The following is a 144,179-nucleotide window of genomic DNA, read 5'->3' as shown; positions in this document are numbered from 1 at the left end:
ATTAATACATGAATGAATGAATGAATGAATGAATTAAGAAACTTGATTTATACATTAGAGTAAAAAACTAGAGCAAAACTTATGCAGACACAAGCAGAGGCCCTGGAAATAGAGCAGTTATTTATGTTAGTTTGTTGTTTTGGTCTATTCAGCAGTGTGGTTTTAGCAGGAGGAAGTGTGAAAGTGAAGTGTGGGACTGATAACAGGCTTTAACTGAACAGTGTTTTAACTAAATATGGACAACATATATAACTCATGTATAACTCAACATATGATTGGTCACTTTTAACATGAACCTCATTCCCTCATGAAGTCATAACTTAGCTGATGTTAACGATAATTAAGTTCAGTTACTAAATGATAAAAGTTCAGTGTTAAGTGTTCAGTGTTAAGTGTTAGACATTAAGTCATTGGTCATTTCATCTTCTTTTATATATTAAAGTACAGTGGTGTGAAAAACTATTTGCCCCCTTCCTGATTTCTTATTCTTTTGCATGTTTGTCACACTTAAATGTTTCTGCTCATCAAAAACCGTTAACTATTAGTCAAAGATAACATAATTGAACACAAAATGCAGTTTTTAAATGAAGGTTTACGTTATTACGGGAGAAAAAAAAAACTCCAAATCTACATGGCCCTGTGTGAAAAATTGCCCCCCTTGTTAAAAAATAACTTGACTGTGGTTTATCACACCTGAGTTCAATTTCTGTAGTCACCCCCAGGCCTGATTACTGCCACACCTGTTTCAATCAAGAAATCACTTAAATAGGAGCTACCTGACACAGAGAAGTAGACAAAAAGCACCTCAAAAGCTAGACATCATGCCAAGATCCAAAGAAATTCAGGAACAAATGAGAACAAAAGTAATTGAGATCTATCTGTCTGGTAAAGGTTATAAAGCCATTTCTAAAGCTTTGGGACTCCAGCGAACCACAGTGAGAGCCATTATCCACAAATGGCAAAAACATGGAATAGTGGTGAACCTTCCCAGGAGTGGCCGGCCGACCAAAATTACCCCAAGAGCGCAGAGACAACTCATCCGAGAGGCCACAAAAGACCCCAGGACAACATCTAAAGAACTGCAGGCCTCACTTGCCTCAATTAAGGTCAGGGTTCACGACTCCACCATAAGAAAGAGACTGGGCAAAAACGGCCTGCATGGCAGATTTCCAAGGCGCAAACCACTTTTAAGCAAAAAGAACATTAAGGCTCGTCTTAATTTTGCTAAAAAACATCTCAATGATTGCCAAGACTTTTGGGAAAATACCTTGTGGACCGACGAGACAAAAGTTGAACTTTTTGGAAGGTGCGTGTCCCGTTACATCTGGCGTAAAAGTAACACAGCATTTCAGAAAAAGAACATCATACCAACAGTAAAATATGGTGGTGGTAGTGTGATGGTCTGGGGTTGTTTTGCTGCTTCAGGACCTGGAAGGCTTGCTGTGATAGATGGAACCGTGAATTCTACTGTCTACCAAAAAATCCTGAAGGAGAATGTCCGGCTATCTGTTCGTCAACTCAAGCTGAAGCGATCTTGGGTGCTGCAGCAGAACAATGACCCAAAACACACCAGCAAATCCACCTATGAATGGCTGAAGAAAAACAAAATGAAGACTTTGAAATGGCCTAGTCAAAGCCCTGACCTGAATCCTATTGAGATGTTGTGGCATGACCTTAAAAGGGCGGTTCATGCTAGAAAACCCTCAAATAAAGCTGAATTACAACAATTCTGCAAAGATGAGTGGGCCAAAATTCCTCCAGAGTGCTGTAAAAGACTCGTTGCAAGTTATCGCAAACGTTTATAGTTTTTCTAATTGCACCATTTTAGATCTTGCACTTCTAATTTCATGTACATCGTATAATGACAATAAAATCTATTCATGAAAGTTTTAAAAAAAAATCTGTTTTCATGAGCCAACCCCTCATGAGCTATTGAAAATGTCTGAATGTGTGATGTTTATTTTCTAACACTTCTTTTTCTGAAGCACTGTCAGTTTTTCACTTCACTTCACCCTTTAAACTATATTTAGGATGAGTTCAAATGCAGTTTAACTGGCTTCATGATACAAACAACGTTTATGAACCTGCTACAAAAGTGACCTTGTTTTTTTCCTTACCAGCTCAAACTGATGGAGAGAGAACCGTGAGTGCAGTCATAAAGGAGTGAGCAGAGTCACTGTATAAAGAGAGGGTGCAATGATGTTTTATTATTTTATTTTTTTAGAGTATTGGATGGATTGTATGATAGGGTTTTTTTTTTTTTGCTGTGATGTTTTGCTTTGAACGCAATCTTTGTAAGGTTCAATAGAAAATAAGAAAAATACTTCTAAAAATAGGTTTTCATTGTCAACAGCAGCCTCATAGTGTAAGGGTTAACCCCTAGAGGGCGCCAAAGCGCCCAAAGTTTGGTTTTCGTTGTGTTGATTTTGTTGTAGTTTTGTTTAGTTTGGACTTCATGTCCCAGACTGCACCTCGGTCAGGTGACATAAGGATTTACCTGAACCGAGGTAAGCTAATTAAGTTTATTATAAATAGCCTGACTGGAGCGCAGTCAGGCGTCTAGCTTTAGTTACAATTATATGATTTATGTCGGTGTTGATTTATGTGTTTGTGAAATAAAAACCTTTATCGAAACGCCAGCTCGCCTCCTGCAAATATGCCACGACCACACACACACCGATTAAGAAACCGTGACACATAGTGTATATTTTATATATTAATTGACTTTAACTGAAGCTGTGCGAGGAGATTTGTGGATTTAGTAATGTTCAGAGATGTTACTTGTAGAAAGCAGGACAGTAAAACGCCTTCCTTACGTTTCCTTACACCTTTATGTAAATGTAACACAGCAGCGTGTATCATTTAATAGTAGAGGCAGTTCAGTGGGATGTGTCATTGTTTTTTAACAAGCTGAGATATATTATCTGTGAATTATATGAGACAAATATAAGCTTCTTCTTATTATTATTGATATTCTGGCTCTTCATGCTTAGAGAAGGCACACAAGTGAGAGTGTAAACAATGTTGATTACAAATCTGCTGAATCCCCAGTCAACCATCAAGTGTCACTGAAACGAGTCTTCATCAGACTGCTAAATTAGATTGGCCTGACTATAAATCAACATTAAAATATCCCAAGTTTCCCACTGCCACATGAGGTTTTGTTCCTGTTGTGTTCAGTGTATTTCCATCCTTAATTCCAATTGCATTGTGGAGAGACCTTTAGGATTGTTATACTATCGAAAATGACCTTGAGTAGTCATGTTGTAAATTAGATCCTGAGAGTCCTTTTCACAGTATTAAAGGAATCCATGGTATTTCTGGTCATCATCAGGAACACCACATTCCCCATCCTTATGTAAACCACATCAAGACACATCATGTTGCTATTAGTTTTCTGTCATTAAAAGGTTGTTAACGGGGATGTCTTGGTATTGTGCACTAAATTGTAGGACGGTCCAAATTGGGCTTGGCTTATTTGGAAGGTAGATTAAGATTTTGAATGTTATGAGTATTCCTGGGTAAATTTGAGTGCAAATTCTTCTCCTGAACAGCTATTATCAAATATACTTTGCATGTATTTAAAGACTATTCCTTTACCTGTGTGTTGTGATCTGTACATTGTGATGTAAGTAATTTAAGTAGATTTTCCTTGTTATGTGTTAAACAAGGTCTGGGAACTTTAAATATTAAGGGTGATACTCAGCTATTGACTTTATTCTTGCAGACCTCTCGATCCATGAGTCTAATAAAAGCCAGGTCTTTTCTCGAAGCTGCAATTCTGATGTCATTTCAGGTTCTTATATGACTAACCATTTTAAATCCTCTTAACCTCACTTGTGTTTAAATGTAATTGAATATTCATGAAAGGTTAAACAAGTTTTGAAGATTTGCACAAAATGGGTGGAGAAATCTTTTGAAGGTAAAAAAAATGGATAATGGGATGTAAAATAAAAAAACAGAAAAGTGAAAAAAATGTGGAGACGTAAAATAAATCACGACATGAAAGTAACAATAATAATACTGATAATAACAACAAGAACGATTATACTTGTTAATATTTTTATTGTTAATGTTATTGTCGTTGTTATTATGTTTTATTATCGTTATTATTATTGCAAGCAGTTTTTTAGGTGCATTACTGCCAACTGCTGGAAAGAAGTGATAAAGCTTGAGGGTCTCAATCGGTTTAAATTTTTTTCTTTCCTGTTGCTGTTGAGGTGAGTGGTGGTGGCATCATTTTATAGTAACCAGTTGTCCACTGGATGGTAGGTGACAACTGGCAGTGTGCAGCAGTCATGCTGATTTACTTCACTCCAAATGTTTTGTAAATTGTAAGGGATTCACAAAATAAGTGGATACTCTATACAATTTATTTATGCCAGTGTGATTATTAAAATGTTAAATAAAATAAATACATAGATACAAATAAAGGAGTATAATCTGGTTAGTTGGCAAATGTTCATTAAAATAAAAAAGTGACTTCCCTCCAACTCCTTTCTCTCCGTCTTTCTCTCACACACACACACGTTCTTGTAATTAGGGCATTATATGGACAGTAGTCCCACCCATCAGTTTTGGGGACACCGTGTCCCATTGATCCTCTGGGTGTGAAAAAAATCAGGCATGTACAATTAAATTCTTTAAACACAAATATCACTTTATATTACAGTTTTACAGTAAAAGAAAATGTGCTTGGTTTTTAAACAAGTTATGAGGACATAACAAGAATCAGTCATTAGTGGGGACCAAATTTGCATAAACAGAAAATTAACTGGTTTTCATAATGTTGTGGGGACATCGCTAGTGACCTAATTTGCATACATCATTAAATATCTAACTTGGATAAACACTTATAAGGCATATTACACAAGATCAAGGGGACATTGGTTTAACAAACATCAAACTGTGCATTTAACCTTTATAGTTTATGCAAAATTACAAACAAAGCATGTCAAACATTTTTTTTTAAACTGTGTAAAGCACATAAAGGAGAAACATGCAACACAAGAATGTGCAATTCCTTATAAGAATAAACATTGACTGTAAGAATGGATTTATCATTTCCAGGTTAGACACAGGTGCCTTTGAGGAGCAGTGAGCTCTATCTAGTGAGGTGTTGGTGTGGTGCCGTTATCCCCTGGCTTAGGCATTATGCAAGGCTCCAATGTTTGTTGGTCCCTGGTCAAGCTGTCTGCGCGTTACAAAGGTTTAAGGCGTTTGCCTAAGATCAGGCCATGCAAGTCAGTCTGTGACTCTGAGTGTGTGTGTGGGGGATGTGTGTGTTCTGACCCAGGTGGAATGAACACCTAATACAACAGCTTACCCTTGCTATTAAAATACATATGAAGCACTGTGTCAATCCAGGCATTCTGTCTTGGGAACTGTTAGTCCTAGAGCTTAGCTTTTTTTTTTCATCAAGGGGAATGTTTAATCTATATAGATATTAAGCTTTCTGTGTGTACTCCTAAAATTTTGGCTTTAGCAAAATACCTCAGAACAAACCAAAACAATCTAACCAATCAGCTCTATTCTTATTTTCTAAAAGTTAGGAAACCTCTCTATTATAACACAGGTTAAAGTGGTGTGTGCAAAAATTAAGGAGGTTTGGTGAGAGATAAAAAGCGTCGGCCTTTCATCTCAGGTTGAGTATTTTTTTTTTTCAAAATACTGTACTTCTCCCTCTACTTGGGACACCCATTCATTTTCAGTCGGCCACGTATAGGGGGCAATTTAGAAGGACCCATGAATCAACACACACTGATCACACACACCTTTATCTGGACTGATGTGTTCCAGCTGTGATGTCTCCTCACGCGTCTGTGAGACGGAGGATCATTCGTGGCATTTTACCTTCACAAGAAATTGTTCAGATATTAATTTTAATGTTCAGTTGAGGTTCCTTGAGAATATTTTGACAGATAGAAAACAGCTGAGCATGATTTTAAACACGGTGTATCTCAGTTTAAGTTTTCCACCAGGTAATAAAAGGCCAGTATGAGCTGCACTACTGAGCTGTGGTGCTCCTCTCCAGCCCTGAGCTCCATCTCACACACTTTAAACTCAACTCACAGCTCAAATCCTCCACTACACGCTGCTGCTGTTTATCACCTTACATTAACTGTATGACGAGGGATAACCCGTTAAATAGACAGGTGTTACATTAAACAGTAATTAAAGCCAACTACAGGAGACAATTTAATAGATTTAATCAGTTTTAAGAGTTTACTGAACTTTAACTCACCCTGTTACAAGCGAATCCTAAACTGTCTCAGCATGTCCGCTAGCATAAGTCACTCTAACATCGTGATAACTTTTATAAATAACACTAAAACACAAAAACAAACTTTAAAACATGTAAATACTGACACAAACACTTTCCTGAGCGCTCACAGCCGGAAGCGCGTTGGATAGGTGGGCGGGAACATCCGGGGCAGATGGGAAATATAGCTAACTTCTAATTCCCACATGATGTAGTTCATTTTCTAATCCCCCCCCCCCCCGCCCCACCCCCCCCCACACACACACACATAAAAAAAATGGTTCAAGACTAAAGGGGGCGACGTGGAGCAAATGGTCACACAAATACACCTATCCAGAGGGTCACTTACGTGCCAAAGCTAAAAACTGGTGGGGCACTTATTTATACCCTCCTCAACACGTTACAATAATTTACCATTGTGGGGACATTTTTTTGTCCCCATAACTGTTTCAGCACCCATAATGTTTGTGTGTAGCCATAGTGATGTCCCCACAATGCGATAATTACACACACACACACACACACACACACAGTCTGTGAGGCCAGAGGAAGTTTAGACAGTGAAACACATCACTTCTCTGCCAGTCAGTCAGTCTTTACAGGACCATGATAGAGTTCCGTCCACTCTCTGTGATGCTCTGTGAGTAAATGTTCTCTTTGACTTATTGACAAAATGCCCCAACCTTCTTGATGTTACTATTTGTGTAGGCAAGTGTGTCAGCATTAGAATAAAAAAATAAAAAAAAATTTTACTGCAAACTTTTTTTGTTTGTTTGTTATTTAAAGCACGTATTTAATGCAGATATATTTAGTAGCTTCTCATAAGCAATGTTGTCAGAAGACATGTTCTGTTGTCATGAAAATCTTGCACTGTGTTTCAGATCAAATTACTGGTTTAAACAACGATTTCTATGTCATTACTATATTACATAGGGTTGTTAAAATAATGCCATGGTGAATTTACACATTAATCACAGTTAAGGGCAGTCAAGCAAAATATTTGAGTGTTAGGAATGTTTTTTATACATTAGAGTCAGAAACTAGAGCAAAACTTATGCAGAAACAAGCAGAGGCCCTAAAATAGAGAAGTTATTTATGTTAGTTTGTTTTTTTGGCTATTTAGCAGTGTGGGTTTAGCAGGAGGAGGTGTGAAAGTGAAGTGTGGGACTGATAACAGGCTTTAACTAAACAGAGTTTTACTTAAATATAGACAACATATATACCTCATGTATAACTCAACATATGATTGGTCACTTTTAACATGAACCTCATTTCCTTCATGTCACATGTCTCCACCAGCAATGTGCTTGTGACTATAACACATGATTAGTAAGTTCAGTGTTAATTCACTGTTACTGAATGATGAAAGTTCAGAATTCATTCAATTGCGTATTAATTCTCAAGTTAGTTTATGCAAAGTCATGCCATATTCAAAAAAGAGCTGATATTACAGGATGATGAAGTACTTATATGTTGATCTGTTCAAACCGTTCACTGTGTGAATTTGCCACTGTTAAAAATGCTATTCAGTAGTGTACTCCGGGCCATTTCAGTGTTATTCTTTTCCAAGTACATGTGTACGAAATAAAATAGAGATGCAGTCCGGAGTTGGCCCATGGTTCATGGGCATTAGAGGCTGTTGGGCACAGTGTGTGCAGTAGAGACTGTTTGAGACAAGGTGTGCACAGTAGACTTGGAGTCGTGTGTCTTTCTGATTCTCACCTATGTATCTACGGTGCCATAACAAGGATTTTCTGTGGCCTGTTGAGACAAAAGTTTTTAAGGTGTGTGTCCTGTGTGTGTAAAATCAACACAACATCTCATAAAAAGGACATCATACCATCAGTAAAACATGGTGGTGGTAGTGTGATGGTCTGGGGCTGTTTGCCATAACTGATGAAACCATGAATTCCTGGTACTGTATGTTTTGACAGTTTAATAAATTAAATCATTATGTTGTGTTTCGGTCAAATCTGACTGATTTACAATTTTCTTTACTAACAACTGCAGTCTAATTTATTTTATGTGTTAAATGTAAACCTCATGAAATATTGATAAAATGTACTGCAGTTGTTAGTGAAGAAAATTGTAAATTATAAATAAGTGTTTTATGGAACTTATATACACTCATGGTGTTCCCAGTCAAAAATGACAGATCATTGGAAATAAATGGGTAACACTACAATTAGTGTAGAAAACAGAGTTTAAGGACTTAAAGGATCTTCTACCTCTTATTGACTACTATGGCAACCTGCACAGGAACCTATCGACAACATCATTTTTACCACACCTGTTGAAAAACAAACTTGAAACATTGTTTCAGTCATACAACTTTCTTGCAGCCTGGTATACAATTTTTTTTTCATGCCTTACTCACAGTTAAGTCTTTAACAGCACGATGGCCAAGAGATATACTGCATGTGTAGCTGTAGAATTATATTTGATGATGACAGTGATCAGGAGGAGAGAAGTCAGGTTGACAATGAGGAGGGTTAAAAGGAGGAAGAGTCAGAGGTTGAGGATAATACAAAGTATAATTCGAGGAGGGAGACGTTGACATTGATGAGGAAGAAGACCCGGCTTAAGTTGTGGTCTCCTTTCATCCAAAAATGGAACCAAACCCTAACACTAACCTGATATTCCATATCCTGAGTAGAAGATATTAAGTCCTATTTTCAACTTTTTTGTACAGACTGCGTTGTAACCATTGACATACAATAAAAACGACAAAGCTGTAGGGGTGAATTTTGTGAATTTTGTTATTTTGTGTCTACCTGGTTGGGCCTCTGCCTGTTCAGAACTCTACAGTTTAAAAAAAGTGACTTTGGTAATCAAAGCTACAAAAGTACTCTGTGATAAATAGTATAATAGGTTTCATCTTAGTATTTGTTATGGTCAGAATAATATCTATATAATGTTTTTTCCCCTAAAAAAAACCGAGTGGTATGAGCTCAGGTAAATGAGGTCTGCAGGACACACAGCAAATAGAAGTTCAAATTCTAAATTTATTTGTCACATACACAGTCACACACAGTAGTGAAATGCTTAAACAACCACCCGTGACCTTGAAAATAAAAGATTATTCTCACTCACTCTCACTCATCTTCTTTATCCTGTATTCAGGGTTGTGGGGACCTGGAGCCTATCTCAGGAGGCTTAGGGCACGAGGCAGGGTACACCCTGGACAGGGTGCCAATCCATCACAGGGCACACACACACACATACACTTACACACTACGGGCAATTTGGGAACGCCAATTTACCTAACCTGCATATCTTTGGACTGTGGGAGTACCCGCATGAAACCCAAAAAGCACGGGGAGAACATGCAAACTCCATGCACACAGAGACGGGAATCGACCCTGGCCGGAAATCAAACCCCGACGATGGTGGTGCAAGGCGACAGTGCTACTCACTACACCATGGTGCTACCCTTAAAAGATTATTAATAGGAAATAAATATAAATAAAAAGACATCTAATACAACCTTAGATGATAATATATTGTGGCGTGGGCGGTGCAGAGGCTGACGACCATCATGCATTGCGGGGGGCTTTGCAATGTGTTCATAATGTAGGGGAAGGGTGTTTGGGTTAGTGGCGTCAGCCCTGTTTGTGTGTGTGTGCGTGTGTGACGTGTTGAATGTGCTCTGGTTCATGCTTAGGCTGAATTAGATGTAGGTTCTCGTGTGAATGTGTTGCTCATGCTATACATGCTGTGTACAAAGTAAAGTACTCCCAGCCATAGCATTGGGCAGTAAATAAGCTCACTCGTCTCTCCAACGTCCTTTCCGGCGGTAAAACACTACAATATGTAGTATTTTGGATTTATAATTAAATAAAATTATACCAGTTTGAAATTAGTTTGACCTGGATCATTTAAGTGTGACAAATTTTTTTATTAACTCCTTGATTTTATTTTATTTTTTTTATGAAAATGTCCTACACCTAGTACTTTGTTTGAGATCACATCAGTGCATCATTGTGTCTATAATGTGCAGTGTTTAATTATATACTGAATCTTTTAGACGTATAAAGCACATCTTCTGTTTTTATTCCTATTCAGTGCTGATTTCACTTATACCACTGACACCTGCTCAAGGTGAGTGTATTGTACATTGTATGCTGTTTGTTTGTGCATATTTAATTTGAATTGGAGCAGAGAAGGTTGTGTTTTGTGCATTACCCTGCAGAGTTTCTGAGTTTGTTAATATTATCTCATATCTGTAAAGTGAATGAGCTACTTTAACTGAGTTGTGTAAGAGAAAAGAAGTCAGGACGCTCGTGCAGGTGTGACTTTATTTAATATTTACAGGATTAGAAACTAGAAACTGCCAAGCTTTAGTAGAGACACAAACACAATGATAAACTCTTAGAACTACGGTGGCCCAGAAGGGCAAATCATCTTTCCCGTATATGTGTGCGTTTTTTCCCTTGTAAGTGTGTTTTTTCCCTTATAAATGTCGTTTTTTCCCTTATAAATGTGTTTTTTTTCCTTGAAAATGTCCGCCTTTTCCCTTATAAATGTCGTTTTTTCCCTTATAAATGTGTTTTTTTTTCCTTGAAAATGTCCGCCTTTTCCCTTATAAATGTCTTTTTTTCCCTTATAAATGTGGGTTTTTTTTCCATTGAAAATGTCCGCTTTTTCCCGTGTAACTGTGCGCCTTTTCCCGTGTAAATGTCTGCTCTTTTCCGTTTGTGCGCAACTACTTCTTTCCCGTGTGAGAACTCTTTCTCCAGTATTTTGCAAGCTAAAAGCTAAAGCTAATGCACAAAGGACTATGGGAGTGGGGTCAAAACGCAACTGAACACGGAACCTTTCCGGATATCAGCTCCAGGACTCAACATCATGGAGTATACAGTGAATTATAGCGTGATAAAGTTATAATTTTCACTAAATTTTCAACTGCACACACTTACCAGGTAATGTTTAATATATATAATTAATCAGATTTTACTGTTTTAGGCACTAATGATAACTTTGTAGCAGTGTTAATACTATTGGAGTGTTTGGGGGAAATGCCGAGCCGAGTGTAAATGGCAGTGATTAAAAGGAATATTATCTCATTTAGACCATTAAACACTGATGTAAACCATCAGCTCCATGGCATCTCTGTAATATACATCCACATATGGATTTATAAGCAAGCTAATATCACTATGCTAACCGCTAGCGCTTAGCATGGGGAAACTAGCTTGTTTATTAATATATATTAGTTTAATAGTGTATTTGGACACATATACGTGATGTAAACAGTTAGCTCCATTGTTTCTGTAAAATGCCTGTCCAAATATGGATCTATAAGCAAGCTAATATCACTATGCTAACCGCTAACGCTTAGCATGGGGAAACTAGCTTGTTTATTAATATATATTAGTTTAATAGTGTATTTGGACACATATACGTGATGTAAACAATTAGCTCTATTGTTTTTGTAAAATGCCTGTCCAAATATGGATCTATAAGCAAGCTAATATAATTATGCTAAGCGCTAGCTTACTAAAAGAGCTAAAATAGCAGCAACTATTGCTAATTATCCCTGAGCTGCTCCTGTTATGTGCTAAATGTTACAGATGGTTAATGAATTGTTGTATGTAATTTATTAGAGCTCCTGAGTGCCATATAATGTACACTGCTGTATAATGTAGTGGTTTTATCATAGCTAGAGATCTTCTGAATAGTTAGTTATGTGCTTACACAATGTATGTAACAGTCAAGAAAAGAGGCTTTTGTTCAGGTTCTATCTATTCTATTATAAAGTAATTAAATACATGTTTATACTCCTTATAATATGTATGATTGTGTGTTTTTCTTCTCACAGTAAACTGTGTGTATATCATCAACTGCCTGTGTATCAGCTGATTTCTACACCAGCTTTACATCCTGAGCAGAAGGTGAGTGCTCAGAAGTATTTACCTCTCTTTTCAAGAACACCACTGAGCACATCTTAATCAGGGGACAGGGACACATTTCTCTTCATGGACATGTGTGTGTTAATGAATGGTGGAGATGGGGCCAAATTTTGCAGCAATCCTTAATAGCAAAACCAAATAATTGGTTTTAATACACAGCATTACTAAAAGCTTACATTCTATGAAATTTTGTGTGCGTGCCTGCCTGCGTGTGTCAAACTGATGTCATATGATGTCAAACATCATGAAGTGATATTAACTTGCTTATAAACCCATATGTGGATGTATATTACAGAGATGCCATGGAGCTGCATAGTAACACCATGAAGTCTTTTTACTAGACACTTATAATAACATGTCTTTATTTCTCTCCTGTTGTAGATTGTCGTGGAGAGGACGGACCCTTGGATGCTCTGCCTTTTTGCACCAACAATACATACATGTATTTTATTAATTTGTAAATAAAGTCTTTAATATAATTTATAGTTGAGTATTTATTTCTAGTTTGCTTATTATTTAGCAAAACAGTTAAAGTGCATGTAAAGCATTGCTGCAAATGACACTGAATGGAATCAGATGTTACTCCACTCTGTGTGAGGGTACAGGCTTATATACAGTATGTGATTTTAGCATCAATAATGTTTTTCTGCTAACTGAAGCATGCTGCCTTGGAGATATTAGTGACATCTCTGTTTCAGTTCGAACAACATATTCCATAATATTTATGAATACATTAATCCCATATGTTCAGCAGTTAAAACAGAGGTTCTTAAACATTTTACAGCGAAGGACTCCTTCAACTGTAAAACAAACACCTCTGCATACATTTACTTATAGTGCATTTCCAAAATTACATTTTTATGTTATTTAAAAAGTAAAACCTTTTGTTTTCATTTAAATGATTAATGATTAAATGATCCATGAAAATCAAAAATCTAGTATGTCAAAATATTAGAATATTTCACTTCGATCATGGGGAAGACTGCTGACCTAACAAGTTGTCCAGAAGATAATCATCTACACCTTTCAGAAGGAGTGTAGGCCCTCAAGGTCAAACTTTACCACCAACTATTTCACTGACCATGTTGTTGCTTGATTTGCCAGCCATCTCACCTGACCTTAGGTTTCATGGGAAAGATGAGCTGAAATCTGAGATAAATTTCAAGCTGAATGCTTCAAGTGTGATCTGCAAACATAACAAGGGTGTCATGTTTAACAGCTTAATGCAATGGGTTACATAAAAACACCACCTATTTAAAAATATGTAGGCTTATGAATAGTGGCAACGTATATCTACTGTATGTACTGTGAATGCATGTTCAAGAATAAGAGTATCATAAATTGTCCAATAATTAAAATACACATGTAAACAATGAGTCTGTCATTTGAAATGCCGTTTATCTAAAAAAATTAGAATATTGTGCAAAAGTGTTTAAGTTTTAAAATTATTGGGGGGGAAACACATTCACAAGGGAAACGTCATACACATAGAAAAAAAATCATAGAGCACAAGGAAAAAATTATACATTCACAAGGAAAGAATTATAAATTTACAAGGAAAAAATAATACACTAACAAGGGAAAAATAATACACTAACAAGGGACAAATAATGCGCTAACAAGGGAAAAATAATACATTCACAAGGGAAAAATTATATACCTACAAGGGAAAAATTCCCCCTTGATAATATATGCTTTTTCCCTTGTAAATGTGTTTTTTTCCCTTGTAAATGTGCTTTTTTTCCCTTATAAATGTCCTTTTTCCCTTGAAAATGTGTGCTTTTTCCCTTATAAATGTGCTTTTTTTCCCTTATAAATGTCCTTTTTCCCCTTGAAAATGTGTGCTTTTTCTCTTATAATTGTGCTTTTTTTTCTCTTATAAATGTGTGCTTTTTCCCTTATAATTGTGCTTTTTTTCTCTTATAAATGTATGCTTTTTCCCTTATAAATGTGCTTTTTTCCCCTTGTAAATGTCCTTTTTTCCCTTAAAAATGTGTGCTTTGTCCCTTATAAATGTGCTTTTTTTCCCTTATAAATGAGCTTTTTTCCCTTATAAATGTGTTTTTTTACCCTTGTAAATGTGTTTTTTTTTTACCCTTGTAAATGTCCTTTTTCCCCCTAAAAATCTATGCTTTTTTTCTTATAAATGTGTTTTTTACCCTTGTAAATGTGTGCTTTTTCTTTTGTAAGTGTGTGCTTTTTCCCTTGTAAATGTGTACTTTTTCCCGTGTACGTATATTATTTTTCTCTTGTAAATGTGTGCTTTTTCACGTGTACTTATATTACTTTTTCACCTTGAAAATGTGTACTTTTTCCCATGTAAGTATATTATTTTTCCCTGGTGAATATAGTATTTTTCCCTTTTAAGTATATAATTTTTTCCTCGTAAATGTATTATTTTTACCTATAAGTATATAATTTTTCCTTGTGAATGTATTATTTTTCCCTTGTAAATTTATAATTTTTTTCCTTGTGAATGTATAATTTTTTCCTTGTGCTCTATGATTTTTTTTTCTATGTGTATGACGTTTCTCTTGTGAATGTATTTCCCCCCCCAATAATTTTAAAACTTAAACACTTTTGCACAATATTCTAATTTTTTTAGATAAACGGCATTTCAAATGACAGACTCATTGTTTACATGTGTATTTTAATTATTGGACAATTTATGATACTCTTATTCTTGAACATGCATTCACAGTACATACAGTAGATATACGTTGCCACTATTCATAAGCCTACATATTTTTAAATAGTTGGTGTTTTTATGTAACCCATTGCATTAAGCTGTTAAACATGACACCCTGGTTATGTTTGCAGATCACACTTGAAGCATTCAGCTTGAAATTTATCTCAGATTTCAGCTCATCTTTCCCATGAAACCTAAGGTCAGGTGAGATGGCTGGCAAATCAAGCAACAACATGGTCAGTGAAATAGTTGGTGGTAAAGTTTGACCTTGAGGGCCTACACTCCTTCTGAAAGGTGTAGATGATCATCTTCTGGACAACTTGTTAGGTCAGCAGTCTTCCCCATGATCGAAGTGAAATATTCTAATATTTTGACATACTAGATTTTTGATTTTCATGGATCATTTAATCATTAATCATTTAAATAAAAACAAAAGGTTTTACTTTTTGAATAACATAAAAATGTAATTTTGGAAATGCACTATAAGTAAATGTATGCAGAGGTGTTTGTTTTACAGTTGAAGGAGTCCTTCGCTGTAAAATGTTTAAGAACCTCTGTTTTAACTGCTGAACATATGGGATTAATGTATTCATAAATATTACTGAATATGTTATTCGAACTGAAACAGAGATGTCACTAATATCTCAGCATGCTTTAGTTAGCAGAAAAACATTATTGATGCTAAAATCACATACTGTATATAAGCCTGTACCCTCACACAGAGTGGAGTAACATCTGATTCTATTCAGTGTCATTTGCAGCAATGCTTTACATGCACTTTAACTGTTTTGCTAAATAATAAGCAAACTAGAAATAAATACTCAACTATAAAATTATATTAAAGACTTTATTTACAAATTAATAAAATACATGTATGTATTGTTGGTGCAAAAAGGCAGAGCATCAAGGGTCCGTCCTCTCCACGACAATCTACAACAGGAGAGAAATAAAGACATGTTATTATAAGTGTCTAGTAAAAAGACTTCATGGTGTTACTATGCAGCTCCATGGCATCCCTGTAATATACATTTACATATGGGTTTATAAGCAAGTTAATATCACTTCATGATGTTTGACATCATATGACATCAGTTTGACACACGCAGGCAGGCACGCACACAAAATTTCATAGAATGCAAGCTTTTAGTAATGCTGTGTATTAAAACCAATTATTTGGTTTTGCTATTAAGGATTGCTGCAAAATTTGGCCCCATCTTCACCATTCATTAACACACACATGTTCATGAAGAGAAATGTGTCCCTGTCCCCTGATTAAGATGTGCTCAGTGGTGTTCTTGAAAAGAGAGGTAAATACTTCTGAGCACTCACCTTCTGCTCAGGATGTAAAGCTGGTGTAGAAATCAGCTGATACACAGGCAGTTGATGATTTACACACAGTTCACTGTGAGAAGAAAAACACACAATCATACATATTATAAGGAGTATAAACATATATTTAATGACTTTAATGACTAGAATAGATAGAACCTGAACAAAAGCCCCTTTTCTTGACTGTTACATACATTGTGTAAGCACATAGCTAACTATTCAGAAGATCTCTAGCTATGATAAAACCACTACATTATACAGCAGTGTACATTATATGGCACTCAGGAGCTCCAATAAACTACATACAACAATTCGTTAACCATCTGTAACATTTAGCACATAGCAGGAGCAGCTCAGGGATAATTAGCAATAGTTGCTGCTATCTTAGCTCTTTTAGTAAGCTAGCGCTTAGCATAATTATATTAGCTTGCTTATAGATCCATATTTGGACAGGCATTTTACAGAAACAATAGAGCTAACTGTTTACATCACGTATAAGTGTCCAAATACACTATTAAACTAATAAATATTAATAAACAAGCTAGTTTCCCCATGCTAAGCGCTAGCGGTTAGCATAGTGATATTAGCTTGCTTATAAATCCATATGTGGATGTATATTACAGAGATGCCATGGAGCTGATGGTTTACATCAGTGTTTAATGGTCTAAATGAGATAATATTCCTTTTAATCACTGCCATTTACACTCGGCTCGGCATTTTCCCCAAACACTCCAATAGTATTAACACTGTTACAAAGTTATCATTAGTGCCTAAAACAGTAACATCTGATTAATTTTATATATTAAACATTACCTGGTAAGTGTGTGCAGTTGAAAATTTAGTGAAAATTATAACTTTATCACGCTATAATTCACTGTATACTCCATGATGTTGAGTCCTGGAGCTGATATCCGGAAAGGTTCCGTGTTCAGTTGCGTTTTGACCTCACTCCCATAGTCCTTTGCGCATTAGCTTTAGCTTTTAGCTTGCAAAATACTGGAGAAAGAGTTCTCACACGGGAAAGAAGTAGTTGCGCACAAACGGAAAAGAGCAGACATTTACACGGAAAAAAAGGGCACAGTTACACGGGAAAAAGCGGACATTTTCAATGGAAAAAAACGACATTTATAAGGGAAAAAGCGCACATTTTCAATGAAAAAAAAACACATTTATAAGGGAAAAAACGACATTTATAAGGGAAAAAGCGGACATTTTCAATAAAAAAAAAAAAACATTTATATGGAAAAAAACGACATTTATAAGGGAAAAAGCGGACATTTTCAATGAAAAAAAAACACATTTATAAGGGAAAAAACAACATTTATAAGGGAAAAAGCGGACATTTTCAAGGAAAAAAAAAACACACTTACAAGGGAAAAAAGACACACATATACGGGAAAGATGATTTGCCCTTCTGGGCCACCGTATAGAACCATAAGCAATCTTTTTGGGAACACATGGGCTTGTACGGGTATTGTATTCAACCTAAGTGGAAGCCATATTAGGACAGGGCTTGTAATGATAGAGTCAAAATATTAAAGGTAAAAACAATGTAAGTGGTGCAAAGTACGGGGGAACACTGTGATAAATTATTATTATTATTATTATTATTATTATTATTATTAGTTTTATTATTAGTTTTATTATTTGTTTCATTAAATTTGCCTTTGTGCTCTTGGTGAATTCCCTCACACTGTCTGGCTCTTGACTATTTCCTTGGTAAAATATTTAAAAAATAGTTTGACATATTATAATATGTTATTATAAAAATTAAGAATTATAAATGTTCAGTGAAACTATACTACACAAAGAATTGATAATTTTACTTAAGTCTTATTGTAATTTTTTAGTTTTACACATTAATTCTGTATTTAAAGCAGTATATTAACTTTTACGTACATTATTCATAGTGTTATGTGACTAGGCTCACCTCTGTACACGTAGGAGCTACTTCATTTATTAACAGCAGGTTGTTTTATAGGAAGTGCTAAAGCTGTGGTGACTATAGAGCCTGATAAACACGTGTACAGAGGAGAGAATGTTACTCTCACATGTGACATACAGGGAGAAGGAGACACTAAGTGGACCTACAGCTGGTATAAGAATAACAAGACTTTCCACCGTGGGAGAAAAAACAAAGTCTCTACCAACAGCACAATAAAGTGGGTCACAGTTAGGTTTTTTAATGACTCTGACAGTGGTAACTACACCTGCAGAGGACAGAGACGTGACTCTCAGAGATCAGAGATCAGTGATGCTGTTACACTGACTGTATCAGGTGAGTCTGTAGCAACAAGATTATGATTTTATAGTTTTATACTTGCAAACTCATATTTAGGATTTCATTGCAAATCCAAGTAAACTATATATTAGACATATTTATAATTGTTTACATGGCTAGACCTCAGGTATGTTAGTAAGGTCTACTCTTAGCCCTCTTTGAAAGTTTGGACACAGCTGTATTATGTAGATTATACTACAAATCAACAGCAGCTAAGCTTATGTGTAGTATTGTTATACCCTTTGGTAATGTGTGAGGAACTAACACACCTTAATCTCATAACCATAACCATATGTAAAGTCATATTTAATGCAAAATTTAAATATTTTATAAAATGAGCTCATAGAGATAATGTGAACTAAGCACACAAAAAACTAATGTTAATTGTAATTTTCCATTTGAGGATTTCTTTCCTTCTTAACACCTACATTATTGTGTCTGTGGGGTCCACTGAGTCATACTAAAGTATAATAAAATAAGTTTTGGTTATAATATTATGACCTAATTGCAGTGGTGTTGTGAACATCATCGTGTAATTAGTTGAATATTAATTTTACATATTTGTATTTTTTTTCTGTATTTAGCATATTTAGTGTTTGATTTCTTATTCTGTATTTAGTGTGACATCAGAAATCAATAGCAAAATTATTATTGTATATAAATTAAATGTACAGATTTAAAGTATAGTTTTGTATTTCCTGTGTAACAGAGAGACCAAAGCCAGTACTGAGTGTATCTCCACAGAGCTGGCTGACTGAAGGAGACTCAGTGACTCTAAACTGTGAGATTACAAACTCCTCTACAAACTGGACATTCAGCTGGTACAGAGATGTTCCCTACAGAGATGGCCTACTTCAATTAAAAAATTATCATAGCTATGTGGAGCTCCTCTCAGACAGCAGCAGAGGATCTGGAGGCATCTACACTCTCAGTCCTGCTGCTCTTAATCACACAGGAGTTTATAGGTGCAGAGGAGAGAGAGAACAATTATTTACAAAGTTCAGCAAACCACAGCCGGTATGGATCACTGGTGAGGAAAAATATCAACAGTGATGTGTTGGAGTATCAAATATAGGTGTACACTTGTGAAAATAAATGCAGCATTGATTTAAAATATGATGGAGGAATACACTCACCAGCTATCTCATTAGGTGCAACAGTTAAATTGCTTGTTAACACAAATATCTAATCAGCCAATCACATGACAGTAACACATTTCGGCATGTAGACATGGTCAAGGTGATCTGCTAAAGAAAGGAGATTTGAGTGACTTTGAATATGGCCTGGTTGTTGGTGCCAAATGGGCTGGTCTGAGTATTTTTGAAATTGTTTGTCTACTGGTATTGTTATGGACAACCATCTCTAGGGTTTACAGAAAAGGTCTGAAAAAAAAAGAAAATTTTAAGTGAGGTCAGCTATCTGGGCGAGAATGTGCTGTTGATGCCAAAGGTCAGAGGAGAATGGCCAGGTATACTGAACACACAACATTGAATAATTGAATATTGTTGCTAACCAGGTGGCACGGTGGTGTAGTGGTTAGCACTGTCGCCTTGCACCTCCAGGGTCTGGGTTCGATTCCCGGCCAGGCTCGGTTCCCATCTCTGTGTGCATGGAGTTTGCATGTTCTCCCTGTGCTTGGTGGGTTTCCTCTGGGTACTCCGGTTTCCTCCCACATTCACAAAGACATGTAGGTAAGGTTAATTGGCGTTCCCTAATTGCCCGTAGTGTGTGAATGTGTCTAAATATTATGTGTGCCCTGCGAAGGATTGGCACCCAGCCCAGGGTGCATCCTGCCTCGTGTCCTAAGTCTCCTGGGATAGGCTCCAGGTCCTCGTGACCCTGAATACAGGATAAAGCGGTATAGAAGATGAGTGAGTGTTGCTGACCATGTCCATTCCTTTATGACAAATATATAATCATCTGAAACTGGCTCCTTGAACATCACAATGAGTTCACTGTAATGGCCTCCACACTCAAATGGCCTCCACAGTCACCAGATCTCAGTCCAATAGAAGTGGCTTTGTGATGTGGTGGAACATGGTTGTGTAGCCAACAAATCTGCAGTGACTGCATGATGCTATCATGTCAATATGGACCACAATGTCTGAGGAATGTTTCCACTACCTTATTGGATCTATGCAATTAAGAATTAAAACAGTTCTGCATGCAAAAGTGTGTCTAACCAAGTACTAGATGTACCTAATGAATTGTCCGGTGAGTGTACAACTGTGTCTAGATTTTTTAAAAAATGTTACTCTTTTTGAGTGAGGAATTTGTAAGGCAGTTGAATAGCCCTAAGCAATCCACAGCCACTAACTGATAAATAAAAATACAAACACTCATGAGTTGAAGTAGCAAAAGTTAATAAACAAATGTGCAAAGTAACACAAAACTAATTTGAAATATAATAAAGGAATACAGTTACAATATAACCTGTAAAAATATTCCCTCTAGTCCGTGACTGATGTTTAAGGAAGTTGAAAAGCCCTAAGCACTGGTAGAGGATTATTCTCATTCAAATATAAATTTAAATTGACCATAAAAACACAATCATAACAACACATCAATTATTATTATTATTATTATTATTATTATTATATATTTTATTTACAAGTGCATTATACGCATAATTATAATGTTGTGTGTTTAAGGTGAATCTCCTCCAGTCTCTCTGATCATCAATCCCAACAGAACTCAACACTTTACTGGTGACTCTCTCTCACTGAGCTGTGAGGACCAGAGACACTCTACTGGATGGACAGTGAGACGATACACACACAGTGAGGGAGTGTTAGATTGTTCATGGTGGGGATCAGTTACAGGATCTACATGTAAAATCAGCTCCCTCTACACTGGAGTTTACTGGTGTGAGTCTGAATCTGGAGAAAACAGTAATCCTGTCAACATCACAGTGCATGGTGAGTCTTTTTTTATTATATATACGTATGGTTTTATACATATGGTTTTCCATTACAATATATAAAGTAAAAAAAAAAAAAAGACTCACCACAGTGGACAGAACAGAAAATTTTGACTACTTCTTCATTTCACAGTGAAACACATTAGTGTGATTGTTTTGTATTGTTGAATTGGATACAAACTCTTTAGATAAATGAGTGTGAAACTATAGTTGTTTGGAGCTGCATTACAGCATTATTCAGTGTTTCACCTGCTCTACTGTAGATAAATCAGCTCATGAGATAAACTTAACTGTGACACAATATTACTATATAAATATTTATATATTTCACTCAGTACTACTCAGAACATTATAAGAAGTTATATGTTATTTAAAAGTAATAGTATGTCAAGTTTATCTCATGAGCTGATTCATCTACAGTAGTGCAGGTAAAACACTGAATAATGCTGTAATGCAGCTTTAAAAAACTTTAGTGCTACAGTTCTTATCTAAAGAGTTTGTATCCAATTCAACAATACAAAACAATCACACTAATGTGTTTCACTGTGAAATAAAGGAGAAGTCCAAGTTTTCTGTTCTGTCCATCCAGTGACTGAGGGCCATCCTCTGACTCTACACTGTTTATATCACTACACACATTCCTCCAAGGAATTTCTATAAAGATGAATCAGTTCTCCAGACAAAGACTGCAGGAAAAATAATAATCCATAAAGTCTCAAAGTCAGATGAAAGTTTCTACCACTGTCTCAGTCTCTAACATAACCTCTGTATCTTCACATAATATAACAAGACCTGTATACAATATGCAGTGTGTTTACATGCTTTAAAGTGTACTAGTGTAAATGCATTGGTTTGTTCTGCATTTTAGGCTAATACCTACAGTTTTATTATTATTATTATTATTATTATTATTATTATTCTCCTCTGTATCCTATCCATCACATGTAGAAGCTCCATTCTCAGTGCTCATGGTGATCAGTAGTGTAGTGACGGCCTCTCCATATCTGCTGGTGACCATCATTCTGCTGATCAAATGTTACAGAGCTCGAGGTAAGAACTTTTTCAGGACATCTTTGTACACATAAAGAGTGACATAATTAATGACACTAACTATATACTATATGACTAAAATAATAATTTGTCTTTTTGTTTATTACTATTTTTATTTTTCTCATTGCCTTGCTACCTTATCATTACATGGGCCAGTGCAATTATAATTTCACTACATGATGAGTGCAATATGTCATGGCTGGTGAAATAATGTGTCTCTAAAGCCATCACTGACACTAATCTACCTCTACATTCGTCAAATAAGCTACAAGTTAAGAAGTTTGGCTTTTGCAAGTCTCTCTAATTATCAATTACAGTAATTAATGTAAACCTGTCCAATGTTTATAGTTTTTCTAATTGCACCATTTTAGATCTTGCACTTCTAATTTCATGTACATCGTATAATGACAATAAAATCTATTCATGAAAGTTTTTTTTTTTATTCTGTTTTCATAAGCCAACCCCTCATGAGCTATTGAAAATGTCTGAATGTGTGATGTTTATTTTCTAACACTTCTTTTTCTGAAGCACTGTCAGGTTTTCACTTTACTTCACCCTTTAAACTATATTTAGGATGAGTTCAAATGCAGTTTATCTGGCTTCATGATACGAACAACGTTTATGAACCTGCTACAGAAGTGACCTTGTTTTTTTTCTTACCAGCTCAAACTGATGGAGAGAGAACCGTGAGTGCAGTCATAGAGGACTGAGCAGAGTCACTGTATAAAGAGAGAATGCAATGATGTTTTTTTATTTTATTTTTTTTAATTATTGGATGGATTGTATGATAAGGTTTTTTTTTTTTTTTTGCTGTGATGTTTTGCTTTCAACGCAATCTTTGTAAGGTACAATAGAAAATGAGAAAAATACTTATGTAAATAGGTTTTCATTGTCAACAGCAGCCTCATAGTGTATATTTTATATATTAATTGACCTTAACTGAAGCTGTACAAGGAGATTTGTGGATTTAGTAATGTTCAGAGATGTTACTTGTAAAAAGCAGGACAGTAAAACGCAATGTTTCCTTACACCTTTATGTAAATGTAACACAGCAGCGTGTATCATTTAATAGTAGAGGCAGTTCAGTGGGATGTGTCATTGTTTCTTAACAAGCTGAGATATATTATCTGTGAATTATATGAGACAAATATAAGCTTCTTATTATTATTATTGATATTCTGGCTCTTTATGCTTAAAGAAGGTACACAAGTGAGAGTGTAAACAATGTTGATTACAAATCTGCTGAATCCCCAGTCAACCATCAAGTGTCACTGAAACGAGTCTTCATCAGACTGCTAAATTAGATTGGCCTGACTATAAATCAACATTAAAATATCCTTAACTGAAATGCATATCAAATTAATAACTGTTGAAATCATTAACAAACCATTTGTTTCCCACTGCCACATGAGGTTTTGTTCCTGTTGTGTTCAGTGTATTTCCATCCTTAATTCCAATTGCATTGTGGAGAGACCTTTAGGATTGTTATACTATCGAAAATGACCTTGAGTAGTCATGTTGTAAATTAGATCCTGAGAGTTTTTACAGAGTCCTTTTTACAGTACCAAAGGAATCCATGGTACTTCTGGTCATCATCAGGAACACCACATTCCCCATCCTTATGTAAACCACATCAAGACACATATCATGTTGTTATTAGTTTTCTGTCATTAAAAGGTTGTTGACGGAGATGTCTTGGTATTGTGCACTAAATTGTAGGACGGTCCAGATTGGGCTTGGCTTATTTGGAAGGTAGATTAAGATTTTGAATGTTATGAGTATTCCTGGGTAAATTTGAGTGCAAATTCTTCTTTTGCACAGCTATTGTCAAATATATTTTGCATGTATTTAAATAACTGTTCCTTTACCTATGCATTGTGATCTGTACATTGTGATGTAAGTAATTTAAGTAGATTTTCCTTGTTATGTGTTAAACAAGGTCTGGGAACTTTAAATATTAAGGGTGATACTCAGCTATTGACTTTATTCTTGCAGACCTCTCGATCCATGAGTCTGATAAAAGCCAGGTCTTTTCTCGAAGCTGCAATTCTGCTGTCATTTCAGGTTCTTATATGACTATCCATGTTAAATCCTCTTAACCTCACTTGTGTTTAAATGTAATTGAATATTCATGAAAGGTTAAACAAGTTTTGAAGATTTGCACAAAATGGGTGGAGAAATTTTTTGAAGGTAAAAAAAATGGAAAATGGGATATAAAATAAAAAAACAGAAAAGTGAAAAAAATGTGGAGACGGAAAATAAATCACGACATGAAAGTAACAATAATAATACTGATAATAACAACAAGAACGATTATACTTGTTAATATTTTTATTGTTAATGTTATTGTCATTGTTATTATGTTTTATTATTGTTATTATTATTGCAAGCAGTTTTTTAGGTGCATTACTGCCAACTGCTGGAAAGAAGTGATAAAGCTTGAGGGTCTCAATCGGTTTAAATTTTTTTCTTTCCTGTTGCTGTTGACGTGAGTGGTGGTGGCATCATTTTATAGTAACCAGTTGTCCACTGGATGGTAGGTGACCAGTGTTCTCCAGCCTTGCTGATTTACTTCACTCCAAATGTTTTGTAAATTGTAAGGGATTCACAAAATGAGTGGATACTATATACAGTTTATTTATGCCAGTGTGATTATTAAAATGTTAAATAAAATAAATACATAGATACAAATGAAGGAGTATAATCTGGTTAGTTGGCAAATGTTCATTAAAATAAAAAAAGTGACTTCCCTCCAATTCCTTTCTCTCCGTCTTTCTCTCTCTCACACACACACACACACACACACACACACACACACACACTCTTGTAATTAGGGCATTATATGGACAGTAGTCCCACCCATCAGTTTTGGGGACACCCTGTTCCATTGATCCTCTGGGTGTAAAAAAAATCAGGCATGTACAATTAAATTCTTTAAACACAAATATCACTTTATATTACAGTTTCACAGTAAAAAAAAAAAAATGTGCTTGGTTTTTAAACAAGTTATGAGAACATAACAAGAATTAGTCATTAGTGGGGACTAAATTAACTAGAAAATAAACAGAAAAAAAACTAATAAACAGAAAATTAACTGTTTTTTATAATGTTGTGGGGACATCGCTAGTGACCTAATTTGCATACATCATTAAATATCTAACTTGGATAAACACTTATAAGGCATATAACACATAATCAAGGGAACATGGGTTTAACAAACATCAAACTGTGCATTTAACCTTTATAATTCATGCAAAATTACAAACGAAGCATGTCAAACTTTAAAAAAAAAACTGTGTAAAGCACATAAAGAAGAAACATGCAGCACAAGCATGTGCAATTCCTTATAAGAAGAAACATTGATTGTAAGAATGGATTTATCATTTCCAGGTTAGATACAGTTGCCTTTCGAGGAGCAGCGAGTTCTAGCTAGTGAGACGTTGGTGTGGTGCCGTTATCCCCTGGCTTAGGCATTATGCAAGGCTCCAATGTTTGTTGGTCCCTGGTCAAGCTGTCTGCGCGTTACAAAGGTTTAAGGCGTTTGCCTAAGATCAGGCCATGCAAGTCAGTCTGTGACTCTGAGTGTGTGTGTGGGGGATGTGTGTGTTCTGACCCAGGTGGAATGAACACCTAATACAACAGCTTACCCTTGCTATTAAAATACATATGAAGCACTGTGTCAATGCAGGCATTCTGTCTTGGGAACTGTTAGTCCTAAAACTTATCTTTTTTTCTCATCAAGGGGAATGTTTAATCTATATAGATATTAAGCTTTCTGTGTGTACTCCTAAAATGTTGATTGTAATATAATACTCCAGAACAAACCAAAACAATCTAACCAATCAGCTCTATTCTTATTTTCTAGAAGTAAGGAGACCTCTCTATTATAACACAGGTAAGAGTGGTGTGTGCAAAAATGAAGGAGGATTGGTGAGAGATGAAAAAAGGTTGAGTATTTTTTTTTAAATACTGTACTTCTCCCTCTACTCAGGACACCCATTCATTTTCAATCGGCCACGTATAGGGGGCAATTTAGAAGGACCCATGAATCAACACACACTGCTCACACACACCTTTATCTGGACTGATGTGTTCCAGCTGTGATGTCTCCTCACTCTGAGAAGTTACACACTGCACGGCGTCTGTGAGACGGAGGATCATTCGTGGCATTTTACCTTCACAAGAAATTGTTCAGATATTAATTTTAATGTTCAGTTGAGGTTCCTTGAAAATATTTTGACAGACAGAAAACAGCTGAGCATGATTTTAAACACGGTGTATCTCAGTTTAAGTTTTCCACCAGGTAATAAAAGGTCAGTATGAGCTGCACTACTGAGCTGTGGTTCTCCTCTCCAGCCCTGAGCTCCATCTCACACACTTTAAACTCAACTCACAGCTCAAATCCTCCACTACACGCTGCTGCTGTTTATCACCTTACATTAACTGTATGACGAGGGATAACCTGTTAAATAGACAGGTGTTACATTAAACAGTAATTAATGCCAACTACAGGAGACAATTTAATAGATTTAATGTTTTACTGAACTTTAACTCACCCTGTTACAAGCGTATACTAAACTGTCCCCTAGCATAAGTCACTCTAACATTGCGATTACTTTTATAAATAACACTAAAACACAAAAACAAACTTTAAAACATGTACTGATATAAACACTTTCCTGAGCGCTCACAGCCGGAAGTGCGTTGGATAGGTGGGCGGGAACATCCGGGGCAGATGGGAAATGTAGCTAATTTCTAATTCCCACACGATGTAGTTCATTTTCTAAACCCCCCATCCCCCCCATTAAAAAAAAATACTGGTTCAAGACTAAAGGGGGCGACGTGGAGCAAATAGTCACACAAATACACCTATCCAGAGGGTCACTTATGTGCCAAAGCTAAAAACTGGTGGGGCACTTATTTATACCCTCCTCAACACGTTACAATACTTCACCATTGTGGGGACATTTCTTTGTCCCCATAACGGTTTCAGCACCCATAATGTTTGTGTGTAGCCATAGTGATGTCCCCACAATGCGATAATTACACACACACACACACACACACAGTCTGTGAGACCACAGGAAGTTTAGACAGTGAAACACATCACTTCTCTGCCAGTCAGTCAGTCTTTACAGGACCATGATGGAGTTCCGTCCACTCTCTGTGATGCTCTGTGAGTAAATGTTCTCTTTGACTCTTTGACAAAATCCCTCAACCTTCTTGATGTTACTATTTGTGTAGGCAAGTGTGTCAGCATTAAAATAAAAAAGAATCTAATTTTACTGCAATTTTTTTTTTTTAAAGCACATATTTATTGCAAGTATATTTAATAGCTTCTCATAAACAATGTTGTCAAAAGACATGTTCTATTGTCATGGAAAATCTTGCACTGTGTTTCAGATCAAAGTACTGGTTTAAACAATTTCTATGTCATTACTACATTACATAGGGTTGTTATAATAATGCCATGGTGAATTCACACATTAATCACAGTTAAGGGCAGTCAAGCAAAATATTCGAGTGTTGGGAATGTTTTTTATACATTAGAGTCAAAAACTTGAGCAAAAGTTATGCAGAAACAAGCAGAGGCCCTAAAATAGAGAAGTTATTTATGTTAGTTTGTTTTTTTGGCTATTTAGCAGTGTGAGTTTAGCAGGAGGAGGTGTGAAATGATGTATGAGACTGATAACAGGCTTTAACTAAACAGAGTTTTACCTAAATATGGACAACATGTATAACTCATAAATAGCTCAACATATGATTGGACACTTTTAACATGAACCTCATTTCCTTCATGTCACATGTCTCCACCAGCAATGTGCTTGTGACTATAACACATGATTAGTAAGTTCAGTGTTAATTCACTGTTACTGAATGATGAAAGTTCAGAAATAATTCAATTGCGTATTAATTCTCAAGTTAGTTTATGCAATGTCATGCCATATTCAAAACCGAACTGATATTACTGGATGATGAAGTACTTATATGTTGATCTGTTCAAACCGTTCACTGTGTGGTCTTGCAACTGTTGAAAATGCTAAGCAGGAGTGTACTCCGGGCCATTTCAGTATTATTCATTTCCAAGTTCATGTGTACGAAATAAAATAGAGATGCAGGCCAGAGTTGGCCCATGGTTCATGTGCATTAGAGACTGTTGGGCACAGTGTGTACAGTAGAGACTGTTTGAGACAAGGTGTGCACAGTAGACTTGGAGTCGTGTGTCTTTCTGATTCTCACCTATGTATCTACGATGCCATGTTGGTATCAACAAATGTTGGTATTATAAAACCAAAAATTATTTAAATGATTATTTCATTTATTAAGCAAACAAGCTTTCCAAACTTACCTGGGCCTGTGGGAAAAAGTAACTGGAAAGGGTTACAAAGGCATTTAAAATTACTCCATGAGCTCAATGATGACTCATTCGGGAGCTTAAAAAGAGCCCAGAACAACATCTAAATTAAATTCAGTTACGACTTGTCTAAATTAAAGTCAGTGTTCATGATTCAACAATAAGAAAGAGAAAATGGGCAAAAATGGCAGCTGGGGGAAAGTTCTAAGGCAAAAGTCACTGCTGACCAAAACAAACCAAAGGCTCATCTCACATTTGCCAAAAACATCTTCATTACTTTTGGGCAAATATTCTATGGCAGATTAAGACAAAAGCTTTTAAGGTGTGTGTCCTGTGTGTGTAAAATCAACACAACATCTAATAAAAAGGACATCATAACATCAGTAAAACATGGTGGTGGTAGTGTGATGGTCTGGGGCTGTTTGCCATAACTGATGAAACCATGAATTCCTGGTACTGTATGTTTTGACAGTTTAATAAATGAAATCATTATGTTGTGTTTCGGTCAAATCTGACTGATTTACAATTTTCCTCACTAACAACTGCAGTACATTTTATCAATATTTCATGAGGTTTACATTTAACACATAGATTAGAAATATTTACATAAAAATATGTGTTTTATGGAACTTATATACACTCATGGTGGTCTCAGTAAAAATGACAGATCATTGGAAATAAATGGGTAACACTACAATTAGTGTAGAAAACAGAGTTTAAGGACTTAAAGGATCTTCTACCTCTTATTGACTACTATGGCAACCTGCACAGGAACCTATCGACAACATCATTTTTACCACACCTGTTGAAAAACAAACTTGCAACATTGTTTCAGTCATAGAACTTTCTTGCAGCCTGGTATACAATTTTTTTTTCATGCCTTACTCACAGTTAAGTCTTTAACAGCTCGATGGCCAAGTGATAGACTGCATGTGTAGCTGTAGAATTATATTTGATGATGACAGTGATCAGGAGGAGAGAAGTCAGGTTGACAATGAGGAGGGTTGAACGGAGGAAGAGTCAGAGGTTAAGGATAATACAAAGTATAATTCGAGGAGAGAGACATTGACATTGATGAGTAAGAAGACCCAGCTTAAGTTGTGGTCTCCTTTCATCCAAAAATGAAACCAAACTCTAACACTAACCTGATATTCCATATCCTGAGTAGAAGATATCACATCCTATTTTCAACTTTTTCGTACAGACTCCGTTGTAACCATTGACATACAATAAACATACTCGGTCTCTTGGTTTCCACCCGGATCTCAGCATGTCTGGCAGACATCTCATTTTGGATGGCTGCTCATCAGCTGAAGCTCAATCTCAGTAAAACCGAACTGTTGTTTATCCCTTGTGACTCATCTCCAGGTCAAGACCTTGTGATATCCATGGACAACAACCAAATCACACCTTCAGCCACCGCCCGCAATCTTGGGGTAACCGTGGACAATCATTTGTCATTTTCCCCACACATCGCTAACCTTACTCGCTCTTGTCGATTTCTTCTTTACAATATCAGAAGAATTCGCCCATTTCTTTCTTCACAGGCTACTCAGGTGCTTGTTCAGTCCCTTGTCATTTCAAGACTGGACTACTGCAACTCACTCCTGGCAGGCCTGCCTCTGTCCACAATTCGTCCTCTGCAACTGATCCAGAATGCAGCAGCACGTCTCGTTTATAACCTTCCCAAGTTGTCCCACACCACACCACTCCTCTGCTCCCTGCACTGGCTTCCTGTAGCTGCCCGCATTAAATTCAAAACACTGATGATTGTCTACAAAGCTAAAAATGGCCCAGCACCCACTTACCTCTCTGCTCTAATCACACCACGCACTGCACCACGTTTCCTCCGATCCTCCAGCACTGCTCGCCTCATCCCACCAGACTTTGACTATCTTTAAACAACGACTTAAGACGCATCTGTTTCTCCAGTACTTGAATTAACCCCCCCCCAAAAAAAAAAACATCTTCCCAGTTGTGTTGGACTAATGGCACTTAGTTATTAACCTAGTTAACCCAGTGTAAGTACGTATCCGATGATGTAAACTTTAAAGCACTTTTTGTAAGTCGCTCTGGATAAGAGCGTCTGCCAAATGACTAAATGTAAATGTAAATGTAAACATGACAAAGCTGTAGGAGAAAAGGGTTTATGGAAACACCTGGAAAGAGCTTGACTCGGTGAATATTGAAGCCTATGTGGATTTTTTTTATTTTGTGTCTACCTGGCCGGGCCTCTGCCTGTTCAGAACTCTGCGGAGAAGCAGGCTGTGGATCTGCTGACCAGGAACACAAGTTTTTTGTGCTACAGTTTAAAAAAAGTGACTTTAGTAAACAAAGCTACAAAGTTCTCTGTGATAAATAGTATAATAGGTTTTATCTTAGTATTTGTTATGGTCAGAATAATATCTAGATAATGTTTTTCCCCTAAAAAAAAATTAGTGGTATGAGCTCAGGTAAATGAGGTCTGCAGGACAAACAGCAAATACAAGTTCAAATTCTAAATTTATTTGTCACATACACAGTCATACACAGTACAATATGCAATAAAATGCTTAAACGACTGCCCGTGACCTTAAAAATAAAAGATTATTCTCACTCACTCCTCAATCAAACCTGGACCACAGTGCTAACCACTACACCATGGTGCCACACTTAAAAGAATATTAATAGGAAATAAATATCAATAAAAATAACTAAAATAAAAAAAATAAACAAAACATGTTCAAAACATATAATAGTTGTTCATAACATATAATAAGAGCTAAAATTGATAACAAGATCTAATACAACCTTAGGTGATAATATATGTAGTATTGCGGATTTATAATTAAATAAAATTATACCAGTTTGAAATTAGTTTGACTTGGATCATTTAAGTGTGAAAAAAGTTTTCATTAACTCCTTGATGTTATTTTATTTTTTTTATTAAAATGTCCTACACTTTGCCTTCTGACGAATCAGGAGTACTTTGTTTGAGATCACATCAGTGCATCATTGTGTCTATAATGTGTAGTGTTTAATGATGTACTGAATCTTTTAGATGTATAAAGCACATCTTCTGTTTTTATTCCTATTTAGTGCTGATTTCACTTATACCATTGACACCTGCTCAAGGTGAGTGTATTGTACATTGTATGTTGTTTGTTTGTGCATATTTAATTTGAATTGGAGCAGAGAAGGTTGTGTTTTGTGCATTACCCTGCAGAGTTTCTGAGTTTGTTAATATTATCTCATATCTGTAAAGAGAATAAGCTACTTTAACTCAGTTATGTAAGAGAAAAGAAGTCAGGACGCTCGTGCAGGTGTGACTTTATTTAATATAAACAGGATTAGAAACTAGAAACTGCCAAGCTTTAGTAGAGACACAAACACAATGATAATCTCATCAGAATCATAAGCAATCTTTTTGGGACCACTTGGGCTTGTACGGGTATTGTATTCAACCTAAGTGGAAGCTGTATTAGGACAGGGCTTGTAATGATAGAGTCAAAATATTAAAGGTTAAAACAATGTAAGTGGTGCAATGTACGGGGGAACACTGTGATAAATTATTATTATTATTATTATTATTATTATTATTACTATTATTATTAGTTTTATTAAATTTGCCTTTGTGCTCTTGGTGAATTCCCTCACACTGTCTGGCTCTTGACTATTTCCTTGGTAAAATATTTAAAAAATAGTTTGACATATTATAATATGTTATTATAAAAATTAAGAATTATAAATGTTCAGTGAAACTATACTACACAAAGAATTGATCATTTTAAAGTCGCATTGTGATTCTTTAGTTTTACACATTAATTCTGTATTTAAAGCAGTATTTTAACTATTACTTAAATTCTTCATAGTGTTATGTGACTCGGTTCACGTCTGTACACGTAGGAGCTACTTCATATTAACAGCAGGTTGTTTTATAGGACGTGCTAAAGCTGTGGTGACTATAGAGCCTGATAAACACGTGTACAGAGGAGAGAATGTTACTCTCACATGTGACATACAGGGAGGAGGAGACACTAAGTGGACCTACAGCTGGTATAAGAATAACAAGACTTTCCTCAGTGGGAGAAAAAACAAAGTCTTTACCAACAGCACAATAAAGTGGCCCACAATTAGGTTTATTAATGACTCTGACAGTGGTAACTACACCTGCAGAGGACAGAGACATGACTCTCAGAGCTCAGTGATCAGTGATGCTGTTACACTGACTGTATCAGGTGAGTCTGTAGCAACAAGATTATGATTTTATAGTTTTATACTTGCAAACTCATATTTAGGATTTCATTTCAATTCCAAGTAAACTATATATTAGACATATTTATGATTGTTTACATGGCTAGACCTCAGGTATGTTAGTAAGGTCTACTCCTAACCCTCTTTGAAAGTTTGGACACAGCTGTATTATGTAGATTATACTACAAATCAACAGCAGCTAAGCTTATGTGTAGTATAATTATACCCTTTGGTAATGTGTGAGGAACTAACACACCTCAATCTCATAACCATAACCATATGTAAAGTCATATTTAATGCTAAATTTAAATCTTTTATAAAATGAACTCATAGAGATAATGTGAATTAAGCACACAAAAAACTAATGTTAATTGTAATTTTCCATTTGAGGATTTTTTCCTTCTTAACACCTACATTATTGTGTCTGTGGGGTCCACTGAGTCATACTAAAGTATAATAAAATAAGTTTTGGTTATAATATTATGACTTTATTGCAGTGGTGTTGTGAACATCATCGTGTAATTAGTTCGATATTAATTTTACATATTTGTATTTTTTTCTGTATTTAGCATATTTAGTGTTTGATTACTTATTCTGTATTCAGTGTGACATCAGAAATCAATGGCAAAATTATTATTGTATATAAATTAAATGTACAGATTTAAAGTATCGTTTTTTTGTATTTCCTGTGTAACAGTGAGACCTGCAGTACTGAGTGTATCTCCACAGAGCTGGCTGACTGAAGGAGACTCAGTGACTCTCAGCTGTGAGGTTACAAACTCCTCTACAGACTGGACATTCAGCTGGTACAGAGAGGTTCCCTACAGAGATGGCCTACTTCAATTAAAAAATAATCATAGCTATGTGGAGTCCCTCTCAGACAGCAACAGAGGATCTGGAGGCAACTACACTCTCAGTCCTGCTGCTCTTAAACACACAGGAGTTTATAGGTGCAGAGGAGAGAGAGAACAATTCTTTACAAAGTTCAGCAACCCACAGGCAGTATGGATCATTGGTGAGGGGAAAAAAATATCAACAGTGATGTGTTGGAGTATCAAATATAGGTGTATAGGTGAAAATAAATGGAGCATTGATTTAAAATATGATGAAGGAATACACTCACCGATTACCTCATTAGATGCAACAGATAAATTGCTTGTTAACACAAATATCTCATCAGCCAATCACATGGCAGTAACACATTTCGGCATGTAGACACGGTCAAGGTGATCTGCTAAAGAAAGGAGATTTAAGTGACTTGTTGGTCCCAGATGGGCTGGTCTTAGTATTTCTGAAATTGTTTGTCTACTGGTATTGCCATATACAACCATCTCTAGGGTTTACAAAAAATGGTCTGAAAAAAAAAGAAAATTTTAAGTGAGGGCAGCTATCTGGGCGAGAATGTGCTGTTGATGCCAAAGGTCAGAGGAGAATGGCCAGGTATACTGAACACACAACATTGAATAATTGAATATTTTTGCTGACCAGGTGGCACGGTGGTGTAGTGGTTAGCACTGTCGCCTTGCACCTCCAGGGTCTGGGTTTCAAAACCCCGGCCAGGCTCGGTTCCCATCTCTGTATGCATGGAGTTTGCATGTTCTCCCTGTGCTTGGTGGGTTTCTTCTGGGTACTCTGGTTTCCTCCCACATTTTCAAAGACATGTAGGTAAGGTTAATTGGCGTTCCCAAATTGCCCGTAGTGTGTGAGTGAGTGTGTCTAAATATTATGTGTGCCCTGCGATGGATTGGCACCCTGTCCAGGGTGTACCCTGCCTCGTGTCCTAAGTCTCCTGGGTTAGGCTCCAGTTCCTCGTGACCCTGAATACAGGATAAAGCGGTATAGAAGATGAGTGAGTGTTGCTGACCATGTCCATTCCTTTATGACAAATATATAATCATCTGAAACTGGCTCCTTGAACATCAAAATGAGTTCACTGTAATGGCCTCCACACTCAAATGGCCTCCACATTCACCAGATCTCAGTCCAATAGAGTGGCTTTGTGATGTGGTGGAAAGGGACATTTGCATCATGGCTGTGTAGCCAACAAATCTGCAGTGACTGCATGATGCTATCATGTCAAAATGGACCAAAATGTCTGAGTAATGTTTCCACTACCTTATTGGATCTATGCAATTAAGAATTGAGACAGTTCACACAAAAGTGTGTCTAACCCAGTACTAGGTGTACCTAATAAATTGTCCTGTGAGTGTACAGCTGTGCCTAGATTTATTAAAAAATGTTACTCTTTTGAGTGAGGAATTTGTAACGCAGTTCATTAGCCCTAAGCAATCCACAGCCACTAACTGATAAATAAAAATACAAACACTGATGAGTTGCAATAGCAAATATTAGTAAATCAAATGTGCAAAGTAACACAAAACTAATTTGAAATATAATAAAGGAATACAGTTACAATATAACCTGTAAAAATATTCCTCCTAGTCCGTGACTGATGTTTAAGGAAGTTGAAAAGCCCTAAGCACTGGTAGAGGATTATTCTCATTCAAATATAAATTTAAGTTGACCATAAAAACACAATCATAACAACACATCAATTATTATTATTATTATTATTATCATTATTGTATATGTTTATAAGTGCATTATACACATAATTATAATGTTGTATATTTAAGGTGAATCTCCTCCAGTCTCTTTGATCATCAATCCCAACAGAACTCAACACTTTACTGGTGACTCTCTCTCACTGAGCTGTGAGGACCAGAGACACTCTACTGGATGGATAGTGAGACGATACACACGCAGTGAGGGAGTGTTAGATTGTTCATGGTGGGGATCAGTTACAGGATCTACATGTGAAATCAGCTCCATCAACACGTCCTACACTGGAGTTTACTGGTGTGTGTCTGAATCTGGAGAAAACAGTAATCCTGTCAACATCACATTGCCTGGTGAGTCTTTTTTTATTATATATACGTATGGTTTTATACATATGGTTTTCCATTACAATATATAAAGTAAAAAAAAAGACTCACCACCGTGGACAGAACAGAAAATTTGGACTACTTCTTCATTTCACAGTGAAACACATTAGTGTGATTGTTTTGTATTGTTAAATTGGATACAAATTCTTTAGATAAAGGACTGTGAAACTATAGTTGTTTGGAGCTGCATTACAGCATTATTCAGTGTTTTACCTACACTACTGTAGATAAATCAGCTCATGAGATAAACTTAATTGTGACACAATATTACTATATAAATATTTATATATTTCACTCAGTACTACTCAGAACATTATAAGAAGTTATATGTTATTTAATAGTAATAGTATGTCAAGTTTATCTCCTGAGCTGATTCATCTACAGTAGTGCAGGTAAAACACTGAATAATGCTGTAATGCAGCTTTAAAAAAAACTTTAGTGCTACAGTTCTTATCTAAAGAGTTTGTATGCAATTTAACAATACAAAACAATCACACTAATTTGTTTCACTGTGAAATAAAGGAGAAGTCCAAATTTTCTGTTCTGTCCATCCAGTGACTGAGGGCCATCCTCTGACTCTACACTGTTTATATCACAACACACATTCCTCCAAGGAATTTCTATAAAGATGAATCAGTTCTCCAGACAAAGACTGCAGAAAATATAATAATCCATAAGGTCTCAAAGTCAGATGAAGGTTTCTAACACTGTCTCAGTCTCTAACATAACCTCTGTATCTTCACATAATATAACAGGATACTTGGTAATCTGTATACAATATGCAGTGTGTTTACATGCTTTAAAGTCTACTAGTGTAAATGCATTTGTTTGTTCTGCGTTTTAGGCTAATACCTACAGTTTATTATTATTATTATTATTATTATTCTCCTCTGTATCATATCCATCACATGTAGAAGCTCCATTCTCAGTGCTCATGCTGATCAGTAGTGTAGTGACGACCTCTCAGTATCTGCTGGTCACCATCATTCTGCTGATCAAATGTTACAGAGCTCGGGGTGAGAACTCTTTCAGTACATCTCTGTGCACATAATGAGTGACATAATTAATGACACTAACTATATACTACATGACTAGAATAATAATTTGTCTTTCTGTTTATTACTATTTTTATTTTTCTCATTACCTTGTTACCGTATCATTACATGGGCCAGTGCAATTATAATTTCACTACATGATGAGTGCAATATGTCATGGCTGGTGAAATAATGTGTCTCTAAAGCCATCACTGACACTAATCTACCTCTACATTCGTCAAATAAGCTACACGTTTAGAAGTTTGGCTTGTGCAATAATGTCTGTCTCTCTAATTATCAATTAATTAATGTAAACCTGTCCAATGTTTATAGTTTTTCTAATTGCACCATTTTAGATCTTGCACTTCTAATTTCATGTACATCGTATAATGACAATAAAATCTATTCATGAAAGTTTTTTTTTTTTATTTGTTTTCATGAGCCAACCACTCTTGAGCTATTGAAAATGTCTGAATGTGTGATGTTTATTTTCTAACACTTCTTTTTCTGAAGCACTGTCAGTTTTTCACTTTACTTCACTCTTTAAACTGTATTTAGGATGAGTTCAAATGCAGTTTAACTGGCTTCATGATACAAACAACGTTTATGAACCTGCTACAAAAGTGACCTTGTTTTTTTCCTTACCAGCTCAAACTGATGGAGAGAGAACCGTGAATGCAGTCATAGAGGACTGAGCAGAGTCACTGTATAAAGAGAGAATGCAATGATGTTTTTTTATTTTATTTTTTTTAGATTATTGGATGTTGTATAATAAGGTTTTTTTTTTTGCTGTGATGTTTTGCTTTGAACGCAATCTTTGTAAGGTACAATCGAAAATGAGAAAAATACTTATGTAAATAGGTTTTCATTGTCAACAGCAGCCTCATAGTGTATATTTTATATATTAATTGACTTTAACTGAAGCTGTGCGAGGAGATTTGTGGATTTAGTAATGTTCAGAGATGTTACTTGTAGAAAGCAGGACAGTAAAACGCCATGTTTCCTTACACCTTTATGTAAATGTAACACAACAGTGTGTATCATTTAATAGTAGGGGCAGTTCAGTGGGATGTGTCATTGTTTCTTAACAAGCTGAGATATATAATCTGTGAATTATATGAGACAAATAAAACATTATTATTATTATTATTATTGATATTCTGGCTCTTCATGCTTAGAGAAGGTACACAAGTAAGAGTTTAAACAATGTTGATTACAAATTTGCTGTATCCCCAGTCAACCATCAAGTGTCACTGAAACGAGTCTTCATCAGACTGCTAAATTAGATTGTCCTGACTATAAATCAACATTAAAATATCCTTAACTGAAATGCATATGAAATTAACAACTGTTGAAATCATTAACAAACCATTTGTTTTCTACCGCCACATGAGGTAAATTTCTACATCAAGCCCAGACCCTATTGTGTTCAGTGTATTTCCATCCTTAATTCCAATTGCATTGTGGAGAAACCTTTAGGATTGTTATACTATCGAAAATGACGTTGAGTAGTCATGTTGAAAATTTTTCTGAGAGTTTTTAGAGTCCTTTTCACAGTGCCAAAGGAATCCATGGTACTTCTGGTCATCATAAGGAACACCACATTCCCCATCCTTATGTAAACCACATCAAGACACATATCATGTTGTTATTAGTTTTCTGTCATTAATAGGTTGTTGACGGAGATGTCTTGGTATTGTGCACTAAACAAAATTTTAGGACGGTCCAGATTGGGCTTGGCTTATTTGGAAGGTAGATGAAAATTCAAATTCAAATTCAAATTTTATTTGTCACGTACACAAACATACACAGTACGAAATGTAGTGAAATGCATTATACGGCTGCCATTGACCCTAGAAGAGAATTAAAGTTTACAAATAAGAAATAAATATGAATAAAAGAATTACGATAGAAATTAAATAAAAAATTAAATTAAACTAGGAAAAATAAAACTAAAAATAAAAATAGAAATGTGCTAGGAAAAAATAGAACTAAAAATAAAAATAGAAATATGATGTGCAAAAATAGAAATCTACTGTACAAATTGAAATATACTGTGCTGTGCTGTGCTGTGTGTGCAAATATGCATAGAAATTTTGAATGTTATGAGTTTTCATGGGTAAATTTGAGTGCAAATCCTTATTGTCAAATATATTTTGCATTCCTATTGCATATATATTTTGCATATCCTATGCATTCCCACATACATTCCTATGTGATGTGATCTGTACATTGTGATGTAAGTAATTTAAGTAGATTTTCCTTGTTATGTGATAAACAAGTTCTGGGAACTTTAAATATTAAGGGTGATACTCAGCTATTGACTTTATTCTTGCAGACCTCTCGATCCATGAGTCTAATAAAAGCCAGGTCTTTTCTCGAAGCTGCAATTCTGTTGTCATTTCAGGTTCTTATATGACTAACCGTGTTAAATCGTCTTAACCTCACTTGTGTTTAAATGCAATTGAATATTTATGAAAGTTTAAACAAGTTTTGAAGATTTGCACAAAAATGGGTGGAGAAATATTTTAAAGGAAAAAAATTGGAAGATGGGATGTAAAATAAAAAAACAGAAAAGTGAAAAAATGTGGAGACGGAAAATAAATTACGACATGAAAGGAACAATAATAATACTCATAATAACAACAAGAACAGTTATACTTGTTAATATTTTTATTGTTAATGTTATTGTCATTATGTTTTATTATTGTTATTATTATTGCAAGCAGTTTTTTAGGTGCATTACTGCCAACTGCTGGAAAGAAGTGATAAAGCTTGAGGGTCTCAATCGGTTTAAATTTTTTTCTTTCCTGTTGCTGTTGACGTGAGTGGTGGTGGCATCATTTTATAGTAACCAGTTATCCACTGGATGGTAGGTGACGAGTGTTCTCCAGCCTTGCTGATTTACTTCACTCCAAATGTTTTGTAAATTGTAAGGGATTCACAAAATGAGTGGATACTCTATACAGTTTATTTATGCCAGTGTGATTTTTAAAATGTTAAATAAAATAAATACATAGATACAAATGAAGGAGTATAATCTGGTTAGTTGGCAAATGTTCATTAAAATAAAAAAGTGACTTCCCTCCAACTCCTTTCTCTCCGTCTTTCTCTCTCACACACACACACTCTTGTAATTAGGGCATTATGTGGACAGGAGTCCCAGCCATCAGTTTTGGGGACACCGTGTTCCATTGATCCTCTGGGTGTGAAAAAAATTAGGCATGTACAATTAAATTCTTTAAACACAAATATCACTTTATATTACAGTTTCACAGTAAAAGAAAATGTGCTTGGTTTTTAAACAAGTTATGAGGACATAACAAGAATCAGTCATTAGTGGGGACCAAATTTGCATAAACAGAAAATTAACTGGTTTTCATAATGTTGTGGGGACATCGCTAGTGACCTAATTTGCATACATCATTAAATATCTATGTCACGAATACACTCTCTGCGACTCCCAACCTCACCCCATTCCAATGCATTCTGGGATTTCAACCACCACTCTTCCCCTGGTCTGGCGAGTCTTCTGAACTCCCGGCCGTCGACTCCTGGCTCCGCCAGAGTGAGGAGACTTGGGAACAGGCTAATGTACAACTCCAGAGAGCTGTTCACCGCACCAGAGAGCAGGCTGACCGCCATTGACGTCCTAACCCAGCCTACCATCCTGGTCAGTGGGTATGGCTGTCTACCCGAGATCTTCGCCTACGGCTCCCATGCAAGAAGCTCAGTCCCAGGTACGTGGGTCCATTCAAAATAATTAAGGAAATAACCCCGGTTTCATTTAGATTGGCTTTGCCTAGAAATTACCGCATTTCACCCACGTTTCATGTCTCTCTGCTCAAGCCCGCTGGTGGACCGAGAGGAGGGGAGGACCAGGAGGTGGTTGGTGATCAGAGTACCCCTCCACTCATCATTGACGGCGAGGAGGCCTACCGGGTCCACGAAATCCTGGATTCACGTCGCCAGGCCCGAGATCTAGAGTATCTGGTGGACTGGAAGGGGTATGGACCGGAGGAACGCTCATGGGTGAATGCAGAGGACATCCTTGACCCCAGTCTGGTAAATGACTTCCATCACTCCCATCCGAACCGGCCTGCCCTGAGACCTCGTGGGAGGCCTCGGCGTCGTTTGCCTCCTCGCGTCAGGAGCCGCTCGCAGGGGGGGGCTCTGTCACGAATCCACTCTCTGCGACTCCCTCCGATCACCACCAGAGGGAGCCATCGCTGGAGTACTAGTCTCTTTAGGAATCCATTACCCACAACCCTGTGCCTGGGGCTAATCACCAGCCCAGGTGTCAACAATTACCCACAGATTTTAAATTACATGCTTACTCTCACCACCTCGCGAAGTCTTGTTTTGCTGCTGCTGACATTTCTGAGCGTTTATCCCTGCTTTCATCTCTTGTTGCCAACTGGATTGTTTTTGTACTCTGTCTGCCTGCCACCTGCCTTTTGACCCACGCTTCTGTTTATTGGATTTGCTCTATTGGACCGCCGCCTGCCACGACCCTCTTGCCTGGAATTTGATTCTGATTCTGGTTTGTCTACACTGTTCTTATTGCCCCGGTTTGACCCTGATTTGTTTGTTTACGTGTTCACTTTCAATAAAGTTGCATATGGATCCCATTCACGCTGACTCTGCGTCACAATCTATCTTGGATAAACATTTATAAGGCATATTACACAGGATCAAGGGGACATTGGTTTAACAAACATCAAACTGTGCATTTAACCTTTATAATTTATGCAAAATTACAAACGAAGCATGTCAAACATTTAAAAAAAAACTGTGTAAAGCACATAAAGGAGAAACATGCAGCACAAGAATGTGCAATTCCTTATAAGACATTGGTTGGAAGAATGGATTTATCATTTCCAGGTGCCAAAATACCATTTCCAGCTCATCCCCTGGCTTAGGCATTTTGCTAGGCTGCAACGTTTGTTGGTCCCTGGTCAAGCTGTCTGCGCATTACAGAGGTTTAAGGCTTCTGCCTAAGATCAGGCCATGCAAGTCAGGCTGTGACTTTGAGTGTGTGTGGGGGATGGGTGTGTTCTGACCCAGGTGGAATGGACACCTAATACAACAGCTTATTAAAATACATATGAAGCACTGTGTCAATCCAGGCATTCTGTCTTGGGAACTGTTAGTCCTAGAGCTTAGCTTTTTTGTCATCAAGGGTAATGTTTAATCTCAATAGATATTAAGCTTTCTGTGTGTATTCCTAAAATTTTGGCTTTAGAAAAATACTCCAGAACAAACCAAAACAATCTAACCAATCAGCTCTATTCTTATTTTCTAGAAGTAAGGAGACCTCTCTATTATAACACAGGTTAGAGTGGTGTGTGCAAAAATGAAGGAGGATTGGTGAGAGATGAAAAAAGGTTGAGTATTTTTTTTTAAATACTGTACTTCTCCCTCTACTTAGGACACCCATTCATTTTCAATCGGCCACGTATAGGGGGAAATTTAGGAGGACCCATGAATCACACTGATCACACACACCTTTATCTGGACTGATGTGTTCCAGCTGTGATGTCTCCTCACTCTGAGAAGTTACACACTGCACAGCGTCTGTGAGACGGAGGATCATTCGTGGCATTTTACCTTCACAAGAAATTGTTCAGATATTAATTTTAATGTTCAGTTGAGGTACTTTGAGAATATTTTGACAGACAGAAAACAGCTGGGCATGATTTTAAACACGGTGTATCTCAGTTTAAGTTTCCCACCAGGTAATAAAAGGTCAGTATGAGCTGCACTACTAAGCTTTGGTGCTCCTCTCCAGCCCTGAGCTCCATCTCACACACTTTAATCTCAACTCACGGCTCAAATCCTCCACTAGAGACTCATTTCACAAACACGCTGCTGCTGTTTATCACCTTACATTAACTATATGACGAGGGATAACCTGTTAAATAGACAGGTGTTACATTAAACAGTAATTAATACCAACTACAGGAGACAATTTAATAGATTTAATGTTTTACTGAACTTTAACTCACCCTGTTACAAGCGAATCCTAAACTGTCTCAGCATGTCCCCTAGCATAAGTCACTCTAACATTGCGATTACTTTTATAAATAACACTAAAACACAAAAACAAACTTTAAAACATGTACTGATATAAACACTTTCCTGAGCGCTCACAGCCAGAAGTGCGTTGGATAGGTGGGCGGGAACATCCGGAGCAGATGGGAAATGTAGCTAATTTCTAATTCCCACACGATGTAGTTCATTTTCTAAACCCCCCATCCCCCCCATAAAAAAAATACTGGTTCAAGACTAAAGGGGGCGACGTGGAGCAAATGGTCACACAAATACACCTATCCAGAGGGTCACTTATGTGCCAAAGCTAAAAACTGGTGGGGCACTTATATATACCCTCCTCAACACGTTGCAATACTTCACCAGTGTGGGGACATTTCTTTGTCCCCATAACGGTTTCAGCACCCATACTGTTTGTGTGTAGACATAGTGATGTCCCCACAATGCGATAATTACACACACACACACACACACACAGACACAGTCTGTGAGACCACAGGAAGTTTAGACAGTGAAACACATCACTTCTTTGTCAGTCAGTCAGTCTTTACAGGACCATGATGGAGTTCCGTCCTCTCTCTGTGATGCTCTGTGAGTAAATGTTCTCTTTGACTCTTTGACAAAATCCCTCAACCTTCTTGATGTTACTATTTGTGTAGGCAAGTGTGTCAGCATTAGAATAAAAAAAAAATATATTAAATTTTACTGCAAACTTTTTTGTTTGTTTGTTTTTTAAAGTATGTATTTAATGCAGATATATTTAGTAGCTTCTCATAAACAATGTTGTCAAAAGACATGTTCTATTGTCATGGAAAATCTTGCACTGTGTTTCAGATCAAAGTACTGGTTTAAACAATGATTTGTCATTACTACATTACATAGGGTTGTTATAATAATGCCATGGTGAATTCACACATTAATCACAGTTAAGGGCAGTCAAGCAAAATATTCGAGTGTTAGGAATGTTTTTTATACATTAGAGTCAAAAACTTGAGCAAAAATTATGCAGAAACAAGCAGAGGCCCTAAAATAGAGAAGTTATTTATGTTAGTTTGTTTTTTTTGGCTATTTAGCAGTGTGGGTTTAGCAAGAGGAGGTGTGAAATGATGTATGAGACTGATAACAGGCTTTAACTAAACAGAGTTTTACCTAAATATGGACAACATGTATAACTCATGAATAGCTTAACATATGATTGGACACTTTTAACATGAACCTCATTTCCTTCATGTCACATGTCTCCACCAGCAATGTGCTTGTGACTGTAACACATGATTAGTACGTTTAGTGTTAATTCACTGTTACTGAATGATGAAAGTTCAGAATTCATTCAATTGTGTATTAATTCTCAAGTTAGTTTATGCAATGTCATGCCATATTCAAAACCGAACTGATATTACTGGATGATGAAGTACTTATATGTTGATCTGTTCAAACCGTTCACTGTGTGGTCTTGCCACTTATGAAAATGCTATGCAGTAGTGTACTCCGGGCCATTTCAGTGTTATTCTTTTCCAAGTACATGTGTACGAAATAAAATAGAGATGCAGGCCGGAGTTGGCCCATGGTTCATGTGCATTAGAGACTGTTGGGCACAGTGTGTACAGTAGAGAGTGTTTGAGACAAGGTGTGCACAGTAGACTTGGAGTCGTGTGTCTTTCTGATTCTCACCTATGTATCTACGATGCCATGTTGGTATCAACAAATGTTGGTATTATAAAACCAAAAATTATTTAAATGATTATTTCATTTATTAAGCAAACATGCTGTCCAAACTTACCTGGGCCTGTGGGAAAAAGTAATTGGAAAGGGTTACAAAGGCATTTAAAATTACTCCATGAGCTCAATGATGACTCATTCGGGAGCTTAAAAAGAGCCCAGAACAACATCTAAATTAAATTCAGTTACGACTTGTCTAAATTAAAGTCAGTGTTCAAGATTCAACAATAAGAAAGAGAAAATGAGCAAAAATGGCAGCTGGGGGAAAGTTCTAAGGCAAAAGTCACTGATGACCAAAACAAACCAAAGGCTCATCTCACATTTGCCAAAAACATCTTCATTACTTTTGGGCAAATATTCTATGGCAGATTGAGACAAAAGTTTTTAAGGTGTGTGTCCTGTGTGTGTAAAATCAACACAACATCTCATAAAAAGGACATCATGCCATCGTTAAACATGGTGGTGGTAGTGTGATGGTCTGGGGCTGTTTGCCATAACTGATGAAACCATGAATTCCTGGTACTGTATGTTTTGACAGCTTAATAAATGAAATCATTATGTTGTGTTTCGGTCAAATCTGACTGATTTACAATTTTCTTCACTAACAACTGCAGTACATTTTATCAATATTTCATGAGGTTTACATTTAACACATAAAATAGTTTAGAAATATTTACATAAAATATGTGTTTTATGGAACTTATATACACTCATGGTGTTCCCAGTCAAAAATGACAGATCATTGGAAATAAATGGGTAACACTACAATTAGTGTAGAAAACAGAGTTTAAGGACTTAAAGGATCTTCTACCCCTTATTGACTACTATGGCAACCTGCACAGGAACCTATCGACAACATCATTTTTACCACACCTGTTGAAAAACAAACTTGCAACATTGTTTCAGTCATAGAACTTTCTTGCAGCCTGGTATTCAATTTTTTTTTTCATGCCTTACTCACAGTTAAGTCGTTAACAGCTCGATGGCCAAGCATGTCTGGTAGACATCTTAACCTGGATGGCTGCTCATCAGCTGAAGCTCAATCTCAGTAAAACAGAACTGTTGTTTATCCCTTGTGACTCATCCCCATGTCAAGACCTTGTGATATCCCTGGACAACAACCAAATCACTCCTTCAACCACTGCCCGCAATCTTGGGGTAACCGTGGACAATCATTTGTCATTTTCCCCACACATCGCTAACCTTACTCGCTCTTGTAGATTTCTTCTTTACAATATCAGAAGAATTCGCCCATTTCTTTCTTCACAGGCTACTCAGGTGCTTGTTCAGTCCCTTGTTATTTCAAGACTGGACTACTGCAACTCACTCCTGGCAGGCCTGCCTCTGTCCACAATTCGTCCTCTGCAACTGATCCAGAATGCAGCAGCACGTCTTGTTTTTAACCTTCCCAAGTTCTCCCACACCACCCCACTCCTCCACTCCCTGCACTGGCTTCCTGTAGCTGCCCGCATCAAATTCAAAACACTGATGCTTGCCTACAAAGCTAAAAATGGCCCAGCACCCACTTACCTCTCTGCGCTAATTACACCACGCACTGCACAACGTTCCGCACAACGCACAACGAGGACCTCCGATCCTCCAGCACTGCTTGCCTCATCCCACCATCTCTCAGGGATCAAGGACGGCTTTTATCCAGGCTCTTTTCTGTTCTGGCACCTAGGTGGTGGAATGAACTTCCTCTAGATGTTCGTACATCAGAGACTTTGACTATCTTTAAACGACGACTCAAGACGCATCTGTTTCTCCAGTACCCCCCCCCAAAAAAAAAAAAAACCTCTTCCCAGTTGTGTTGGACTAATGGCACTTAGTTATTAACCTAGTTAACCCAGTGTAAGTATGTATCCAATGATGTAAACTTTAAAGCACTTTTTGTAAGTCGCTCTGGATAAGAGCGTCTGCCAAATGCCTAAATGTAAATGTAAATGTAAACATGACAAAGCTGTAGGAGAAAAGGGTTTATGGAAACACCTGGAAAGAGCTTGACTCGGTGAATATTAAAGCCTATTTGGTTTTTTTTTATTTTGTGTCTACCTGGCCGGGCCTCTGCCTGTTCAGAACTCTGCGGAGAAGCAGGCTGTGGATCTGCTGACCAGGAACACAAGTTTTTTGTGCTACAGTTTAAAAAAAGTGACTTTAGTAAACAAAGCTACAAAGTTCTCTGTGATAAATAGTATAATAGGTTTCATCTTAGTATTTGTTATGGTCAGAATAATATCTATATAATGTTTTTCCCTTAAAAAAAATTAGTGGTATGAGCTCAGGTAAATGAGGTCTGCAGGACACACAGCAAATACAAGTTCAAATTCTAAATTTATTTGTCACATACACAGTCACACACAGTACAATATGCAATAAAATGCTTAAACGACTGCCCGTGACCTTAAAAATAAAAGATTATTCTCATTCACTCATATTCTATACCTTTTTAAACTGTATTTAGGGTCGCGGGGACCTGGTGCCTATTCCAGGAGGCTTAGAGGCTTAGAGGCTTTACGGCAGGGTACACCCTGGACATGGTGCCATTCCATCACAGGGCACACACACACACACACACACACACATACTATGGGCAATTTGGGAATGCCAATTCACCTAACCTGCATATCTTTGGACTGTGGGAGGAAACCGGAGTACCTGCAGGAAACCCACAAAGCACGAGGAGAACATGCAAACTCCATGCACACAGAGACAGGAATCGACCCTGGCCGAAAATCAAACCCGTACCCTGGAAGTGCAAGGCGACAGTGCTAACCACTACACCATGGTGCCACCCTTAAAAGATTATTAATAGGAAATAAATATAAATAAAAACTTATGTTTAAAACATATAATGTTAATATAAAGATCTAATACAACCTTAGGTGATAATATATGTAGTATGGTGGGTGGATTTAAAATTAAATAAAATTATACCAGTTTGAAATTAGTTTGACCTGGATCATTTAAGTGTGACAAAATTTTTCATAAACTCCTTGATGTTATTTATTTTTTTTTTTATGAAAATGTCCTACACTTGGCCTTCTGAGGAATCAGTAGTACTTTGTTTGAGATCACATCAGTGCATCATTGTGTCTATAATGTGTAGTGTTTAATGATGTACTGAATCTTTTAGATGTATAAAGCACATGTTCTGTTTTTATTCCTATTAAGTGCTGATTTCACTTATACCATTGACACCTGCTCAAGGTGAGTGTACTGTACATTGTATGTTGTTTGTTTGTGCATATTTAATTTGAATTGGAGCAGAGAAGGTTGTGTTTTGTGCATTACCCTGCAGAGTTTCTGAGTTTGTTAATATTATCTCATATCTATAAAGAGAATAAGCTACTTTAACTCTGTTATTTAAGAGAAAAGAAGTCAGGACACTTGTGCAGGTGGGACTTTATTTAATATAAACAGGATTAGAGACTAGAAACTGCCAAGCTTTAGTAGAGACACAAACACAATGATAATCTCATCAGAACCATAAGCAATCTTTTTGGGAACACATAGGCTCACACGGGTATTGTATTCAACCTAAGTGGAAGCCATATTAGGACAGGGCTTGTAATGATAGGGTCAAAATATTAAAGGTAAAAACAATGTAAGTGGTGCAAAGTACGGGGGAACACTGTGATAAATTATTATTATTATTATTATTATTATTATTTGTTACATTAAATTTGCCTTTGTGCTCTTGGTGAATTCCCTCACACTGTCTGGCTCTTGACTATTTCCTTGGTAAAATATTACAAAATATTTTGACGTATAATAATATGTTATTATATAAATTAAGAATTATAAATGTTCAGTGAAACTATACTACACAAAGAATTGATAATTTTACTTAAGTCTTATTGTAATTCTTAAGTTTTACACATTAATTCTGTATTTAAAGCAGTATATTTACTATTACGTAAATTCTTCATAGTGTTGTGTGACTCGGCTCACCTCTGTACATGTAGGAGCTACTTCATATTAACAGCAGGTTGTTTTATAGGAAGTGCTAAAGCTGTGGTGACTATAGAGCCTGATAAACACTTGTACAAAGGAGAGAATGTTCACAGAACTAAAATTACAGTACAAATGTAGAATTCAAATTAAATTAAATCTTATTAGGATCAAATTTAAACAAAATAAATGTTAATACAGTGAGCCTTTGGATTTTATCACGTGTAATTAGAAAAGACGCGTGTAGGGTTTTGTGTCGTCTTATATCTTGTGTTCTTTAAATTTTTTAGTAGATTTATTAACTGAAATAAATGACCATAAAATTATAACATTGTCAGGACGTTCTACTGCGTCAGCTGATGTTGGTCATTCAGCCCCGCTTGTGTTTTTGCGTTATTATAAGAATGAAATGCAGTAGACTGTTATGATCTGTAACGGATTCGACCCATGTTGCACGGGCGGCACCATAAAGCACGGACACGAGGCGAGGTCTTACGGGAAAAGAGTAATTTATTTAGGTAAAATGGGGAAGGAAAGTGTTGAAGAAGGAAGAATGGAAAGAATGGGATAAAGGTTGTGCATGTGCAGCTCCGGGGGCTGTGCCACACTGGCATGCGGGCACACAGCTTACGATAAGTGTTGGTGCGCGGAGTGGCAGAACTGAGCACGCAGAGGCAGCGCTTCTCCCGCTGTCGATGGCCGGCGCGAGTCCTCCCTGACGTAAAAACTTAACACACGGTGCGGGAGTGAAGATGCCGCAGGAGCTCGCGCAGCTCTTTCTCACGCTGTCCTCAGCACGGAGATCAAAGGGCGGAATTCTAGTGTCCTTGTTTAAAGTCCCTGGGACGCGTCACATCGCCCCATTGACATGCTTCTTTCATATTCTCCATCACTTCACGTACTTCCCAGACCTCAGACAAACCTCCGCGCCTTGCTTTTATAATGCGGAGCAAGCCCGAGATCATATTAACGTTAATTATCGCCAGCCGGCACGAATAGGCGGCTGCGTCCCTTTGCTGCCTATTCAGGGAGCCTACGGAGTGAGCGAGTAGCTATAGTAGATTTGGGCGCACGCCTATCACAGACGCAAGCCGTGGCAGATCATCATAATTGTCTTTAACTTGTATTTCATAAGGTTTTCCGAGCAGTGGTACAGCGCAACGGGGGTCATTATTTACTATTAAACATTAAACGAATTTACAAAACTTTATGCGTGCGATTAAGCGCTGATTCTACGTAGGAAAGTAAAGAAGAGGATCCTGATGCTCAACATTCCGGAGACCAAACCCCATTTAAATTAAATTAACAAATATTGCAAGTAAATAACAATAGCCCACGTTTAAAAAAGCATTTTTATTTAGATTATAAAAAATAATCCTGCATCTATTTTAGGTGTTCCAGCTGCCAAAGAAGATTATAGTGTATAGACTGATTAAAAACAATGCAATTTACGCTATTATAAGGAAAATCTTAAGTTCTTCCATTCCAAGGATTAAAAATGTTAACTTTAGAATTTAAATTTACAAATTTAGATCACTGAAAGTCAGCCTCAGATTCAAGAGGTTTTTAAAGTGGGGAGAAGTGCATTTTAGTTCCTCTGAATGTATAGGTGAGAACAGCCGATTCACACCTGGGGAGGGTGAATAATTTGTATTTGAATGTTGTCTGGCATTGTAAAGCACTATAGTGACACTAAAAGAACAACCCAGGATTAATAGGAATTATTATACTGCATAAACATTATTTAGCACAAAAAAAATCCTCGCGCTCGGGAAAACTATGCGTGCGGTTGAGGGCTGATTAGACTATAGGAAATTAAAGCGGAGGGTTTTTATTTAGACTATAAAAAATAGCTTGCGTCTATTTTTAGGCGTGCCAGCTGCCACTTTTTAGTTAGAAGTTTTCAATACAAATTTTATAATGCCCACATGACATGACGGAATAAAGGCACGGGATATTATAATCCCGGGCTTGCACCCCGCGCTATAAAATACTTGGGGTTTGTTGAGTTACAGTGGATTTTACTACGCGGTGTGAGTGCAATGGCCATTCGTCCGCTCGCGCTGACTCTGCTCTTCGCGGATGGCCGGACCGGCCCCTCCCACCTCTCGCTCCTTTGAAGTCCCCGGGGCGCGTTCCATTTGCCCTGCTTGCATGCCGCACTTCCGCGTTGTTGCACGCGCGTTGCATACACAGAGCGTAGTAAAATCCACTTTAACCCAACAAACCCCGAGTATTTTATAGCGCGAGGTGCAAGCCAGGGCAACGATAGCTCACCAGTCATGTGTAATTCTGCGGTTCCGCTGCTTCGCATGTCTTTGTAAATGTTTGAAAGCAAATAAGGTGCGCTGTTCTGTATTGTTTTTGGTGAACTTAAGCGCGTCAGAAAATGAACTCAAACGTTTTTTTAAATGGTCAGAGTCAGTCTGCTTGCTGTTTTCCCGACGCTCCCTAAATCAAACTTCATGGAAAACTTCATGAGTGCTGATTTAGACTATGGAGTAAATTAAAGAGGAGAATCACGATGCCGAATCGAAGTACCTGAGCCCAAACCTCATTTACATTAAATTAAATTAACAAATATTATAAGTAAAAAAAACAATAGCCCACGTTTAGAAACAGTTTATAAATTTCTTTCGACATGAGTTGGCCCGGTGTTATGCGCAGAGCGCCGGGAGATTTCCTGAAGTTTCGAAATCGCTGGGCATTTTTTCTAAATAGACGCTATCTTTAATAACTGATGTAGGTTTTGAGCTGCATACACACGCATTCCTGCCTAAACAACTCTTAAAACTACTCCTGTGACACAATAACAGTAATATTTCGAACATTCTGCAGGCTGATATTTGGAGAAACGAAAGAATAATGAATAAACCAGTCATTGGGTCAAAATAACCCAACCAGGTGTTCATTTGTAAACTTCATCTCATATGAGCCAACATGAGCAACCCAACAATGTGTTTAAAGTACCTAAAATAATCCAGAACTTAAATAACAATAAACAGATACAGAGATACGCTGTATAACAGTCACTATTGTATTTACTGCAACGAGCGAAAATGTCACTTTGTGCCACCTGGCGGCCATTTTACGAATGACTTCAAAATGCAACTGATTTATTTTGGCCGCTGACGTTTTTACACGGCGGTGAGCGCGACGGTAATAACCATTCCAATTGATCAACTACTGTACAGCTGGTATAAGGATAACAACACTTTCCACAGTGAGGGAAAAAAGAAAGTCTCTACCAACAGGACAGTAAAGTGGGTCACAGTTAGGTTTATGAATGACTCTGACAGTGGTAACTACATCTGCAGAGGACAGAGACGTGACTCTCAGAGATCAGTGATGCTGTTACACTGACTGTATCAGGTGAGTCTGTAATTATAATTTTATAGTATTACACAAGCTCATATCTAGTATTTATTTCAACTACAACCAAACTGTAGTAGACATATTTATGATTGCTTTTGTGTTCAGCCCTGAACTATTTTCATAAGGCCTACTACTGGTTTGGATACCGCTGTTTAATGTAAAATCTACAATAAATAAAATACAAATAAATTAAAATTGTAACCTTAATATTTAATAAATTTTATTCTAATTTTCTTTATTTATAATTTTTTGCAAGTTCTTAAAGCTTATTTTGTCTGTGATGTCTATTGATGATTGGTGGTGGAAGGATGTGGGAACGGCATCGTTGCTAAAGTTAAAACTTTAATAAGAGTAAAAACTAGCAAAAAAATAAAAACTGGAGGCTAGAATTAGATTAGGTTCAAAACACAATCCAATACAATAAACTGCAGTCACTAAAACAAGCAAAAAAAATCTGAAGTCATTTCAGTGCTCAGTTCAGATACGAGTTCAATCCAGGGCCCGTATTTACTGAGCGTCTCAAAGTAGGAAATGTTCAGACAAAGACACACGCGGAGGAGAGATGCTTTAGGATCCAGTTTAAGCGGGTTCACACCCCCATAATACACAGCCACTGCATGCGGTGCTGGTCCCAAACCCAGATATAATGGGTGGGTTTGCTTCAGGAAGGACATCCGGTGTAAATGAAAAACAAGCTGCATTCATTAGATTCACAAGATTATGATTTTATAGTTTTATACTTGCAAACTCATATTTAGGATTTCATTTCGATTCCAAGTAAATTATATATTAGACATATTTATGATTGTTTACATGGCTAGACCTCAGGTATGTTAGTAAGGTCTACTCTTAGCCCTCTTTGAAAGTTTGGACACAGCTGTATTATGTAGATTATACTGCAAATCAACAGCAGCTAAGCTTATCCTTAGTATAATTATACCCTTTGGTAATGTATAAGGAACTAACACACCTCAGTCTCATAACCATAATCATATGTAAAGTCATATTTAATGCTAAATTTAAATCTTTTATAAAATGAGCTCATAGAGATAATGTGAATTAAGCACACAAAAAACTAATTTTAATTGTAATTTTCCATTTGAGGATTTTTTCCTTCTTAACACCTACATTATTGTGTCTGTGGGGTCCACTAAGTCATACTAAAGTATAATAAAATAAGACTGTTTTGGTTATAATATTATGATTTCATTGCAGTGGTGTTGTGAACATCATCGTGTAATTAGTTCGATATTAATTTTACATATTTGTATTTTTTTCTGTATTTAGCATATTTAGTGTTTGATTCCTTTTTCTGTATTTAGTGTGACATCAGAAATCAATGGCAAAATTATTATTGTACATAAAATAAATGTACAGTTTAATGTATAGTTTTCTATTTGCTGTGTGACAGAGAAACCAAAGGCAGTACTGAGTGTATCTCCACAGAGCTGGCTGACTGAAGGAGACTCAGTGACTCTAAACTGTGAGGTTACAAACTCCTCTACAAACTGGACATTCAGCTGGCACATGCTTCTTCCCAATGATACCAATAAAAAGGATAAAGAACTATTTTCCAACAGCAGCAGAGGATCTCGAGGCTCCTACACTCTCAGTCCTGTTGTTCTTAATAACGCAGGAGTTTATAGGTGCATAGGAAAGAGAAAAGAACAATCCTCTCAAACTAAATACAGCAATCAACGGGCATTATTGATCACTGGTGAGGAAAAAATAATAACACTGGTGTTTCAGAGTGTCAAATATACACGTGTAAATTAACATAGCACTGGTTTGAAATATGGAGAATTGATATTTTTTTGTGTAAAATATTTATGTTTAGCCTGCTGAGTAAAGAATGTTTAAGACAGTTTAGAAAGACTAGCTCTATGCCATGAAATGCGATAACAACACATTAACTATAGTGTTGTGTGTTTAAGGTGAATCTCCTCCAGTCTCTCTGATCATCAATCCCAGCAGAACTCAACACTTTACTAAACACACTCTCTCACTGAGCTGTGAGGACCAGAGTAAATCTACTGGATGGACAGTGAGACGATACAAACAGAATAACACAGGATCAAATTGTTCACAGTGGGGATCAGTTACAGGATCTACATGTATAATCAGCTCCCTCAACAGATCCCACACTGGAGTTTACTGGTGTGAGTCTGAATCTGGAGACAACAGTAATCCTGTCAACATCACAGTGCATAGTGAGTCTTCATGTAGTGTGTTTATTGTGAAATGTTTATTTGCAGAATATTTAGACCTCCAAAGGGTTTTTAGCTGGAAGAACAGATCACATCACTGTTTTTTCTTTATAACTTGAAGACAGCAACAGAACAGCACAGTCAGGTTTCTCTCTTTAACTGAATCAGCTGCAGTAGAGCGGCTATAAGGCTCTAGTTTTACAATCCTTTTCTAAAAAGTTTTCTTCCAGTTCAACACCAGAATACACAAACACACTAATGAGTTTCACTGTGAAATTAAACAGTAGTGTAAATTATCTGTTCTAGATGGTAGTGTGATTCTGGAGAGTCCTGTCCATCCTGTGACTGAGGGACATCCTCTGACTCTACGCTGTTTAGGTCGCAACACAAATTTCTCGAACCTCCGAGCTGATTTCTATAAAGATGGATCAGTTCTCCAGACACAGACTACAGGAGAGATGATCATCCATAAGGTCTCAAAGTCAAATGAAGGTTTCTACCACTGTAAACACTCAGAGAGAGGAGAGTCACTGAAAAGCTGGGTCTCAGTCAGAAGTGAGAAATTTGTTTTTTTTCTCACTTGATTTTTCTAACACAATTCAGACATACTATGTTAAATTCCTAAATTCTTTCTCATTATTTCCTCAGTAGCCAGACATGGTGGGACAAAAGAAGTGGCTGTGGGACTGAGTTTGGCCATTTCCTTTATTGCTTTTATAATATTATTGCTGTGGTGCTACAAAATAAAGAAAGGTCAGATAACCTTCAAAAATGTATATAGAGTATATGACTTAATTTACTTATAGAGAATAGTGGATGAAATAATTGTATGTAAATATTAAATTCATCAAAAAGTTTTTGGTAGAATATGTTACAAGTTTAAAATAATATGGTCTGTTTTCTGATTATAGAACCGATTGGAGTAGTCCCTATCTAACTATATTTTATCTATATTTAGTATTTACATGTACTCTTCATGTGCTTTTTAACAAAACTCGGCCATACAGTATGCAATTATATAATCAGGAGTTTTTTTCCCCTGTAAATATTTATATTATATTAATATTTATATGTAGATCTGTTTCTCTCTGTAGAAAAGCAGCAGAAACCCAATCACACATCAGATCAGAAACAGAGCCGGTCAGGAGCTGAAGACTCTCAGTCAGGACACACACCACTTCATGCTGGTCAGACTCTGTTTTAATCACTGTTTATTTTAACATGTATTAATAAAAGATTTAAAAAAGATTTATTATTATTATTTTTTTGGGGAATCTCTGTTTTGCTTTCTTTAGTAGGCGCAAATATTTGTGACACAGTTGATCAGACAGCTATCTGTGGAACAGATAATAATTAACAAAATATTTGTTATATAGTAACAAATATTTTATCTGGCATTAAATAAATGGAATATAGATAAACTCAATTATGTACAAAAGGGTCTTACAGTGATTAACACACTGCACTGTGTTCAGGTGAAGCTGCAGCTGAGAGCAGTGAAGTCACTTATGCAAAGGGCACAAAGAAAAAGAGAAAGAATGGTATTTTTTATAAACATGACAACAAGTTAAACATTCTCCAATATTTTTAGTTATCTTTTAAACTGATCATCCCTGTAGTTACTCTGTACACCACAAACTGAAAGATAAAGGAATTACTCGTACTATATGAATGAGAATTGAGATTTCATGACTAATATGATGTAATGACTAATAGATTTTACGACTGTCTATTCAGTGTTATGGTTTTGTTCCCACTTACTGCAGATGCTGAACCCAGTGGTAGTGATGTGACTTATGCTGAACTTGAAATAAAACCAAAGAAAAAATCTGTAGGAGAAATAGGTGCAGAAAATCGTGATTATATCTTGTTTACACCAATGTATATGTTTTCTAGAAATTCATTCAGGATTTATTTTTCTAACTAGAAAACTTAAGTGTGGATTCTAATCCTGTATACTCAGAGGTGAAATTGAACCCAGAGGTAAGAATGATGACAACCACATGTTATACAATTTAAAACATAATCCAAACATTGTGAAGTAATAAATGTGTGGTAGAATTTAAGCTCTATAGGTTAAATCTGGACTACAAAAAAAAAAAAAAACTTAAAGAGATTGAGTTCAATCTCTGTACAGAAAGCAGAAGTATGATGCTAACTAGAGAATGCTCTAAAATCTATGTTTACCTTAACACTAAACATAGATAGCTATAAACATGCAAAATACAGATTCCTCCTCACTCAAAAGAGAAATTAAAACTAATGAGCTCATTCAGCACTGCAACCAATCCCCTTAGAGGAAACAAAGGAGCAAAGCCACCAAATATGACAGGACTGGTGGCACATCTTGGTTGAAGGCCTTCAAGAATGTGTCAATAATACCAGTTTGAGGTTCAAGAAAAATCCGAGGGATCATGGCTAGCGATGGCGTATTGTGAGTGCCATGGTGTGTTTGCATGCTTTTAAGGTTTAATTCTAAGGAGTGTTCTTTGCTGCTTGGCATATTGCCGAGAATCAGCCGCTGATTGGCTACAAAAGCTGCCCTGCCATGCCGGCTGCTGAACTCCAAATTCTGGATTTACCGACCGCCACTGCTGAATATTGTCTTTTATCCCACAATTCTGGCCTGATGCTGCAGCCACCCATCTTTGCTTGGTCTCTTTGGCCTAGAAGGCAACTTGCTGCCAGCAAACTTGCAACTGGTGCCTCTATTTCATGCCCACCTCCACACATCTTACCATATTACTTAAGTCCACATTTCCCCTTTATATATTCCTCCGTTATTAGTAAATAAAAACATTTAATTTTTGGTCAAGACCTCGTCTAGTGTCTGAGTAAATTGGTGTGTGGGGTGTCTTACCCCCAATTTAAGTTACTGCATAAGTTAAAATTGTATCACATTCTCACATTGTTACGGAACTGGGGTGTGGACTTGACATTAGGCATAGTGAGGTAAATGTCTTTTAATGATAACAAAACAGAACATAAACAGACACAATCACAATGAAACTAAACATAACATGAGCTAACTAGACCTGGAGATAAACCTAACAACGAACTAAACACAAGAGCTAACATGGCTAAGAGATAAACATAAATAAATTAACATAACAAAAGCTAAACTAAAGCAACTTGGAGCTAACATAACTGGCTAGGAGCTAACAGAACATGGATACCACAGAACTGGAAACAAGGAACATTGCATGATGCAGAACCATACCAAGGATAACTCAACAAATGCATGACAAGAAGAAACTAAAGACAAGACTATTTATAACCAACATGTTTAGTCCCTTCTAATTATCTGCCTCGGTTCAGGTGAGCGCTCCAATCACCTGACCGAGGTGCACATTGGGAAATTGAGTTCAAAAGAATACAAAGGAAACACATAATGGCGTCTCTGCTGGCGTTCCGTGACACATATAGTTCAATTAAATTAATTTTTATTTGTATAACGCAAAGCAGCTTTATACAATCAAAAGAATAATTTAAGTTTATATAGTTTCACTAAGTTGTAAAAGTAAATATCATATTTGATTCTGTTTACATTTTACTTAAATATGGGAATTTATTTAATGTGGTGGCACAGTGACATAGTTCAGCCTCACATATATTCAGTCCGTGCCTTGGGTCTGTGTGCATGGAATTAGCATGTTCTCCCCGTGCTTGGTGGGTTTCCTCCGGTTGGTTTCCCTATGCTTGGTGGGTTTCCCATGCAGATTAGTTTAATTGAAATTCCCCATGGGGGTGTGTGTGTGTGTGTGTGTGTGTGTGCACTGTGATGGCTTGGCACTCTGTCTAGGTTGTACCCTGCCTTGTGCCCTAAGTCTCCTGGGAGAGGCTCCAAGCCCCCCTGTATACAGAACAGGTGATATAAAAGAAAAAGAAAAAACCTGAAGTAATCTGATGCAGATATTAATGTGTAATTAGGCTTCTTCGCTCCATATAGGTGCCGGAGAACCACACTTTAATCAGAAGAGAGCCTGAACAGTCATTCCAATATAATGATTGAACAAGGGGGAGTGGTTTATTGTGGTGGCTGGGCCAAAGATGTTGCACACCTGCTTTAATGATCTGTATTTATGTGATCTATTTCTCTCTCTGTAGTTACCCTTGTGTCTGTGTATGATGAAGTGATGGTCAATTGTTTTATACAAAAACTTGGAGGAGAAGGAGACGTTTTGAAAAGAAATGTCTGGCTGGAAGCAAAGCTATTAATAACTAAATACCTTAATCAAATTACATTAATCAAATAATTGATTGATTAGATGACTGCTGTCATGGACTGTGATGATTTATTTTTTTATTTTTAAATGTTCTGAATGCCACCAAAAACATTAGATTTAACTATTGCAATCTGTCCTGGTGTGTCTATTGGTCTTTAGCACTATAAAAATCATACTTTGATTTGAAAGTAATAAAGCCCACTGTTTATTTTATTTTATCATCATATCGCTTACAATTTAAAGGCATATATAATCTATGTATGTATACTGCATATTAATGTATACTTAAAAGCCATATTTGTATGCATGGTGTTTTTAGCATTGTGAGGTCATGTTGTGTAACACACTTTGAAATGATAAATAAGGTCTATTTCATAGCATTTTTAACTGATATATGTATTCACATACATTTTATAAATAAATAATAAATATTTCATTCCTAATTAGTTACTTTTCAAATAAATATTTAAGTTTTTAAATGTTTTTCTTTTCACTGATGTCATTCTGTCACTTTAAAAAAAAGTGTTTCTATAAGAACAAAGTACCATTTTATAAAGGAAAATGCACAGCAACTCCACTGAAATGGAAAAAAAAATGGAAACCCCAAACAAGGGCACACAAGGAGACCATAAATTATAATATTGATATTAAGATATTATTTAAAACAGAACAGAAAACTTTTGATGTGTACTAGAGAGCTACACCATGGGATGCAATAATATTTATGAGGGCCCTTATGCAGGGCTTCTGAGAGGATCGTTGAAATAGGAGTATATACAGGAAGACCTTCCTGTTTGGAGATAGCATGGGATTATTAATAAGGAAACAAAAACAAAAAACTAACAGAGCTCCACCATCTCCTCGAGACAACACAAGGCTCTGGAAACTAAAAAAAACTTTGCCGCTGTCACTAGATGAGTCAACCCTTACTAAGGGTTTATGTGTTATTTTATGTGGTTTTTACTCTTTAACTGAGAGTGCCTGCTGCACCTGACTGCTGATGTGCCGCTCTCTCTCAGGTATTAGGTCTCTAAAATAGACACTCCGCCAGGTGCTGAGAAAGGGATCACGGCTTATTGCTCAATCATGGATAAAGGACAGTTATTAGATTTTAATTCTTTAAAAGAAAAAATTTGTTTGGAATTCAAAGACTTTTATAGATACCTCCAGCTCCGACAACATTTTTGTCTGAAAATAAAAAATAAAAAAAAATGGAGAGAAGAAGACCCTAATAAGAGTGCTCTAATTAAAATATTCTCCTTAGCTTACAAAGCTGAACCAATGTTTAAAACTATTACAAAACTTTATAGAGCCCTGATTGATTTACAAGGAGAACTTTGTACATTAAAGAAAGAATGATTTCCTTAGCCCAAAACAGAAAAATAATCTTCAATGTAATTCAAATTGTTGGAGATGGTGTGGCTCACAGGATGTGAACCATTTTACAGATTTTGGGGATGTCCTAAAATTAGATGTTTTTGGAAAGATATACATAAGGTATTGGAAAGCATTTTGAACATTACAATTGATTTCACTTTTAAGGTTCTTTATATGGGCACAGTGTCAATGGTTTACTGGGCAGGGAAAAGTAAATACATGTACAAAATAATTCTTGATTCAAGTAAAAAAAAAAAAAAAGCTATTACTAGATGCTGGTACAAACCTAATCCACCACAAATACAGGACTGGATCGATGTTGTAAAAAATGTGTTCATAATGGATAAAATTACTTCCTGTATGAATAACCAAATAGATTTGTTTGTCGGTCTCTGGTCTAGGTAGATTGAGTATATAACCCCAATTGAACCTTGCTATAAAATCTGTGTTTTATGAATAGGTTTCGTCTACACATCCCCTGTCTTCTGTAAATAGTTTCTTTTTTATATTTAATTATTATTTTTCCATCTCTATAATTGAGAGATAACCCAAAGAGATATATTGATCTGTGTTATGCCATGAAAAGTTGTTTGTTAATATACAAGCTATAAGTGTTGTAAATGTGACAAAAATCATAAACAGATGTATTGGATTTCATTTCTTTTCAATAAAAACTTTTTAAAAAATAATAAAAAAAAAACACGGCAAATTTTGGCTTCCTCGGTCAGGTGACATCATCTGATTCAATTAAATTTTATTTCTATAGCGCTTTTAGCGATTTTCATTGCCGCAAAGCAGCTTTACACAGTCAAAAGAATTATTTAAGTTAGTATGAAATGTGAATTTGCATGAATCAAAATGGTCAGTTTGTCCCTGGTGAGCAAGCCGAGGGCGACAGTGGCAAGTAAAAACTCCCTGAGATGGTAATAGGAAGAAACCTTGAGAGGAACCAGACTCAACAGGGAACCCATCCTCATCTGGGTGAAACAGAAAGCAGTAAATGATCTGCATTTATACAGTGTGTAGGGTGGGAGGCAGTTCAGCTATAATAGCTGATGTTAATTGATGTTAATATAGAGTCCAGGTAGTTATTGAAGACCCAGGTAGACTTGTAAGAAGTTCCAGTCCTGAACTATCGAACTGTCAAGTCCCCAGAGAAACAGTTGCCAACACCAGTCAAGGCCAGAACCATTTTCTAGGTAAAGAGAATCATCCCCAGACACCAGACGCATCCCAGAGAGACACACGGGGTATCCATGTGACGAGATCTTCAGCCAGAAGCGGGGCACCAGGATGGGTCAGACAGGTCCGGAGGGCAGAGGGAGTCTGGATCACTGGCAGCTCAGGAACGACATGTGTAGCTCGACAGAGAGAGAGAGAAAGAGTGAAAGGGGGAGACAGGAGGAGAGAGGAAAGAGAAAGAGGGGGGAAAGAGAAGAAGAGGAGAGATGGCAGTTAGGTATGGTCACAGTCACACAATGTATAATGTGAATGTATATTAACTGTAGAGTGCAAGCAGAGACTCCAGCCGGACTAACTATGACAGCATAACTAAAAGGGAGAGCCAGAAGGAAACACAGACATGAGGGCTTCCTGAGATGTAAAGCAAACAATCACCTCACCGTCAGCAAACCTGAGTGATCAATGAGAGTGAGGAAGACAGCATCTAAACATACCAGTTCACCATAATATTCTACGTCCATGAGTCCCCCAGATCTGCTCCTTTACCTACGGCTAATCTATTTATAAAAATGCTTGGCTAAATAAATAGGTTTTTAGCCTAGACTTAAACACTGAGACTGTGTCTGAGTCCCGAACACTATTTGGAAGACTATTCCATAATTTTGGGGCTTTGTAAGAAAAAGCTCTGCCCCCAGCTGTATTTTTCATAATACGCGGTACTGACAAGCAGCCTGCATCCTTTGATCGAAGTAGGCGTGGCGGTTCGTAAGACACTAGCAGTTCGCTCAGGTACTGCGGCGCGAGACCATTTAATGCTTTATATGTCAAGAGTAGTATTTTAAAATCAATGCGAAATTTCACAGGGAGCCAATGCAGTGAAGATAAGATAGGGGTGATGTGTTCATATCTTCTGGTTCTAGTGAGGACTCTCGCTGCTGCATTCTGGACTAGCTGAAGCTTATTTATGCATCTAGCTGAACAACCAGACAGTAAGGCATTACAATAGTCCAACCTAGAGGTGATAAAAGCATGAACTAGTTTTTCTGCATCGTTTAGCGACAATAAATTTCTTATCCTGGCAATATTTCTGAGGTGAAAGAATGCTATCCTGGTAATATTATCTACATGAGCTTCAAATGAAAGGCTGGAATCAATAATCACACCAAGGTCTTTTACTGTTGCACTTTATGGAACAGAAAGGCCATCTAAAGTTACGGTGTGATCTAAAATTTTACTCCTAGCTGTATGCGGTCCTATGACTAGAACTTCTGTCTTATCCGGATTTAGCAGAAGGAAGTTAATTAGCATCCAATTTCTTATGTCCTGCACACATTGCTCAATTTTAGTAAGCTGTTTTTTCTCATCAGGTTTTGCTGAGACATATAACTGTGTATCATCAGCATAACAATGAAAACTAATACCATGCTTACGGATTATGTTGCCCAGAGGAAGCATGTAAAGGGAAAAAAGCAGTGGACCTAAAACTGAACCATGCGGAATGCCAAACTCCACTAGAGAAGATGCAGAATAATCACCATTTAAGTCTACATACTGATAACGATGGGTCAGATAGGATCTGAGCCAGGAGAGGGCTGTACCCTTAATTCCTACTACAGAAGAATAGTAGAAGAAGAATAGAGTGATCAACGGTGTCAAAAGCTGCACTGAGGTCGAATAATACAAGCATAGTTACACAACCCTGATCAGAGGCCAATAGGATGTCATTTACTACTTTAACGAGTGCTGTCTCTGTACTGTGATGAGGCCTAAATCCTGACTGATACAGTTCATGTATGCCATTTCTATGTAGATATGAGCATAGCTGCTCCGCTACTATCTTTTCCAGAATCTTAGAGATAAAGGGGAGGTTTGATATTGGCCTGTAACTGGACAGCTGACAGGGGTCGAGGTCAGGTTTCTTAATTATTGGTTTGATAACTGCTAATTTAAAAGATTTTGGAACATAACCAATGCTGAGTGAAGAATTAATTATTCTCAACAGGGGTTCTGTTATTGCTGGTACTATCTGTTTAAGAAAATGTGTCGGTACAGGATCTAATATACAGGTTGATGAATTTGAAGAAGAGATGAGTGAAATTAGTTCATTCTCTTCAAGGGGAGTAAAGTATTCTAGGTTCTGATCTGACATGGCTAGATTAACATCTGCATCAATTACATTGTTCGGTTTCAAAACCTCAATTTTATGCCTAATATTTACAATTTTATTTACAATTCTATTGCATGATGTTGTTGTGGAGATTTCTGCAGTGGTCTTATTTCTGGTTAATTTGGCTACAGCATTAATTAAGAATCTAGGATTATTTTTGTTATTTTCTATAAGAGTGGAGAGATATGTTGATCTAGCTAAACTAAGAGCTTTTCTATAGTTTAGGATGCTCTCCTTCCATGCTATTTGAAATACTAGTAATTTAGTTTGACGCCATTTACGTTCTAATTTCCGAGCGGTCTGTTTCAAAGTGCGCGTGTGAGCGTTATACCAGGGAGCAAGTTTCTTATCTTTAATAATTTTTCTTTTGACTGGAGCTACATTATCTAAGGTATAGCGAAATGTCGACTCTAAATATTCAGTCGCCTGATCGAGTTCTGTGGGGTCAGACGGTGATCTAATCGAAGTTGGGAACTCTGGGAGATTACTGATAAAACTCTGTTTGGTAGTTGATGTGAATGTACGTTTCATACGGTAGCGCGGCGCTGTGCGTACATTATTACTGTGACACACTTGAATTGAGACAAGATAGTGATCTGAGATAACTTCAGATAGTGGAATTGTGAATAAATTTCTTATACTTAATCTGAATAATATTATTAAATCTAAAGTGTGACATGCTTTATGAGTGGGTCCTACTACACACTGATTTACTCCTACCGAGTCCAGTATGTACATAAATGCAGTTCTCAGAGGGTCTTCTGGGTTTTCAAAATGAATATTAAAATCTCCAGCAATTAACACTTTGTCTACAGAAACGACTAGGTTTGAGAGGAAATCTGCAAATTCACTAAGAAATTCAGAGTACGGCCCTGGAGGTCTGTAAATGACAATTAGCGGGATCGACCGAGCTGACTTAATATAGTTAAATACACTTATGTTACTGTAAAAAATTTCAAATGAATTAATTTTGTGTCCGTGTTTTTGTACAATAGTTAAATTATCATTGTGAATAACTGCGACGCCTCCTCCTCTACCAGTTAACCGAGGCTGGTGTATGTAGCTGTATCCAGGAAGACTAGCTTCATTTAGAGCTACATACTCGTCCTGTTTAATCCAGGTTTCTGTTAAACAGAGTATATCAAACTCCTGATCCGTGATAATATCATTAACTATAACTGCTTTGGATGCGAGAGATCTAATATTTAACAGTCCTAGCTTCAGATCAGAAGTGCCGGCTGCGCATTCAGTCTGATCAAAGTTTGTGGTCTTTATGTTAATTAAATTACTAAAACAGACTTTGAGTCTTTCTAAATTTGTTTTTAGCTCAGGGAACAGACACAGTCTCAATATGATGAACCCTGAGTGACGACTCTATGCAGCTAGCAGACGGTTGGTTTAGCCTGTCTGTCTGCTCCCTGGCCTGGGCTCTGGATTGTGACCGATTAACTAGGCCTCTTCTGACACTATAAGCTATACTGCAAGAAATGAGAGCAGCACCTTCCCGAGTGGGATGGACACCGTCCCGCCCTAACAGGCCAGCTTTGCCCTCAAAGGTCTTCCAATTATCTATGAAGCCCACGTTGTTTTCGGAGCACCACCTGGACATCCAGCGATTCAGCGACCATAACCTGCTGTAAATTATGTCACCACGTCTCATTGGGATGAGACCAGAGCATACTACTCCATCGGACATCGCCTTTGCTAATTTAAACACCTCTATAAAGTTATTCTTACTAACCTCTGACTGATGAAGGCGTATATCATTAGCTCCAGCATGTACCACTATCTTTGAGAACCTGTGCTGTCCTAGAGCCCTAAGATTACCTGCTATGTCCGGTGCTCTGGCTCCCGGGATACACCTAACCACTGCCGCTGGCGCCCCTAAAGGTCTGGCTAATTTCACGGTTCTCAGTATAGAGTCTCCTATAACCAGAGCTCTTTCAGGATTCTCAGCAGGTGCATCACTGAGGAGAGCAAACCTGTTGGACACGTGAAGCGCAGAAGAGGTGAGCTCCCGGTGGGCTAACCTTAGCGTTAGCTTTGGCTGAACGAGTATGCCGCCGAGTCGTCACCCACTCGCCCCGCTGTGAGGGCTCTAATGCCGGAGTCGGGGGCTGGTTATCTCCGCCTGTGGCACCCAGACTGTCCGCTACAGGAATAACACTGCTCTCACACTCTCTAAACCTCTCTAAAGTCTGGATGCGCTTCTCTAACGCTGATATCTTCTCCGTCAGAGTGCTCACTAACACACACCTATCACAAATAAAATTACCACTAACGACGGAGGAAGAATGTCTAAACATCCTGCACTCTACACACTGAACGAGCTGAATATTAGACATGATATCATAACCGAGTCGGAGTTTAGTTGTTTGAAGCTGAATTCAGTTTGTTGTTCTTAGAAGAAGAAACTCGCGCGTTCTCCAAAAAGTGCAGAAAAAGGCGAAGCCAAATAGTATGAGATGTAAAAACTAGTTGCTATTAATATTATTATTGTATAAATGAAAAAGATATGTAATTTAAACGCTAATACAAACGCAAAACTTTCGCGGCAACGATACAAAAACAGGGATCTGATGAGACGCACCTGCAGGTTATAAATAGGTGTAAACCCGAAACATTCCTCAGATCGATTTTTTTCTGTCACGCAGGCAGTGCCGCATTGGAGCGCAGCATCTCGTTCCCGCCTTTTTAGGGAACAGGGTTACAGCAAAGTAACCCGAGACGTTACCTTTCTAAGGCTAAACTCGATGCTGCATGAAAACGCTGTGGAAACGAGAATACCAATGCCACCGCACTGCAAGTGTTTGGACCCCCAAGGTTGTGTAGTGTGTGCGCACAAAGCTGAGGAGGACTCAGAACTATCTCTGGGAGGCTGACCTGAGGACCCATGAGCCCGGAGTAGCATGAACATCCAGACTATAAAATCTAACAATTGTGTGCCGAGATGACCAACCTGTCCCATCACACACTTGCTGCAAGGGAATACCTCTTGCAAGCGCAATAGATAAGGCGATCCCCCTGGTTAAATGAGCCTTAATTCCTAGAGGCGAAGTGAGCCCACGCGCCTTATAGGAGAGGGCGATAGCATCTCTCATCCAGTGTGACAAGGTCTGTGTAGTGGCCCCCGGATGCGGCCCCCATAGCATATAAAAAGCTGCTCTGACTTACGCCACTGGCTGGTGCGATAGATGTAAATCTGAAGAGCACGTACTGGACACAGTAAGTGAAGTCTCTCCTGCTCTGGAGCTGTAAAAGGCGGAGGATAGAAAGCTTCAAGAACAGGGTGAATGGTTAAGAATGGAACTTTCGGAAGATAGTTCGGGTGAGGATGCAAAATGGTCTTGACTTGCCCAGTCTAGGCAGGATGTGGAGACTGACAAGGCGTGCAGCTCTTCAATCCTCTTCAGAGAGGTAATGGCCAGCAGAAAAAAACATCTTAATGGTCAGAAACCTGACAGGCGCTAAGTAGTTGACTAGGCCTTCGAGCATGATAGATAAATCCTATGAAGGGACAGTGGTTCTAATGGGTGGCCTTAACCATTTAGCTTCATGAATGAAATGGGCAACTAAAGGGTGTTTTCCCACAGTAACCCCATCAATCAGAACATGGCAAGCTGAAATAGTGGCTACGCATGTCCTGAGTGTACTAGGGCACAAGCCCGAGGACAACTTTTCCTGCAGAAACTCCTGCACTGAAACAATTCGGCAGTGGACTGGGTCTACATGCTAAGTCATGCACCAACTTTCAAATACATTCCATTAGAGGGCATAAGCTCTTCTAGTGGAGGAAGCCCTAGCACTCAGAATAGTCTCAATTACGCTGGCTGGAAGACCAGCTTTACTTAGTTGGTCCCGTTCAGGGGCCAATCATGAAGGTTCCAAAGCTCGGGCCGGGATGAAATATTGCCCCCTGCGCCTCAGACAGAAGATCCCTCCTCACTGGAATCACTCATGGTCAGCCGTCGATGAGAGATGTTAGGTCCGAGAACCTAACAGGGCACCATCAATTACTCTTGGCTCTTGACGAAGGCGGTCGCATCTGCTCTCCCTCCCTTATCTCTCCCTGCTTGCTTCTCTTGTCTGTCTTGTGAATATATTCAGAGACTCTCCTCGTCTTGCTCTTGAAAATTAAAAAGGAATATGGATTTGATCAACTGGTCTCTGAATGCAATTTACACGATCTTCTCGACGAGAAGTGTGGGTTCTGGGGAACCTACTTGTCCTGCTGGGACGTTTGCTGCTGGATACACGATGGACAGTTGGGAGAAGGGGCGCATTGTGTGCCTGGCCGCACTGTCTCTGGAGGATGTTGAAGATATCTACCTATTCGGAACTCTGATAACTGGGATTCTGCTGATTGGATTAGGTGGGATACTTGGATATTGAAAAATCTTAAAAGCAGTCAGTCTCAACCCCAAGAGACTGGCTGGCTGGGCAATAGTGGTGACGAGAGCTGTCGGTAATCAGACTGTGGTTCTGGACCGCAAATTGGATAATATCTTGGAGAGACTAGCAGCTATGCAACGTGATTTGGACAGACCTGCAGACCAGTGATGGACATTAAATATCTGTGAAATTGGCAGATATTGTTCAGAACCTGGAAAATATGATTTTCTTTTCGGCTGCCCCTTTTTTTCTTCCAGCTACTGCATTCAAGGCCGTGGCTGGAGTCATAACAAACTCCCCGAAGACCAAGATAACGAGACGCTCTGGAATCTTACTCCCTCCCCCTTCAAGGACACCTGGCGCAGACTATTACGGGATGCTACAGGCTTACAAACTGATACGCACGCACTCACGCACACACATAACAGCTACAGATAGACACTCTACCTTCCCCATATCCAACGCCTTCGTGTGCTTATTCCCTTCAGTGTGGGCAGGCGGAATCGGGGCCAGCGCTCTCTAGCTGCAGGGACTGGAGCTGTTTGCCTACATTGGACATTTCCTATCCCCTGTACCCTAATCGTTGCAATGTTTATGTCTTGTGTTAACATGTTTTTATGTGCTTGTTGCTGAGGTATTTTTGTACCCCTGATCTCACACTGCCCTTTTCGAAGGACAGTCTGGGAGGGGATTTTTTACCCTCGTTATCCTAATGTATCTTATTCCTTATTTTCTATGATGGCGCCCTAGTGGCTGACGTCGCGACTCTGTGGTCGCAAAATATTTTCGCTGCATATTGTACTTGTATGATTGTGCATGTGACAGAAAATAAATCCTTATCCTTATCCTAAGAGGCGCAAACATTGTTAACAGACCCTTAACAGGACTCCCGGGAGCAGAGCTATCGGAGGAAACGCATAAAGGCGTAATTTGGGCCATGTACGGGCCATCGCGTCCAGACCCAGGGGAGCTAGAAGAGTCAGAGTAATAGAGGGGACATCGTGCGGTCTCTTGGGAGGCAAAAGAGGTTCACCTCCGCTGTAAGGAATCTTTCCCAGATCTGACTGACTACTTCGGGATAGAGCCTCCATTTCCCGTGTGTCACAGCTTGTCTGGACAGTAAGTCTGCTTCCACATTCATGTGTCCCAGAATGTAAATCGCCCTGAGGGACAGGAACTTGTTCTGTGCCAAAAGCAGAACCTAGTATGAAGGGTATGAAGTCCTTTGCGCGTAATCCTTATTTGCCTTTGGGGATTGGTCCTTGCGTGAAATTCCCTGGCTCTTAGCCACAACTGAAACGGTTCACCGATACAAAGGTTTTACCGTGGATGCAGCTGCCATGAGGCCTACACAAGTGATGTACAGTCACTCTCTGGGTCTAGCTTGATCTCCTTCACGGCTGTCATTTTATCGGTAAGTTAACACTTTTCTTTGCCATTAGCTTGCTTGTAAACACACATGGCACAATGCGGTCTGAAGACAAAAAGATCTGAGGAATGTTTCTGGTTTACTCCTATTTATAACCTGCAAGTGCATCTCATCAGATGATGTCACCTGACCGAGGTTATATAAGCCAAAATTTTGTGTGTTTGATACACACATGCTTCACAACCGGCAACATGAAAAGATTTTCCCATAGTGTTTTCACGCAGCATCGAGTGTAGCCTTTGAAAGGGAACAAAAGTTATTACAATTTAATTTTTTGACTTGATTACAACAACTTGATTACATCACATTAGAAAAACCTAAAATGTAACATTAAATTTGGGTTGAGTTTTTACCTTGAAAGAAACAAGAATACATTCATGTAGTATGAAGTAATAGGAGTAAATTATAGAAGTATTGTATGAATTATATGTAAAAATCAATATAAAGTCTTTTTCTAAATTAAAAAAAATACTTATCTCCAAGCTAAAAAAGTTCATTTATGTAGAGAAGATACATTTATAAATGAAAACAATGAAAAAACAAGTTCTCATCCAAAAACATTACCATCCTTGTACTATTAAATTATTTCTCCTATAAAAGACAGAAAACAAAAATAAAATAAAAAATCCATTTTTAATAACTTAAGCTTAAAAACTGTATAAACCTATTTGCTAACCATGTGAAAATCTGACAATTGTTTGACAAATAAAGTGACCAATTAATATTTTAATGTCAATATAGAACATGTTCCCTGGGCCACAAATGTGTGTTTGAGCTCACCAGGATAGCTCAAGTTTAACGCATAAATTAGGCCAAACATGGAAAATTCATGTGAGACTGATGGAAACTCAATAAGTCACAATCCCGATTCATGTGGTGGCTGAAGACAGACCTCTTCCTCCCTGAGGACAAACAGGGCCATCGTGCACCTGTCAAGTTCTGCCTAAGCTTCATCTTTTTGAACAACCTAATAAAAGAAAGCACATTTGTTAGACAGGTCACTCTATTTGGCAAAACAGTGTCTGATGTATGGATGTAAAAATCACTTAACGCTCCCTATAAGTGCAAAAAAACACCTAGAATTATGATGCATCAAGATAAAATAAGTTATGTCAATGAATAGGCCAAAACAACTGACGTACATATACACACACACATTATATTGCCAAAAGTATTGGCTCGCCTGCCTTCACATGCATATGAACTTGAGCAACATCGACTTCTTAATCCATAGGGTTTGATATGATGTTGGACATTTGCAGCTGTAACAGCTTCAGCGCTTAAATTCTTTCCACAAGTTTAGGGAGCATGTATGTAACTAATGTAAATACATACTATGATTTAAAAAAAAAATAATAGCCCTGTGTAAAGGTAGTGCTGCAGCTGATAATGCCACTGACCTCGTAACATTTTTTAGTCCTAAGGTTGAAATGCTTCATGAACAAATGCTTACCAGTGTTTAAACAGTACATACCACATCAAGAACTTGAAGATGAAAATTATATCTCTGGTCTTCTCTCTGACAATTCCTCCCTTGTTTCTGATGATCTCAATTGGTTTGTAGTGTTGCTTGTCCAAGGAAACAAGCAATCTTGCTTAAGGTGGAGCAGTTGTAATTCTCAGAAACTCATTATTGATCTTAAAAAAAAAAAAGGAAAAACTAATTGGACTGGCTCAAGTTCTTAGCAAATTTTAATTACAGTATCTATAGAAAGAATCACACCCCCCCCCCCCCCCCCCCCCCCCACACACACACACACCTTTAAAATAACTGCATTTTGTAAGTGCTCACTGCTGATACTATAAACTAATTAAAATAATTTAGTTTTGCAGGATAACTGAAATTATTCTCAGATATTATCAGATAATTCAACTACTAATTGTCAGTGCCCTGTCACTTTGAGGAAGGTTATTTTAGGATATTTAGATTACACTGACATTTACTAAATTCACGGCAATTCTATTTTATCATTTCGAATAATTTAATTTATCCACATTGTTACGTGCGGCTGTAGTGCACGTATGTGCGCGTGCGTGTCTGCTGGTGGTGCTGCTCTCTCTTTCTTTCCCTCGCTCTCCTTGTTGCAGGAGGTCCCGCCCTGATTAAGCGTGCCGCGACGTGCGACGGGATTGGCTGGCCGTGGAGAAGCACGCATTTTTAAGCTGGCCGGTGAAACCCGGAAGCGCGCGCTGTTGTGTTTTGGAGATGTGGATTGTTGGCTTGCGCCGGTATTTGTGAGTTGGGAAATAACTGTTGGTTTTGTTTCATTCTCTTTTTTTGTGTTTTGTTCTCTTTTGTTGTAAATATTGTAAATAGTTTTCCGTTTGTTTTATATATACTTTTTTTCTTTCCTTTGGAAGCAGTAGGGGTTGAGTGCCATTTTCTTTAAAACCCGTTTTCTCCTGTTTTGTGTTTAGTTAGGGAGTTAGGTTAGCTTATGTATTTTTGTTGTATAGGTTAGTTAGCTTACGGGAGGAGATAGGGAGGGGTTTTGTTTATTGTTTTGGCCTTGGCCCAACCCTGAAGCCAAGCCTGTGTGTGTGTGTGTGTGTAAAAAAAAAAAAATAAAAATAAATAAAAGACACTATCCTGTTTGCAGAGGTTTTCTTTTTTTTTATTTTATCTTTTGTTGCAGCCCTGAACCCTAGACTAAGGGGTCGTAACAACAATGTTTTTATTTGTGCATTCTGGGACTTACCAATTTCTGCAGTATGGGTAAAATAATGCTCTTTCAGAAAAGCTAACAGACCTGTAAACTGTGAATAAACATTAAATGTTTACTTTTAAAATTTATAGTAATGGCTAACCTCAGCTTGTTGGTCTGTGTAAACACTAGCTCAAAGTCGGACAGTGCTCCGCCCATTAATCTATGCTACTATTACCAAGCAAATTGGAATTTTGTTTACACACTGTTTTATCTCACATTTTATTTACATGGTTAATTTAATCGGTCAACTTGTGGACTGTTGTTACTTGTAGTAACATTAAATCAACGTGTCAAAAATTGCTGCCAATGTTTATATACTGATAATGTTAAAATTGTGTCATAGTGTTACCAGTATGCCAGGAACATGTGCTAATGCCCCGTTTCATACGAGAAAATAGTTTTAGTGATATTACAATACTTACACGTTAGCAAGTCCAGAAGGTTTTAAGCATAACTATAAGTACACTACAAACAGCACTCACTCCAAAATGGCTAGTTCTATGTTTAGGTCACTTTCCTATTAATTTTTAACCAATCATTAACCAATGGTACTTAAAAATTATTAATTTCATGTAATTTGGCACCGCCAACTTAGCGTAGAAATTCTTTTTCTACAAAGTAGTAGTTCCTGACATAAAACATAAATTTGCTTATGGAAGAGATACATTTAACATATAAATTACATAAGTTTGCTTTCTTACCTGTTTTCTTTGAAAAACCATGGCCGCCAGCAGAATGTGATTCAGTCCGCGATAATCCTACATCATGAGGTCATGTGAAATGGCAAACTTTTGGTTTAAAGTAGAAACGTCCTTTGAGTGAACGGATTACATTTAAGTTTAACCAGAGTTTGCAATGTTTGCTTTTAAGCAACGTAAAAATATCAGTTTTGTATAGGAAATAAAAAAATTCCATCAGATCAATGTAAAACATACTGTGTATCAATGACACAGCAGTTTAACTTTTTTAAGTGTGGAGTACAGGTAAGTATTTACTTCTTACTTGTGATCTGAAGATTCGGCCCACTTTTGTGGTTACAAGCCCAGACACTAAATGCAGCGTGGTGTGTGCTTTTATGTGCATGAGTTGATTGGAGGCAGCTGACGGTGATTAGTAATCCCAAGATAAAGGGGTTGAGTTTGACTGAGTTCAGTCAGCCTGACTGTGACACAAATAAGGTGAATTATCTTCACCGTAATAATGCAATGCTGAAGTCAATATTAAATAGCTACTGCAGTTAATAAAATAGTTGTACTTTCAAAAATACAGATATACACAATTGAAATGAAGCTGAAATATTACTTACAGTATTTCTACAATTTAACACTAGAAGCGTCAAGCACCGTTCATCTGACTGCAATGGGGGAAAAATATACTTCACACTCAAATAAATTTCAGGATCCTCCTTTCACGACTTTTCCTAGATCTGTGAGCTTAATCATCCTGCATGCTTACATTTTTAAAATCGCACCAGTAAAAGCCAGTATAAAGCTATTTTGCTCTTATTTACGTGAAATTGCTGACAGCTGTACGGCAATCATGCTGTTTCTTACCTGCGATTCTCTTTTCTTTCAGCAGATGATGCAAGGGATTGTGCAAACTATCTAATTCAGTGTGTATACGTAACTATCTTAGGTTTCATTCCATATATGCAGTTTTTATTTATATTTACTCCCATTTATTCCCGCATTGATAATCAGCTATATTTTATAAGGGATTTAGCTCTACTTAATTTTATATCATTTTGAGAAAATTCATTAGTTCGTTAATTCTATTTGAAGCTTCTGAACTTTTCGGATGTTTTTTTTTTAATTTTCAAATTTATTTTAATTTAGAAACCCTTAGTATTATATAGGCTTGTAATCTGTAAAAAATAAATAAATAAAATAAATACATTTCCATACATCTTGTAAATTAATTGAATCATTTTTCGGTAAGTTATAAACTTTTCAATACATTATATACTTTATAATGGTATTAGCTTTTGTTTCAATAAATTCTATATATTTAATATCAGTATTTCCACAGCAGCAGCAACAGGTATCCGAGGTACTTATGTTACCATAACGGAAAAGTGGTGTTTGCTTCGGGTTATGACATAGCATAGTTTATTATCTGCTGTGGTAGATCTGATTTATTCAAACCCAATAATAAAGCTTTATATCCCCAGGAGGGGTCATTACATTGTTTTAACGATAAGTTCACGGAAGCAAGTTCAGAACTAAATCGCTGCTCCTGCCCCATCTAAAGGACTGTCACACTAAAAAAAAAACATCAAAGAAGTTCAGAAGCTTTAAATAGAACAAACAAACTAATGAATTCTCTCAAAACTGTATAAAATTAAGTACAGACTTAGTGACTCCCATTAGAGACTCTTTAGTAGGTTTTCTCAGTTGAATATAAAAAAAAAAATACAGCTGATTATCAACGCGGGAATGAATGGCGCATTGCCCAAGTGCAAGTTGATCTTGGAGCTAAACTATTTGCTTTGGGTGAAAACCCATTCAAAACAATAGGCGGTCAAATGACCGGTGAACCTCGTTAAAAGTAGGTGACACTGGTGCGGCGCTTCTAGTGTTAAATGTGTGATGTACTGTAATACTGTACAACTATATTACGACAAAATTATTGCAATTAATTTTATAAATTAAGTAAAAAGAATTAATGAAGAAAAACACAAACACTCAAAACAATTAAAAAGTGACTATTAAATCACTTTGACATTTAACAATATTACTATTTAACAGTGCTGCTGCTAGGAGACAGTGCATTCAGTGTATGACTAAACACACTCAGTGTTTTTTTTTTTTTAGCTTGTTACAGTAACCAGTTCTTAAATAAATAATTTTAAAAAAATTGCAACGGAGGTATGTAGATACATTACAAGACCGAGGTCTGCAGCCAGAAGCCAGGAGAGATTTAATGTTGTCTCCACATTTTGTCATCATTCTTAAACTTTGTTCTTGACATGTGATAAAACAAATTAAAGCCAACAGTGAGACAAATATTTCGTAGAAGTTGTGTAGAAAACACATTTAAATAATTAAACTGGAATCATTCTGCTGACACCAGAAGACAAAAATATAAATGTTTTTTAAGAACCACGCACTCCCAAAAACAAATTGTTTTAAGCACCCAGGCAAATCTGAATGACTAAAAACAATGTCACAAACCTAAAACAAACAAAACAATTTTTAGTAAGCGAAAATTATGACAAGAGAAAAATGATTTTTCTTGCCAGTAGAGATGTTTCCCCAGGGTTTAATGTTTGACCTCTAACCTGTACTAATTAATCAGCATATTATGCATCCTTTGGATGTTTATGGTATTTGTCAGGAACAATCAATAACAATTTACCATGAATCAATATTAAAAAATCTTCTTAAATCAAACATTTAACGTTAACCAGTAAATAATAATAATAATAATAATAATAATAATAAATTAAAAAAAATAATTCAACTATGTTCCAACTGCAATGCACTGCATTGAACTTCACAAACCTATAAAAGTTTTTTTTATTTTATTTTTTTATTATTATCATTATTATTATTATTATTATCATTATCTTACTATTTTTTGTAAGGGTACATTAACACTAGTAAGCCTCAAATAATTAAATAAAACAACATAATTTTAATCAAATCAATAATAGGAGCAGGGTCAATAGTCAGAAGTCTGCTATCTAGTACTTAGCATAGTGATATTAGCTTGCTTATGTGGCAGGGTAAATGCTTGTTTTGAAATGTGCTTCGTTGGGGGTGTGGTTATCAGATTAACAAGGGGAACGCAGTCTATTTAAGGACCCTTTTTTTGACTAGTGGTGCTGTGTTTGTGGTGTCTGGGTCCTCTTCAACCTGGCGTGTCCCTTTTCGTTCCTGGTTCCTGTTAAGGTAGGCTTGGACTCTGTTGACTGTGTACCTAGGTGAATAGCTTAATGCTAATTAATCCTATTTACAGTTTAATTCTAGTGGAGGTGACGGCATGGACGTGTGGGTTATTCTCGGCGGAGCGCACTTTTAGGTATGCCGGTATTCATAATAAATTGTTCTCACTTTGGCAGTAAGCATATTTAGTGTATTTTTATAGTATCAGCGGCGCTAGCAGGATGAGAAGGCCGGCCGGTAGATTGAGCTGCGGCATCGGCAGTGAGTACTCGTGCAGCTTCACGCGGGCGATTGTCTAAACCAAGTAAGTATATGTTTTGTGTTTTTCTTTCCATGTGGTCAATAGATGGAGGATAATGTGTTTATTTTCCTCATGCTAGGAGTGTGGTGGACTATTATAATTCCCTCGCCTTATTCCTAGTTGAAAAATACACAGTGTGCTTTAGTTTTCTAAATTGGATTCTTCTCCACTGGTAAGGTAGGTTTTTAACTTTTGTACTGTTTTTGAAAACACAATTAGTTCATACTGTATACTGTACCTAGTTTTTGCTGTTTGGTAGTTTTGATTGCAGTGTGATTGAAGTAGGTCTAAAGCAATTTGTTCTCAGGTAATTAATCAAGAGTAGTTCCAGGCTTCTTTAAGGTGTGAATTGTGGGCAGGGCTTAGCTACATATATTGAAGGTGGATCTAGCTCAAACTTTAGTGTGGTTTAGTTTTCTAAATTGGATTCTTCTCCACTGGTAAGGTAGGTTTTTAACTTTTGTACTGTTTTTGAAAACACAATTAGTTCATACTGTATACTGTACCTAGTTTTTGCTATCCCAGGTTCGAACCCCACAACCACCAAGTTGCCACTGTTGGGCCCTTGAGCAAGGCCCTTAACCCTCAACTGCTCAGATGTGTAATGAGATAAAAATGTAAGTCGCTCTGGATAAGAGCGTCTGCCAAATGCCTAAATGTAAATAATGCCAACGGCGACGCCATTGCTGTTTTGCTTATGTGTAAGAAGATTGCTTGCATGTGACTCGGCTGCTTTGTAGGCCGTGGGGCTAGTAGCTACGGCGTGCATGCTGCTTAAGTTTCTTTTTGTTTTCCTATTTTTATTTTTGTTTGGTTTTTGTTTTTTGTTTTGTGTGGATGGGATTGTCTTGCATGTCTGCTCTGTGTATTCTGTTGTGATGGCGCAAATGTTTGTGTTGTGGTTGCTTTTTTTTTTGTTATGTTAATCTGATGCGTTTAGGCACTGGTCTCGGTCGTATATAGGACTCGGGAGACGACTTGGTGCCTTGCTCCATATACTATTGAGTCTGTGAAATTGTTTATTTTGTTTTGTTTATGTATGATGTGATTATGGTTCAGTGGGAATTGTGTGGACTTTACACAATTGTGTTAGCTTTGTGTGTGTTGTGTTCTTTTTCTTTCCTTATTGTTTTGATTAGGAGCCAGGCACTGTGCAGGACAGGGGAAGCTGTTTTAATTAGGAGCCAGGCACTGTGTAGGACAGGGGAAGCTGGCTGCATGCATTTGTGGTGTGTGCTTCACCGATTGCAAGTGTATCAACATAATTCTTTCTTGTAGTGAGTGCATGGCACTTAATTTGATGTGGATTTGGGTGGGTTTTGAATGATTTTCTGAGCTGCAGCCAGCCTGCTTTGTTCTCTTAGTTTCTGTTCCCTTTTCCCTTTTTTTCCCCTCCCTGAGGAATGTTTTTATTAATTAATATTTGTTGATTGCTTCTGTGTCTCTTGGGAGCAAATAGATATTAGTTGTTTGTTTTTAACAAATAAAACATCCCTTTTGTAGTGCTACCCACGTCTCAGTTACTTATTATTCTTGCCTTTGATAGGTGGAGCTTACCTGTGTGTCTTTATTGGGAGTATTTCCCTGGCGCCCACCAGGGTGGCGTAGTCGGATTAAATTAATTTTGCAAATAATAAGCCCGCCTTTCGGTACATAACGGTTGCCACATTTTGGCGTAATCGGCAGGATCCACCTGGTAAGGCAAGGAATTTCTTTTTAAGTCGTGGGTATATTTATATTTGGTGATTTTTTTTTTTTTTTCTAGTCTCTTTCATAAGCAAAACAGCAGTGTGCGTTTAGATTTCGTGGGCAAGTATGGAGGATGAGATGCAGGAGTTGCGAGAACTAGTGGCCCAGTTGAGGACGGACAATGACCGTTTGCGTCGTGAGCGTGAGCTTTTCGGTTCCAATGCTGTCCCTGTTGCTGCTGTAACCACACCTGGCCCATCCCAGCCAGCGGAGGTTGATTTAGTGGCACCGGAATGATTTGTTTTTGTGCCTAGGGATCGGCGGTGTCCAAAATTTTGTGGCAAATCGGGTATAGGCATTGAGGAGTGGGTGGAGGAGGCCGAAGCATGTATGCGGGTTCGTTGTTTGTCTAAAGCTGATAAGGCATTTTTCCTCTTTGACCACTTGGAAGGTGAAGCGCGGGAGGAGATTAGACATCGTCCCAGTGGGGAATGGGGAGATCCGGACAAGATTATTGTGATTTTACGTGAGCTGTATGGTTGCTCCCAGTCATATGTAGCGCTCCAAGAAGCCTTTTTCTCCAGGAAACAACAAGATGGGGAATCTTTGTTAGAGTTTTCCCTGGTCTTGATGTCTCTCCTCGAGAGGGTTAAACAACAGTCGGCCGATGCTATTCCTAATTCCGACATTGTGTTGCGTGATCAGTCTGTAAAGTATGTTGCCGATAGTGCCCTTCAATAGTGCAAGGGCATTCTCACTCAGAGCTGAGGGAGTTGCGGGAGATGCTGCAATTGCAGCAGCAGCAGCTGGATCGGCTTACTCGAAGTGTTGCAGATATGCGGTTTCCTCAACGGGCTCGCCGGCCCACTCGTGCCGAAGTGTTACTTTTTCACCGGTGTCAAAAACCAGGTCACCTCAATGACGTTAACTTCTTTGCCACATTTAAATGGCATCATGTCCATACCTTGTCGTTTGTATGGGAGGTGTACAGGTGCCCTGTTTGATCGATACTGGCTCTATGGTATCTACGATTACGGAAAGTTGTTTTGTGGAACTCTTTGTACCATTGGGCCAGGATCGTATCCGGGCATGTCACTGGTTGCAGCTTCAGGCGGCCAATGGATCGTTAATTCCATATGTTGGTTATGTTGAGTTGGACGTTGAGCTTTGTGGCCAGGTAATTCCAGGGTGTGGTGTATTGGTTGTTAGAGATCCCCCTAAGGGATCTTGGGGATAAATGTTTTAAATCGGTGTTATCAGGAGCTCTTTGGGTTGCACGGTGCTGCCCTTTTTGAGTCAGAGGCCTCTCAGTTGGTGGTCCAAGCATTACAACATTGTCATGAGGTAGATGCCATCCCTCAGGCAAGCCATATTGGAAAGGTGCGATTGCGGGGTCGTAATAGCTGTCGCATTCCAGGCGGCACTATGAAAGTGGTGGCTTCTATTTGTTCTGAGCACTTTGCTGGGGTAACTGTGTTTCGAACCTCCAGAAACAGGGCTGCTTGCCGGACTTTTGGCATCTGCTGCCTTACTACGAGTGACTCGGGGTACAGTTTATGTACCTGTTGTCAACGTAGGTAAGACTGACATAATGCTTTTTCGGAACTCTGTTTTGGGCACCTTGCACCAGGCATTTATTGTGAGCTTGCCTAGTGGTGTTTTAGAAGGTAATTCAGTTGCTGTGTCTGTAAATTCACAGACTTCTGTTGTTCTTCCTTCATTAGAGGAACAAATTAAGAGTCTTGATCTGTCTGTGTTGTTAGAGTCTAAACAGAACCAGGTAAGATCCCTGTTGTTAAAATTTCATACAGTTTTTTTCTGCGCACGAAGGGGACTTGGGATGTACACAGCACCTTTCTCATGACATCCCCTTGACGAACTCGGTCCCAGTTCGTCAACGGTATCCACGGATACCACAGTCAGAGTATGATGTGGTAAAAAAGCACATAAACCAACTACTAGAAAATAACATTATTAGAGAGAGTTGTAGCCCACATGCCTCTCCTATTGTGTTGGTCAAAAAGAAGGATGGGACTCTGCGCATGTGTGTCGATTATAGTCAGCTGAATGCAAAAACCCGAAAAGACGCCTTTCCCTTGCCACGGATAGAGGAAACCTTGGATTCACTGACGGGGGCCAGTGGTTATAATCAGGTTTCTGTTACCGAGGCGGATAGACATAAGACTGCCTTTTGTACACCTTTCGGTCTGTTTGAATGGAATCGTATGCCGTTTGGGCTCTGCAATGCCCCAGGCACCTTTCAGAGGTTGATGGAGAGGTTGTTTGGGGATTAGCAGTGCCAGTCCCTTCTTTTATACTTGGATGACATAGTGGTGTTTTCTTCTTCCGTTGCACAACATCTGGATAGGTTGGAGGTGGTTCTGAGTCGACTAGAGCGAGAGGGGCTAAAGGCTAAGTTAGCTAAGTGTGCGTTTTTCCAACAGTGCCCTGCCTGTGTCTAGAAAAAGGGACTGGGCCTCATGCCTTCCACAAGTGCTGTTTTATTATAACACTACCCCTCATCAGACGACTGGTGAGTCCCCATTCTTTTTAATGTTTGGGCAAGAACCAAGACTCCCTGTGGACTTCCTCTTGGGTAGGGGCCAGGAGGTTGCAGTTGGTGGTGTGGATGAGGGAGCACCAGGCTAGGCTTTGGGTGGCATTTGAGGGGGCACGGGGAAGACTGAAAGCTGCAGCAGGCCTTTATAAGGCACAACACGATGCTCATGTCCATGATACACCACTGGGGAAGAGTCAGTTGGTTTATCTGCGTGATTATGGGGCCAGAGGTCGTCATAAAATTCAGGATCTGTGGAGCCCTGTGGTGTATCAGGTGGTTAGGGCCCCTAAGGAGGGTGGGGCAGTATATGCCATCACACCAGTGGATGATCTGGGGAAGGTTAGATGTGTCCATCGGTCTGCCTTGAAGGCCCAGATCCGGAAGGATAGTCCGGTTTCAGTCTCTCCCTGTCCCCCCCCTCCTTTGGAGAACAAGGTGCCGACACCAAAAGTCTTAGAAGAAGAAATTGATCTGTTTATGGTGGTGCCAGAATTTCCTCCGGTACAGGTTTCCCGGGATACTGTTAGGTCACCTAGTAGGCCTGGAAATGCTAACGAGGGGACCACAGTTATTGGGGGCCCTGAGGCTCCTAACTCTGTAGTAAGTGTATTACCGGGGCCTGTGCACTTGTCAGTGAGTCAGTTAAGTGGTCCGAGTACTTCTCTGCCGAGAACAGGGCGGACTACCGCAGGCCATCATTCAAATCTGCCCCGGTTACCACGTGCTGCAGCCGAAGGCATGAGGGCGGCTCTAACACCAAGCGCTGTCTTAAATAAGATTTCTGTTTGGTTTAGGCCATGGGACATGGATACGGAGTAATCTAAGGGTATGGGTCCTTAAGTCATCGTCGGGACGCCGAGTAAAAAAAAATAGGGGGTAGAATGTGGCAGGGTAAATGTTTGTTTTAAAATGTGCTTCGTTGGGGGTGTGGTTATCAGATTAACAAGGGGAACGCAGTCTATTTAAGGACCCTTATTTTGACTAGTGGTGCTGTTTGTGGTGTCTGGGTCCTCTTCAAACTGGCGTGTCCCTTTTCGTTCCTGGTTCCTGTTAAGGTAGGCTTGGACTCTGTTGACTGTGTGGGCCAGGGGTAGCTCAGCCCTTGAGCAAGGCCCTTAACCCTCAACTGCTCAGATGTGTAATAAGATAAAAAAAATGTAAGTCGCTCTGGATAAGAGCGTCTGCCAAATGCCTAAATGTAAATGTGTAGCTAGGTGAATAGCTTAATGCTAATCAATCCAATTTACAGTTTAATTTTAGTCGAGGTGACGGCATGGACGTGTGGGTTATTCTCGGGCAGAGCGCGCTTTTAGGTATGCCGGTATTCATAATAAATTGTTCTCACTTTGGCAGTAAGCATATTTAGTGTATTTTTATAGCATCAGCGGCGCTAGCAGGATGAGAAGGCCGGCCAGTAGATTAAGCTGCGGCATCGGCGGTGAATACTCGTGCAGCTTCACGCGGGCGATTGTCTAAACCGAGTAAGTTTATGTTTTGTGTTTTTCTTTCCATGTGGTCAATAGATGGAGGATAATGTGTTTATTTTCCTCATGCTAGGAGTGTGGTTTGTACGGTTGCTACACTTATGTTTCCAAATATGTATTTATATTATACAGATATGATGGAGCTAATTTTTTTACATCAGGTTTGTTTATCTAAATATACTCAGCAAAAAAAGAAATGTCCCTTTTTCAGGACGGTGTATTTCAACAATAATGATGTAAAAATCCAAATAACTTTACTGATCTTCATTGTAAAGGGTTTAAATAATGTTTTCCATGCATGTTCAATTAACCATAATTAATTAATTAACATGCACCTGTGGAATGGTCGTTAAGACCTTAGCAGCTTACAGAAAGTAGGCATTTAAGGTCACAGTTCTAAAAACACAGGACACTAAAGAGACTTGTCTACCGACTGTAAAAAAACACCCAAAGAAAGATGCCCAGGGTCCCTGCTCATCTGCGTGAACATGCATTAGGCATGCTGCAGGGAGGCCTGAGGACTGCTGATGTGGCTAGGGCGATAAATCGCCATGTCCGCACTGTGAGACGCCTAAGACAGCACTACAGTGAGACAGGAAGGACAGCTGATCATCGTCGCAGTGGAAGACCACGTGTAACAACACCTGCACAGGATCGGTACATCCGAATATCACACCTGTGTGACAGGTACAGGATGGCCACAACAACTGCCCGGGTCACACCAGGAACACACAATCCCTCCATCAGTGCTCAGACTGTCCGCAATAGGCAGTCCATGAGGAGGAGATGCACTGAAGTACTTCAAGCAGCTGGTGGCCACACCAGATACTGACTGTTACTTTTGATTTTGAGCCTCCCTTCATTCAAGGACACATTGTGAAACATTTTTAGTTTGTTTTATGGTGTTGACTTTTTTAGTGTTCATACAAATATTTACACATTAAGTTTACTGAAAGTAAAAACAGTTGAAAGTCAAAGGACGTTTATGTTTTATGTATTACTGTATATATTTCTTTTGAGTATATTTTATGTATTAATGTTACAGTCTTTTACTTAATATGTTATCACACTGCAAAATGCTTAGTAGTTAGCTAGCGTTACTTATTGTTGCTGTCATTCTGGTAGAGCGTTCTGAAGCTCTGGCGTCACAAAGACATACAGTAGACCACAGGAAACCTTGAGTTGTGGTGGTGTTATTTTTGACCACATTTTAACTACTCTGACAGAATTCACTATTAGTAGGAGAAATGTATAGTTACATCAGTAGTGATACTTTCTCAATATATCATACCCATAGTTTTGATTCGTTAAAGCTCTGCAAAACTATAGGATGTTTTGTTAATGGAGGCAACATTCCCTGAAATACTGTTAGCATTTCCCAACATTTCTTAATGTCATCAAATTATCAAATTAATCTCTATTACTTTAAAAATAAAACAAACAAATGTTTATTGAAAAAAAGGAAAAAAAAAACTTTACTACATAAACTCAAAAGTAGTGGGTAATAGAAAGTGATTGGTAAGACAAAACCAATTTTGTAAGACAAAATTATAAAACATCTGTTGTCTGCTGCACACCACAGCTTAGTGCACCTACACACACAAGCAAAGGCTTATCCCAGGGGCGGACTGGGACCACAAAGTGGCCCTGGACTTTTGACAAATATGCAAAAAAAATTTAGAAAGGGGCAAATAATTTTCCATGGCACTGCACATGTGGTCAGATTGTGCCACTGGGATGAAACTGTGCCAGGTGGTGTTATAGCACTTACTAACTTCACACTGATCTAAACCTCTTTGAATAATGAACTTATTGTTATTTCCTTTGTTTCTTTGTTTTACAAATATGACCCAATATATGTTAAGGGATCCTTTTTATTTATGTTTTTGTTTGTGTTATATTTTTATACTAGTATGTGGTTTTAAAAATGAATCTCCACTTTAATGAGCCAGTGTACTATGATGTGGGATGCGGTAAGCTGCTGGATCCAGCCTTGTTGTCCCTGACCGTAATGTTAGAGCTGTCAGAGCGGAACTGTAGCTTTCGTTTACACCAAAGGCAGAATCTGAAGCATTTCCCAGCATTTACCTCTAAAGCTTTTTAATTTTCGTTTAACTTTCAGCTCCATCTTTTCATCTTCCTCCTTTTCATTCATTAAAATGATTATTAATTTGCTCAAAGAAATTCGCTGCACCGAGAAATGATCAATATCTCTCCCTCCGTGAATCAAAAGTAAAGGTGTCTTATTAATATTGAGGGAGGGCAATACATTCGCATGCATGGTAACATAAACACACTATTACCTTCTCCGCTTTATTTTTAATGTTGCTCACGGCAGCGTAACAGCCCGTTAATTCATGTACTGATGAGAAGGACAAACTGGTCGATGCCCGTTCTTTTATTTGCTGCATTGTCAGGTTATAGTACTCTATTTAGTAAATTTTATTTTTAACAAATAACAACTGTAAGATCTTTTGCAAGAGTGCCAGACGTCTTATGGGAAAAAAATATTTGGAAAAATGGGGGAAAGAAAGGGTTCTAAGGAGTAAGAAAGTATAAAAAAAGAGGGACGTCATGAAGGTGTGCATGTCTGTGTCTGGAGGCAGTGCTCAGTTGCCATGTGGGCACGAGGCTGGCAAGCGAGGGTGGCAGGCAGAGTAGGCCCCCGTGGGTATCAGCTCCTGCATGCTCCTTATAGAGTGGCTCCTCTCGCTGTCTTGGTCAATTGACTCCTCCCAGTTCTCCTTGGGTGCGGCCACAGATAGGAGTCCAACGTGACATGCAGAAGCTGGGACGCTTTTCCTAGCTGGAATGGGGGCCTCAACATGAAGGATCACGAGGCCTGGCTTTAAGCAGAGTGAAAGTGATTGTGCAGTCCTTAAAATGATCAAATGTCTGCATTCAGTTCTAGTCCTTGGGGTGCATGACATCACACCTCTCACATGCCACTCCTTGCATTTAGTGCCTGCCGCAGAACGCTTAGCTTTAAACCACTGGACCTCGAGCTAAACTATCTGTCTTGTTTTTATAGCATAGAGAAAGCTCAAGATCCATTAAAGATGATGATTCCCCAGCTGTGCCTGGTCTGTGTACTACATAATGAGCCTATGGAGTGAGTGAGAAGCGACAAAGGATTTAGACGCACACTCATCACAGGCACTCTCCATGACACAACATAAACAATAAACCTGAACTAAGTACAGAACTCTAATACACACTTATAACTACCAAACTAATGTTCACTCTCTCACTCACTCACTCATCATCTATACCACTTTATCCTGTTTTTATAGCTACCAAAGTAACATACCATTTTTTATTTTATTTTAAATTTTTTTAGGAATTATTATTTGCTAATTATTTAGAGGCCTGATACAGTAGTTGATCAATTGGAATGGTTATTACCGTCGCGCTCACCGCCGTGTAAAACGTCAGCGGGCAAAATAAATCGGTTGCATTTTAAAGTCATTCGTAAAATGGCCGCCAGGTGGCGCAAAGTGACATTTTCGCTTGTTGCAGTAAATACAATAGTGACTGTTATACAGTGTATCTCTGTATCTGTTTATTTTTATTTAAGTTCTGGATAATTTCAGGTACTTTGAACACATTGTTGGGTTGCTCATGTTGGCTCATATGAGATGTAGTTTACAAATGAACACCTGGTTGGGTTATTTTGACCTAACAACTGGTTTATTCATTATTCTTTCGTTTCTCCAAATATCAGCCTGCAGAATGTTCGAAATATTACTGTTATTGTGTCACAGGTGTAGTTTTAAGAGTTGTTTAGGCAGGAATGCATGTGTATACAGCTCAAAACCTCCATCAGTTATTAAAGATAGCGTCTATTTAGAAAAAATGCCCCGCGATTTCGGAGCTTCAGGAAATCTCCCGGCGCTCTGCGCATAACACCGGGCCAACTCATGTCGGAAAGAATTTATAAACGGTTTCTAAACGTGGACTATTGTTTTTTTTACTTATATTATTTGTTAATTTAATTTAATTTAAATGAGGTTTGGGCTCAGGACTTCGATTCGGCATCGTGATTCTCCTCTTTAATTTACTCCATAGTCTAAATCAGCACTTATGAAGTTTGATTATGAACGCGTCGGGAAAACAGCAAGCAGACTAACTCTGACCATTTAAAAAAACGGTTGAGTTCATTTTCTGACGCGCTTAAGGTTACCAAAAACAATACAGAACAGCGCACCTTATTTGCTTTCAAACATTTACAAAATCATCAATTTTTCGTTATTGTGAGTGCGCTTAAATAAAAGTTGAGTCTCATAAAGGCCATGTAGTCTTATATAGTTTTATTATATAGTTTTTGCACATTAAACAAAACAGTTTTTTCAGCCTGTCACGGCGTGCGCCCAAATCAATATCGCTTCTCGCTCACTAGTTAGGCGTCCTTCCCTTCAGACATGCGAAGCAGCGGGACCGCAGAATTACACACGACTGGTGAGCTATCGTTGCTAATGGTCCTGAGCTTTCACCCCGCGCTATAAAATACTCGGGGTTTGTTGGGTTAAAGTGGATTTTACTACGCTCTGTGTATGCAACGCGCGTGCAACAACGTGGAAGTGCGGCATGCAAGTGGGGCAAATGGAACGCGCCCCGGGGACTTCAAAGGGACTTGAGGTGGGAGGGGCCGGTCCGGCCATCCACGGAGAGCAGAGTCAGCGCGAGCGGACGAATGGCTATTGCACTTACACCGCGTAGTAAAATCCACTGTAACCCAACAAACCCTAAGTATTTTATAGCGCGGGGTGCAAGCCCGGGATCATAATAAGCCGTGCCTTTATTCTGTCGTGTCATGTGGGCATTATAAGATTTGTATTGAAAACGTCTAACTAAAAAGTGGCAGCTGGCACGCCTAAAAATAGACGCAGGTTATTTTTTTTATAGTCTAAATAAAAACCCTCCGCTTTAATTTCCTAAAAACCGCACGCATAGTTTTCCCAAGCGAGGAATTTTTTTGTGCTAAATAATAATTATGCAGTATAATAATTCCTATTAATCCTGGGTTGTTCTTTTAGTGTCACTATAGTGCTTTACAATGCCGGACAACATTCAAATACAAATTATTCAACCTTCCCAGGTGTGAATCGACTGTTCTCACCTATACATTCAGAGGAACTGAAATGCACTTCTCCCCACTTTAAAAACCTCTTGAATCTAAGGCTGACTTTCAGTGATTTAAATTTGTGTAATTTTAATCTTCTGGATTCTAGATTCTAAAGTTAACATTGTTGCCTTTTTAATCCTTGGAATGGAAGAACTTAAGATTTTCCTTATAATAGGGTAAATTGCATTGTTTTTAATCAGTCTATACACAATAATCTTCTTTGGTATTCTTATAAAAAAAAATGGGTATGGGGGCTATCTTGTTTTATTAATCCTTGTGCCTGGTTTCGGTTTGGTATTAAGTGCACATCTGTTATATTACAACTAAATACCTTCTATTGGGGGTTAAGTGACTGATGTGCCTAACATTTTTCAGCTGAGCCTTTGTTTCACTGAATAATCAACCACCGCGACACCCCTCTCTCTCTCTCTCTCACACACACACACACACACACACAGAGCCGACCAAATCATTAGCACCTCCCTCCACCAGCACAGCCATTTACTTTCTATCCATTTACTTACATCTGAACTGAGTCGTTTGGGTAACATGTGTCAAACCCCTTACAAATCATAATAGTCTACTGCATTTCATTCTTATAATAACGCAAAAACACAAGCGGGGCTGAAAGACCGACATCTGCTGACGCACTAGAACGTCCTAACACTGTTTTAATTTTATGGTCATTTATTTCAGTTAATAAATCTACTATTAATTTAAAGAACACAAATAAGATGACACAAAACCCTACACGCTTCTTTTCTAATTACAAGTGATAAAATCTAAAGGCTTACTGTGTTAACATTTATTGTGCTAAAATTTGATCCTAATAAGATTTGATTTAATTTGAATTCTAGAACAGTGGCAGCTGGAACACCTAAAATAGATGCAGGATTATTTTTTATAATCTAAATAAAAATGCTTTTTTAAACGTGGGCTATTGTTATTTACTTGCAAAATTTGTTAATTTAATTTAAATCGGGTTTGGTCTCCGGAATGTTGAGCATCAGGATCCTCTTCTTTACTTTCCTACGTAGAATCAGCGCTTAATCGCACGCATAAAGTTCGCATGCATAAAGTAAATTCGTTTAATGTTTAATAGTAAATAATGACCCCCGTTGCGCTTTACCACCGCTCGGAAAACCTTATGAAATACAAGTTAAAGACAATTATGATGATCTGCCACGGCTTGCATCTGTGTTAGGCGTGCGCCCAAATCTACTATCGCTACTCGCTCACTCCGTAGGCTCCCTGAATAGGCAGCAAAGGGACGGAGCCGCCTATTCGTGCCGGCTGGCGATAATTAACGTTAATATGATCTCGGGCTTGCTCCGCATTATAAAAGCATGGCGCGGAGTTTTGTCCGAGGTCTGGAAAGTACGTGATGTAATCGAGAATATGAAAGAAGCATGTCAGTGGGGCGATGTGACGCGCCCCAGGGACTTTAAACAAGGACACTAGAATTCCGCCCTTTGATCTCCGCGCTGAGGACAGCGCGAGAAAGAGCTGCGCGAGCTCCCGCGGCATCTTCACTCCCGCACCGTGCCCGCCCTCGCAGCCCCGCTGCCGAAGAGGAAAAGGCTGCGAGGACGTTTGTGTTAAGTTTTTACGTCAGCGAGGACTCGCGCCGGCCATCGACAGCGGGAGAAGCGCTGCCTCCGCGTGCTCAGTTCTGCCACTCCGCGCACCAACACTTGTGTGCCCGCATGCCAGTGTGGCACAGCCCCCGGAACTGCACATGCACAACCTTTATCCCTTTCTTTCCATTCTTCCTCCCTTAACACTTTCCTTCCCCATTTTACCTAAATAAATTAGCCTTTTCCCGTAAGACCTCACCTCGTGTCCGTGCTTTATGGTGCCGCCCGTGCAACATGGGTCGAACCCGTTTACAGATCATAAAAGTCTACTGCATTTCATTCTTATAACAATGCAAAAACACAAGCGGGGCTGAATGACCAACATCAGCTGACGCAGTAGAACGTCCTGACAATGTTATAATTTTATGGTCATTTATTTCAGTTAATAAATCTACTACAAATTTAAAGAACACAAGATATAAGACGACACAAAACCCTACACGCGTCTTTTCTAATTACACGTGATAAAATCTAAAGGCTCACTGTATTAACATTTATTGTGCTAAAATTTGATCCTAATAAGATTTAATTTAATTTGAATTCTACATTTGTACTGTAATTTTAGTTCTGTGATTATAAATTTGTTTAACTACAATGTTTTACTTGATTTTATCCGCTACTACGTGCAGTTCTAAAATTCTGTGTCTCATTAATCCAGCAGAGAATAAACTAAGGCATGAGGCATCAGCCTGTAGTTATATAGCGCCACTCAGCGGTAAAAGCCAGCAAACGCACAAAGCCAAACGGTACCGCCGAGCGCCGCGACGGTAGAACCTACATTCCGGTTGAGTAACCACTGTAGCAGAGCTTCTTGCTGTGGTGGTATTGGTTCTTCTTCTTTTGCTACTTTTTTTTGATATGTAAAGAAGGGAGAAAGTGTAAGCGTATTATAAGCAACTTGAAACTATTCTGAATTAAAAAAAAACATCACTGCTACTCATGTTTATCGTATAAGCTACTAAATGTTTTATTGCTGTGTTCCTTATTGTTTATTAGTGGGGGAGGTGAAGCAGAGTATCACTTGTATTCATTGTGGTCTAACCTGCACTGCATTAGCAAAATATCTTGACTGAACCTAATTACACTTAAACTTCCTGAAGATGTATTAGTGCATTATAATGGCACTGACGGAGTGAGGGAATACTAAATAAAGGTTAATATTGCGGTGTGAGTTTTAAAACTGTTTAAATTAAATAAATAAAAAAGTAAAATTTGTATAAGCTAGCAGTTCTGTGTCTTTTAAAACAGCATCGTGAACTTCCACCCCAACTTCTTCTCTCTCTCTCTCTCTCTCTCTCTCTCTGAGAGGCCACAGGAAGTGTACAGACAGACAAACACCCCACTTCTCTGTCAGTCAGTCATTAGAAGAACAGGATGGAGCTCAGTACAAACTCTGTGTTACTCTGTGAGTAAATGTTCTCTGACTAAAAATAATGCTGTAAAACCTAATGTTGTTACTATTATAATTGGTGCCAGGAAACCATTTCATTTGGATTGAGAAATATAAAATGATAAAACAAATATTTATATTATATATGGTATAGAAATATAATATTAATTGTAAGACATGTTCAATAGTCATGGAACAGCTTTTACAGTGTTTCAAAGGGGACAAATCACAAATGATTGGTTTAAGCAATTACGTTTATATCAAGGTTTATTTATGTTTATTTTGCATGATGTCATGAACAATTTTGTTCATCAATAAACAAATCATAAGTCAATTTAATTTTATTTTATTAAGGAATAATTTTGTTAAGTAGTTTAAGGCCTGAGCACAGAGATTGTGGATTAGCTGCTTTTTCTTTTTTTCTTTTTTTTTTTTAATAACTTGCATGAGATATGAAGAAAAGCAGGAGGTGTAAATGTGTCATAACCAACTTAAAACTATGCTGAATGGAAATACTTTCACTGGTACTTATGTTTATCATATGTTCTACTGAATGTTTGTTTTATCAATGCGATACTTATTGTTTACTTATATGGTGTTCATTTTTTTGCTGTTTACATATATGAAAATTATTTTGGGCCAAAATTACAGTTTACATTTCATATATAATCATTAAAGGGAAATTTAAGCAAAGTTGTGTGTTCAGTAGAGTGTTGGAAGCAAAGATGTCAAAGGTACCAATGATAGATAGAAACCATTTCATTTGGATTGAGAAAGATGAATTATTATATTATACAAGTAAGCAATAAGTGAGCATTGGAGTAAGGCAAAAAGAAAAGTAAAAAAAATGTGTTCATTTATGGTGTATTGATGAGGTAAGAATGGTGTCAAATAATCTGAATATTCTCTTTTTAATTAAGCATGCATGATTGTATTCACAGGCAGTTGTGAATCTGCTGTTCTCAGATCATTTATCAAGAGTAGTTTAATTGGGGCAGAGCTTAGCTGCATATATTGATAGTGTATTCAGCTCAAAGTTTAGTGCGCTTGTGTTGGTTGTGTTGAGCTGTGGGCTTGTGGGTTGTGGGTGAAGAGACATAGATGCAGAGGTGAGGAGCAAGTTAGAGTCCTTTTTATTAAACAAAAGAAAACATGAACTTGAACAAAGGAAGTTGGCTTTATATTGAAGCAGGTTTTAAACATTTATCAAATAATAACTTAGACATACAGACTAAGGGTCTATTCTTCGTACATCGCTATTTCAGTAAGCTGGATTTGATTGTTGTGGATTTGTCCTGATCTTGGATTGTTTCGTTCTTTAATGTGCATCTCGCACTTGCTGTCATAGCAACATGTCTGTAAGTTTAAACCTGCTCGGAAGCAGATTTATTTCATGTAAACAGGATTTAGGATGCACTCCTGGCAAGTTATGATTGGTTGAAATGGCGAGGTCACATCTGATTGGTTAAAGAGCATGACTAACGCGGACTGGCTCACGTGGAAAAAGAAAAGTATCTTGTATATATTGTGGCATGGGCGGTCCAGCGGCTGACGACCAGCATGCCTTGCAGGGATGTTGGTGTGTTCACCATGTTGGGGAAAGGTGTTTGGGTTAGTGGCTTCGGCCCTGTTTGTGTGTGGTGGATGTGTGACGTGTGGAATGTGTTCCAGTTTATGCTTAGGCTAAATTGGAGGTAGGCTTCGTGTGAATGTGCTGCTCATGCTCTTGTTTGACTGCGTGTATAAAATAAAGTACTCCCAGCCATTGCGTTGGGCAGCAAGTAAGCTCATTCGTCTCTCCAACATCCTTCTCATCGGTAAAACGCTACATTGGTGTCAGAAGTGGGATGAAGAGTAACTGGTTGGAGCGCACATCGGAGGACCTTCTAAAAATCCAAGCGGGCCGCCGAGTAGTGTTAATTGTAGTATAAAATCAAACATATTAAATATAAAATATATAAAATAAAAATAGAAAGGTGCAAGTGTGACAAAGTTACTAGAAGAGCTCATATTCTCCAGCATGTTCAGTAAAACCTAACAGCTGTTTTCTTATGTTTTCTTATAAAACTGTAAAAATCTGTGTCCAAAACTCCTGATTTTAAGCAATGATTTTTACTGCAAATATTGACTGTTTATTTTATTGCTATTGATTGCTCTTTATAAAAGTTTATTTTATGCATAAATGTTTTTAAAAGCATCTTTTGCTTATGCCATATTTTTGTATGTGCCTAAGACATTTGTAGTATAAGTAAAATAGTTGTTAGGTTTTACTGAGCTTGCTAAAGAATATTAATTCTTCTGGTAACTTTGTCACACTCGCTCCTTTCTATCTTAATGCAAATCCCAGGAGCTTATTAGGTTTTTTGTTTCCATCTGAAAACTGGTCTGTCTTTTACTATATATTTTTTTTTTTACAGAAATGTTCTCCTCTAATGGTATTTATTCATAAATTTTTAAGTTATCTATGGAAATACTGAATGATTTTGTGCATAATTATGCAGACATGATAAACATATATGGCAAAATTGGTAATTTATTGTAAAATGAAGCTAATTAAAAGAATTGGAGGATATTCACAGGGAGTGGGCTGCAGCTGGATTCTGTGCTACAAGAGCCACCACCCACATATGTATCCGGGGCATGGGCTACAATTGTCATATTCTTTTTGAGTCAAGCCACTCTTGAAACAGAGACATTGCCGAGGGTCGTCCTACCTGGGCTAAGAACTAAAAGGACTGGACTGTGGCTCCTTTGACCAAAGTCCTCTTTTCAGATGAAAGTAAATTTTGCGTTTAAAAAAAATTAAGGTCCCAGAGTCTGGAGGAAGAGAGTCGAGGCACAGAATCCAAGTTGCTTGAGGTCCAGGTAAAGTTTTCTCAGTTAGTGGTGGTTTGGGGAGCCCTGACATCTGCTTTTTTTGGTCCACTTATGTTTCATCAGGTCCAAGGTCAGTGCAGCAATCCACCAAAAAGTTTTAGAGCACTTCATGCTTCCCTCTACTGACCAGCTTTATGGAGATGCTGATATAATTTTCCAGCAGGACCTAGCACCTGCCCACACTGTCACAACACACCAGATCTCGCCCACAATATAAGCTCCTTCATAAGTAATCGAAGTCACTCCTATTCCAGCTCCACGCCACCTCTTGTGTTTTGCCGCCTTAATCACGGCTTGAGCTCACCTGTTGCCGCTTTAGATTAATCAGCTCTGCTTATTTAAGGTGCTGCAAGACACCCACTTGTCGCCAGATTATTGTGCCATTAATGCCTTTATTCTTGCATTTTGTTTTAACATAGTCTTTCTGTAATGACCTTGCTTTTTTTTCAGTTTCTTTGTAGTTTTCGTGCTACGGATCTTGCACACTTTTGGAATTGCTGGCTTTGAACCCTTTGAACGAGTACCACGATATCCTGAAGGTTTTTAGCAAATCTTGCTACCCCAACACCAAATAAGGTGTAGGTGTACCCCAAATAAGATTGTGATATTGACCTTCCCCATGGTACTTCCTTGCCCAAGGGACAACTATACTCCCTCTCCCGCCTTGAGAGAGAGGCCATCGATCAATACATTACGGAATCCCTTGCAGCAGAAATGACTCATCCCTCCTCTTCTCTAGCATGCGCAGGGTTCTTTTTAAAAAAGAAGGACAAATCTTTATAGCTCTGTATTGATAATAGGGGACTTACCGTAAAGAGATTACCGTAAAAAAAAAAAAAAAACGCTACCCACTCCCTTTCATGTCTTCGGCTGTTGAGTTACTTTAGGATGCACAGGTCTTTGCCAAGTTAAATCTTTAAAATGCCTATCACCTAGTGAGGATCCAAAAAGGGCACCTATGGAAGACGCCCTCAATACAGGCCACTACGAATTCATCGTGGTTCCCTTCGGGCTGACCAATGTCGTGCTTCTTCCAGGCTCTTATTAATGATGTGTTGAAAGATTTCCTGAATGTTCTGGTATTTTTCTACTTCGATAACATTCTGATTAATTAGCCAGTGTATTATAATTTGGGATGTGGTGAGCTGCTGGATCCAGCCTCGCTGTCCCTGACCGTGATGTTAGAGCCATCAGAGCCTGCGGAACTGTAATTTTCCTTCACACCAATAGCAGAATCTGTTCATTTAAAGCATTTCAAAGCATTTACCTCTAAAGCTTTATCTTATTTTCATGTAACTTTCAGCTCCACCTTTTCATTCATTGAAATTATTATTAATTTGCTCAAAGAAATTTACTGCATCGAGAAATGATCAATATCTCTCCCTCTGTAAATTAAAACTGAAGGAGTCTAATTAATATTGAAGGAGGGCAATACGTCCGCCTGCACGATAACATAAACACACTATTAGCTTCTCCGCTATATTTGTAATGTTGCTCAAATCAGCGTAACAGCACGTTAATTTATGCTTTTGTAATGATGAGAATGACTTATCATTAAACACATTGTCAGGTTATAGTACAACCTTTCCGATGGATCCCGCACTTAAATCCAACTGAAAAGGAAACAAAACTCAGGCTCTATATCCCAGCTTACATCTTGCATTTGCGTTCACATAGACCGGACCTTACTACCCACAATGCATCTCCCATACTGGACTACACTTCCGTAAACAGCTGTCATAAATCAGCCTCTCTCGCCCGTGCGATCGACGCACTCATCCATGCGTCCCACCGGGAAAACTCCTGGTACTCCAGATGGCCAGTCCGCCACTGTGGGAACGTGTTAGTCATTTATTTATTCTATACAAGGGCACTAACTGCACAGACCAAACTGTTATCTTCTCGTACTGTTATAAAAATTCTAAATATAAACAAACAAAATACAGCTTCAGAAGTAAATGGAAAAGTGAAGTTGTTTAGCTGTTTAGTGTCACTATGCAGATGTTACACCCAGTGTAGTTACCGAAATCTTTGGTTTAGTTCTCATTGAGTAACCACACATCACTTCCACATTTTCCCCGCTTTTCTTACATAGTTCTTATGTGCACCTAAACAGTAAAACATTCTGCAGGGTTATAATACACCGCGGCCAAGTGCACCACGTTCCTGCCGATTAGGCGCGTGGTCCATTGTCTAGCAACACTGAACGAACTGAGGCATAATCGTGGTGTTTGCTTCGGTTATGACACTGCATAGTTTATTATCTGCTGTGGTAGATCTAATTAATTCAAATGCATTAATAAAGCTTTATATCCTCAGCAGGGGTCATTACATTGTTTTAGCAATAATTTCACGGAAGCGAGTTCAGAACTAAATCGCTGCTGGTGATCCATCTAAAGCACTGTCACACTAAAAAAAAACATCCGAATGAATAAATGAACGAACTAATGAATTTCCTCAAAACGTTATAAAATGAAGTAAAGCTAAATCCCTAAATCTCCTTATGAAATATTGCTGATTATCAATGCAGGAATTAATGGCAAATTGTCGATATTTCATGGAAGCATGTACACTCAGCAAAAAAAGAAATGCCCCTTTTTCAGGACTGTGTATTTCAACTAATGTTGTAAAAATCCAAATAACTTTACAGATCTTCATTGTAAAGGGTTTAAACAATGTTTTCCATGCATGTTCAATTAACCATAATCAATTAATTAACATGCACCTGTGGAATGGTCGTTAAGACCTTAACACCTTACAGAAAGTAGGCATTTAAGGTCACAGTTCTAAAAACGCAGGACACTAAAGAGACTTGTCTACCCACTGTAAAAAACACCCAAGGAAAGATGCCCAGGGTCCCTGCTCATCTGCGTGAACGTGCATTAGGCATGCTGCAGAGAGGTGTAAGGACAGCTGATGTGGCTAGGGCAATAAATTGCCACGCCTAAGACAGGGCTACAGGGAGACAGGAAGGACAGCTGATCATCCTTGCAGTGGAAGACCACATGTAACAACACCTGCACAAGATCGGTACATCCGAAAATCACACCTGCGTGACAGGTACAGGATGGCCACAACAACTGCCCGAGTCACACCAGAAACACACAATCCCTCCAACAGTGCTCAGACTGTCTGCAATAGGCAGTCCATGAGGAGAAGATGCACTTCAGTACTTTAAGCAGCTGGTGGCCACACCAGATACTGACTGGTACTTTTGATTTTGAGTCTCCCTTCATTCAGGGACACATTGTGAAACATTTTTAGTTTATGTCTTATGGTGTTGACTCTTTTAGTGTTCACACAAATATTTACACATTAAGTTTACTGAAATTAAAAACAGTTAAAAGTCAGAGGATGTTTCTTTTTTTGCTAAGTATATATAAACTGCATATATGGAATGAAACCTGAGATAGTTGTATATACAGTCGTGGCCAAAAGTTTTGAGTATTACATAAATATTGAAAATTGGAAAAGTTGCTGCTTAAGTTTTTATAATAGAAATTTGCATATACTCCAGAATATTATGAAGAGTGATCAGATGAATTGCATAGTCTTTTTTTGCCATGAAAATTAACTTAATCCCAAAAAAACCTTCGGATCAGAGTGCCACCAGTGCAGAGCTTGCTCAGGAATGGCAGCAGGCAGGTGTGAGCGCATCTGCACACACAGTGAGGGGAAGACTTTTGGAAGATGGCCTGGTATCAAGAAGGGCAGCAAAGAAGCCACTTTTCTCCAAAAATATCAGGGACAGATTGATCTTCTGCAGAAAGTATGGTGAATGGACTTCTGAGGACTGGCGCAAAGTCATATTCTTCCGATTGTTTGGGGCATCTGGAAAAAGGCTTGCCTGGAGAAGAAAAGGTTAGCGCTACCATCAGTCCTGTGTCATGCCAACAGTAAAGCATCCTGAGATCCCATTTATGTGTGGGGTTGCTTCTCATTTAAGGGAGTGGGCTCACTCACAATTTTGCCCAAAAACACAGCCATGAATAAAGAATGGTACCAAAACACCCTCCAACGGCAACTTCTTCCGACAATCCAACAACAGTTTGGTGAAAAACAATGCATTTTCCAGCACGATGGAGCACGATGCCATAAGGCAAAAGTGATAACTAAGTGGCTCGGGGACCAAAACGTTGAAATTTTAGGTCCATGGCCTGGAAACTCCCCAGATCTTAATCCCATTAAGAACTTGTGGTCAATCTTCAAGAGGCGGGTGGACAAACAAAAACCCACTAATTCTGACAAACTCCAAAAAGTGATTATGAAAGAATGGGTGGCTATCAGTCAGGATTTGGCCCAAAAGTTGATTGAGAGCATGCCCAGTCAAATTGCAGAGGTCCTAAAAAAGAAGGTCCAACACTGCAAATACTGACTCTTTGCATAAATGTCATGTAATTGTCGATAAAAGCATAAAAGCCTTTGAAACGTATGAAGTGCTTGTAATGATATTTCAGTAAATCATAAAAACAACTGAAACAAAGATCTAAAAGCAGTTTAGCAGCAAACCTTGTGAAAACTAATATTTGTGTCATTCTCAAAACTTTTGGCCATGACTGTACACACAGAATGACGCATAAATAGTATGCGGTGTTCTAAGAACACCAAGCCTGACGCCCTCTCTCCACAGTTCTCTCCCCCTGTTGATTCCCGCCCCAAGAAACCATTCTTTCTCCCACAATTTTGTAAGGCCTTCTGTAAGCTCATTGGTGCCACCCCCAGTCTGTCCTCTGGCTTTCCCCAGAGCAATAGACAGACGGAACAGATCAAGCAGGAACTAGAGAAGTCTCTAAGGTGTATGTGATCACAGGACACAGCCTCATGGAATCAGTTTCTCCCATGGATAGAATACACCGAAAACTCATTCCCCACGTCTTCCACCAGAATTTTACCCTTCCAATGCTGTCAGGGATACCAACCGCCTCTGTTCCCTGCTCAAGAAGAGGAAGTTGTGGTACCATCGGCCCAAGCTTTTGCCCGGCGCTGCAAGAGGACTTGGCAACAGTCCACTGTTCTGTGGCACTGCTGAGGTGTTATTAAAGGTGAGGTGTTATTGAAGCCCAAGTTGCTCTCTAATGCATCTCTTAGTGATCATTTTCTAAACAAAGGCCCACCACCACTGCTCTGCAGCCCCCAGATAACGTACAGGTCAAAGAGCGATCCTGTCCACACGCGACATAATGCTAAAGACCACCCTCGTCTCATCGAGTGGGGCGAAGCATTTACAGTCCGTAAGCTCCTCAGATCCTCCTGCCAGTGGTGTTGAACTTCGGCTTTGAACTTTGCCTTGACACTGCCTTCTTCTGGATCTAACACTGTCGAATTACTGGCTTTGAACTTCGCTCACGCTTGACCACAAGAACTTTGCTCCTATTTTTTGACTACGAGGTTTGATTCTGAATTTACCCAGTCCTAGGATTCACGTGGAATTGTGTACAGCCTCACAGCCTTACAAAAAAACTTCCGGGGTCTCCCAGACCATGACGCACTCTGCTGGCCATAAGTCTCCCTTCCTAATCTCTCCCTCTCTGCTACTGGATTTACGTGTTCCCCTACTGTGACTCCCCTGACACACACTGCCAAAAATACTAATACCTGGTTTGAAGACCATGGTATCCCTGTGCTTGATGGACCAGCAAACTCACCCGACCCAAAACCCAAAAAGTCTATGGGGTACTGTTATAAGGAAGATGCGAGACACCAGACCCAACAATGCAGAAGTGCTGAAGGCCGCTATCAGAGCAACTTGGGCTTCAACAACACCTCAGCAGTGCCATAGACTGATTGCATCCATGCCTCCTGTAGGAATTCATACAAAGGGAGCCCTGCACCTAAAATATATCAGTTTGTCTGTAATGAGTCTATAAAATATAGAAGTTTTACTTTTTTAAATGAATTATTGAAATATATATAGAAATTTTGATAGCATTCTAATTTACTGAGATGCATATGTAGAAGCTTACACTAATATCAATACTCATAAAGAAATATGAATGATTTCCATTTTACATGATTATTGGTTAAAGCAAGACAATAAAGTAAAATAAGTGGCCATTTTTAACAATATTATTGGAAGTATATGGCCTATTATCATAAAGTAAATCTAAATGGATTAGCTATGATGTCAGATAGCTAAAAGTAAAAGTTTAAAAACGTGCATAAAATAAATAATATGCAGTTAGGACAGCTAAAAATAATAGTTATTAAGGTTCTTTGTGGTACAGTTTATAAGGTGTAACAAGACACCCCAAATTTTATTTTTTTTATGTTTTCTAAAATGATAAATGTTAAAGTCATTGTAAAATTGTGTACACTGTTAAACAGGTCACTAGTGGGTAGGAACCTAAAACACCACATAGGTCAGGTGCTGCTGATTAAATCCTGCAGCCAAGCTAAACACAAGACAAAGTTTTGTTCAAGGTGTTGAGAATCTGTGGTGATAACATAAAAAGCATGCAGTTAGTAGTTTTGCTGTAATGAGGTGAGAATGATGTTTAGCTATGCACTATTATGCTAGGCTAATTGACCTGTTGCCAGTAAATACAGTAGCATACAGAGCCAATGCAAGGTTAGAACCATCGGAATTATTATCATAGTAAGTGCCAGAAAAAAAGGGCTAATATACAGTACAGTACATATTTTTTTGCTTTAGGGCACTGCATTTTTGTATGTTTATGGGGTTGTTAAATATATGTACTAAGGTAGTCATGTGAAACATAATATTTGACAATTTTGCTAGTTATTTACTGTTCGTATTGCTATTTACTTTGCTGTATCTGGAGAAAAATATGTGTGCTGTAAAACTAGTACTGTTGTTGAACTGAGTTGAGCCAAACGTGGAAATTGTTTGTTTTTCTCATGATTTTTCTGGTTGAAAAGTAATGATTTAAAGAACATATTTTGAAGTACATTTTAATGTACAGTTAGAGTATAGTATAGAGTCACAGTTCTCCAAAGATGCTGTAATGTTGTTGATAAAGATGATGAGGAAGATAATGATGATGATGATGATGATTAAAAAGTACAGCTGAGCCACAGTGACCAAGCTGATGGGGAAAGTACCGATGGTAAATGATGATGAGGAAAATGCAGAGCCACCTAATATAAAAGAAAGTCTAAGCAATAGGTATTTGGTTTGTACAGAGGGAGCCACAAACAAATAGCCACGGGCGTGTGAATGGCATGCGAATGGTGTGCGGCTGCCCTTTGGATGGCGTGATGCCCCCTCTCTCTCCTGCCAGAAGGGTGTGTCAAGATTTCACAGTAAACATGCCAATTCAAGCCCTATCTATTCATTTACCTGGTGTCACCACTAGATGGCACTTTGTTCTCAAGAATACGTTAACACAAGCCAGCAATTTAGCTGCACTGAGTTGTAACCACATGATTTTAACAACTGCCTTTTTTTTATATAAAATTTGTTTGGGGTAGTTTACAGTTTACTTCCTGGTTTAGTTTTTTATTGGCCATTTTAAAAATCACTGGCAGCACCAGCAGAGTTAACATTACAGCTTACTGTCAGTGTCACAAACTCACAATGTCACTCCTCTTTTCCTCAAAAAGATTTCAAAAACGTCGAAAATGCAATGTCCCTATTAGAAAAACTGCATTACCCATTAAAGAGTGTTTGTGCTCTCTGGCATTGCCTTTAGAATCTGACTAAGTGTTGTCTAGATAAATTCAGCTCTTATTTATTCTTTGGATATGAGTTAATCTGCAAGTTATTTCTGTGAATATAATTTAATGCAGTTTATAAGGGACACAAGCTGAGGATAGATGTACAGGAGCCGGCGAACTAAACACTCATAACCGGGTTTATATTTTCCCCACTTTAGCTGTGACTTTGCACGGTAGCGCGAGTGCTTAGTTAACGGGCTGGATAAAAACCCTAAAGGGTTTATCAGTTACGGAGTGGGGGGTGGGGGTAGGTGTGTGGGTGTGGTGAATTTCCACCACTATATATATATATATTGAGGTGAAAATTCACCACCATATATATATACACACTTACATAAAGGATTATTAGGAACACCATACCAAAACTGTGCTTGACCCCCTTTTGCTTTCAAAACTGCCTTAATTCTACATGGCATTGATTCAGCAAGGTGCTTAAAGCATTCTTCGGAAATGTTGGCCCATATTGATAGGATAGCATTTTGCAGTTGATGGAGATTTGTGGGACGCACATCTAGGGCACTTATTGTCATGTTCAAGAAACCAATTTGAAATGATTCGAGCTTTGTGTCATGGTGCATTATCTTGCTGAAAGTAGCCATCAGAGGATAGGTACATGGTGGTCATGGCGGTTTCCTAGTTACGCACTCCCGGCCAGTGGGGGTGCTGCGGCCGCTTATTAGGCAATTTTAATAAAAGCGGAATAGAGGCTGGGGCTAGGTAATGGCAACCATACCACAGCCCGCAGCTAATATCGATGCTAAAGGCTAAAACCGATGCTACTGCTAAACAGCACTATGTTTGCATAAACCCGAATGCGGGATATTCTTGTCCGGTGCGCATGTAAGTACAAAGGTTAAAGTATGTGTTTGTGTATTTACTTGTAGCCTGCCGAGTCAATTAGAACGAAGTTACATGTACTTACTGTGTATTGATGGCATCCCTCCTGCTGTGGCTATGCAGGAGGGTTTTTGTTTTGTTTCTGTGAGTGTTCCGGGAAACGGCAGATATATGCCGATACTGCGCCCACTGCCGTCAGCGGCAGTGGGCGCGCAGTGCCGAGGTCTCGGCTACTCCCGCGCCGTCATCAAAGGGACGTCGCTCTCGCTGAGATCGTCGGATTTGAAGCAGGACGTTCCCTGGTTTCACTATTTTACATTTTCTTTATATGTATATGGACTTGGAGAAAGGACTCTGTGACTGCGAACTCCGACTGAATGAGTGTATGGTGCGAGTGGCCTGCGAGGGTGAATGGTGATTTGGCATAGCACAATAATAAATGTGAATGCACTTTGGTTATATATCATTGTCTCTGGTGGTCCTTATTCACCCCCTGATGTCTGCTAACGGCTAGCTACTATTTTAACATTGATAGTAGTGAGTTTGTTATACCAGAGTTATCAACTTTGATTGGATTGTCATCTGACTCCACAGAACTCAATCAGGCGACCGAATATTTAGAGTTAACACTTCTTTATAGCTTAGATAGTGTAGCTCCAGTTAAAAGGAAAATGATTAGAGATAAGAAACTTGCTCCCTGGTATAATGACCACACATGCACTTTAAAACAAACCGGTCAAAATTTTGAATGCAAATGGCGTCAAACTAAATTATTAGTATTCTGAAAAGCATGGAAGGAGAGCATCCTGAACTATAAAAAAGCTCTCAGTGCTGGTAGATCAATGTATCTCTGCACTCTTATAGAAAATAACAAAAATAATTTTAGATTTTTATTTAATACCATAGCTTAATTTGACTAAAAACAAGACCACTGCAGAAATCTCAACGGCATACAGTAGTGAGGATTTCATAAACTTTTTCAATAACAAAATCATAAATATTAGGCAAAAAATTTAGGCTTTAAAACCAGACAATTTAAGTGATACACATGATAAATTAATCACATCAACTCAGAACCTAGAATACTTTACTCCCTTTAAAGTGAGAGAACTAATTCTCCTCTTTAAAATCGTCAACCTGTGAATTAGATCCTATACCAACACATTTTCTCAAGCAGATAGTTCCAGCAATAACAGAACCCCTGTTGAAAGTAAATAACTGTTCACTCAGCAGTGGGTATGTTCCTAAATCTCTTAAATTAGCAGTTATTAAACCACTAATCAAGAAACCTGACCTTGACCCCTGTCAGCTTTCCAATTACAGGCCGATATCAAACCTCCCCTTTATCTCTATAATTCTGAAAAAAGGTACCATCACAGCAGCTATGTTCATATCTACATAGAAATATCATAAACAAACTGTATCAGTCAAGATTTAGTCCTCATCACAGCACAGAGCCAGCACTTGTTGAAGTAGTAAATGACCTTCTAGTGGCCTCTGATCAGGGTCGCATCACTATATTTGTGTTACTCGACCCCAGTGCAGCTTTTGACACTATTGATTATAGTATTCTCCTTCACAGATTAGAAAATGTAGTAGAAATTAAGGGAATGGCCCTCTTGTGGCCCAGATCGTTATCAGTTTGTAGATTTAGATGGTGACCATTCCTCATGTTGTCAAGTGGAGTTTGGTGTTCCTCAGGGTTCTGTTTTAGGCCCACTGCTTTTTTCCCTTTACATGCTTCCTCTGGGCAACATAATTCGTAAACATGTTATTAGTTTTCTTTGTTATGCTGATGACACACAATTATACGTTTTAGCAAAACCAGACGAGAAAAAACAGTTTACTAAAGTTAAGCAATGTGTTCAGGACATAAGAGATTGGATGTTAACAAATTTCCTTCTGCTAAATCCTGATAAGACAGAAGTTCTAGTCATAGGGCTACAAGCAGCTAGAAGTAAGCTTGATGATTTTAAATGGCCTCTCTGTTCCATCAAGTGCAACAGTAAAAGACCTTGGTGTGATTATAGATTCCTGTCACATTCAGGGTGTAATGGCTGGTGTTGATCGCCGTGGGCGTAGCGAGCAAGCATAGAGGCAGAGGGGTTGTGTAACCAAAAAAAAAGAGTCTTTAATGAACAGTAAACGCAAAGTATGAATAAAGACACAAACAAAGGAACAACCAAACTCAAACAATACTTAACTCTGTGCTAACAAGGACTCTCTGGCAGGACACAGGCAGAGGGACAAAACACACACGTCCTGTGGCGAGACACAGGCAGAAGGAAAAAACACACACGTCCTGTGGCCAGACACAGGCAGAGGGACAAAACACACACGTCCTGTGGCGAGACACAGGCAGAGGTACAAAACACACACGTCCTGTGGCGAGACACAGGCAGACGGACAAAACACACACGTCCTGTGGCGAGACACAGGCAGAAGGAGGACAAACACAACGTCCTGTGGCAAGACACAGGCAGAAGGAGGACAAACACAACAGGACACTCAAACTATGCGTGAAGCTGCAACTGGACACTAGAGAGAGACGGGAGACACTAGGGGGAGACACGTAGAGAGACAAGCGACAGGAGAGAGACAAGCGACAGGAGAGAGACGGGACTAGGGCTAAAGACATGGCAGTCAGCTAGGGATGGCTTTAAGCTAAACATGGTTAAGATTGCTCTTAACCATGGCAGTCAGCTACACATACACCTAGCTAAACATGTCTTTAGCCCCAACATGCACTAAGCTACACTTACCTAATAGCTCTACACACAATAGGGAATGGGGCCACAGAAACACAGAGACAAGGGATACCCAGTGGATAGGCTAGAAGACATTCAAAGGCCAAGCTTACTGGGACACCAGGGAGACAGGAAACACAGAATAGCTAGAGACACAAATCTGGGGGACTCATGGATGTAGAGCATTAGGTGAACTGGTTTGTTTAGATGCTGTCTTCCCCACTCATTAATCACTCAGGTTTGTTGATGTTGAGGTGATTGGTTGCTTTACATCTCAGGGAGCCCTCATGTCTGTTCCTTCTGTCTCACCATTTTAGTTATGCTGTCATAGTTAGTCTTGCCGGAGTCCCTGCTTGCACTCTGAACTAAATATATATTCACCTCATACATTGTTCGACTGTGACCATACCTAACAGTCATCTCTCTATCTTTTTTTTCTCTGTCCTCTTCTGCTCTCTCCTCTTTCTCTCTCTCCTTTTCTCCTTTTTCCTTTACCTATCTCTCTCTAGAGCTATACATGTCGCTCCTGAGCTCCCAGTGATCCAAATCTACACTGCCCTCTGGACCTGTCTAACTCGTCCTGGTGTAGCGTGGCCACATAAAGGGGCATTTTGGATAGGGTGCCAATAATTAAGGGGCTAATGCTGCTCAATGGCACCAGGATGTACCCGATAACGGTTTAGATGCCCCATAACCAGTGTTCACGAGGGTTAAGCTCTCGCGAGCATGCGCAAACGCAGCGCGAGAGAACCCCGAAGCGGCACGGAGAGATGAGATTCACAGCGCTGTTGATTAAGAGAGAGTCTTGTTAGTTGATTTCGAGAGATTATTTTCCCGACTGGATTAATCTTTACTGGACAACTACAATACACCTCTCATTCCGTTCTCGAGCTCCCGGATTCAACAACTATACCGGTGAGGCCGAGCCATCTCTCTCGTGCACCATTTCACACACAGCAATATCCTTGACTCTGGACTATCATACACACACTCACACACCCGCATACATCTCACACCTTGTTTATATTTGTATATATTTTATATATATTGGTTTTGGTGCACCTTGTTTGTTGGTTTATTGGTTTGATTTGTATAATACACTTTGGTTTGGTTTAATTCTAGTTGTTGTGTCGCATCCTTACTTGTCCTGCCTCGATTGCGCAATACCGGAAGTGTTGTTTATAAGCCCGTATTTTGATTCTCGACCCTGTAGCATAGTAACTAGGGCTAAATCACAATCCAAACGTTACTCTGGAGTCCTGCTTCTGGTTGGAGATCTCATCACATGGATGCCCCGTGTGGTCTGCCTGGGATGCGTGTGGTGACTGGGGATGAGACATCTGTTCTCTGAGGACCTGTGACTTCAGTCGCTTAATAGTTCAGGATTGGAATTTCCTACAGTCTACCTGAGCCTCCAGGAACAAACTGGTCTCCATTTAATTGAACACATCTCCTGTTATACTGAACTTCCAGTCTCACACAGTATGATGCAGATCAATTCCTGCTATTCTGTTTTTACCCAAATGAGAATGAGTTCCTTGTTGAGTCTGGTTTCTCTCAAAGTGAGGAACCAAGTACCGTCTCAGGGAGTATTTCAATCTTATTATTTTAATTCATACACAATCACATTTCATACAAACTTAATTCCTTTGATTGTGTAAATTTGCTTTGCGACAATGTCAGTTGTTTAGAGCGCTATACAAATAAAATTGAATTGAATTAAATTTGGAATGCCTAATATTAAAATAGTTTATAATGCCGAAATTAATTCAGTGAAAGATTATTCTTGCTTTCGAAGTTCAACTAAGTGGACTGTGGGCCAGTAGGCCCTTCCCGTGAGTGTATATTTTACTGGGGCCTTGAGGATTACATAGATCAAAATAACTTTTCTGCAATAGAAACACTTTTACTTTTTACATTTATACTTTGGCATAAATTTTTCTTATTTGTTTTAGAATATTTTGGACTACTACTGTACTTGGATCCAAAGTTTTATCTTGTCCCAAAACAATTTGAGCTAAAGACTTGACTTATATGGTCGAATTGTAGCTTTGATATGGTTTGCTTTATGACCTTGTTTTGCTGAACAATAAAGAGTTGATGGTGTGTACCATGACACAAGCTTTCAATAAAGAATTAAACACTGGAATTATTTCAGCTAAAGACTAGGGTAGGAGGGGATACTTTATAAAGTTTGTAAGACCTAAAATTTTACTTTGGGGTGATCACCGCCGATCAATTCGCTTAATTAAACCCACATCATGCTTGCCATTAGCCCAAACATTTTAGTGAGTAAAGATAAACGTAAATTGTCATTAAATAATAAAAATAAAAAGGCTTCACATGCTGACCTAATTTTCTGCCTGGCCAGGTCTTGTGAGTGTAGGCACTGTAATATATCCAGTTATTTTATACTTTACCACATATCTTCTTTGTCTTTCGACTGTTCCCTTTCAGGGGTCGGCACAGCTAATCATTTGCCTCCATCTAACCCTATCCTCTGCATCCTCTTCTCTCACACCAACCAACTTCATGTCCTCTCTCACTGCATCCATAAATCTCCTCTTTGGTCTTCCTCTAGACCTCCTGCCTGGCAGTTTCAACCTCAGCATCCTCCTACCAATATATTGTGGCGGGGGCGGGGTTTCGCTTGGGAACCATCATGCTTTGCGGGATGGGGCTGTTATGTGTTCACCCTGTTGGGAGAAGGTGTTTGGTTTAGTGGCTTCAGCCAGGGTATGTGTGATATGTGTGTGTTGTTTATGCTGCTGGTTCACCGGTGTGTAGTAAATAAAATACTCCCAGCCATTTGCATTGGGCAGCAAATAAACTAACTCGTCTCTCCACCATCCTTTCCGGCGTAAAAACGCTACAATTGGTGTCAGAAGTGGGATGGAGAGTCGCGAGTTAGAGCGCACCCCGGAGGAAATCCGGAGGATCCAAATAGGCCGCCGAGTAGCAGAGCAGCTGAGGAGGAAGAAGACCCTCCCTGATGGGGCCAGCGCGGGCAAAGAGCGGCGACCAGAGCGGAGCGGCACGTTCCAGGTTCCGGCATTGGACCTCGGAGAGGATTCCTCCAGTGACACGGCGCCGGAGCAAGCTACAGCTCCGTGCCCCGTCCGCCAGCGAAGCGACCTACAGCTGCGCCTGCCGGCCTACAACGGCGCTGGCGATCCCCACGCGTTCATCGCCCAAGTATGAGCTGAGGGGAACCCGCCTCCCGCAGCCATCTTTGTTTCCCCAACTGCCGGATTTAACTTCCGGTCAGGACGTGTCGGAAATCGCGCGGGGGTCTACGTGGACTGTGGCCTGGACAACGTTTTGCTGCGGGCGCTCGTGGACACCGGCTCTACAGTTTCGCTGCTGCGCGGGGGATTGTTGGAGCGTGGAGAGCGCGGTCGTGTGCTGCCGCACCCGGCCGTGAACATTCGCACCGTGTCGGGGAGTTATTTGAGGATACGGGTCTGTCGCACAGTGCGAATACAAGTAGGTGCAATCATTCTTTTTCACCCATTCTCTGTGGCGGATATCGAGGATGATTGTATCTTGGGGTTAGACATTTTGGAAAGGTGGGGTGCGGTACTGAATCTCCCGGACGGGACTCTGCGTGGTAGTTTCGGTTTAGCTACGTTGCTAGTGCCCAAAGCGCAGCCGGACGGGTTTGTAACACGCACCAGGGGGCGGAACTTCCGGTGGACGCGCCATGTAAACATCCGGTAGCTGTCCGAGCGAGAATAATGGCCGAGCTGATGCGGCGTAGCAGTGTGGGGCTAAATCAGACGCAGACCGACGCCGTGAAGTCCCTTTTGCACGAGTTCGCAGATATTTTCGCAGTAGATGAGCGCGAGTGCACTCATACTGATTTGGTGCAGCACAATATCGATACGGGTAACGCCGCTCCTGTTCGGTTACATCCGAGACGCCTCCCGTTAGCTAAACGAGCTATAGCCGAGCAGCAGCTGCGTGAGATGGCCGACTCGGGCGTCATAGAGCCAGCATCCGGACCGTGGTCTTCACCCATTGTACTTGTGCGTAAAAAGGACGAATCGTGGCGGTTTTGTGTGGACTACCGGCGGTTAAACGAGGTGACGCGCAAAGATTCTTATCCGTTACCGCGAATAGATGATGCGCTGAAACACGTTGCGGGCTCGGCGTGGTTTAGCTCGTTGGATCTGCGTAGCGGGTACTGGCAAGTAGAGCTCGCCCCGGAAGCACGACCCAAAACCGCGTTTTCGATCGGACAAGGGCTATGGCAATTTCGGCGCATGCCGTTCGGCCTCTGCAACGCTCCCGCTACGTTCGAACGGTTGATGGAGAGAGTATTGGCAGAGATCCCTCGCAACCGTTGTGTCGTCTACTTAGACGATTTATTGGTGCACAGCAAGGATTTTGCGGTCGCGCTAGCTAACCTACGGGAGGTGTTTCTAGCTATCCGGCGGGCGAATTTGCGGCTCAATCCCAAAAAGTGCCAGTTGTTGCAGCAAGAAACTGTCTTTCTGGGACACGTGATTAGCGCTCAAGGGATTGCCACCGATCCAGCCAAAATTGCCGCGGTACAGAATTGGCCTGAGCCGTCAAATGTGTCGCAGCTACGCACCTTTCTCGGGTTAGCGTCGTACTATCGCCGGTTCGTGAGGGATTTTGCTACGATCGCCAGCCCGCTGCACGCGCTCACGCGCTGGGACAGGGAGCACACGCGTGCGTTCACTCGGTTGCGGGAAGCTCTGGTTACGTCGCCCGTTCTCGAATATCCTGATATAGCTCGTACGTTTATTCTCGACACGGACGCGAGCGATGTAGGGCTGGGGGCCGTCCTGTCTCAGGTTGCCGGGGGCAAAGAGCGTGTTGTCGCTTACTTCAGCCGCGCGTTGTCTGGGCCGGAGAAGAATTACTGCGTCACGCGGCGCGAGTTGCTAGCGGTCGTCGCGGCCCTTAAGCATTTTAGGCCGTATTTATACGGGCAATCCTTCTTGCTGCGGACCGATCACGCTTCGCTGGTGTGGCTGCTTAGTTTTAAAGAGCCCGAGGGGCAGTTAGCGCGTTGGCTCGAGCGGTTGCAGGACTATCACTTTACCGTTCAGCACCGAGCGGGAAAATTGCATGCTAACGCCGATGCGTTATCCCGCCGGCCGTGCAGCAAAGAGCGTTGTCGACACTGCGAGCGGGTTGAAGAGCGTGTGGGTGGTCACGACATCGAACACACCCCGACCCCCGTGAATCAGAACATTCTCCCTGCGCAGTCTTCCAAAGCCCCCGTCGGTAATCGGCCGCCCGAGCCGGCGTGCAGCCGAGTCACTGCGACACCTAAACCATCGCCGGTGGTCGTTTCGCCTGTGCCACAGTATATTCACAATCTCTCCTCTGAACATGTCCAAACCATCTCAATCTGGCCTCTCTGACTTTATCTCCAAAACATCTAACGTGGGTTGTCCCTCTGATCAACTCATTCTTAATCATATCCATCCTTGTCACTCCCAAGGAGAACCTCAACATCTTCAGCTCTGCTACCTCCAACTCTGCCTCCTGTCTTTTCTTCAGTGCCACCGTCTCTAAGTCGTAGAGCATTGCTGGTCTCACCACTGTCCTGTACACCCTTCCTTTCATTCTCGCTGATACTCTTTTATCGCACAACACACCTGACACTTTTCTCCACCCATTCCAACCTGCCTGTACCCGCCTCTTCACCTCCTTTGAACACTCTCCGTTGCTCTGGACCGTTGACCCTAAGTACTTAAAATCCTGCACCTTCTTTACCTCTGCTCCCTGCAGCCTCACCGATCCTCCTGGGTCCCTATCATTCACACACATGTATTCCGTCTTGCTGCGGCTAACCTTCATTCCTCTGCTTTCCAAAGCATACCTCCACCTCTCCAAATATTCCTCCACCTGTTCCCTGCTCTCGCTACAGAGCACAATGTCATCTGCAAACATCATAGTCCATGGGGACTCCTGTCTTACCTCATCTGTCATCCTGTCCATCACAGGAGCAAACAAAAAGGGGCTTAGAGCCGATCCGCGATGCAGACCCACCTCCACCTTGAATTCTTCTGTCACACCTACAGCACATCTAACCACCGTCTTACAGCCCTCATACATGTCCTGCACCACTCTAACATACTTCTCTGCCACTCCAGACCTTCTCATACAATACCACAGCTCCTCTCTTGGCACCCTATCATATGCTTTCTTTAAATCTAAAAAGACACAATGCAACCGCCTGTTACCTTCTCTGTACTTCTCCGCCAGCATCCTCAAAGCAAATACTGCATCTGATGTACTCTTTCTAGGCATAAAACCATATTGCTGCTCACAAATGCTTACCTCTGCCCTTAACCTAGCTTCCACTACTCTTTCCCACAGTTTCATTGTCTGGCTCATTAGCTTTATACCTCTATAATTGCCACAGCTTTGCACATCTCCCTTGTTCTTATAAATTGGCACCAATATACTTCTCCTCCATTCCTCTGGAATTCTCTCACTCTCCAAGATCTTGTTAAACAAACTTGTCAGAAACTCTACTGCCACCTCTCCTAAGCACTTCCATACCTCCACAGGTATGTCATCAGGACCAACAGCCTTTCCACTCTTCATCCTCTTCAACGCCCTTCTCACCTCACTTCTACTAATATTTGCTACTTCCTGTTCCACAACAGTCACGTCTTCTACTCTTTGTTCTCTTTCGTTTTCCTCATTCATCAACTCCTTAAAGTACTCCTTCCATCTTCCCATCACCCTCCTGGCATCTGTCAGTACATTTCCATCTTTATCTTTAATCACTCTAACCTGCTGCACATCCTTCCCATCTCTATCTCTCTGCCTTGCCAACCTGTACAGATCCACCTCTCCCTCCTTACTGTCAAACCTAGCATACAAGTCCTCATATGCTCTTTGTTTGGCCTTTGCCACCTCTACCTTCACCTTACTCTGCATCTCCCTATACTCCTGTCTACTCTCTTTAGTCCTCTCAGTGTCCCACTTCTTCTTAGCTAGCCTCTTCCCCTGTATACACTCCTGGACTTCCTCATTCCACCACCAAGTCTCCTTGTCCACTTCCCCTTACCTGATGATACACCAAATACCCTCCTACCTGTCTCCCTGATCACATTGGCAGTAGTTGTCCAGTTAACTAAAAGCCCCTCCTGACCACCCATAGCCTGTCTCAACTCCTCCCTAAAGACTTCACAACATTCTTCCTTTCTCAGCTTCCACCACTTTGTCCTCTGCTCTGCCTTTGTCCTTTTCGCCTTTCTCACCACCAGGGTTATTTTACACACCACCATTCTGTGTTGTCTGGCTACACTCTCCCCTACCAACACTTTGCAGTCACTAATCTCTTTCAGGTTACAACGTCGACACAAGATGTAGTCGACCTGAGTGCTTCTGCCTCCACTCTTATATGTCGCCCTATGTTCCTGCCTCTTCTGAAAGAAAGTATTTGCTACTGCCATTTCCATCCTCTTTGCAAAGTCCACCACCATCTGTCCTTCTACATTCCTGTCCTGAAGACCAAACCTGCCCATCACATTTTCATCACCTCTGTTCCCTTCCCCAACATGTCCATTGAAGTCTGCACCAATCACCACTCTTTCACCTCTGGGGATGCTCTGCATCACTTCATCTAACTCACTCCAGAATTTCTTCTTCTCTTTTAACTCATATCCTTCCTGTGGGGCATAACCACTAACAACATTGAACATTATCCCTTCCATTTCCAGCTTCAGACTCATCACCCTATCTGATACTCTCTTCACCTCTAGAACATTCCTTACAAACTCTTTCAGAATAACTCCTACTCCATTTCTTTTCCTATCCACACCATGGTAAAACAATTTGAACCCTGATCACAAGCTTCTAGCCTTGCTACCTTTCCACCTGGTCTCCTGTACACACAGTATATCCACCTTTCTTCTCTGCATCATATCAACCAACTCTCTTCCCTTCCCTGTCATGGGCCCAACATTTAAAGTCCCTACTATCACTCCTAAACTCTTGCCTTTCCTCTTCTCTCTCTGCTTTCGAACACGCCTTCCATCTCTCCTTCTTTGACCAACAGTAGCCCAATTTCCACCAGCACCCTGTAGGTCAACAACACCAGTGGCGGTTGTTGTTAACCTGGGCCACGACCGATCCGGTATGGGAATTATATTCGTGATTCGCTTCATTGATTTGGCAAATGTTTTACGTCGGATGCCCTTCCTGACACAACCCTCTGCATTTATCCAGACTTGGGACTGGCACAAGAAGACACTGGATTGCGCCCCCCCCCAGTGGTTGCATTTATACTTGTCGTCAGTGACACTGTGTAACAAAAAAGACACGCATCAGAATTTGTGAATAATATAAATAATTTTTACCACTAGTCGAAACGTTCAGGTCTCCAAAAAGTGATTTGGACATTACCTTTGCTTCTCGTTCTACGAATTTCATCAGCTGCACAAGCTTAGCTCTTTTCTGATTGCGCTCCTCATACTCGTATACGTGGCTCATATACTGAACAAAATACTGAACCACATATACAGTACTGAACAAAAATATAAACGCAACACTTTTGTTTTTGCTCCCATTTTTTATGAGATGAACTCAAAGATCTGAAACATTTTCTACATACACAAAATAACCATATCTTTCAAATATTGTTCACAAATCTGTCAAAATTTGTGATAGTGAGCACTTCTCCTTTGCCGAGATAATTCATCCCACCTCACAGGTGTGCCATATCAAGATGCTGATTAGACAGCATGATTATTGCACAGCCTTAGACTGGCCACCTGTAAAAAGCCACTTTGAAAGGTTCAGTTGAATCACACAGCACAATGCCACAGATGTCACAAGTTTTGAGGGAGCGTGCAATTGGCATGCTGACAGCAGGAATGTCCACCAGAGCAAACGACGTGTAACCACACCAGCCCAGGTCCTCCACATTCAGCATGTTCACCTCCAAGATCGTCTGAGACCAGCCACTCGGACAGCTGCTAAAACAATCGGAGTGGATAACCAAAGGATTTCTGCACAAACTGTTAGAAACAGTCTCAGGAAAGCTCATCTGCATGCTTGTCGTCCTTATTGGGGTCTCGACTTGACTCCAGTTCTTTATCGTAACAAATTTTGACAGATTTGTGAACAATATTTGAGAGATATGGTTATTTTGTTTATGTTGAAAACGTTTTAGATCTTTGAGTTCATCTTATTAAAAATGGGAGCAAAAACAAAAGTGTTGCGTTTATATTTTTGTTCAGTATAATTTATCAGCATTTCATCAACATTTGTTTCTCTGTGGCTGTAATGTAATGTCAGATAAGAGGTTCATTCTCAATCTCTCTCATTCATACCACATGTCACTCAAAGGCCCATTTTTTTTTCTTTACTCATCCTTATTACTTTTGACCAATTACACATTAGGGGTGTCTCTACTGTAATTAAGGGACATTAGTGTGACACTTGTGTTGCATTCTCTTATGTGCACACTGCTTATATCTATAATAACTACACATCTGAGCTTATCTTTAGAAAAAATTTATATGTGACATAAAGTGTAATGTATTAACTGGCATATATTTGTCTATCATTATAGTATTTACTGAACTCACAGCTGAAGTGCAGAGCTTACATTCATATACATACAAAAGGGGCAACTGATCACATTTCACAAGAGTGAAATCCTCAGTCTTAATACTGGTTTAGTCTCAAGAGTTTTATACCTAATTTAAATATGAAATCATACCCCAATTGATTTACTGGGCAGCAAAAAGATAGCAAAAAAAAAAAATCCAAATTTATCATGTACACCTGGAGAAAGCCAAACACTTGGCTTTATGAAGCTTTCTTCAGCTGCATGTTCTGAAATTCCCACAGAGTTCAGGAATCTGCCACTCTGTTTCACTAAACTGTCATATTCACATGCTTTAATGACTATAACCTGATAAATAACCTGCACAGAATCTACCAAAAAGATTTTTGTTTGTCGTGGAGCTGCAATTAAAATTGTTGGAATTTTGCTGATATATTTTAATATCATACTTAACATGTGTACCTAAATTGGATGATTCTAAGATAATTAATCACACAACAAACATTGAAAGAGATAGCAAGCTTTTTTTCATTGCGTTCAGAGCAAGAAATGTTAGTAGGATTTTTTTTTTTTTTCCCTTCAGGCTGCATCACCTCAGTTCAGTCCCCTCCCTCTGCTCCTTCATCTTTTCCACCATTTTTCCATTGTGCTCTCTTCCTCTCTGTGCGCCTTCTCAACCTCTAGCAGGTATGTTTGTGTTTGTCATGTCCATTCTTACTGAGAAAGTGTCTGTGGGTTTGCAATCAACAATGTGATCCACATCACACACTCCTGATTATGTCGATTATTTCAGACAGGATTTCACATCATGTGCTTGTCTTCGGGCCAGTTGCCTGAGTTTTGTGAAAGTCAGTTCACAGTTTAGACATGAGCAGTCCTCTAAGTTCTTGTGAAGTTGGTATAAATTCCGTTGTGTTCCTAATGTATGTCCTACAGCCTGTCTTGCGTGTTGAGCGGTTCCTCATTCTTCAGCGGTTCCTCATTCTTCAACTGCTGAGTTGATTGTCCGTCTTCTGTTTCTCCGATATACGATGACACAGGTGAGGTCAGGACTGGTGTTTCTGCATGCGCTGCAGAGCTGTATGTTGGGGTTGAGGGCAGTCAGGAGCAATAGGTTGTGGACATCTTTAAGGTGGGCAGCCATCCAGGTCAGGATATGTCTTAACACACTGAAGAGATTGTGACCTGTCCCTAACTGCATTATTTTTCTGTCCCTAATATATGCCTTACACATCCACATTTCAAAAGATGTCAGTAATTAATAATTCTACATTTTTCTTTTTTTCCTGGAATTCCACATTTCTCAAACATAATTTACTTGTGATCTTTACCACAGGAACTCCACAAGAATTTTTGTTTGTTTGTTTATTTTGCTGTTACCCATGATTTTTACTTGTTAATTTACGTGTGCCATTACTACTTCACCGTGAACTCAACAGTCCCCTTGATTGTTACCTGTAAAGTCCCCTTGACTTTTACCTGTGCACCTTGCACCCTGACTTGATTTACCTCCGGAGGTTCTTACACTGAGCGCGTACGCTGTGGGGCCAGGTTTTCGTAAACCGGCAAAACCAGTGCAAGGTGCACCTTTTTCGTGCACCTTGCACTTTTGGGTACCTCACGAGTCCCTTACCCGTGTAATAAATCCAAGTCTAAATCTATCTCAGTCACTGTGAAAAAGCACAATTCTTACTCAATTAATGACAATTTAAAGAAAAAATATTTCCTTACCACATGATTTTAGTTCTTATATCTGATTTCGGTGAATTAAGCGTTCGAGATGAAGTAAAAAAGATTTTAAGGCGTCAGCGCTTACGCCTCCACGGGATGCTTCAATGCCCTTCTCAAGCACGGAATGCTGCAGACTACACCGAGTTGTTGTGGAAATTCTGAAAACAATATTTAGACAAGTAATTCATACACCGGGTAAAAGAAAAAGTATTATTTTAAACTTCTGCAGAAGGACCAGTCTCATACATTTTCCTACATTCAAAATCATGACTCTTTATCTGACCCAGACCAGATGTCTGCACCTTATCATTTATTCAGAAGCAAGTACAATTAGTTTGTTTCTGTTCTGTTCTCGGCCTTGTCTTTCTATGTTTCATCAGAGGTTTAAAGCTTCTGTAGTATACGTGGCACACTTACTACAAAGATCAGGATTAATACATGATTAAAATGTGATTTTTTCCATTACAATATAAAATCCATTCCTTACAATATATCTAAAAATATAAGCACTAGTTTCCTGTATATGGAAATTAATTGTTTAATATAGGGCAAGGGTTTTCCATAAGGGAAAACAATATGTCGTTTTGAGAAGTTCAACCAAATCCCTATATTATTTCATTGTTTAGTTATTATTCTTGTTTTTATTCTGTTGTGACTGATACAAAACTACTGACTATTAACATGGACAAATATATAGTAACTGCACTGACACTTATGAAACTTATATAGCTGAAAGTTGAGTAAACAGAAAATGTAACATTTTGTTCATATTTGCACAAAAAGAACAATTACAGACAAAATGTGTGCAGGAAAAATAGAGAAGTGTATCTTTATGATATGCACCTACTGTATATATTTGTATGTATATATTTTTACTATTGGTTTGCCTATTTTTATTAACCCTTGATTGATTGATTGATTGATTGATTGATTGATTGATTACACCTGAACTTACTGAGAAATCAGTGGTACTTTATTTGAGATAACATCAGTACACAGTGTCAGTATGTCTATTATGTGCTGTGTTTTATCATGTACTGAATCTTTTAAATGTTTAAACAGTGTTTTTTGTCTGTTCTTATTTAGTGCTGATTTCACTCAGACCGGTGACATATGCTCAAGGTGAGGGTATATATATATATTTTTTTTTTTACACATTTAATTTAAATAGACACTTTAATGGTTGTGTTTTGTGCAGGGTTTGTAAGTTTGTTTCATTAATATAATCTCATGCATGTAAAGAAAATAAGCTACTTTAACCCAGTTATGACAGAGAAAAAAATAGATAAAATTTACACTACCGTTCAAAAGTTTAGGGTCACTTTTTAACTCCATAATCGTTCCTGATTTATTTTTACATTATAAAGAAATGCTAAAGGCGTCCAAAAAATGCATTATTCTCCTTTGAACAGTTAATGGTGAGATGTTTCTGCTACTTCTGCTCTGTAAAGACTTCATAACGCCTCTAATCTGAGGTGCTGTTAAATGGTCATTTTTCAGGCTGATAACTCTAAATGAACTTCTCATCTGTGGCAGAGGTAGGTTTTGGTCTCGCCCTCCTGGGACGGCCTTCATGAGAGCCGGTTTCATTATGGTGCTTGATGGATTTTGCAAATGCACTTGACAATACTGTTCTTGCAAGAACTATTACAGAAATAACAACTAGCTGTTGTTTTTGTTGTTGTTGCAAATTACCTAGTTTCATATGTTATTTTATAGTTTTGAAATCCCCAGTATTGTTGTAGAATGTGGAAAATAAATCACTAAACAAAAGCAAAGAAATTTGCAAGTGCAATTTTTTGATTGGTAGTGTACATGTGTGACTTTATTTAATGTATTAGTTAACAGCAAACACACAAAATCAAAGCTAAGGCACAGGTTTGGAAACAAGGGCTTAACATTAGTATCAGCATTAGCACATTAGCATCAGCTTTAGCAGATACATAAACATAATGCTAAGCTCATCAGAACCATCAGCAGTCCTTAGGTCAAATCTCACATACAAAAGACATAGGCAATTAAAACACATGGGACAAAAATAGCCACATACAGTAAATCAAGGGACAAACTAAAACAGGTGACATCACTCACCCAAAAAGTGTTAAAGTGAAGGATGGAGGCAGTTATAACAGGGACAGAGCCAGGCATGGCTGGAATGGAGGCAATTATAACGAGGACAGAGCCGGGCATGGCTAGGATGAGGCAGTTATAACGAGGACAGAGCCGGGCATGGCTAGGATGGAAGTTATAACCGGGACAGAGCCAGGCATGGTTAGGATAGAGGCAGAACAGGGACGGAGCTGGGCATGGCTGAGACAAAGCAGGGCATGGCAAGGACAGAGTCAAATGCTGCCATGGCAAACGTGATATCACACTCTGTCCTTGCCTGCTGCATCTAAAATTATGGACAGGATGCAGGTGTGACACATTTAACATAGTAGTGAGCATAAAAAATACTGAAGTATAGGAATAGGAACTGTTCATTAGCATTAGCAGTGATGTGAACAGTGATATGGTAAACTCGACAGGATCATCAGCAAGGTTCAGGACAAATGTTAAACAAGGAATATAAATTTCATTATAAGTCAAGGGAGAAACTGGTGACATTAGTCAAATCAGATATAAATAAAAAGATGACTATGACAACTATAAACTCAATCCTGCAATTCCTATGCTGTAGACTGTAAAATGTGTAAAAAAATAAATTGCTTGGTAAAATAATACACTTATATATTATTATAAATTGAGATAACACTTAGAGATGGCATGGTGGGGTAGTGGTTAGCTCTGTCGCCTTGAACCTCCAGGGTCCAGGTTTGTTTCCCAGCCAGGCTCGATTCCCGTCTCATTGTGCATGGAGTTTGCAAGTTCTCCCTGTGCTTGGTGGGTTTCCCCTGGGTACTCTGGTTTCCTCTCACAGTCCAAATACCTGCAGGTTAGCATAATTGGCATTCTCAAATTGCCAGTAGTGAGTGTATGAGTATGTATGTCTGTGTGTCCTGCGATGGATTGGCACCCTGTCCATGGTATACCCCGTCTCATGCCCTAAGCCTTCTGGGATAGACTCCAGGCCCCCCCCCCCGACTCTGAATACAGTATATAAAGCGATATAGACAAAGAGGGAGTGAGTTAGATAAAACTTAATACTAACTTAAGATGAAACTTAATACTATAGAAAACAATTAATAATTTTACTTTATGCTTATTGTGATTCTTTTTAGTTTACATCAATCCAGTGTTTACTATTAGTCCAAGTCTTTACTTTACACCACTACTTTATTAACTGCGGATTGTTTTATAGGGAGTCCTGAAGCTGTGCTGACTATAGAACCTGATACACATCTGTACAGTGGAGAGTCAGTACATTTCAGGTGTGACATACAGGGAGGAGGAGACACTGAATGGACCTACAGATTTTATAAGAATAATAACAGTTTCTGCACAGAGGGAAAAGAGTACGACATCTGGGTTAGAGACTCTGACAGTGGTAACTACACCTGCAGAGGACAGAGACGTGACTCTCTGATTTCAGTGATCAGTGATCCTGTTACACTGACTGTATCAGGTGAGTCTGTGATTATGATTTTATAGTATTACACAAGCTCATATCTAGTATTTATTTTCAACTACAACCAAAACTATAGTAGCCAGGTAGCCGTTGCTTATGTTTTCAGCCCTGAACTATTTTCATAAGGCCTACTATTGGTTTGGATACTGTTGTTTAATGCAAAATCTACAATAAATAAAATACAGTTGAATTTTATTAGGTATGATTATAACATTTGCTATACACTGATTGTAACACAACTAAATCACCTCAATATTTACTGTTAAATAAAACATTCAATAAAATGTTCTAGTAGGGATAATGTGAACTAATCTGTAATATATACACACTCCACACAACTAGCTGAAATAACTAATTTTAATTACAATTATTTTATTCCAGTTAATTTTTTGCAAGTTCTTAAAGCTTATTGTGTCTATAATGTCTAATGAATCATACTAAAACAATTTGAATAAAGGAGACTGTTTTGGGGAAATTGTCATGGTTGGTGGTGGAAGGATGTGGGAACTACATCGTTGCTGAAGTTAAAACTTTAATAAGAGTAAAAACAAACAAATAAAAAATAAAAACTGGAGGCTAGAACTAGATTAGGTCCAAAACACGATCCAATAAACTGTGGTCACCAAAACAGGGAAAACAAATTAGAAGTCATTTTAGTGCTTAGTTCAGATACGAGTTCGAACCAGGGCCCGTATTTACTAAGCGTCTTAAAGTAGGAAATATCCATACAAAGACACACGCGGAGAAGAGATGTTTTTGGATCCGGTTCAAGCCGGGATCACACCCTATACTACACAGCCACTGCATCCAGTGCTGGTCCCAAACCCAGATAAAATGTGAGGCTTTGCCTTAAGAAGGACATTCGGCATGAATGAAAAACAAGCTGCATTCATATCGTGGGCATCACGCATTAAAATAATCAAATTTATATACTTATTAAATTATTTAAATGTAAACAATTATTTTTTGAGATTCTCTGTTATAAGCAGCACTTCATAATTTTGCTTTAATTATTTCTTGAAATTTTACTGTCTCCTCCTTAAACTAAACGTTCTTATCCTCTCTCCAGTTTCGCTTTTTTTTCAAAGTCATTTTAATCAGATTATGACAGTCCTACACATCTCTATTCTAGGGGCTTTAAACAGATGTGATTGGAGTCTGATTATGATAACCTCATGCAGTTGAGTCACGCATTATTAAGTTTTGTCTGTGCATAAAGCTTCATACAACTGTCGCTAATTTTACCATTTCACTTTTCTTCCATTTAAACTACAAAAACCTGTCAAAACCACAACACCCACTATGATGTGCAGCCCACTCTGTGGCTCTCAGTGTCTTAACACACTGTCATAACATGTTTTCTTGGGGCAGTCCTATTTCCTCGCTGAAAAAGAAGAGTAGGAAGCTTAATGAATGTCAGACTGATGTAAGAAGGTAGGAAGATTTTCAGTCCTAAATGAACTTTGAGCCCGATTCCTACAGGTCATTCAGAGATGCTTAGAAAATACAGGCCTAGATCAAGAATTCAGTTTCTTGTCAGAGGCAAGACAATATACTAGACAATGCATTAAATTTAAATAACTTTAAATTTGTGATAAATCAATAAAAGTCCCAGAATCATATGAAAACCCTTTAGGGGTTTTTAGAACAAAGAAAGAACAAATAATTACAAACTAATTACCTCTCCTGCCTACCTAACTCACACTCAGACAACCCCTCATCGCCAGATTATTGTGTGATCATCATGGCCAATATCCCAGCGCTGTTTCTCAGCTTGCCTTCTCATTATCGTTCTTGTTCTTGCCTCATTTTACATACCTTTCTTTTGCCTCACATCTCAGCTTTCATGCCATCTTGGATTTCTCTGGTATTGACCCTTGGAACTGTTTATTCGACCACAAGTCTGGATCACAGACCTTCCCTCTACTCTCCAGCTTTGACCCCTGCCTTTTTCACCACCACGATTAATCCCAAAATCTCGTCGAACTCATCGGGGTCACCTGTAAAAGCCTGCTCGGGCTCAAGGTACACACGGCGGCTCTAATCGTGGAGCTTGCTCACCTCGCCAGGTGACTCCCGACTCCCTGAGTCCCAAGACTCAGTCTTGCTCCTCACCTGCACTAGAATCCATCATCGCAGCCACGACCTGTGACACAGACATATGGAAAAATTATTATGCATAAAGAAAATGTTCAGAGTTAAGTAGAGTTTTGTATTTCCTGTCTAACAGAGAGAACACGGGCAGTACTGAGTGTATCTCCACAGAGCTGGCTGACTGAAGGAGACTCAGTGACTATAAGCTGTGAGGTTACAGACTCCTCTACAGACTGGAAATTCAGCTGGCATAGAGAGATTCCTATGAGCTATGGTGTTTTCCATATAAAAGTGCTCTCAAACAGCAGCAGAGGATCTGGAGGCTCCTACACTCTCAGTCATGCTGCTCGTAATCACACAGGAGTTTATGTCTGCATAGGAGAGAGAGAAGAACGGCCTTTTTACACAAAGAGCAGCAACAAACAGCCACTTTGGATCATTGGTGAGGAAAAATATTAACACCAAAGTCTTGAGTATCAGATATGTGTGCCAATTAACACCACAAGGTTTTAAAATATGATTAATACAGCTGTGTATAAATTTGTTTTAAAAAAGAATAATGCTATCACTAATGTTATATAATCACTGCTTCTCTTTTGGCTCAACTGGAATTTTTCTATTTTTGTGTGACTTTCACAAGGAACTGCTTTTTGCCTCCTTTTGAGAATTAAACAAAGTAATCTCGCGCATTGCTACAGCCTTTTTGACTCTTTTTCACGGGGGCTCTTGCAGTACAGTAACTAAAGAACAGTTGTTACACTTAGACACAAAATAGAGAAAAATGTTTTACTTGCACACAAATGGTCACAATGGTATCATTAACAGTATACTTTGGTGGTATACATTGGTGTTGATGATATGAATGATGCACACACACTAAGACCAAGCGTAGGAGACGATTACTCACAATCCCACAGCAACTTTATTTACTACTCATATTGCAATATCTCACTAGTTTATTAAGTTAATTTTTTATTTTTTTTTGCGGGGGTGGGGGGTAGTCCAAGTACTGCAGAAACAGATACATCTTGAGTCGTCGTTTAAAGATAGTCAGCGTCTCTGCTGTACGGACATCTAGAGGAAGTTCGTTCTTTGTAGGCAAGCATCAGCATTTTAAATTTGATGCGGGCAGCTACAAGAAGCCAGTGCAGGGAGCAGAGGAGTGGGGTGGTGTAGGGCAACTTGTGGGACAAAGCTGCTGCATTCTGGATCAGTTGCAGAGGACAAATCGTAGACAGAGGCAGGCGTGCCAGGAGTGAGTTGCAGTAGTCCAGTCTTAAAATAACAAGGTACTGAACAAGCACCTGTGTAGCCTGTGAAGAAAGAAATAGGCAGATTCTTCTGATATTGTAAAGAAGAAATCTACAAGAGCGAGTAAGGTTAACGATGTGTGGGGAAAATGACAGGTGATTGTCCATGATTACCCCAAGATTGGGGTAACCCAATTGTGGCTGATAGAGTGGTTTGGCTGAAGGAGTGATTTGGTTGTTGTCCAGGGATATAACAAGGTCTTGACCTGGGGATGAGTCACAAGGGATGAACAACAATTCGATTTTACTCAGATCGAGCTTCAGCTAATGAGCTGCCATCCAGGATGAGATGTCTGCCAGACATGCTGAGATCTGGGTGAAAACCTGAGTGTCAGAGGGAGGAAAGGAGAGAGTAAGTTGGGTGTCATTTGCACAACAATGGTATGCAAATCCATGCGATGATATGACCTTACAAAGAAACCAGGTATAGAGGGAGAACAGAAGAGGACCAAGTACTGAGCCCTGCGGGACACCAGTAGAGAGACTATGTGGGGCAGATGTAGATCCCCTCCATGTTACCTCATATGACCTATCTTCTAGGTAAGAAGCAAACCATTGCCACACTGTTCCACAAATTCCAAGGCTTGTAAGAATAGATAATAAAATCTTGTGGTTCACCATGTCAAATGCAGCTGACAGGTCCAGGAGGATGAGGACAGATGACAGTTTACAGATGTTACTTTGTATTCTGGTTTTACCGCCATGCCTCATGGTGGCGACATTTGGGTTTGTGCGTTTGCTGACTTCTACCGCTGAGTGGCGCTTTATAACTACAGACTGACGCCTAGGGCATTAGTTCATTCTCTGCAGGATTAATGAGCCACGCCCTGTTAGAGCTGCACATAGTAGCAGATAAAATCAAGTGAAACATTGTAGTTAAACGAATTCATTATTACAGTATTAAAATTACAGTACAAATGTAGAATTTAAATTAAATTAAATCTTATTAGGATCGAATTTAAGCAAAGTAAATGTAACACAGTGAGCCTTTAGATTTTATCATGTGTAATTAGAAAACCTATGCATTTATGTTTTTTGTCATCTTATATTTTGTGTTCTTTAAATTTGTAGTAGACTTGTTAACTGAAATAAACAAAATAAATTACCATAAAAAATTTTACATTGTCAGGACGTGCTACTGCGTCAGCAGATGTCGATGTGTTTTTGCGTTATTATAAGAAGTAAATGTTGTAGGCTGTTATGATCATCATAATGTTCATTTTCACATCCCAGCACCCCCGTTGTGCCGTACCACCGTCGGCAAAAACCTTATAAAACAACTGAAACATTAAACGAATTTATCATCACAGTACTTAAATTACAGTACAAATTTAAAACTTAAATTAAACATAGGCGTTTCTTAGTTCCATCGAATTTAAGAAAATTAAATGTTAACACAGTGAGCCTTTATATTTTATCATGTGTAACACTCGCGTGGCCATAAAACTCTGGCTGTGTGTATCAGGAAAAGTAGGTGAGTCACAAGTGTTGTCAGATTAATGGGCAAAAACTATATAATAAACCTATATAAGCTACATAGCCTTTATAAGACTTTACTTTTATTTAAGTGCACACTGAAAAAAATAACTCTGAGATGTTGTAAATGTAGCATTATTAAATCTGTGTAATCAACAATAAATAATCAAGTTTGTATGTTTACAAAAATATATCTAAGTTAGAAATTAATCTGCATTTGTTAAGAACACAAGACAATGTGCATTTTTTCCTTAACATATTTTTTTTTACGTAATCCCTGACAATCTTTTTAAGTGCATACACACAACAAGCAATAATCTTGTTAATTTTACTATTTAAATAAAACTGCCTAAAAAAAATGGAAAAACCATGGGAAAACCCGTATCAAATTAAAAGTGTACCAAAGCCTCATTGCGGTAGGAAACAACTCTTTGGAGCATTCTGTTCACCTTCTGTGCAAAAAGTTTTAACAAGTAGAAGACGACCTGTGGATTCAGGACCAAGTGCACTTTGAAGGAACTGTGGAGTGTATGCACACAATAAAAAGTGTTCGTACTTCAGGTTTTGTGCTGGATGAAGTTGCATTTCAAAGTACAAAATTACACAACTGGTATTTTAACTATAATATATAAGAAATGCCGAGTTGCTAACTAGATAATGTGAGTATATGTAACTTTAAAATGAGACTAGGACATTTAATAAAACAAAGTAGGCCCCACTCCAAATAATATGGAAACTTAAAAAAAAGGTAAATTTCAATAAAAAAAATACATATTTGAAACTTTTAAAGTTAATTAGAGCATAGACATTATTAAATTAAGTAGGGTTTACTTGCAAAATTAAATAGACTTAACTAGCAAAATTAAGTAGACTTTACTAGCAAAAAATATTTTTTACATGAAGAAATGTAAGTAGTAAATACAAAGAATAGTCTTGCTTGAACTACATAATTATCTGATGCAAGTAGATCAGGCTGGATATTTTTATCAGTGCACGCACAATGACGAGAAAACGTTATGATGTTGTAAAATAATGAAAGCAAACAGGGATACAGCGCTATTCTGTATCGGTTTCTGTGAACTTAAGCGCGACAGAAAATGAACCGAAACTCCATGTATACTCGCCTCACACTACAGCGCATCCACAGCCGAAACGAAAAGACATCAACTTATCAATGAATTTTTTAAATGGCCAGTCAGTTTCCTTGCTGTTTTTCCAGACACATTCATAATCATTAGTCTACTTCTGCCGGTGCTGTGTTTCTTATCCCCAACCCCGTTAAAACAGCATATTCAGAGAAAGGCTTGTCCGCGAGAGGTTGTGCGCGCGCGGACCACTACACAGCTAAAACATATTTGTATATTATGACTGAGATAAGGCATTGGCGTGCGTTTCACACAGCGCCGCTAAGACAGCGCTTACTTAACACGTATAAATGTGTGTTTGTTATATTCATTGCAAAGAGAAATCTCTTATATCGGCCGTGGGTTCACACATTCACTAAAAGGCTTATTCATAACCACATTTCAGCCATTCACACACATGCATTGTGCTATGTTGTTGGTACACACTTTCACTTTTCACTTTTTATCTCTCCTTTGATCAAAATGCTCCCGATATGAGCCGACACGAGCAGCTTTGTTTCAGTCAGAATATTCCTCTATCATAAAGAGAGGCGACATATACGTGCTGATTAAACACTACTATTTTTTTTTGTGAGCAGCTTTAATTATTGATAATTAAATAATTATTAAATGGAGGACATAAACAGCATAAAGAACAATATTACTTTACTTTTAATTATTATCATGTTCTTTTGCTGTTTGGGTTTAGCGTTAAATGATTATTTGAAACTGAAGCTTCTCGTGTAGATTTATGCCAAGAGTCATTTTATTATACAAAGATTATTATGTTGTGCTCGGACAACTGACTCCAAAATTGACATTTTTACCGTTAAAAATAAAAATGTGTTTACAAGCCCCTGAGCTGTTGTTTGAGCTGTTTTCTTTAATAATAACAATATAGAAACAGAGTCTGCCTAAACAAAATTAATTGCAGCCGTTTTGCAAAATGTCCCTTTGCGCCACCTGCCGGTCATTTCACAAATTACTTTGAATTGCGACTGATTTATTTTGGCTGTTGCCGTTTGCCGCGACAGAGTGCGTGGCAGTCATAGACATTCCCCTTGAGTAACCACTGTAGCTGATATAGCAGCATGGAGCTTCTCAGTGACTGACAGAAGGGCAGTCTCTGTGGAATGTGCCACTTTGAATCCAGATTGGTTTGGATCATTAAGGTTGTTCTGTGAGAGATAAAGAGACATTTGGTTATAAACAGTCCTTTCAAGAATTTTGGAAATAAAGGAGAGAAGTAATACCAGGCGATAGTTGTTAACTTCTGATGGGTCCAGACAGGGTTTTTTGGGGATGGGAATAACCCTTGCCTTAAAAGCATCAGGAACATGACCAGATGATATGGAATGGTTGATGATGGTTGTGGTGAAGGGAAGGAGGTCTTGCGAGATGGCCTGGAGCATTGTGGAAGGGATTGGGTCTAATGAACAGGTGGTGGGGTTAGATGACGAGATGATCTGCTGAATCTCATCAGATGACAGGTTGGAGAATTCTGCTAAGGGAGGGAAGGGAAGGTCCTGAGGTTCTGCTGTGAGGTTAACACTTTTTGTAAGTCGCTCTGGATAAGAGCATCTGCCAAATGCCTAAATGTTGTAGGAGTTTGGTTGGAAGCGAAGGACTGGTGGATTGCTGCATTTTCTTATCGTAAAATATGGCAAAATCGTCAGCTGTCGAGTAGTAATGAGATGATGTTGTGAAGTTTGCCAGGATCATGTGCAGAGGCTTCCAGCTTTTCTCTGTAGAAGGTAGTTTTGGCAAAAGTCACATCACATGAGAATTTGGAAAACTAAAGCACACTAAAGTTTGAGCTATAGATTCACCTTCAATATATGTAGCTAAGCCCTGCCCACAATTCACACCTTAAGGAAGCCTGAAACTACTCTTGATTAATTACCTGAGAACAAATTGCTTTAAATCTAACATTTTCACACTGTTTTACATGTTTCCTCTCTAAAAACATGATTTACATGTTTCCTCTCTAAAAAACTGAGGTAAATTTAATTTCAATGACTTCAATGACTTTGTTCACACATTGCATTTGAACACATAAAATAAATTAGAAATATTTTTATAAACATTTTGTGTTTTATTGAATGTTTATACACTCATGGTGTTCCCAGTCAAAATGACCGGTCATTGGAAATGAATAAGTAAGACTACTATAATTAGTGTAAAAAAGCATAACAATTGGGGTGGAGCTTGGGGGTTTTGTTGTTCTAGAAATTACATTAGGGCTACTTTATAATTGTAAATATGTTTATACAGTGTATGGGTCAAGCATTATATTTGTAATATCCCAGTGTACATTTATGCTTTTGTTTTCAATATATCATACCAGTCAGCAGGGGCGGACTGGCCATCGGGAGCACCGGGACATTTCCCGGTGGCCTGACGGTTGTTCTGGCCTGCCGGCTGCCGCTGTGCAGACGATCAGCCTGGCATGTGATAGGCTGGTGTATAACTACGAATTAATTGACGGATCTCTCAATCTACGAATCAGGAAATGGAAAGGGAGGGGAAGATTAGAAGATCAGGAGGGAAAATTACACTCCCACATCACATGACCCAACGTCAGCGACGCACTGCCTAATATCTGGCTATATCCAGAGACAGGGTATATCTGACTAAATCGTTCAAAAAATGGAGCGTAAACGCAAAGGAGGAGCGGAGAGTCAGCTTAAAAAAAAAAAGCCCTGGCCGCAGACGCAGCAAGCTGCTGCAAAATCCCAGCCATGTTCGCCAGTAAGGGAACAGGTCGGTCAAGATTACATCTACATTATATTTATAATAATTTGGCAGACGAACACTTTCATCCAAATCACTTAGATCATCACAATCGATAAAACTAAACCAACAAACGAGCAACGATATGTAAGTGCTGCTGTGCTGTGTCAAGTCTCGTTTCATCTGAAAAGGTGACGAAGGAAGCAGCAGCAGTAGCACTAGTGCTGTAAATGCTCCTGCTGTTGAGCTAGAGATGGTGGACAGTTCAGCGTTTGAGTCAGAGCAGGGACCTTCAGGTAAAGTTAAAGATAAGCTAAACTAAACATGCAGGCATCAGGCTATACTTTTTAAACAACATGTGCTTTTTTATGATTTATAAGATCAGTAGTAGGACTGTGATTTTGGGGACATACAACTGATGGCTGCACAATTATAAGTACAGATTATTGAACACGCTTATTTCATATTGCAGAGCAACTACATGTGCAGAGTGAGAGAGAGAAGGATTCAGGGAAAGATGAAGGAGACAGTGAAAGCCTTTATATCTCTTTTGATTATTTTGCCTGTCCACAGTCTAAGGATTAAGATTTTTTTTTTAAGTATCACCCAATTCAAATGCCTACTGGTGTACTAGTAGTGCTAATTACTTACTGTTTACTCTTACTGGTCTGTTCCACATAATGCCATAATTGAGTAAACATTGTTATCTGTTACTTACGCTGTTATAGGTTTTGTTAAGTTTATTTGTGTTTGTGTTTCTGATGCATTTGATATACTAGAGTTGAGCACTGAAAATACATAAAATGTAAATATTTCAACATGTGAATGTGTCTCTTATTATATCTTTTAAAAAGCCAATTTTCTATTTGTCATTGGTTTGGTAGTATAAATGGTGTATTCCTAGTGAGTTGTTAAGGGCTATTTTTTTATTCATTTATATTGCATCTGGTAGTCTACCTGTTACAATAATAGGGTTAGCCTACAAGTTTATTAGTCCAGTAGATTACATGAATAGGGTGGTGGTGACTGCAGCAGCAGAGGTGGCCTGGGAGTGGAGTCAAATTCCCGGCCTGAATTATTGTCCCAGTCCGCCACTGCCAGTCAGTTTTGACCGGGAACACAAAAGTTGTTATTTTGTGCCACAGTTTAAAAAAATTAACTTGTCTAAAAAAAGTGACTTTGATAAACATTTCAGTAAAGTACTCTGTGATAAATAGTACAATAGGTTTCATCTTAGTATTTGTTGTAGCCATAATATTATCTATATAATGTTAATTTCCCTAAAAAAACGAGTATTATGAGTTCAGGTAAATGAGGCCTGGAGGACAAACACAGCAAATACAAGTTCAAGACATGTAATATTCAAGATAAGATATGACGTTGATAGAGAGATCTAATACAACATTAGGTGATAATATACGTACTATTGTGGATTGATAATGAAATAAAATGATCCGGTCAAAAGTGACCGGGAACATCATGAGTGTGAGCCACAAACGAACACAACATGAGGGTTAACTAAATGAGGTGTAATTGTGTTTAGTACATATTACTACATAAATAAACAGTTATAATGTGTGAATTATGTAATTTTGTGCATTTAAGGTGAATCTTCTTCAGTCTCTCTGATCATCAATCCCAACAAAACTCAACACTTTATTAATGACTCTCTCACACTAAGCTGTGAGGACCAGAGTAACTCTACTGGATGGACAGTGAGACAATACACAGAAAATAAGGGAGTGTCAGGTTGTTCACAGTGGGGATCTGTTACAGGATCTACATGTAAAATCAGCTCCCTCTCCACATCCCACACTGGAGTTTACTGGTGTGAGTCTAAATCTGGAGAAAACAGTAATCCTGTCAACATCACAGTGCATGGTGAGTCTTTATTATTATTTTTTTTACTCAGTAATACTCAGAACATTATAAGAAGTTACATGTTATTTGATAGTAATACTATGTCACAGTTAAGTTTATCTCATGAGCTGATTCATCTGGAGCAGAGCAGGTAAAACACTGAATAATGCTGTAATGCAGCTCTAAATAACTCTAGTTTCACAGTCATTTATCTAAAGAGTTTGTATCCAATTTAACAATACAAAACAATCACACTAATGTGTTTCACTGTGAAATGAAGGAGTAGTCCAAATTTTCTGTTCTGTCCATCCAGTGACTGAGGGCCATCCTCTGACTCTACACTGTTTATATCACTACACACATTCCTCCAAGGAATTTCTATAAAGATGAATCAGTTCTCCAGACAAAGACTGCAGAAAAGATAATAATCCAAAAGATCTCAAAGTCAGATAAAGGTTTCTAACACTGTCTCAGTCTCTAACATAACCTCTGTATCTTTACATAATATAACAGGATACTTGGTAATCTGTATACAATATGCAGTGTGTTCACATGCTTTAAAGTGTACTAGTGTAAATGCATTTGTTTGTTCTGCATTTTAGGCTAATACCTACAGTTTAATTAGTTTAGCAAGAATAAAATATTATTATTATTATTATTCTCTTTTGTATCAGATCCATCACATGTAGAAGCTCCATTCTCAGTGCTCATGCTGATCAGTAGTGTAGTCACGGCCTCTCTATATCTGCTGGTGACCATCCTTCTGCTGATCAAATGTTACAGAGCTCGAGGTAAGAACTCTTTCAGGTCTCATGGTCTCGGTGCATATAAAACCGACGCAAATGCAGGTTATCTTAGCTTTACTCGTTTCTTTTATTCTTTTCTTTGAGAATGATCAAATAACAACAAACAAAATAGAAAATAAACACTGAACGCTGACTCCCTAGAATGGGTCGGCAGGCAGGCCTTTAATGATAAAAGAAGATTATTCCAAGAACACAACATAAGTCATAAGGGTCTCAATCACTAGTGTATTACTTTTCAGCAATGACCTTGACTTTGAACTGCCGTCTGTAACTAGCCCTGCCCAGTCCCTGCAGACACCGCTCAGTCTTGAGGAGGAGACAAAGAACACACATAGAGTTTAACGTTGCACATAAACAAATGTAACAACAACAGTAAACCAACAGGGATCTACGGGTTCGGCTGGTTTGAATAGTGACACACAGGGGAGAGACACAGGTGAAACTAATCTATTATTACTGTGAGACATACCGACTTATACACAATAGGGGGAGACAAAGCAGCGGCTCAGTAATCCGGAGAACCAAATTCTATTCCCCAGGACTGTGGTGGCACAGGTGTGACATCAGGACATCTCTGTACACATAATGAGTGACATAATTAAGGACACTAACTATATACTATATGACTCAAATAATAATCTGTCTGTCTATTTATTACTATTATTCTTATTACCTTGCTATTTTATCATTACATGGGTTAGTGCAACAATAATTTCACTACGTGATGAGTGTAATATGGCATGTCCGGTGAAATAATGCGTCTCTGAAGCGTCCATTACTGACTTGGCACTGACACTAATCTACCTCTACATACGTCAAATAAGCTACAAGTTTTTTTAAGTTTAGCTTGTGCAATAATGTCTTTCTCTCTAATTTTTAATTAATTAATGTAAACCTGTCCAATGTTTATAGTTTTTCTAATTGCACCATTTTAGAACTTGCTCTTCTAATTTCATGTACATTGTATAATGACAATAAAATCTATTCATGCACGTTTTTTTTTATTAATCTTTTTTATGAGTTAACCCCTCATGAGCTATTGAAAATGACTGAATGTGTGATGTTTATTTTCTAACACTTCTTTTTCTTAAGCACTGTCAGTTTTTCACTTTACTTCACCCTTTAAACTGTATTTATGATGAGTTCAAATGCAATTTATCTGGTTTCATGATACAAACAACTTTTATGAACCTGCTACAAAAGTGACCTTGTTATTTTCTTTAACAGCTCAAACTGATGGAGAGAGAACCGTGAGTGCAGTCATAGAGGAGTGAGCACTGAAAGTGAGCACTGAGTGAGAGTCACTGTATAAAGAGAGGATGCAATGATGTATTTATTTATTTTTTTAGATAATTGCATGATAAGGTTTTTTTTTTTTTTTTTTCCTGTACTGGTTTGCTTTGGACTCGAAAACAATACTTATATAAATAATTTTTCATTGTCTACAGTAGCCTATTTTCTATATTAATTGACTTTAACTGTAGCTGTGTGAGGAGATTTGTGGATTTACTAATTACCTTTATGTGACTGCAATTAACACAACAGTGTGTATCATTTAATAGTAGGGGCAGTTCAGTGGGATGTGTCATTGTTTCTTAACAAGCTGAGATATATTATCTGTGAATTATATGTGACAAATAAAAGCTTTTTATTATTGATATTCTGGCTCTTCATGCTTAGAGAAGGTACACAAGTAAGAGTGTAAACAATGTTGATTACAAATCTGCTGAATCCCCAGTCAACCATCAAGTGTCACTAAAACGAGTCTTCATCAGACTGCTAAATTAGATTGGCCTGACTATAAATCAACATTAAAATATCCTTAACTGAAATTCATATCAAATTAATTTCTGTTGAAATCATTAACAAACAGAGGTGTCAATTAATGAAGTACAAATACTTCATTACTTTACTTAAGTAAAAATTTTGGGTATCTATTCTTTACTGAAATAATTATTTTTCAGCCGACTTTTTACTTCTACTCCTTACATTTTCACGCAATTGTCTATACTTTCTACTTCTTAGAATTACTTCTTACATTTTAAAAATAGCCTTGTTACTCCTATTTTATTTGACCTTGCCATTCAAAAAACAAACAAACAAACAAAAAAACATCCAGATAAATCGCGCCATCCGGATGGAGCAAATTTGATTGTGGTTGGATGAGAAGTATAAACATACCATTCCAACACCCTATTGGTTGGTATGCGATCCACTGCACCTGCACATGACGTCACGTCACACACTCCAGCAAGGACGTTTGAATAAATATGTATGTGTGTCGGTGTGTGTCGGTGTGTGTGTGTATATATATATATATATATATATATAAAATTTTTTTTTTTTTTTGGATTAATCATTAATTCTGACAGCAATAATGTTTATTGTAGCCATACAACCATGCAAGGGTAATTGTTACTAAGCCTGCCCTGGCTGTTGATTACATGCTTCGTTTTGTACCATTAAAATACTAATAGGCAACTAGTTATCATATCTTCTTCTCCATAAAACATGTTAATGCTCAGTAGTACCCATACGTGCAGTATATAAGCCAGTGGCACAGCCTAAGCTTTTATCCTTAATGCTTTTTCCCCCCTTAAGTTACTTTTACTTTTATACTTTAAGTAGTTTTGAAACCAGTACTTTTACACTTTTACTTGAGTAAAAAGCTTGAGTTGATACTTCAACTTTTTAAACCCTAGTATCTATACTTCTACTCAAGTAATGAATGTGAATACTTTTGACACCACTGTTAACAAACCATTTGTTTTCTACATGAGGCAAATTCCTACATCAAGCCAAGACCCTGTTGCACTCAGTGTATTTCCATCCTTAATTCCAATTGCATTGTGGAGAGACCTTTAGGATTGTTATACTATCGAAAATGACCTTGAGTAGTCATGTTGTAAATTAGATTCTGAGAGTTTTTACAGAGTCCTTTTATGAAGACTGCTTGTTGAGAGGAATATCAACGCATTGACTATGTAAAAGTTGCACTCTACAAAGATGATGAGTGTCGACTCCATACTTCGGCTCACATTCTTTGATGGCTCTTGAGAGCCCATCAATTTCCACTACTGGTAAAGAGCTATTCCCAAAAAGAAGCATGGACCGTTGATGGATTTTCAAAGTCCGATCATTTCACAGTACCAAAGGAATACATGGTATTTCTGGTCATCATCAGGAACACCACATTCCCCATCCTTATGTAAACCACACCAAGACACATATGTTGTCATTAGTTTTCTGTCATCAATATGTTATTAACAATGTCTTGGTATTGTGCACAAAATAGTAGGACAGTCCTGATTGGGCTTGGCTTATTAAGAAGGTAGATGGAAATTTTGGATGTTATGAGTATTCCTGGTTAAATTTGACTGCTATATTTGACATCCTCATTGTCAAATATATTTTGAATGTATTTAAATACTATTTCTTTACCTGTGCATTGTAATCTGTAAATTGTGATGTAATAATTTAAGTGGATTTTCAGCTGAATCAGTTTATGAGTGCACTCTACACTGGGTAGGGGGATGGTTGTGTTGAACGCTGAGCTAAAGTCAATGAACAGCATTCTAACATAAGAGTCTTTGTTTTCCAAGTGGGTGAGCGCTGAGTGGATCATCATCATGGCATCATCCATTGAGCGATTGGACCTGATAAGCAAACTGGAAGGGGTCCAGGGAGGGGGGAAGTGCAGTCTTGATCTGCTGCATGACTAGCCTTTTAAAGCACTTTATAATGATGGGAGTAAGTGCTACTGAGCAGAAGTCATTGAAACAGAAGGGGGATGTTTTCTTTGGTACTGGAATTATGGTGGTAGTTTTGAAGCATGCGGAGATTACAGCCTGACTAAGAGAGATGTTAAAAATGTCCGAAAGACATCCGTGAGTTCTCCTGCACAGTCTCTCAATACTCAGCCAGGAATGTTGTCAGGACCTGGGGCCTTGCATGCGTTAATCCTCCAGAAGGATCTTCTCACGCTGTCTGGGGAAAGCGTCATCATCTGGTCGCCGGGCTGAGGTGGGTGTTTCTGTGTCGTGGTGCTATTGTAAGTGTCCAAACGGGCAAAGAATGCATTCAGCTCATTCAGCAGAGAGATAGAGCTGTCCCATGTTCCCTGAGGGGGCTTGTAATCACTGAGGATCTGTATCCCGTGACACAGACTCTGTGTGTCTCTACTGTCGCTGAAGCGGTGGGCAACTCTCTTGGAGTACTGTGTCTTTGCCTGTTTGATGCTGTGAGACAGGTTGGCCCTAGCTGTCTTCAGGGCCACCGCATCTCCAGGTTTGAAAGCAGCATTTCGTACCTTCAGTAGTCTGTAGACCTCCCCTGTTAGCCACGGTTTCTGGTTTGTCGGACAGTGATGGTCTTTGTTACCGTCACCGTCACAATGCACTTGTTGATGTAGGCAGTGACAGTTTCTGTGTACTTCTGTAGGTCTGTAAAGTTGTTGTGAGTGCCAGCCTGCATAAATACATCCCAGTCAATGGTGCTGAAGCAGTCCTGGAGTGCCTTAGAAGACCCTTCCGGCCACACTTGTATCTGTTTGCAGACTGGTTTGGTGACTTTAACCAGTGGTCTGTATACAGGCATTAGCATGACAGTGATGTGGTCTGAGTCACCGAGGTGGGGGGAAGGGTAGGGCTTTGTAAGCTCCTCTCTGAGTAGTGTAAACAAGGTCCAGTGTATTGTTTCCTCGTGAGGGAAAGTCTATGTGCTGTTGTATTTTTGAAAACACGCTTTTTAGATCTGCATGATTAAAATCTCCATCCAAGATGAGCTGTCTGCTGCTCACTGATGAGCTGGTACAGTCCATTTAGTGCCTCACTCCTGCTGTTATTGGAATTGGGGGGTACATATACAGCCCCAATTAAAATGGCTGAATATTCCCTCGGTAGGTAGAACGGTCGACACTTTATGATCATAACCTCCACCAGAGAAGAGCAGTACTTACAGACCACCACTGCGTTGCGGCACCACAAATCACTGATGTAAATACAAAGTCCGCCGCCACAGGTTTTACCGCTCTCAACAAGAGCTCTGTCTGCTCAGTAGCATGTTTGGTCAAGCTGAACGGCGCTATCTGGGATGCTAGCCATGTTTCAGTAAATACAAAAACACAACAGTCTCTTACAGTCCTTAGGGTTGTGCAAAGAAGTTAACTGTGGTCCAGTTTATTGTCCAAAGAGCGTTTGTTAGCCAGTACAATGGTAGGAATAGCCGGCTTGTGTGGGTTAGCCGCGAACCTAGCACGAATATCTCCACGCTTTCCTCTCTTTTGCTTCCTTTTCCGCTGCCTAGGGCGCCTTCACTCTGAACAGGGTGCCGGTGTGGGGGTCGGTGATGGCAAAGGTCTCCAGAGCAGACCGATGTCCCCCAGCTCATCTACGTTCGCAGAGTTTAACTTTAAAACTGTGGATTTACCGATAACTAACAGAAACTCTCGACTGTATGTGCGTTTTAAGACAGATGCAAGGGTTAAAGACAAAATAAATACAAAAACACTGCGACTTACAAGACAAAAAACATGAAAACACAGTTGTGTTGGAAAGGGGGAAGCCGCAGCATGTACACGCGCCGCCATCTTGGATGGCGTACTTAGGACACCCATTCATTTTCAATGGCCCATATATGGGGGAGGGGCAATCTGGAGAGAGGTGTTTCAGCTGTGATGTCTCCTCACTCTAAGAAATTACACACAGCGTGACGTCTGTGAGATGGCTGATCATTCGAGACATTTTACCTTCACAAGAAATTGTTTGTATATAAATTTTAATGTTCAGTTGAGGTTCCTTGAGAATATTCTGTGTAAAACCTGTTGACAGACAGAGAACAGCTGATCATGATATTAAACACAGTGTATCTCAGTTAATTTCCACCAGCCCAACCCCAGCACTAGAGATGATAATAAAAGGTCAGTATGAGCTGCACTACTGAGCTGTCATGCTCCTCTCCAGCCCTGAGCTCCATCTCACACACTTTAAACTCAACTCGCAGCTTAAATCCTGCACTAGAGACTTATTTCGCAAACATGCTGCTGCTGTTTATTACGTCATTTACTGTATAACAAGGAATAACCCGTTAAATTCAATTCAATTTAATTCAATTTTATTTATATAGCGCTTTTAACAATGGTAATTGTCTCAAAGCAGCTTCACAAAAAATGTATTTTTTTTTTTTTATAAAAGAAAAGAAAAGAAAATATTTGGAAGTGTGTATGTGAGAGAAAAATGTGTCTAGATAATAATTAGATAAATGGATAATGAATGAAATGTCTCTAATGAGCAAGCCAAGGGTGACGGCAACGGTGGCAAGAAAAAACTCCCTGAGATGGCAATAGAAAGAAACCTTGAGGGGAACCAGACTCAACAGGGAACCCATCCTCATCTGGGTGATAACAGATAGAAATAACATCATGTGTGTTGTGCAGGTGAAAGTTCAATATAACAGAAGTTGTGTAGATTAACATGAAGTCCAGTTCAGCACAGGGAGTCAGTAGGTACAGAGGGCAGATGGGGTCTGGATCACTGGAAGCACAGGAGCAGGATGTGTAGCTCCAGCCATCATAAAGCAGAATCCAGCTGGAGCTGGCCCTTCTCTGGATGCCTTAGAAACCTCGCAGGGTTGGCCTTTGTCTACTAAAGCTGGCACAATCTCCAGATGCCTCGGGTGGGTAGAAAAATACAGAAAAGATGGAGAGAATTAGCGTAGTTGCCATTCAGGATAGATGCACTGAAGTATGAAGTTATGGGATGAGTTACGCGTATGCCAGATTAAAGAGATGCGTCTTGAGTCTACTTTTGAATTGGGAAACCGTGTCTGCTCCCCGAACACTGTCTGGAAGGCTATTCCAAAGTTTTGGAGCGAAATATGAAAATGCCCTGGCCCCTTTTGTAGATTTTAAAATTCTGTGAATTACCAGAAGTCCGGAGTTTTGTGATTTTAAGGAACGTGGTGGATTATAGCGTATCAGAAGACTGGTTAGGTATGTGGGAGCTAAACTATTTAAAGCCTTGTATGTAAGTAGTACTATTTTGTAATTAATTCTAAATTGAACAGGTAGCCAGTGCAGGGATGATAATATAGGTGTTATATGATCATATTTTCTGGATCTAGTGAAAACCTTGTCGGCTGCATTTTGGACTAACTTGTTTATTGAGGATGCAGGACAACCACCTAGTAATGCATTACAATAGTCCAGTCTGGAGGTCATGAATGCATGAACTAGCTTTTCTGCATCAGATACGGATAGGATACTCCTAAGTTTGGCAATATTTCTAAGATGGAAAAAGACTGTTTTTGTGATATTGGAAATATGATTTTCAAAAGACAAGTTACTGTCTAATATTACGCCCAGGTCTTTTACTGTTGAGCTGGTAGTAACAGTACATCCTTCTAAACGCAGGCTGAATTGTGAAAGCTGTTGTGTGCTGGTTTTTGGGCCGATGAGTAATATCTCTGTCTTATCTGAATTTAGTAAAAGAAAGTTATTGGTCATTCAATCTTTTATGTCCTGGACACACACGGTTAATCTAGACAACTTGGGTATTTCATCTGGTTTTGTTGAGATGTATAATTGGGTATCATCAGCATCATCATGCCTTCTAATGATGTTTCCCAAGGGAAGCATGTATATTGAGAACAGCAGAGATCCTAAAACTGACCCTTGTGGGACCCCATATTTCACTGGCATTACATCAGACGGTACTCCATTTAGATCTACAAAATGGTATCGATCAGACAGGTATGATCTAAACCATTTTAATGCCTGCCCCTGAATACCTATATGATTTTGTAGGCGATCTATAAGAATATTATGATCTATGGTGTCGAATGCAGCACTAAGATCAAGTAAGACTAGTAATGAAATGCAGCCATGGTCTGAAGCTAAAAACAAGTCGTTCGCAATCTTAACTAGTGCAGTTTCTGTACTATGATGGGGCCTGAAACCTGACTGAAATTCTTCTAGGATGTTGTTTTCCTGCAAGAATGTGCATATTTGAGCCGATATTACTTTTTCTAATATTTTTTATATGAACGGAAGGTTTGAAATCGGTCTGTAATTTGTTATTTCATTCGCATCCAAATTAGATTTTTTAAAAAGCAGCTTAATAACTGCCAGCTTCAAAGGTTTAGGGACGTGACCTAGATATAATAAAGAATTAATAATGTTTAGAAGTGGCTCTCCAACTGTAAGCATCACTTCTTTTAAAAATCTGGTTGGTATTGGGTCTAACAGGCACGTTGTTGATTTAGCTGAGGTGATAAGTTTATATAGCTCTTCCTGTCCTATACCTGTAAAGCACTGAAAATCTAAATGTAAAGCTCTAGGCTGAACTAGATCATGAGATGCTATTAGAGGTTGAACTTCCGTTATTTTCTTCCTTATGCTATCGATTTTTTTCATTAAAGAAGTCCATAAAATCTTCACTACTAAAATGTTGTGGAGTACTCTCTGCAGGCATCTTAGGTTTTGTTAGGCAGGCTACTGTACTAAATAAGAACTTGGGATTGTTTTGGTTTCTTGCTATCAGTTGGCTAAGATGCTTGGCCCTAGCAGTTTTTAGAGCCCGTCTATAGCTGCACATACTGTCTTTAAATGCAATTCGAAAAAATTCTAATTTAGTTTTTCTCCATTTTTGCTCGAGGTTACGGGTTGCTCTCTTTAGGGCGCGAGTATGACTATTGTACCAAGGAGCAAGTGTTTTATCTTTGACTTTTTTTTTATCTGATGGGAGCAACAGTGTCTAATGTACTGGTAAAAATAGTACCCATGCTGCTAGTCACTTCATCTAGATCGTCTGCATTTAGGGGTCTAATAAGAATTTGGGACAGATCCGGCAGATTACTTGTGAATCTGTCTTTAGTAGTTGGATTCATATTTCTAACAAATCGATAACGTGGGGAGACACAGCTAATCTGTTCTACAAGTAGAGTATATATCAGGAGGTGATGATCTGTGATATCATCACTTTGAGGTGAAATCTCTATATTAGAGACATCTATACCATGGGATATAATTAAATCTAGTGTATGATTACAGTGGTGAGTTGATCCATTTATATTTTGTTTAACCCCAAAGGAATTTCCATAATGCCATAAGTCCATAAATGCGAGGGCTAAAGTGTCGTTAGCATCATCTACATGAATGTTAAAGTCTCCTACTATCAACACTTTGTCAGAGTTAACAATTAGGTCTGATAGCAGATGTCCAAATTCTTTACGAAAATCGGCATATGGCCCTGGGGGTCTATACACGGTGGCCATTGTAAAATATAGCGTGGGTTTATTATGTATTTCATTAAGTGCAACATTAATGACGAGCACTTCAAATGAGTTGAACCTGGGCCTTATTTTCTGAGTAACAGTGACTATCATTGTAGATAGTGGCGACACCACCACCGCGACCAGTTAGACGGGGCTCGTGCTTATAAAAATATCCTGACGGAGTAGACTCATTCAGGCCAATGTATTCATTTGGTTAAAGCCAGGTTTCAGTGAGGCAGAGTGCGTCAAGGCAATAATCTAATATAATTTTATTACCAATAAGTGCTTTAGGCGCAAGAGATCTAATGTTGAGAAGTCCAAACTTTAGAGGTAGACCTCGATTACTTATTTGGCCTTTTTCTGGTTTAATGGTTACCAGATTGTTTCGGCTGGATTTAACGATTTTATTCTTTTTTCTCACTATTTGGGGAACAGACACAGTTTCTATAGTACAAGCTATGTGTGTGCGTCTATTAGTATGGTGGGTTGTGTTGTGGCTGATATCTAAAGAATCTGAGGTATGACTTACCGCCAGTCAGATGGTTCGTAGTGTCCTGGAGATGTTGTCTGAAAGGACCGCTGCTCCAGCTCTGCTAGGGTGCAGGCCATCTGTGTGGTAGAGCCTAGGACGCTCCCAGAAAACATTCCAGTTATCAACAAAGGGTAATCTCTGTTGTTGACACCAAGATTATAACCATTCATTAAAGGCAAATAATCTACTGAACCTCTCGATTCCTCTCTGAAATGTCGGAAGTGGTCCAGATACGACAATCTTTGTCGTGGGCGATGTGCTGCGGACCTTCTCAACCAGGCTCCTGAAGTCCTTCTTTAGGATCTCCGTCTGCCTCAGCCTGATGTCGTTCGTGCCAGCATGAAGAACCACAGCTCGAATGTTCTTCCTCAGGGCCGCAGGCACCTGTGCAGCAACATCAAGAACACGTGCACCAGGTAAACAGCGAGTGTACGCCTTACCTTTAGCTGTGGTAGCACGCAAGTGCCGGACGATGGAGTCTTCGATGACCTTCGTATGCCGTCTCGCGGAGAGGAGCGAAGCGGTTTCGGGTCGAGATCTTGAAGACTGGTGGTGGCGAAGGAGGAGAGGTCCTCGCCCGGGGCTTGGTGTGCGTCTTCCGCTGCTGCAGTATCCAGGTGGTATCCACGGGGCCTGAAGGAAACCTGGGCGGGCTGCGTCCTCGGTGCGTTGGACCTGGGCAGAGAAACATGCGGGGTAGAGGTTGTCGGAGAATTCTCATGCCGAGAATTTACCTGGGACAGGTGAGCGTCGGTGCGCAAAAAAAAAAAAAGGGAAATAAACAGGTGATACATTAAACAGTAATTAATGCCAACTACAGGAGACAATTTAATAGATTTAATCTGTTTTAAGAGTTTACTGAACTTTAACTCACCCTGTTACAAGCATATCCTAAACTGTTTTAGCATGTCTGCTAGCATCAGTCACTCCATCATCACGATTAATTTTATAAATAACACTAATACACAAAAACAAACTTTAAAACATGTATATACTGACACAAACACTTTCCTGAGCGCTCACAGCTGGAAGCGCGTTAGATAGGTGGGGACATTTTATTTTTTTGTCCCCATAACGGTTTTGGCCCCCATCATGTTTGTGTGTAGCCATAGTGATGTCCCCACAATGCGATAATTAGACACACACACACATAGTCTGTGAGACCACAGGAAGTTTAGACAGTGAAACACATCACTTCTCTGTCAGTCAGTCAGTCTTTACAGGACCATGATAGAGTTCAGTCCACTCTCTGTGATGCTCTGTGAGTAAATGTTCTTTTTGACTTATTGACAAAATTCCTCAACCTTCTTGATGTTACTACATTATTTGTGTAGGCAAGTGTGTCAGCATTAGAATAAAAAAGAATCTAATTTTACTGCAATTTTTTTTTTTTTTTTAAAGCACATATTTATTGCAAGTATATTTAATAGCTTCTCATAAACAATGTTGTAAGAAGACATGTTCTGTTGTCATGGAAAATCTTGCACTGTGTTTCAGATCAAAGTACTGGTTTAAACAATGATTTGTCATTACTACATTACATGGGGTTGTTATAATAATGCCATGGTGAATTCACACATTAATCACAGTTAAGGGCAGTCAAACAAAATATTCGAGTGTTGGGAATGTTTTTTATACATTAGAGTCAAAAACTAGAGCAAAGGTATGCAGAAACAAGCAGAGGCTCTGAAATAGAGAAGTTACTTTTGTTAGTTTGTTTTTTGGTCTATTTAGCAGTGTGGGTTTAGCAGAAGGAGGTGTGAAAATGATGTATGAGACTGATAAATGGCTTTAACTAAACAGAGTTTTACCTAAATATGGACAACATATATACCTCATGTATAACCCAACATATGATTGGTCACTTTTACCATGAACCTCATTCACCTCATGTGCTTGTGACTATAACACATGATTAGTAAGTTCAGTGTTAATTCACTATTACTGAATGACGAAAGTTCAGAAATAATTCAATTGCGTATTAATTCTCAAGTTAGTTTATGCAATGTCATGCCATATTCAAAACCGAACTGATATTACTGGATGATGAAGTACTTATATGTTGATCCGTTTAAACCGTTCACTGTGTGGTCTTGCCACTGTTGAAAATGCTATGCAGTAGTGTACTCTGGGCATTTCAGTGTTATTCTTTTCCAAGTTCATGTGTACGAAATAAAATAGAGATGCAGGCCAGAGTTGGCCCATTGTTCATGTGCATTATAGACTGTTGGGCACAGTGTGTACAGTAGAGACTGTTTGAGACAAGGTGTGCACAGTAGACTTGGAGTCGTGTGTTTTTCTCATTCTCACCTATGTATCTACGATGCCATAAAAAGGATTTTTCCCTTCTGTATTTATTTATTTTTTTGCACATTTGTTACATTACATGATTGAGATCTTCAAACAAATGTAAGTATTATAAAACCAAAAATTATTAATTTATTATTTCATTTATTAAGCAAACAAGCTTTCCAAACTTACCTGGGCCTGTGGGAAAAAGTAATTGAAAAGGGTTACAAAGGCATTTAAAATTACTCCATGAGCTCAACGATGACTCATTCAGGAGCTTAAAAAGAGCCCAGAACAACATCTAAATTAAATTCAGTTACGACTTGTCTAAATTAAAGTCAGTGTTCATGATTCAACAATAAGAAAGAGAAAATGGGCAAAAATGGCAGCTGTGGGAAAGTTCGAAGGCAAAAGCCACTGCTGACCAAAACAAACCAAAGGCTCATCTCACATTTTCCAAAAACACCTTTATTACTTTTGGGCAAATATTCTGTGGCAGGTTGAGACAAAAAAATTTAAAGTGTGTGTCCTGTGTGTGTAAAATCAACACAACATCCATTAAAAATAACATCATACCATCAGTCAAACATGGTGGTGGTAGTGCGATGGTCTGGGGCTGTTTGCCATAATTGATGAAACCATGAATTCCAGGTACCGTATGTTTTGACAGTTTAATAAATTAAATTGACAACATAATTTTTACCACACCTGTTTGTAAGGGCCATATTTCATTCTTGTGATTTGTTGTTATGTTTATCTTATTTCAGTTTATTAGTTAAGCATTAAGCATTCAGTATCATACATATAATTTGTATTGTGACATCATTTCATGGGTTGTTCTGTGACATCATTCCACAGTTATGCAGTTCCATGTCTATCACGCACGTTAGTTGTAGTTGTTGTTAAGACACGGAAGGATACAGAAAGGTGTGGAGCACACAAGCTTTTGACCGTGAGACAGTAAGCTAAAAGGAATACAGTAAAATAAGTTGTTGTAACTGTAATCTATCGAAGCTACAGAACACAGCAAGCGACTTGTCGTGACTACAGTGGATTTATGCAAGAAACTGTAACAACCGTTGTTTTTGATGTTGAAAATAAACAAGAGACAAAGAAATCAACGAAACGTCTGATGTCGTCAGTGACACTGTGTAACTAAAGACACGCGTCAGAACTTGTGAATAACATGCACCTACACTGTTGAAAAACAAACTTGCAACATTGTTTCAGTCATAGAACTTTCTTGCAGCTTGGTATACAAAGTTTTTTGATGCGTTAATCACAGTTAACACTAGAAGCACCGAGCAGTGGTCATTTGACCACTATGGGGAAAAAAAAAATACTTCACACTCGATCAAATTCCAGGACCCTCCGTTCATGATTTTTCCTAGATCTGTGCGCTTAATCACCTTGCATGCTTACATTTTCAAAATCGCACCAGTAAAAGCAAAGCTATTTTGCTCTTATTTACGTGAATTTGCTGACAGCTGCATGCCGTTTCCTGCCTCTTCCAACCTTCTCATTTCTCTTAGCAGATGGTGCAAGGGATCACGCATAGTATCTACACGTCATTCAGTGTGTATATGTAACTATCTCAGGTTTCATTCCATATATGCACTTTATATATATATATATATATATATATATATATATATATATATATATATATATATATATATATATAAGGCTTTATTATTGTGTTTAAATAAATAAGATCTACCAAAGCAGATAATAAACTATGCTATGTCATAACCGAAGCAAACACCACAATTATGCCTTGTTTCGTTCTGTGCTGCAAAGCAATGGACCACGC

At 38.8% G+C, this 144,179-nt stretch overlaps 1 protein-coding gene and 3 long non-coding RNA genes across 5 annotated transcripts; 3 read left to right on the top strand and 1 right to left on the bottom strand.

Moving 5' to 3' along the window:
- The first annotated feature begins 10,380 nt into the window (after positions 1–10,380).
- LOC128524426 (uncharacterized) lies at positions 10,381–18,304 on the top strand. 2 transcript variants are annotated; one of them, XR_008360516.1, is made up of 3 exons: positions 10,381–11,184; positions 12,084–12,156; positions 18,174–18,304. It is a non-coding gene; the product is annotated as an uncharacterized LOC128524426 (long non-coding RNA). The 2 variants fall into 2 exon arrangements; XR_008360515.1 differs by lacking the exon at positions 18,174–18,304 and adding an exon at positions 12,556–12,640.
- Positions 15,697–17,242, bottom strand: LOC128524413 (uncharacterized). The gene is made up of 3 exons (XR_008360512.1): positions 17,006–17,242; positions 16,193–16,265; positions 15,697–15,793 (listed from the first exon to the last, which is right to left on the bottom strand). It is a non-coding gene; the product is annotated as an uncharacterized LOC128524413 (long non-coding RNA).
- Positions 18,305–22,349: 4,045 nt separating the features above from the next.
- On the top strand, positions 22,350–25,199 carry LOC128524451 (uncharacterized). The gene is made up of 2 exons (XR_008360522.1): positions 22,350–22,443; positions 23,107–25,199. It is a non-coding gene; the product is annotated as an uncharacterized LOC128524451 (long non-coding RNA).
- Positions 25,200–27,588: 2,389 nt separating this feature from the next.
- On the top strand, positions 27,589–131,549 carry LOC128512508 (sialoadhesin-like). Its single transcript, XM_053485862.1, has 11 exons — positions 27,589–27,619; positions 31,877–31,912; positions 32,719–33,015; positions 33,729–33,802; positions 40,860–41,244; positions 52,071–52,103; positions 53,518–53,823; positions 54,041–54,316; positions 54,620–54,868; positions 130,144–130,260; positions 131,503–131,549. The coding sequence occupies exons 1-11, from the start codon at positions 27,589–27,591 to the stop codon at positions 131,547–131,549; spliced, it is 1,851 nt and encodes a 616-aa protein (XP_053341837.1).
- Positions 131,550–144,179: the final 12,630 nt, after the last annotated feature.

This window comes from Clarias gariepinus, chromosome 1 (genome assembly GCF_024256425.1).
Source record: "Clarias gariepinus isolate MV-2021 ecotype Netherlands chromosome 1, CGAR_prim_01v2, whole genome shotgun sequence".
Lineage (NCBI taxonomy): Eukaryota > Metazoa > Chordata > Actinopteri > Siluriformes > Clariidae > Clarias > Clarias gariepinus.
This window is presented reverse-complemented; position numbering and strand designations above follow the sequence as displayed.

What these genes read in the sequence shown, in the direction of transcription:
- LOC128512508 (XM_053485862.1), top strand. Translation starts at nt 27,589, where the DNA reads ATGGAGTTCCGTCCACTCTCTGTGATGCTCT. An exon ending in TGTTACACTGACTGTATCAG is followed by an intron (nt 33,016 to 33,728) that starts GTGAGTCTGTAG and finishes CCTGTGTAACAG; the next exon opens with TGAGACCTGCAGTACTGAGT. An exon ending in TGTTACACTGACTGTATCAG is followed by an intron (nt 52,104 to 53,517) that starts GTGAGTCTGTAA and finishes GCTGTGTGACAG; the next exon opens with AGAAACCAAAGGCAGTACTG.